The 110,209-nt window shown below is 43.9% G+C and overlaps 3 protein-coding genes across 7 annotated transcripts; all 3 read left to right on the top strand.

Annotated features, from left to right (window-relative positions):
- The first annotated feature begins 2,342 nt into the window (after window positions 1–2,342).
- Window positions 2,343–16,140, top strand: QRFPR (pyroglutamylated RFamide peptide receptor). The gene is made up of 6 exons (XM_071452309.1): window positions 2,343–2,865; window positions 10,758–10,916; window positions 11,497–11,558; window positions 12,320–12,555; window positions 12,892–12,989; window positions 13,907–16,140. The coding sequence occupies exons 1-6, from the start codon at window positions 2,526–2,528 to the stop codon at window positions 14,305–14,307; spliced, it is 1,296 nt and encodes a 431-aa protein (XP_071308410.1). The 5' UTR covers window positions 2,343–2,525; the 3' UTR covers window positions 14,308–16,140.
- A 66-nt stretch (window positions 16,141–16,206) lies between these two features.
- TNIP3 (TNFAIP3 interacting protein 3) lies at window positions 16,207–71,561 on the top strand. Of its 3 annotated transcripts, XM_071452306.1 has the most exons (16): window positions 16,207–16,322; window positions 17,180–17,279; window positions 23,564–23,708; window positions 32,037–32,104; window positions 38,667–38,752; window positions 45,545–45,677; window positions 51,348–51,434; window positions 52,881–52,970; window positions 53,543–53,608; window positions 54,493–54,624; window positions 56,687–56,815; window positions 59,033–59,149; window positions 61,524–61,649; window positions 63,056–63,211; window positions 65,755–65,815; window positions 70,699–71,561. In XM_071452306.1, the coding sequence occupies exons 3-16, from the start codon at window positions 23,564–23,566 to the stop codon at window positions 70,728–70,730; spliced, it is 1,428 nt and encodes a 475-aa protein (XP_071308407.1). In that variant the 5' UTR covers window positions 16,207–16,322; window positions 17,180–17,279; the 3' UTR covers window positions 70,731–71,561. The 3 variants fall into 3 exon arrangements, with proteins under 3 accessions (XP_071308407.1, XP_071308408.1, XP_071308409.1); XM_071452307.1 differs by lacking the exons at window positions 16,207–16,322; window positions 17,180–17,279 and adding an exon at window positions 19,080–22,177; XM_071452308.1 differs by lacking the exons at window positions 16,207–16,322; window positions 17,180–17,279; window positions 32,037–32,104 and having other exon boundaries at window positions 23,591–23,708.
- A 13,727-nt stretch (window positions 71,562–85,288) lies between these two features.
- Window positions 85,289–107,701, top strand: NDNF (neuron derived neurotrophic factor). 3 transcript variants are annotated; one of them, XM_071452417.1, is made up of 4 exons: window positions 85,289–85,510; window positions 103,499–103,696; window positions 104,648–104,772; window positions 105,645–107,701. In XM_071452417.1, exons 1-4 carry the CDS (start codon window positions 85,494–85,496, stop codon window positions 107,033–107,035), a joined length of 1,731 nt encoding a protein of 576 aa, XP_071308518.1. In that variant the 5' UTR covers window positions 85,289–85,493; the 3' UTR covers window positions 107,036–107,701. The 3 variants fall into 3 exon arrangements, with proteins under 3 accessions (XP_071308518.1, XP_071308519.1, XP_071308520.1); XM_071452418.1 differs by lacking the exon at window positions 85,289–85,510 and adding an exon at window positions 86,742–87,133; XM_071452419.1 differs by lacking the exon at window positions 85,289–85,510 and adding an exon at window positions 91,783–92,036.
- The last annotated feature ends 2,508 nt before the right edge of the window (window positions 107,702–110,209 follow it).

Below are 110,209 nucleotides of genomic sequence, written 5' to 3'. Positions count from 1 at the left end.
CATAAACTCAGGCTGTATCTGCAGTATTTATGTGAGAGCTTATTCCCATTTATTTGTTCCTGACACACTTGGGTGCTTTTTACCATGAACAGCACAACACTTGCAGTCCAGGATGACAGACTGGCCTCCAGGTTTGGCCCTGTTCTCTGACAGGAATGAAATCTGGCTTGTGCTAATAGAAAAGCTCCTAAATGAGGGTTCTGTTACCAGCACAAAGTGAAGAGGGAAAGGAAAGAGAGGTACAGGGAAGGATGTGTGAACAGAGGACATGAAAGTGGCTTCAGGCTGTACCTGGTGTAGTTAATGGATAGTTCAAGGGAAGGTGCTGGGAAAATTGATTTCAAGGCAAGACTCTCTGTGTGATACAGAGCATAAGCCCAGCAGGATCATGATGGGAATAAAAGACCAAGTTTTCCAGCCAAGAAGGCAAGCCTAAGGAAATGTGCAAGAGGCTGTCAGTATCTAAGTCAGTCTAATGAGCATTTCTTTCCGGAACAAGGCTTAGAAAGCCTGTCAGAGAGGGACCCTGATGGCACTGGTCTCAAGAGGAAAACGCACAGCAATGCTGCACCCAAGCAAAGTGACATCTCCTCTCACCATGGGATAATAATGACAGTCTCTGCCATGGACCTACACCTTAAGAGAGTAGAGGGTTGTCAGCACGTGGAGGACTGAAGCAGCACAGGTTAGTGCAGGCATTGGAACTTCTCTCCATTGAGTTCCACTTAACAGAATTTCTTTTTTTTTTCAAAGATGACCCAGAATACCTTTGGTATTGTTGAGCATATTTATTTTGCTGAAAATGAATTGGTGGTGAAATCTTCCTTCTCCAATTTTCCTTGGCAACCCAGAAACTGTAAAAAAACAGTTTTTGCTAGGCTTTTCTTCATTCTTTTCTAGAGGCTCACTTGTACAGGTAAAATTATGTACCCAGGCCATGGAGCATCCTTTTTATACAAAAGGTAATTTTGCAGCATTCTCCTTGGTGATGTGGTTTCCCTATGAAACATCTATTTCTGTGAGGGTGGAAAGTGTTGCCAGACAGGCTCTCATATTGTTATTGCCTTCTCCGGGTACTTTGGATAATTTTTTATGTGACTGATTAAAGCAAATTGTTGCTATTCAATGTACTATCTTACAAAGGGGATATTACCTGTGATAGTGAGAAAGCTGTACTAGACAATTTAAATTAAGCTGGAAAAGAAATCAATGCATATTTTCAACTTGGTCCCTCTGTTAGACGTGAACTATTATTATTCATAACAATTATCATTATTCATATTTAAACTGCAGGAGCTTTTCTTTTTTTTTTTTTTTGCAGTCACTTAGCTGAGTGCACCTTACTAGCCTTCATGGCCTTACCTACATATCCTTGCCAGCCAAGTTGTGTGGGATGGAATCTGGTCACATCTCCCCTGCCGAGAGTGGTTGTCGTGCTGGGAAAGGGGTCTTCAGGAGCCTCCTGTCCTCCCAGTGAAGTGCAGAAAACGACTCTTCTTTTTGAGCTTTGGGGGAGCTGTTTTGAGTTTTTTGGGAGTGGCGTTGGCACAAAGGAGGCTGGCACGGCAGGTCAAAATCCCTGTGCTGTTTTGTTTGGGATGGGCATGAATCAGCACCAACCTGACCTGCTGTGGGTGCCATGAGCCTCCCCTCACGCAGGAGGCCATGTTCCCCACAGCATCCTCTCTTTCGTTTCCCCCTCAGTCTGATCCGAAAGCGAGGAGAGGCTGATTTGGGAGTTTCAGCACTCACCTTGAGCATGGTGAGCCTGGGCTGGGGAGGCACCAGTGAGTGGGATGCAATGCTGTGAGGGGGTCCCAGCGCCGTGAGGCGGGCAGCGATGTGAGGGGCAGCTCTGAGGGGGTCCCAGTGCAGTGGGAGTTGGGGGGCCCAGCGCGGTGAGGGGCAGGAGTGTGAGGGGCTGTGAGGGCGGCAGCTCTGAGAGGGGTCCCAGCGCCGTGAGGGGAGGTTGTGAAGGAGTCCCAGCGCTTTGAGGGGCGGCTCCCAGCGCCGTGAGGGGTTGTGGGGGAGCGGCGCTGCTGTGAGGGGGGGTCCCAGCGCCGTGAGGGGTTGTGGGGGAGCGGCGCTGCTGTGAGGGGGTGTCCCAGCGCTGTGAGGGGTTTGTGGGCGAGCGGCGCTGCTGTGAGGGGGGGGTCCCAGCGCTGTGAGGGGTTTGTGGGCGACCGGCGCTGCTGTGAGGGGCGGCGATCTGAGGGCTTCCCCGCGCGCTCCCCCCTCACAGCAGCCGCCTCGCGCCCGTCCGGCTCCATAGCGCTGGGGCCGGGGCGGGCGCGCACCGCGCGCTGATTGGCTGCCGCCCCCGCCCGCCGCGGCCGCGGGCGGAGTCGCCGCTGCCCGCGGTCTGCTCCCGGTTCGCTCCCGCCCGTTCACGCTCTCTTCGCCGCCACCTCACCGCGGGGTTCGGCCCCACTGAGTGCCCGAGGGGCAGTGGTCTGGCCATGGCGGAGCGCGGGCGGCGGCGCTGAGGCGGCGGAGGGTGGGTTGTCGGTCCCAGAGCGGGCGCCATGCGGTCCCTGAACATCACCCCGGAGCAGTTCGCGCAGCTCCTGCGGGACAACAACGTGACGCGGGAGCAGTTCATTGCTCTCTACGGGCTGCAGCCGCTGGTGTACATCCCGGAGCTGCCGGGGCGCACCAAGATAGCCTTCGTCCTCATCTGCGTTCTCATCTTCGCCCTGGCGCTCTTCGGCAACTGCCTGGTGCTCTACGTGGTGACCCGCAGCAAAGCCATGAGGACCGTCACCAACATCTTCATCTGCTCCCTGGCGCTCAGCGACCTTTTCATCGCCTTTTTCTGCGTGCCCTTCACCATGCTGCAGAACATCTCCTCCAACTGGCTCGGCGGTGGGTGCCGGGGCTGGGCCGGGCGGTCCTGGGCCGGGCTGCGGGGCGGGGGCAGCGCCGCCGCCGAGACCGGCGTTCCCCCGTCTCTGAGGGACCCTGGCTGTACCTCCCTGAGGGACCCTTCCTGCCCTCAGTGAGGAGGGAGAGACCCTTCCCCTTCCCGCTCCCTGTGAGGGGTGCCCTCTCCATCCCTCCCTCAGGTTATGCTCAGATACCCCAGTGCGCTTTCCTCCTCGTATTCCTTCAAAGTTACGGTGTGCGTGTGGGAAGCGGTTCGTTGTGTGGAGCCTTGCCGTACTACTTTCTCTCTCTCTTTTTTTTTTTTTCCCCTTTTCTCGCTAAGTAATGAAATCTGTCTGGCAAGTGAGGTATCAATCTTTATACAGCTTAAGTTCCTCTGACAGCTGTCAGCTCGGAGACAGTCCTCCTTAACATTGTACGAGGAAAAGCAATGTCCTTGAAGGAACAGGTGACTGGGAGAACGTGTAGAATTTATGCAGAAATAATGCATCCTTTAAAAATTTTTAAATTCTTTTTCTTCTTGGGGGCTATGTTGTATTCCTGCTGATGTGAAGAACCTTTTGGCAAAGCTTCCCTGTTGCCTGGAAAGAAGGAGGTTTTTTTCCTTTTCTCTGCATCCTAGTTCCAAAGCAGTACAGAGCAAGCAGAGAAAGGTGCAGTAGAATTGTATATTATATTTATTTTCTTGATTTTCTTCTCTTTAAACAGTGTTTGACAATTATAAGTGAAAAAATAAAAGGGGTGCAGCAAGTAGCAGGCAGCATCTTGTTCAACCACAAATTGCAATATTTTCCACAATATTTCAGAATGATCACTCAAAATGTTGATAAAATGACACATTGTTTCAGTTTCTAAGGCTTACTGTGTTTCTCTTGTTTGGAGACAACAGTGAAGGTTGTCAGAACATGGAGATTTAATTCCAGAACTTCCCACAGACTAGAATGCTGGGTGGGAATTGACAGGTCAGAGAAGACTTGGGGCTCATGTGAGAAATGGGCTTTATTACAGAAACTTCAATGAGAAGTGATGAATCCAAAGCTCCTGGGACTACTAGGACAGTGCTATTTTCTTACGAGCTGTTTTGGGGAAGATAAGCTTTGTGATTCTTCTCTCTCTTAAGAAAGGCTCCTCTGATCTGTCAGCTTGACCAAGTATCTGATCAGAATCAACTGAAGCCTCTGTGTGGGGTGAATTGCAGGAGATAGGGAATGGACAGGTGGAACAGTATGGGGAAAATATCTATGTCTTTATTTACACTCTGTTGCTCAGGGTGCCTGACAAAGATCTACAAGTAGTGAATGTAGAAGCTCTAGCATAGTTAGAACAAATCTCTTCAGATATTCAGTATTTGGGCAGCTAAAGTACACTGTTCTCTGGGGATTACTGTATTTTTTGCCTGTCCTCTTTGTTTTGCTAGAGCCAACAAGTGAATCCATAGGTCTTTTGATTTAGTGAAATCATTACTTTGAACTGACACAGTGTTGGTAGGACATAATAGGTGATAGCATGGATGGGTGTTAACCCTTTACTCTGGGGGATGGGGGTGTGAAGTAAAATTGAGGAAAACAAATACATGAACTGATGGTATCCCAAGGGTATCTGGTTCCTGATGCTTACATGGTGAGGCATGAGTGATGATTACAGTTGTACTGCAAATCAGAGCTTGCCAGTCCTGGAGGAGTCTTTTCCTTGCTGGCTTAACTGGTTTAATATGCCATTTACCTTTCATTTTGGAGTCTGAAAACATCTTGTTCTCATCCACTGTAATGCACCATCGCTGAGTAGTGCAAGATCCAGGTCTGTTATAAAAAAGGTAATTTGACTTGTGATGTATCCTTGGTGGACAAAACAGTGCATCCTGAGACCCGGATGCTGGAGATTGATCCAGGATTCTGAACCTTTAGTCACTTTCTATCTTGATTTACTTGCATCCCTAAAACAAGTGTCTGTACTAGGTGATGGGAACCGAGATGTGTGTGTTTTGTACTTGTGTTCAGTTTTAAACTGGTTCTTTATTTCCATGCTTGTGTATGTGTGTTTGTGTTTCTTCCCCTTCTGAAACGCACAGAAGAATGGGAGAGGGGAGGAGAGGACTGCAAACACTGTAATGCAAACAAAAGATCAGCCACAGTTTCAGAGTAGCTGAAGCTGTGACTTTTTCCATAGTGTTTTCACTTACACACTCTTAACTTCACCTGCAGTTAAAAATCTCAGTTAAAGTGTGCCTCACTTTGCCTGATGATCAAGCAGCATTAGCACAGACCCTTTAACTCTTTATGGGGAACAAGTGGAAGCAGCACCATATTGATTAAAAATAGATATGAACTGGTTCTGCTTTTAATTCTCTAATGTCTCTACAAATCTGTGTAGTTGTGTGAATGTAACAGTGACAGTATATGATTTAATTTCCCAATTTAAACTTTGCAGCTGAAGTAGCTGTAATTTCATGGGGAGCTTTGAATGAAAATCCAACGTACTCATCTCTCTGTAATTCAGAAGAAAAGGAAGATTGTGGCTTTGTCATAAACGATCTCTGGGATTGTATTTATTGATAAGAAGGATGAAGTGGGAGCTCAGGTGGGAGTAAATGGATGCATGCAGCAGTAGTGTGTCTTGGTGCAAGCTGAAGCAATTGAGGACTTGCTCTCATATTGTCATAGGTGGGAGGCAGCAGTAATGGTCCTGTCATACTGATGACAGCACTATTAAAGATAAATTTGGCCTTTTATCTCTGGGTCAAATATTACAAGAGTTGCTTCGTTTGCTGACACTGCTTGATTGGCTGAGTGTTGTCTTTACAGAGCTGCCTGGGCCGACGGGAGAATTAATTTAATGTTGTCTAACGTAACATGTCCTGGCTGAAGATAAGGGCCCAACTTGAGCTTATAATAGAGCCAGCACCATCCTACATTCTTGTGAATTTTGCATTTTATCAGTTGGGATGTGTATTCTCAGGACAGGGGTCAGAGGGTGGCTTTGCCTGTCACTTTGAGAGTAGTGAGTCATCTGAGACACTCCTGAGTACTGAGGTGCCCTCGTGTATCTCATCTGTCTCCAGCTGCCCCTCAGGAGAGGGGTGGGTGCCTCTGCATGTGACAGCTTCCTGTTTTCTAAAGGCTTGGTGAAAAACTGACACCTTCTACTCAGCTGAGTCTTCAAGGTGCTTTCTCTTACTTACCAGTTGTCATGTCTCCAGCAGTGTGTTACCTTAGGACTTCCCTTATGTGTGAGAGCACATCAACATTCCTTGCTGAGGGATGAGAACTAAATCTTGCATCTGCGCCAAGAAATGATGTAAAACAATGCATTGCCCAGGTATGCAACCCTTAGGGGTGTCATCTGTGTGATGGTGACTGCCCCAAGTTACAAAATGTGAGGAAAATCAACTTGCTTGCTTCAAGTGAGGTGGAGAGAGCTCATTACAAGCTGTGACAGAAATTCTGGTGCAAGGGCAAGATCAGCAGCATTTTACCAGAGGAAGAAGCAATTTAGCATTTATCAGAGAATGCTTTCAGGCTTTTATTTTTGTAACCCTGATAAAAGAAGTGATGTTTGAAATGACTGAATCACAGTTCCAGGCACAGTGTCCGATAATGAAGGCATAAAATACTTAGGGGAGAGTAATTTGTATTTGCAGTCTCTGAATGTGTTATTGTTGGGAAAACTATTCACTGCTTGAGTAATCAATGCAGTTTTTAGCAAGCAGTGCATAAGGAATACTTTTAGCCTCTTGAAAAAGAGAATCAATTAGTTATTTGCATTCCCAATGTTCTGCTTCAAATGATTTTCTTTCCCAGTTGAAGGTGGTCAGTATTAGATGCTGCAGTGCTGGTCTTGACCAGCAGTCCCTTGGAAGTGTTCTCTGAAAGCCTAACAGTGTGGAAATCTAAAGACTTTGATACATACTTAAGGTATTAATTAAAGTGTTAGCATTATTTAAGTTATTCAGAAGAGTCAACACTTTTCTGTACGGCCACCAGTGCAGAAATTAACGCAGTTCCAGTGATTTTGAGATGATCCCAGCACTTTAGCCTTTAACCCAGCACTGGGAAAACTTATGGAGTGAGATTTCAGTAACCTTGACTGAACCTCACTGAAGTGGACTTTTATTCTTTGTGTTTGTCTGTTAGTCATATAACCTCCAAACCATGTTCCAAACAGCCACATTTTTACCAGCTGGATTTTAACCAAGATTTAAGCTAGTAAAATCTTCTCCTACTCTGTGTTAAGTCTGAACACAAACATGAAAATTTGCTTGAAATGGTTTTAATTTATGTGTTTGACACAGCTGGGTTTTTGCCTATCTCAGTCTTATTTTAATTTCACTGTGTTTACTATGATGTAGTAGCATAATTAATTTTTTTTCTCAAAACTTAACCATGTCTTCCTTATAATAAAATTTGGCACTTTTTTCTCAGTTTTTTTCCGTAGTAGGCTTTGAACTAACAGACACTTGAGAATGGGACTGTGTCAATTTCTTCTTGCTGCAGGTGAAGCCTGTTCTACACAAATGGATTAAATATTAGGTGAAATGTGCATGCATTGTTCTGAAATAATTACACAGTTATTTCACAGTAAATTTCATTTTCCACCTGTAAAGGCCTGTTAAGGTTTGTAATTTGAAAACATAAGTTACACACACTATTGAAAGATCTGGAGAAAGTCTCTAGTAATTATCTAAGCAGTTGGGAATGGCTGCTATTGATTTATAAATAAAACTGTGGCTTTGAACACTAAGAAGAGGCTTGATGTGAAGAATAGTCACTATTTTGCCAAGTCCAAGGACTCAGGATTAAATCCCATTCAAACACAGTAAGGATGGTGGATGGATCTCAGGTGTGTTGATGTCAGAATTCCATTGAATTCTGACAGGTGGCCCTGACATCCTAAACAGTTTATTTCTTTCTCTTTTTCCCCTAAGCAAATCCGTGTTAAATACTTCTGTGGAGGAGGGATGACTTCCTTGCTCAACAGTCTTTTAACCTTGATGGAGGTTTGAATTTCAAGGCACTTGAAGGTCTCATGATTTCAGAAAATGGGAAGCATTTGTGTAGTGAGTTACAATTCAGGGCAAGCACCAGAGCCCTGAAGAGATATTTTATTGTTAATAACAGTGACACCCAGAGACCCTGTGCATGGTGGCATCAGAAGCTTCAGGGAAGCTTAAGTTCTGTTCTATTTTTACTTTTCATATATAGATGGTTTTTGACTAGCTTTTACCTATTATTCATTTGAAAATATCATGGTGTTTCTCATTTATAAAAAAAACTTTGTGGCTCTTTTGTTGTGGCCTCCAAGTCCCCAAAGTGTGTGCTGTGTGCCTCAGAGCAGGTGTTTCTATTCCAGCCAGCTGTGTCTAATGGAAAATATCCTTTTGCTTCCCATTTCTGCAAGTGCTAATGTCATTTGTCCAGCTCAGTAGGCTCAACCTGCAGGCATTATGTAGACTTTGACTTTTAGCTACTTTGGTATAGTTTAAGTGCTTACTTTTTTTGTGTGTTTGTCTTCAAAAAGATGAGTTAGGGGTTTTTTGCAGCCTTTTCTCCTGGGAGTTCAGCTCAAGGCATAGTGAGTGGTAGTCTGTGCTCTTTGACAGTGTGGTTGCTGGGAATAAAATGAGAGGACATCTGCAAAAAAAACAATGGGCATCTGGGAATTTGAGAGGTCTCTCCCAATAGCTGGGCACCAGCTGGAAATTCTGCCAGACTGATGGTGAAAGTTAGTCTCACTTTGTTACTTGAGTAATAGTGATACTGCTTGGGTTCCTAAGAATACCCTGGGATGCTGGGACTTCAGTGGAGGAGTGGTGCATTACAGGGAAATCCCTGTAAGGCAGGTACAGTTCAAGTGGATTTGAGTCTGGCCTTTTTCAAACTGTAACAAGTAGCCTATGGTGCAAGTTGGAGTTGTTTTTTTAGCTTTGTTTTGTGTTTGTTTGCTTTTTTTCAGTTTCCCTCCAGCTTCAGCACTCAGACCTGAACTTATTTCCTTAGTGGAACAGGAACTTAAACATTTCGTTAACAAGTTTGGCTCTTCTGTTTGTTATTTGTAGCAGGAGTCCCTTCTAACTTAGTGATGCAAAAATGTAAAACCAACTCTTTGGTCACATTCACCGTTTGCCATGTGCGGAGTACGTAGCACTTGAGCTTGCTTTTGGTTTTATTTCACAACAGAAGGTGAAGCCCAGTGGGTGAAGGACGTGAATTTCACAGAGTGGGTCTGGTGCTGCATGTGCAGCACGTTCTGTACCGGGTGTAGTGAGAAACTGATGAGATGCTGAGTTAGTGAAATCTTGGCTCTGTTTCATGAGCCATCTCCTTAGGCATTACTGATGCCAAGGAAGGAGAAGGGGGAATTTTATTGAATTTTATAAATCACAGTTGGTACAACATGTGAGGATGTCTTGTCTTGCTCTTCCTGATGCCCTGGAAAAATACATATTGGGTGAAAACCAGATATGCAGCCCAGTGCATCCTCAGCCATGCAGTTCCTACTGGCCATGCTAAGATTTCATTCAAAGAACTTGAAAATGGGCTGCATGTGTTTTTATTCTGATATAAGCCAGATCTTTGGTGCACATCCATCATGTTGCTGGTGTTGAATATGTACTTGAAGGGTGCTTGATTTCCATCCATTACTGTTTGTCCTCTCCTTCCCTTTGTGGAGCCACAGAAAAAGGGATTTTTGGGCAAGTAGAATTGGCAAGACCAGTAGCAAACCAGTTCCTTCATGTAAGCTGGAGTGGCTTTTAGCCTGGCCCATCAAGTAGAAGTTGGCTTGTTCCTTGTTCCCTTCATGGAAGGTAGGATTAAGTTTTCAGAGTTTTCTGTTTGTTTTCTGTTTTTTGTGCTGTTATTGCTTCAGCTGTCTGTAGCATCTTAAAGCTTGACAGAAAATTGGATCAGATAGTTCTTAGGCTGTTTTGGGTTTATGCATTATATCTGAGTAAGGTATAAATAATGGTCTGGTAAGGACAATAACCCTGACTGTTGCTGAAAAGAATAGTTAATACTGAACTGTAAGAGTGTAAGGGAACTCTGGAAATACAGACAGAGAAAATTATCTCAGGAGCAAAAAATGGGTAAAAGAGGAGTAGATTGGGAAGGACATTAAGGTAAGATTTTTTACAGAATTATTTATGTGACTTTCTAAGATGGCTAGGACTTGAGAATAGGTAATGGAGAACGACTAATACGTTAAAAATTGAATATGGACTTTGGAAAGCTGTGTCAGCAATGAAAGTTGAAGTTGCATATACACAACAGGAACCTGTACAACTTAGAAAATGCAGGCAGGAAGTTGCATTTGGTTTGGAAAGTGGCACTAACATAAATTGGTAATCAGCAGAGAGGGAGATTTGGAGAACAGAAGGATGATGAAGAGGTTAAATTTTTCCTCTTATGCCTCCCTCTATATATCTCACTTGACAGGATGATGTATGAAATGCTGAAGTGTACAGATAGAATGATACGTAAACAAGCTTAAGGAATGTTTTTGCAACAGCAGAAAAGGTAAACTTTTAAACAGGTTACAGTCAGACCTTCATAAACTGGAGAGTAATCTGTCAAAATGAAAAAATAATAAATGGCTCTGTAACTTGACGTGTTTGAAAACAGATGATGGAAGACTTGGTCAAAAGTGAAACAGGAGTGTCAGACTGGTAACAGAGCAAGTGAATATGTCCTTAGAGATCTTGGCTTTGCAGATGTACAATAAAGAATGGCTATGGAGAGCTGCATTTGACAAATGACTTAAATAGGTGACTCAGCAGTTCAGATGTTACAATAAATCTAACAATCTTGGTCTGTTGTTTTTAGTACTGGAGTCTAGTGTTAATAGCTGTTACATGCCTTACTTTCTGATTATTGCAGGTGCCTTCGCTTGCAAGATGGTTCCATTTGTTCAGTCCACTGCTATTGTAACTGAGATTCTTACCATGACCTGCATTGCTGTGGAAAGACACCAGGGAATTGTGCATCCACTAAGAATGAAGTGGCAGTACACCAACAAAAGAGCTTTCACCATGCTTGGTAAGATTTTAAGCATATCCAGTAATTGTGTGTGAGAAGTGATCTTCAGTGTGGATCCACAGAAGGCAGTGATGTGACCAGTGATTCAGAGACAGAGTTAATTGACCTTTATAAAATAGCTCAAGGATAGTGCCTACAAGTAAATTATTCACTAGCCAAAACTCTCACAAGGCACTCAGCATCTGAAGTCAAAAATGTACTTAACAAAGATGAACCTTTAGCAGCCATTTCTTTTTTTTTTTTTTTCAGGGAAAGCTCAAAATGTGCAAGCACTGCTTAAGAAGCGTGACAGGGAAATGACCCTTCCATTGTTACACAGAGAGGTTTATTTAATGCTCCTTATGCAGATTAAGTGCTTTTCCCTGTGGAATATCAATAAATGGAGGTAGTTGGAGACACAGAAAGTTGATGTCAAAAGAGCATGCTGTTACTGATCTGAGTCTTGACTGATGAGTGCCTCATAGAAAACTTTATTATTTGCTACAGTTTTCTACCTTGCCTGACTTTTCAAAGCTGTTGAACTGTGCATAGCAAATGCTGCTTGTTGGACCAAGTATGAAAAAAATGTCTTTGTTTGCAGGCATAGTCTGGGTGCTGGCTCTCATTGTTGGGTCGCCCATGTGGTATGTGCAGCGGCTTGAGGTAGGTTAGGTCAAATGGGGGTTTGCTTATTCAACTCAGTTCTTGCTGCATCTTCCTGTACCTTTTGGTGAAATTGAATCAACTCCTGTGAAACCAGAGGGGGATAAGGGAGGGAGGTGGAGCTTTGGTTCTGCATGCCAGCCTGGGAAAAGGATAAGGATTAGAGCTTGCATGCACTGTGGAGGAGGGAATACAAGCAGGGACTAGTCATGCCTACTGTCCCTAATGACGTCCAAGAAGAGTTAATTACATCTGTGACTTCCTTCCACTGTGGATGTCTTTTGCACTGGCACACAGGAATAGAGGGCCTACATTGTTGTTTCAGGATGACACGATGCTCCCCAACATCTGGAAGGTGCTTAGTTTAGGATTAATTAGCTGCTCATTATAGTTGATGAGTTACCACACATGTTTGGAGGTTAGGCAGAAGACTTGGCAGAATCTGCTGCTTGTGAATCTGAATGTTGATAATTTTCTTGTTCTTCAAGTGGCTAACGTGAGGTTTCTATACATCCATCTTTACTTGGAAAATGTGTAGGCAAGGTCTCCTTTGAAGTGCAAATCAGAGAATCTTCCTGCCTTTGTGTCAATTTGGATTGAACCCAATATTTGATTGGAAAAGTGCTTGAAAGACTTTTGTCACTCTGAAAAACCTGTTGAATTTTGGTTGTTCCATTAAGAGTAAGGAATATCTGAATGTGCTTGGGTTGTACACTTGGGATAAACACCTGGGTGACTCATCTTTTTTGCATTTGTTACAGGTTAAATATGACTTTCTGTATGAGAAAGTGCATGTTTGTTGCTTGGAAGAATGGGCCAGTCCCATTTATCAGAAGATCTATACGACCTTTATTCTTGTTATACTCTTCCTTCTTCCACTGATGCTGATGCTCTTTTTGTACACTAAAATTGGCTATGAACTCTGGATTAAGAAACGAGTGGGAGATGCTTCAGTTCTTCAAACCATTCATGGCAGTGAAATGTCTAAAATATCCAGGTTTGTAAGCAAAATGCACTTGGAACTTTGACTTCTAGAAAGCTTTTTTCCTGACTGTTTTATTCCTCTTGAATAGAGTTGAAAATGCCTTGCAAGACGTGCTACTGTCATGCTGCAAAGTGCTCTGCTGCCCCAAAAAAGAGAAATAAAGTGCTAGGTTTATATGATGATACATTTTTTTCTTTCCAAGGGGATTGTGTACTTCTGAGCGTTCCTTGAGGGTTTTATTTGAATCTGCAGCCATCAGAACACAGTCACAGATGTAACTTGAAGAGAGATATGTAACTGCCAGCCAGTTCCCAGTGACTCAGTGTGGAATTCTTGGTGCAATTTCAGGAAGAAGAAGCGAGCAATTGTTATGATGGTGACAGTGGTGTTTCTCTTTGCAGTCTGTTGGGCCCCTTTCCATGTGATTCACATGATGATGGAGTACAGTGAGTACCTGCCATATCTCATAGAATAGTCTGAGGTTTTGGGTTTTTTCAGTTTTTTTTTAGTAACGGGACTTGCAATTGTGAAAAGCTAATGATGCTGAAGCATTCAGCTCTAAAATACCTTCTGATAGCAAAGGCTGATGTTCTGCTTTAAGGAGAACAGGAGTATTAGAGGGGTGAGCATCTCTGTGTAGTTTCTTTTTCTTATCATGTCTGTTATGCTGCCCTCATTTGCTGAAAGGTCAAAAGGCCTTGGCTGGAAGGTATAAGTTATTTCTGAGCATAAAGCATCTTCAAGTTTTTAATTATATTTAATTTAACTTAACTGTTTTGAGTTACACTTGCAATGAAATATTTATCCCTTTTATTGTGGTAGGCATATTGGAAATATAAATACTGGACATCACAGTGGTGATATCCAATGAATACAGCTGGAGTTTTTCACTGCTCTTGGCAGGAAATGCCCTCAATGCTTTTGTGTTGGCTTTTTTGCTATTTGCCTTATTCTCTGGGGTCTTGCACTGTTCACCTCCCACCTCCTCCATGGATGCTGGAGCAGGAACAAGTGGAAATTTTCAGTAGTTGTACTCTACTTGCTAAAGGCAAGTAGAGTTCCTTTGTCTCCTATCACAAAAAAGATTGTAGCAGATAAATCAATAGTTCAGCCAGACAGCTTTTTTGGCTCATAGATTTACTTTCTTTTGATTCTGTTACTACCTACATACAAAGCAGGACTGTGTGATAGGTCTTGATTTTATCTTGTTGAGGAAACTCAATTGCTAATGTTAAGAGCTTCCAGCCTGGGTTTTTGTTAATTTTAAACAAAAACATCTAATGCCAAACTGGATATAAATAGGCTAAGTAGTAAGCATTTATGACATTCTGTACTTACAACATATTTTTCTTCTCCTCTCCAGGTAATTTTGAGAAGGAGTATGATGATGTGACAATCAAAATGATTTTTGCAATTGTCCAGATCATAGGATTCTTCAATTCTATTTGCAACCCAATTGTGTATGCTTTCATGAATGAGAACTTCAAGAAAAATTTTCTGTCTGCCCTCTGCTTCTGCATTATGAAAGACAACACATCCCCAAGCAGGCAGCTTGGGAACTCAGGAATTACCATGAGGAGGAAGAAGCCAAGTGCATCTCAGACAGATCCCATGGATTCGGACGAAGGCAGGAGGGAGGCATTCAGTGAGGGCAACATCGAGGTCAAGTTCTGTGATCAGCCAGCTTCCAAAAGGAATTTGAAAAGGCACCTGGTCCTGTTCAGCTCTGAGCTTACTGTGCACTCTGCAGTAGGAAATGGATAGTAGCATCACAAGGGGTTTGGGAATGCACAAGTCCTTCTCTTTATCATCATTACAATAAGCCATTTAAATGAGTTTGCTGCTTTGCATGCTGAAATGAGGGAGGGAAAATGATGTGTGGACTCTGAGAATGTTGGGATAGTGACTGAGAAAGTGTAATATTTATTTTATAATGATGAAGAGTAAGACTTTGGAGAAGAACATTACTGTGTGATTTCCAGGAGAAAAAAATTTCTTCCTGACCTAATTTAGGGCTTGTCTGCCCTCTGCTTTAGATAAACCAAACAACTGCTGCTTGCTCCATTTATTCTGTGTCTGTGCACAGCTGAATACCAGAAGACAGGAACTATGGAGAGAATGTGCATCTTTTTGGGACAACTGACATGGGGATGACATTGAAGGATCTGCTTTCTGCAGCTTTGAGGACAGAGCAGCTTCAGATCTGAGTTCAGGAAAGATGGAGACTGAGATGCCAATTGCATTTTAGAAAAAAGAAAGGAAATATAAGAGTTATCCAGAACATGACTCTGAAGAGATGCAAGATTTAAACATCACATGCATGTTCAGATTTGTTAACAGGAAGCATATTAGTAATTAACAATGCATGCATAATTACTGTGCTGTTGTTTACAGGTTCATTCTTGGGTACAAATTTAAACGCCATTGTGCTGCCCTGCAAACTGCCTTGTTCTTCTGGAAAATGGAGAAGCTGGAAAAGTGCTGTACAGGAGAGTGCAGATGCAGGAGGTGTGGTCTGTAGAGTAAACACTGAATTGAACTTCCAGTCATGCTTGGGCATGTGACTCTCAGGTTGAAAGGATGGTGTTGCCATTTTCTGGAGGGTTATAGGGGCCTGATCCAGAGCATGTTGGGACTTCACAGAAGACTTTCAATGGAATATCATGGTCTGTTGGCCAGACACTTCTCTGAGGACATGCTTATATTGTTGTCTGTCCATCATCTCCAAAGGGGATTAATTGCTGTCTGACAACTTGGCCAGTGCTTTGTTATTTTAGGCTTCACAGTAAATTCTGGGGTTGATATCCATATAAATTCTAAATGTTTTTGCTCTCAGTGGGCCAAACCACAAAATTGCAAAGGTATGTTTGCAAATGTGGGACTGGGGGGGGAGAAGTGTGAGCTGAACTGGTACACTGGGATCTGGTACACTGAGATTCCATAAATGAGGCCTTGAAATTCAGAATTGGCCACTCCAGCTGAGGTTAGGTTGGATTCTTTACCAGCCTGTAAAATATCAGTGCTCTCTTCTGTCACCCCTTGCTTCACCTATGGGACCTTGATGCTGCCTTGGCAGTCAATTTAAGATTCTTTTACATTGCTACTTTACACTTCATTGTAAATGAAAACTTAGGGTAAAATATCCTTGTATAATTTGGATGTAATCTCATCCTTCTGTGGTGTCTACAGATTGCAATGGGTTTGTGACACACTTTGTTTACATGTGTATTTTTTATATTCTATATGATACAGACTCTTGTGCAATGACAGAAATCTCCTGACTTGTCCTGAGGCCCAGGAATTAAGAGCTTAATGGGTTATTATCATAGTTTTCCCCAACAGATGTAAAGTTTAACTGTCTGATGGTGAGAGCTATGTGTTTGGATAGAATGTGTCATGGAAAACTAATTTATTTTAAGCTATTTATTTATTTGCACTGCTAATTTCAGTGGCAGATTTTAACAAGCATTTAACCAGAACTTCAAGTGTCTTAGGTTTTTGTTTTTTCTTCCCTGCTTCTGTTGTCTCATAAAACTGTTGTGTCAATGAATAGCTGCTGTAGTATTAAGTTTATGTTCATTAAAGTTCCTTTATGGCTTTTTTGGTGCTGTTTTGCGCTAGGGGATATCTGCTGTAAACTTCACTTGGAGTCTGTCTTTGTTTGAAGATGGATTTGAGCTTATCTGTGCCTCTTTAGTGATGAAATTCCAGTCCTATTACAGGTGCCAGCTGCTCCTGTGATCCTGGGAACTGTGATTTAAAGGACTTGACAAAATAAGGTGAGAAAGAAGAAGAATCGTCCAATGTCTTGGTAGAACTGATAAATATTTCAGCATAGATGTATGGAGCTATGGTTAGATTAAATATAAGCTTATAATTTCTTTCTTTGGTAAAATTAAGGAGAAAATTCTTTTATTCTCAGCTGCAAGGGGCTAAGTCTTTAGGTTGCAGTGAGAAGATGCCAGGGACTGACAGGCTGATGAAGACAGGAGCCTGAAAGGACACATTCAACTGAACAGGGACTCTGGAAATTGAATGGATGAGGAAAAAGTGTCAGATGTGTCAGCTTGTTCAACTGGTACCAGATTATTAACAAGGGAAACAGTGAGTAGAAGGGATTGAACCCTCTCAGTAATTGCAGAGTAGCAATTAAAAAAACCTCCAATATCAGCTTGTTCCAAGGAATAACCAACTGCCAATGACTGCCAAAGCAGCAGAGATGTGTGATGTGCCTGCACCCAGGGAGTAAGTACAGAAATTCTCAGCCTGGAGATGTGTTAGCCCTGTCTGTGTGCTGATGACAGGATTGGCTCATGTGCAGTGGTTGCATGTGCTGCTGGCAGAAGCCATTGAAACAAGTGATCCAGCAGAGTGAAAACAACACCTGAGAAATCAGAGAAATACATTGCAGAGGAGACCTAGATTATTATTGCTAAGGAAAAAAAAAAAAGAAGGAATAAGTAGAGGAAAGGATTTAGTAGATCTGTTGACTTGGAGAGATGGGAGAGGAAGATAATCATGGCAAGCTGTATTTTTATATCAATTAGAGTTGATCTGAGTGTTAGAAAAGTTGGGAGAGTTTAGGCACTGTGTTCAAAGAGCAGTTCTGTGAACAGAAGAGCATCTCATTGCACAGGGCAAAAGGCTGGGAAGAGTGGAAGCTGGCCCTCTTGGTGCCTCTCCAGGTGAGAGCAGTGGAAGGGACCAGGAGCTTCGCCAGCCTGAGGAGGAGACAGGTAAATGTGGATTTAATGGACACTGAAGAGGTTAGATTGTGTATATCCCTTCAGAAACACTGACATAACAACCTCTGTGTTTCTGTCTGTACTCCAAGTCCTGCTTTGCCTCTCAAAACTGGCTCCCAGGAGTACTGCTGCATGTTCAAGCCATCATGAGCATCCTCTGTTGAAGCTCCAGTGAAGCTGATGGATTATGAAGTTATTTTAAATGCTCTGGTGTGGTTTGAGATGAAGGCTCACATGCTGGTTTATTATCAGGGTTAAATCTCTGCCCAACTCCTCATCCACATCAGCGCAACAAAACCTGCTCAGTCAAAAGCAGCAGCACCTGGTTCCTTTCATTCCAAAAACACAGACTCACAGCCTTACAAGTTAGGCTCACACAATGTTTGTTTTGCTACAAAACTGCTGGCCTAGAAACCAGGGTTGTTTTTCAGAAGGTTTAAGGGTGTTTGTATGTACTTGATGCATTCATAAAAGCAGAAATCTAGTAGAGATACAAACAAACTTCTACAAATTGCATCTCTGCCCTGTAGGGTGCTTAAAACACCAACCAAGACTTGAAAAGATGTCTTGCTGCCTGAAAAAGGTTGAATTTTGTTTCTCAGCCTCCTGTGGAGTAATACAAAGCTTTCTATGAGAAGTTCTTATTTCCTTGCGTTTTCCTTTTTTTTCCCCACAAAGCAGAGACCTCGGCTTATTTCTTATTCTTTGGTGAAAAAATCATGAAACATTTTCCCCAAATATATTGTGGAATATATTCAGTTTATGGTAGGGACTGTCCTAAAATGACATGTGCTTGCATTGAAAAGCTTTTTTCCATTAGCACTTCTTAGATGAAAATGTCTTTATTTTTTTAACCTTCTGTTGAAATCTCTTGACAGCATTCTAGCTTTTATTTGCTCTTTCCAATGCCATCACTAATTTTTTCTAAGTTAATTTCACCAGGGTTTCTCAGGACTCGCTCTCCTCAGGTGAATTTACTGTTCCCTTCAGCATGTTCCTTTTTTTCTCTATCTCTAATCTTTTCCATGCTTTATTAAATTGTATGGTCTTACACCATCTTTCCCCATGCTCCTGAGCAAAGCCTTAATTAATTGATTTTAAATTTATGGCACAGTCTCCATAAATCTCTTGTTACATCTTGGAAATTCACAATAAAGCTTTCAGGCTTTTTCAGTGCTCTGGGATCTGATTTGTAAATCCATTTCATTTTCCCATCTGAAATAGGCATATTTGCATTTATGCCACCTTTATAAATATTCTAATGTATGGACATGGAACTGCTGTAGGATCAGGGATAGTTCTCCTGTGCACAGAAGCAGGTGCAATCTTTTAATTTCATTTTCTGCCTCAACAGTTTGCTCAAGCAAAAATTAGTCAGGGTTGAACTGTGTTTTCCAGTGTTGACAAATAAATTCTTCACTGACTTAATAAAGCACAAGTGCACTTACTTACAGATCCATCACACTGGAGGGGAAAAAGATTTCAAATCTTCTAGAAAAAAAAAAATCCTAAATAATCTTTCTACTTGTGAAATAAAAAGGTCAGCATGATTGGGATTTTTAAAAATGCTTCCTGATTACTTTTTAAGGTGTCTTTCCCTATTGTCCAGACTCTGCTGTGTAGGATGAAAAAGCTGCTGACTGGAGTGTGTGGGAAGAGGCTGAATTATGGTTCTCAGTTGGTATCTGGGCTGCTCTGCTCTGCTTGTTGACATCCCTGGCAACCCTCTGCTTTCAAGGTGTCACTGGACTCTGCAGCTGTCTCTGCTTAAGGTCCCTCTTTTCCCAACAACTAAACTTGGTGTAGTAGAAAGTTGAGCTTTGATTTCTGCCATTTGCCTTGCTCCTTTTTTACATCTCAGTGATTTGTTTTACTTTTTCACTCTTTCCTTTTTTTTTTCCCCTTTTGCTTTCCCTGAAGCAACTCCTTGTGACATTATCTCTTTTATACAGATTAGAATAACCAGGTAATGAATTTTGAGAGCAAAGTGAAGCAGCCCTGTGGTTCAGAACTTTTATACCATCAAGCCTGATTATCAGATTACAAACTGCATTTCCAGTCCTTATTTCAGGCACCCTTAGAAAGGCCTTGCCCACTCTACTGGTTACATTAGGCTTGCATGTGTATATTTTTTATGTTTTTCTGAATTGACTTTATACGTTGACATGTTATTTCTCAGGCTGTTTATTGGCATATTTCCATTTTAATACTTTTGTCTTTGACTTTACAAGTTTCTGATTCCTAGGAAGTGGAGCTTCTCAGTAATGTTCCAGCTGCACTGGGAGAGTTGGGGTTTTTTTTTGCTTTAAATAACAAGCATAGATGTCAGTCTTTATTGTACAAATGACAGCTAAACTATGGCTTATAAAAAGGTCCAGTAACTTTCTTCTGGTAGTCTGACAACTCTGTGCAGTGTCTTTTGTGTGTGTTTGACAACAGAAATATCATGTTCTTCTGCTTCTTGCCTCTAACATAGGGTTTCCATAGAAACATCAGCTAAACACCCAATAATTTAGCTATTAGTGTGTTCAGTCCATAACTGAAGAATCTTAAAAACCATGCAGCCTGAGAATAAACAGCTAGAAAATATTTAATGTCTCCACGGGTAAGGTATAAAATATATCCTACTAGAGATGATATTTAAGTTTCATCCTCAGGCAGAGCTGAGTTGTGGAGGAGCAGATGTGTGGCAAAAACCTGTCTGCAGCTCGGTGGCCTCGCTCGGGCTGTAGATGGCACTGTCGCTGCGCAGGAAAAGCTGAGCTCTTCCAGCCCCTCCCTAGGAAATCGTTATCCCAGAAGCGTTTGGAAGCATGTATTCTATGGTAGGACTTGGTAAGGGGTTGGTAGAGTTCCTCTTTCCCGAGGATTACAGAGAAACATGGAGAGAGGTGTTGGATTTTTTTTTTTCCTTTGTGAAATAGTGCTTTGAAAAACAGTTGGAGCTCATGAATGAATGAGGACCTATGATACAAAACCAGTCAAAATTGGTGTTATTGTATCTCAGATGTTTAAATTTTCATCCAGAAGCCATCCCTTTGGCAAACTTGTTTGCCAAAACAGACAAATACCACTCTTAGGTCTCTATTGTTTTTGAAGCTGAGCATTTGAAATACAAATTGGTGAGTGATAGAGATCAAGGCTCTCTGAAATCCTTCAGACAAGCCATTTCCAGGTTCCCCTGAGTGTACTCAAAGCCTGTAGCTGTAGGCATCCCCCTTCCCAAATCTGGGGATATAGTGGAGGGAAGCCAAAGAGGAAATGGAAAGGGGAGAGAAAAAAGTGTTATTTATTAGTAATCAGGAGAAATCTCAGTTCCCAAATGGTGAACTTAAAAATATAAAGGGTCTCAAAAAGTGATTTGTTTTTGTTACAGTCTTCACAGATACTTGTTTAAACATTTTAAAATGTTTAAACCTGCACACTGAAAAAAACCTCTAAATTCTCAAAGGGAGTGGAAGAACTTTGCTGTTCAAGTTGAAAAAATGCAAAAAATACCCTTGTGCAGTGAAACAAATTTAGCAGCCTGTCAAGATCAGCTGTAAAATACAAGTCTGCCCATAGTGATTTAAAGCTCCACAAATTCTAGGATAAATGAAGATATTATTATTTGCACATAAGAGTATAAATGGAGAATAGGACTTCTGGCTATCCAAGGTAACACAAGCCATGAAAAAAAGTGGAAAGTCTTTTCATAATTTTCTCACGGAATGATAATATTTTTCAGTGAGGTATTGATGTGTGTTCATGAAGTCTGAAGTAGAATAAACCCACTTTACTGATGGGGGGAGGAGCAGAGAAGGACATAGGCACAAAAGTGATTTGTTTGCAGAGTAACCTGAACAGGCAAAGGGACTTTCTAAATTTACAGTAATCAGCTCTTTGGAATGGAAATATTTGATAACATTCTGAAAAACAAGGCAAACACTGGCTTGCCTTTTTTTTATTTTTGGGAACATATTAATTTTAGTTTGCTTAGCATGTGATATTTTCCTCTCCAATGCAAACTTGTGGAGTAGCCATGTTATTCCTTCCTGTTTTTTAAAAATATATTTTGGAGATCCCAAGTGCTCCTGGAACTTGGTTCCTGGGAGATGTGCTGCAGCTGTGTGTCTGCCAGGCAATAGGCAAGCTAAGTCCTTACACCTGGTGTACTTGGGGCAGCCTCTGTTCACCTGTGAGTAATTATCTCATCTTCTAAGGCCCCAAATCCTACTGATTTTTTAGAGATTATGAAAAATTAGATACTAAATTATGATTTCTGCCTGAGAGCTGCATCAGAAATAGTTTTCAAATGTTAAGCAACCCTTCTCTCAAGTGAGATCTGAGGAGTTTTTTTCAAGAAAGGGGAATACAGGGGGGTGGTAGAAGGGGGACTATGGTGGGTATATTCTTTTGAAATCCAGCACAGTAGTTTGGAATTTGTGCTGTGTTCACACAGTGTTCAGTAGAAAGGGCCTTAATGATAACTGTAAATGAGGAGCAAGCACATAATGATATCTGATAGCAAATTTTTGCAAGGCATCTGTGCAGTTTTCATGGTTAGGTGTGAAAGATGGGCATGGAACTGTGAATGATCAAAACAAAATGAGGCAAACCATCTTTTCTAGCATTAGCATGGAACTGAGGCACAGCTGACAATTGATTTTAGTTTTTTTTTTCTGTATTAGGGTGCGTTTTTTGAGGTAGTTCATTAAAAGCTGATGCCTGAAGTTGTTTGCATTTCCCATTGATCTGTGTGTACTCGGTTCATTTCATGTTCAAACCATGGCCTTGCTGCTTTCAGCTGAAAGGCCCCGCTGCACCAGAACCCTCCTGCTCAGGCATTAACTCCTGATCCCGTTCCAAAGCTGCCTAACGTGTTTCCAAGGCAGGGGGAGCAAGGATGGGTAAGGGCGCTCGAGGAGTATTTTTACTGATGCATCTCTGGTGACACCTTGTGGGATGTTTCACAGAATCGCCTACGGCTTTTTTGGGGGAAGGAAGAACCTGCAAAGTTCGTTGAGCAAAAAGCTGCCCAAATAGTGGGATACACTTAAACCTCTGCACTCACCTATAATTAAAAATAAACTATGCAGATAAACTTTCTCATGTTGAAGTTGTCCTTCCTTAGTCCATTGAGGTGTTAAACCATTATGGATATATATGGAGATAGATCTGTATATATATAATCTATATCTAGATAATATTATCTAGAAATAAATTTGAACTTGTGGAAATAAACATATTCAGATTGTCTTTAGAGTGAGCCAATGAGAATGGGAATGTTGCAGATGAGCTGCAGCTGGCATGATTTAGGTGTACTCAGTACACAGCTTGTTGTCCTGCCTGGTGAAGGTTTGATGTTTTGAGGAAAAACTGGCCAGGAAAAATATCCCAAACAATTAAAATTCTGTTCAAAAATGCAAATTTAGAGAACTTTAATCGATATTTTATTATCCAATAATTCATTTTTAGAACTTCCCGGTGATTTTCATCTACTGGTAAGATCTTTTTCTCCTATTGAGTGACATTGGGTAACTGTTTTGGCTAGATGTGCTGAAAGATTTGTTTCCTGTTGCTTGCTATTGTTTTGTGGAGATGCCCAAGTCTGGAGGTGACCAAAATCTCCTGTAGAGAATGTAAAAAAAACCTGGATCTCTTTTATGTTCTTAAAGTTCTGTGCTGGTCAGAAGATGAATCCCAGCTAACCATGGGGGAACAGAGCCGGGTTTGTTTTTTTTTTTTTTTTTGACACAGACCATTTCTTTAGAAAAATTTGAACCAAATTGAAATAATTGGAACCAAATAAAAATTTGAATTTTTATTGGTAGTGCTGTGGGTGTGGAGATTATAGCAGGGGAGACGGGAGATGGAGCAAGATAAATTGCTACATGAGGAGAATTTGGGAAAGAGGACTGAAAAGAGATTTGAAAAAGATTTACTGTTTCTTACTTGCTCAGAAGAATTTTTTCTGCCTGTTCATAAGTATAATGAATGGAAATGTAGCTTGATCCTTTACTGACTGAGAAGGAGGAATTGGATACTTCTAGAAAATGCTGTGGGTTGTCTTCCAGCACAGCCCAGCCTGGACTGGGGTTTGTTTGTTTGTTTTGTCTAAACACTCAGCCTTTCCTTCCCTTGCATGCCTGGTGCCTCTGGCTTTCTCCCCCTCCCTTAGCCATTGCAGGCTTCTGTGGAGTTCTGTGTGTGATTAGTCCTTTAATTGATGCCCTTGATTCCCTTTAAACTTGATTCCATTGGGAGTGTTCTTTGTTTCCATGTCTTTTCCCTAGATGGAAGCACTGGGCCAGCTGAGCCTGAGAAAGGCAAAAAGGGAGTCTCTAACACCTGAGTCCATGAGTTCAGTCCAGAGGCCCTCTTCTATGCAGAGACCTTCCACAAAACTCTGCTGTGAAAGAATAACAGCTTTACAAATGGGTGAGTTTGATCTCTAGTTTATATAGTAATTAATAATACACAAACAAGGTGGGGGAGGCTTTGGCCAGGTCTTCTTCTGCAGCTCCTGTGGAGAGATGAAGCTGTTTTACACACCTTATATTGCTTTCCTTTTAATTCATGTATATTGATACTTCCTGCTTGCTTCTTGCTTTCCATGCCTGGCATTTGAAAATGAGGTATTTGAGTTGTTGCTCAGTTGTGTGGTGTTTTGTTTTGCATGCAGATAGCAGGTAACAGGTAGAGGGCAGAGGCAGAAGACAGATTGGCCTGTTGGTGTTACCTCCAGTTTCCATCTCTCTGTAGTAAAGAATTAGAACTTTTGTAGCCAAACTTAGTACAAAGCTGATACCTAAAGCAGTTCTTGTTGGGGGCTGAGTGCAGGAGGGCCATGCAGCTGGGCAGGTTTCATTCTCTCCTGGACTGAGGCAGACAGAAGCTGTGACTTGGTGAGGTAGCACTGTGGTCCAGTGGCAGAGCAGCCCTGGGTTCAGGCTTTGCCTGCTCATCTTGCCCCAAAAACCTGATGCCACTGCAAACTTCCTGGTGTGCCAGTGCCCTGAAAGCCTCACCCACTGGGCAAACACTGTTACTAAAAATCCTGATCGCTGGCATCAGTATTCAAGGCAGGAGGCAGCTCCTTCCTATGAACAGCCTACATAGGAAACAGCCCACGTAGTTTGCAGCCACTCTCCTGCCTTCACTGCACAGGGGAGTTTATCTTTACTAGAAACAGTAACTTGCAAGTGACCTTCATACTTACTGAAAGCAGCAGAGCTTGCCTGTGACTCATGGAAGGAGCCCAGGTATTGGGGAATGTCAGCATTTCCCTCTACTGCCTGGTCCAGCAGTCAAAGCAAGCCTAGTTCTGTGTCAGGTTCCATAGTGAAGGTGATGTGTATGATGGCTCTGTACCTGCCAGAATCCAGAATGAATCAAAAGCTCCAAAACCACTGCTGGCTGCTCAAAACTGCTCTCTGCTGGCTTGGCTGGGTTTCAGAGTGAAGCCTCGTACTCTGGTGTGTGTCTCATTTCAGTTTTAGAAGAAAAAATCCAGTTTGGATTGTGAGCCTCCAGCTGAAATAAAAGCCATTTTTTTTCTGTAGCTGTATTGCCTCCCTGAGGAATCCTTGCTCTCCCTCTTTACTGTGATCTTAGATGATTTTTGCCTCCTGTGATGTTCATTGGTGCTTTACTTCAGCAGGAAATCCCCTTTTAAAAAAAATCATGCCTTGTGATGAGTCACTGCTGCTGTTTGCTTCAAACTGAAGGGGGTTCCAACTCTGAAATTGTATTATTGCTAAAATAGAATCCCGTTCCATTGCGTAGGTTGCAGTTGAAAGCAGAGAAAGGCCTGGGGGAGTTGTAGGGTGAGCAAGCAGTGTTGCTGCTAATTTGTTTACTAGGGGTCTAATGGCAATTCCAGTAACAAGTAAGCAGCCTAGGAGTCTAGTAGAGCAAAACCCATCTCTATCTGAAAAGTAGCTCTCTATCTCTCAAGCTGAGCATAAAGAAGCAAAAAAACAGCCCCCAAACCATAATAGTTTGTGAGTTTCTAGCAAAGGTTATTAAGATCCATTCAGTAAGAAGCATAGTTTGGTTTGGGCTTTTTTTATGTGTCTGTGTATGTTCATTAGGGATTCAAAATTGAATTGCTTTAAGAATGGCTGTTTTAGACGTGGAAGATTGCTTTCAATTTTGTTCCTTCATTAGAAATCTGGCTATCCTCATCTCTGTGTTACTGTTGCTGTAGCCCTGCTGCTTGAAGCTGCAGTATTCTGAAACCATAGTCTATCACTTTCTTTCATCTGAAGTAACTGCTGCAGAACTCTGTCATGCTGGAGTTTTGACCAATTTCCAAATCCCTGTGTGGGCGTACAGGAGATGGAAATTGTAATTTGAGGTAGGCTTTGGTCCTGTCAGGGATGCAGGTAATCCAGGTCTATCCTCTGAATGCTGACTTTGCACCCTCTTTCAGCTCTGGATTTCCTTCCTTATTTTCAGAGTTCACCTGAGAGCTTCTGCAAGATACAGCAAAACAACCCCCCAAATTACAAAAGGCACCATTTGAAGGCATTTTGTGTCAATGTGTTCAGTATTAAGATTTTGAAGGCTGTAGCTAGTGAGCATTGAAAAGGACCATGAGGCTGCTGATAGCACCACAGTAACACTTGAGTTTAAAGGGAGTCTCACTACTGGTTTTACAGCATATTGCTGGAAAGGAAATAAGTTAATAAAAGCCACAAAGATGTACAATTTCCCATAGCCTTTGACTAATGCTGTAAGACAGAGAGCAGTTAAAAAAACACTCTGAGCTGAAGGTTGGGGGATTTCCTTGGGAAGAATACTTGGAAAGGGCCTTGCTCTGAACCAGACTGGGAGGGAGACAGTTCCGAACTTCCTGACAGGAGTGCCTGTGCTGAATGGGAGGACAGCTCCATCCCTCAACCCCCAAAATGCTTTTGGGTTAGCATCTCTTCAAAGGTATTTCATGCTGAAGACTCAGAATCCCATAGCAATGCTCTATGATGTCTGATTTGCTTGGCTGCAGTCCTCTCAGGTAACAGGACCAAAGGCTGAATATGCTTTTTTAGGAGTTTAGGTTGAAGTAACCTTGAATGCTTGCCAACATTTAGAAGAGGCACTCTGCTGTGGCTTAAGGCTTCCTTCAAAATAGGATGCATAGAGAACTGCAGAAGCTTAGAGTAAGGTCATGATTAATAGGTGGATAAATATCCCTACATTATAAAACAATCCTCAGTGTTTAATGTTTTTCCTAGGTTATAATTGCTGGGGAAGTACATAAGGGAAGTAGAACTTTGTTTGCTATAACATTTCAGTGCTCCAAGAACTTTTTTCTTTTTTTTTTCTTCTTAAAGGAAAATAGAAAAGAAAAAGAACCCCACCTTATCTCCACTCCAGCAAATGGCTTTTCCTTACATCATTTATAAAAATTAATCATTTTAACAACTTTTTTCTTTGCTGTTCAAAGAAGTTTTACATTTTTCTTGATTGTTCCCCAATGCCTATACACTGCCTCTGTCTATGTTTTATGAGTAAAATCTAAATAACACAAGGGTACAGTTTCCATAAAATTAAGGTCATGTGAGGTGGAAATAGCAGCCTAAGATCAGGAGTTCCTTCATTTTTATAGTCCTTTTGGTTGCTAACAGGAAACAGCTCTAAGGCAGTTTTTGCTTGTAGGATATATAGGAGTGTTTGCCTTTATAGATTTGTGTGTGTGTGTCTACAGGCTTATGTGATGGAGAGCTGCCTTAGGAATATTTGGATCTGGCTTCTAACAGCCAGAAAGCTCTCTCTTGTGTGGTTATTAACTTTGCCACACACTTGGAGAACAATATTGCAGAGTTGTAAGCAGATATTACTCTTGATTTCACAAAAAGGGAAAATTAGATTCATATGCTTCATGGGGAAGGTGGGGCAGACAACTTCTGCTTCAGTGCTCTGGGGACTGCTGGTGCTTGTAGAAAGGTCACCAGGTCCTCCAGAGAGGCTAGGAAAGAGTACAATTCTCATCTGAAATGTAGATGTGTCACATCTCCCCACCTTCCTCTCCTCCAAAGTGCCTTTGCTCCTGTCCACCAACAGCCAGGATACGGCCTCTGAGATGGCCTCACTTCTCTTTGCCCTTGGTCAGCTGCAAACCCAGGTGGAGGCATCTTTCTCTGTTCAGCCACCTGTACTGAGGGCAAACAACACCATCTCTCACTGGGTACATCAGAGTTGTTTCCTTTCTTCCTTTTCTTCCTTTGCTTCTTTTTTTTCCTTTTTGTTTTAGCCCTGACTCATGTTGTTGTCTATCACCTTATTTCATTCTCAGCCCTGTCTGTGGAGGTATCTGGGTGAGCTTAGTAGCTCATTGCACTCCTTGCTGCTGAGATAAAAATCAGAGACCAGAAAAACTTAGTTTTGTGGTAGATCAAGTCGTTGAGAAAATTGAGTCCTCTGGGATCTGTGTCTGATTTGATTTTTGCAGCTCAGCCAAGAAATAGCAAAAGGCAGGAAAGTGTCTGCAACTTGCAGGTTTTTGCAGTCCCTGAATCTGGGTGAAAATGCTTTGCTTCCTGCAAAAATACCATGTCTCCGTGTAGTAAAGGTCACTTTTCTGTCAAACCACTAAAAGTTGCTTGAAGATGTCATTGACGTAGAGAGTAGTAAATTTAGAATAGCTCCAGGGCTGACTTTTCTCTCTTGGTAATTGGCAAGCAGGTGGAAGTGTGTATGGATAGGGAAGAAATCTCTCAGGAGCTGGTGCAGAAAGAGAAAATGCTTTCTTGGAGGATTTAGACAACTGCTTAAAATTAGGTTTAATTCCAGTTTGGACCAGAATTTAAACTCTCCAGTACTTCAGTAAAAAATGCAGTAGTGGAGACCAGTGGGTGGGAAACCAACTCAAGGTGGCCTTATTGCCAAGAAAAAAGTTCTGTAGTCAAACCTTCCTGTGACACTAAGCTGCATGCTTTAAGTTTGTGGGATTGACAAATGTGATGGAGGGGATGTTCCCACAAACATCCCTTGATAGTCCCATGATCCCACAAACTTTGTTCCTGCTGGAGCCTGCTGCTGTCCTGATATAAAGCCTGTTTTTATGCTTGATGTTGTATCAACTTCATGAGCATCTTCAGGAAAATCCAGTGAAATAACTTAATATATTTGAGTAAAACCAAGGAATTCATAGAATCACCATCTAAGACCTCATGAAGGAGCTGTGGCAATTCCAATTTTTCCATAAGGAAGTGAGATTTTGTTGTGGGTGGTCTTCTGTTCACAGCTAAGTAGTAAAACCACACAGTGAGCAGGAACAAAATGGGTGGGAAGCGCCTTGACTTTTAATACATCTCAGGCAAAAGCTCTTTTATTCCAAACTAAAATCAAAGCAGTTCACTAAAATTTAGGGTAGAGCTGGGCAGCAACATCTCCCTCCCTCAGAAAGCAACTCCTGTGAGCACAAAAATATATTTTAATAGTGTTTGAAGAGTGGATAAGAGCTAACCTCACCTTTAAGTGTTTAGTTCACCTCAAAAACCTGACAGCTGGGACTGGCTGTCTCACTGCTACTTCTTGATCCGGGGCATGTGAACCTGTTCGAGACATAAGTAACTAAAAAAGAGCAGCCAACCTACTTGTGAGTGCAGCGGAAGAGAGAATTTTAGCTTGAGAGAGCCCTGAGTGCGTGGGAGCAGTTCTGATTCGTGCACCAGAGAGAGGAGGACAGCTGCAGCCAGCCTGGGAGTAAGGAAGGATTCTGTGGAGGACAGCAGAACAATCAGCAGAACAATCTGCTAATGCCCTGAGCGTGGTATCAAAGTGTCAGCTTCGTGCTCAATCTCGGAACATTTCTGGGCAGCAGAGCTGTCTTAAGTTGCCTCTCCAGAATACTGGAGTCCCAAAGTGTTTTGAGCACTATTGAAATTGCTTTCCCCCCCCTCCCAGTCTTCTTTCTTCTTTGTAGTGCTCTTTTCTCTCCTGAATAATACTTGCATGTCAATTAAGCCTTTTGCAAGTCACCAAGGATCTGGTGTTTTAAGCTGTTGTTTTTGCATTATATTAAATTTTCTCTAACTCATTTCCTTATTTTTCCCCTTTGGGAGGCCCCTAAACAAGCAGTTCTTCAGTGGACAATAAAATAATTTGAATGGCAGCCATCCAACCTGGCCTTTTTCTAGATAAGTGGTTGGGGTATGCCTAAGAATCAATGAAATTTTTCTTGTTCAGTTTTGTGTGGTATAGCCAAAGGGGTTTTCTTCTTCTGAATGGGGGCAGTGGGAAAGTCAGGTAAAAGGGTGATTTCTGCTGTACCCCCACAGTTTTCCACTGGAGGTTAAAAGAAAGGGTTCCCCCTTCAAATTTTCCATTGACTGTTTTTCTCTGCCTCCACCAAACACTTTGTTGTGCCTGCCTTGCTGTGCTGAAAATGTCAATACTTTCATATCACCAATGTTTACTGGAGGTAAAAAAGCAAATCCTCTAATTGTTTGAGTCAGGAGGGCTGTGAAGCTGCTGTTGACAGGAAAGGAAGGGCCCACATGTTCATCTCCTCTTCTCTGGAAGCAGGAAGGATGCTGTGCCCTGTTCCCCTCTGCTGCAGAGATGGAGCATCACATCCCTGCCTGTGCCTGCTTTGGGCGTGGCTGGTTTGCTTCCAGCAGAACAGGAAACGTCGAGGCTCAGAAGGACTCCAGTTCAAATATTGGTGGTTTGCATTTTATTCAGGGCATGTTTCCCAGAATCAGTTCTCATCTTTGGTCACTTCTCTTAGTTCATGGGATGCCATAAGAAGGCACTTGACCTTAAAGCCTTAAGAGTCCTGGCTTTGCCTTGTCATGCATGAGGAGGAGAGTGGCTGTTCCTGGCATCCCTGGCAGAAACCACAGTGGTTCTGTTGAACAGGTGATGGATAATAAACCCAGGAGCTGCACACAGGCCAAGTTTTAGTTTAGCCCCATCACTGTTGAGCTGACAGGTGCTGACAAAATGACAGCCATGCCCTGAACTATTTCCAGTCCCATTGCAATTGAGCATGTTGGTCGGTGCAGAGGTGAAAGCTGTGTTGGAGTGCAGTGAAAGCCAAAACCACAGAAGGCTAAATTCACTGTATTCTGTGTGAATGCATTGCTGAGTAATATTTAATGCTTTTCCCTTCTTATTCAGTCATCCAGTGGGAAAAGCATTTTTCTTCAGAGGATTACTTTTTGGCTTTGATTTCTTTTGCTGCTTGGATTTGAGTATGTGTCACTCGCCTCCCAGCACTTCGCTACTGAGCCTTTGCTGGGTTTCAAACATCCCCTGTTGAGGCTGTTCAGCTTTTTATAATTGTACTTATGTAAAATTAAACAAGAGGTCAGGGTAAGAACAAGTGACTGATGTGGTGCTGAGTGTATAGGATGCTGTTCTGAGACATGGCAGATGTTGATGCTGTTGCATTTTTAAAAAAATTATTTTAAGCAGGCAGCCAGTAAATCTGAGCTCTTGTTGGTAAATATGTGAACCATCAAACTGAAGTCATGAGTATTTTGTCTGAGAAAGTGACAGTAAATGCTTCATATGGAGTGGAACACTATTATTCCAAAAGACTGGAGAAATCACCCTGCATCTCCAGTATTTAAACAGGAGGTATAAACACAGTGAAACTCCCTTCAGGAAAAGGCAGGGGAAAGAATTGGACCTTGGTTTCCCACATCCTGATCCTGACCCTGGCCTGTTGTTTCCTCTGTTATAATTGCAAATGCCTGCAGAATAGTTTTGTTTGAACAAACCTGCAGTGAATTGAACGTGAATTTGCAAATGACTGCTCTCTGTGTGCATGTGAGGAGCAGAGTAAGTGCTTTGACAGAAAAGCTCCACCCTGCTCTCCTGAGCAGCTGAGATATTTCTGCTGGGAGGACAGGAATGCTCTCAAGGCAGTTGGATCACAAGTATTTACAGCAGGAATCTCCTAAAAATCTCAGCAGGGTTTTTAGTCTTCAGTGTAGAACTGCACAGGTTTTGTTGTCATCAAAACCGAAACTGATACACCAATCAGACTTCGAGATGAGTGTTTTTCTGAGCTTACCTATCGTGAATCTCTCACTTCTAAGTGACAGCACGATAATTTTTATCGTCTGTGAAACTTGATTAATCAGCTCCTGTGTGCAGTGGGCTATAGCCTGGAATGAATAGTAGATTCTTGAAAATGCTGCATCACTTCTTTTCAGGTGAAGGGGAGACATTTCTGCAGCCTTGACCTCTACAAGCACTCTTCCTCAGAATGAAAACCAGATACGATAGGGAGGTGTTTCTGGTCGGGGCAGAGCTGAATGTCACTGCTGATGAGGAGACTGTAGCTGGTCACACTGAGCAGTGATTGTGTAAGAAAAACCTTTAGAATAAACTCTAAATAAAAATACATTCCTAGAAATGGCTCCTTGACCTATTTTCCCCTTACAGTAAATTATTCTGCTTCTAGATTGATAGCTGTGTTCTGTTCACTTGGAGTTGATGCAGCTTTTCCACCATGGCAGACCACCCCTGTTCCCACAGAGCAGCTCTCGCTGGTGTGTGGGCGCAGCGTTGTGTCACCGTTCCGTGCTTATCTGGAGAATGAGAGGGAATCCTCTGTGGTCTCTTACTAGCAGTGCTTTCAAGTAGATCTGTGTGGGCTGTGTTTGAGAGAGATGAATGTGCACTCACTGCTAGAATGACTTTAGGAAAGGGGTTTCCCTTAAGCCTGGGGTGTAGGTTAAACCTTGAGCGATATATATACACAGATAGACTTGTGCCTCCAAACCACTTGGTTCTCATTTGATTCAGGGAGCCTTTATTTGCTACTGGGATGTCCTAACCTGGCAGTGCAGAGACAGACACCTTCCCTAAATATGGTGAGTAACATCTGCATTCATTGGAAATCTGTACTTGGTTAGGTCTCTTCCTAGCCTCAGATTGAAGTCATGTGCCTCTTTTCCCTTCTCATCTACCAAAAAGACCTCAAATCCAAAACCTGGTATTTTAAAGGTGTATTTTGTTCCTAAGTGGCTTTGTAATTTCTTCCTACTCTTTATATAGAATGACTATAGAAATGTTCTTTTATTTACTTTTCCTGAATAAAGTTGGACAATGAAGAGTACAGTAATAGTAAAGGATGTATTGCCATATATATTACTGCCTATATTTAACAGTTATTATTTACCCCAATTATTTTGGGGTAAATTTAGTGGTACAAAGATTCAGTGCGCTTATACTGGGTTTGACCAAATCCCTCTTTTCGGATAAGGTTTCTGCTGAGAACTTGGCAAGTTTCATCTGTTTTGTGGAGTTCGGGATGTTTGCTGAGCTCCTGACTGCCTGGAGCAGGCACAGGATTCCCTTAGGCAGTTCTATCATTAGGACATCTATTGCAAATTATTTTCTATAATCCACATAGCATTGGGGAATGGGCTAGGTGATGTTTTGCTTGCCTTGTGGCTGTAAATTGGTGTTGAATCTGCACCTCAGAAGTTTGGATGCATCCTAACCTTGAGTAAGGAGTACTTGGAGATGCAGTATTCAAACCTCCTTTTTCCAGGCCCGTGCTGTTTGCTGCCAGAGGGCACATTGCTGTTTGTGCTGTGGCAACTGTAGGAGATCTAGACTGTTCTACCTCCCTCCCAAAATAAACCAAAAGTTCTCATCTTGCCTTGGCTCGATTCTGGATCCTCAGGACATGGTGATATGCTGCTGGCACAGTCCAAAATTCTGCCAGCAGCAGTACCACATCTCCAGAAGTGTGGGAGTGCTGGAATGTGTGGAAAGCCACATATGATTCCGAGTTGTTTAGGACTGGCCAAGAAATGCCAATGATTTTTTGGTGCTGGTTGCTTGGCTTGTTCCTACCTTTCTGTGAGCTCTTTTCTTTCTCCTTTTTTTTTTTTTTTTTTTGGTTGTTGTTGTTGTTTGTTTGTTTGTTTTGGCAGAGCTGCATTCCTCTTCTAAATCAACTCTTCTTGTCTTCTTGCTGTTAAACTTCCCTTCATTTTGGTGCATTGCTTTTTGTAGCTAGGGCTGCGTCTGCCTTTTTTACGGACACGTGGCTCCTGTACTTGGAGCGATCTCCTTTCTGTTACTTTTTTTATATTCTACCTCCTTATACTGCAGAGATTTGATTCCAAAGTCATGGATTTGATACTTCCTAACTTTTATCTCTTCCTTTGTATTGTACAAGAAAGTTTTGTCCTTTCCTGTCAGGACATCAGTTTCACTGCAGTGACGTCTCCATTAAAAATTCTTCAGCAAAAGCTCCACATTTTGGGTGCTATCAATGAGTATCATAGTTATTAATCTTACCTTTATCCTGCAGCATTTTTCCTTTTCACTTCTGTATTTTATCTTTCTGAAAGCTTCCTATCCATGCTTTGGTCGTGAATAATAATAAACCCATTTTTTACTGCATTATTTACAGTTGACATTTAACAAATAAGTAAATACTTCCTTCCCATCTTGCCCACCTCCAAGTAATTTGTTGAGCAAATTAAAGTTGGACACAGAGAATGAGAGAACAGCATTGAAAAGATATTAATTGTTGAGGGTTTTATTTTTTCAATGTGTTATATAGTTTTTAAAAATTAATTTTTATTCCATTAACAATTTGCTTCCACAGAAATTGTGTACAGGAAGTGTGCTCAGAGTATCATGGACTTTGTACCCAGACCTCTGTACACTACTTGGCTTTAGCTGAACTGAACATGTGCCATGAAGTCAAAATTTCTTATAAATGTATTAAAAATGAGGAGTCTCATTTTTAACAGGAGAAGGACTGAGGGTGTTTTGGGGTAGGTTGTGTGTGACTTTGATGGCTTGGTGAGATGATATTTGCAACTTCCTCTGGTCACTTCTTATGTGACTCTTTTGCATGTTGGGAGTGTGGTCATGATATTTTTGGCACTGAGCTCATGTTTTGTGGCCTTTCAAATGAGTCTGTGCTTTAAACTCACTTGAGCAGGTACCTGTGTGGAGTGGCTGACATGGTAAGCCGAATGCAAATGTGTAAAATGTAAAATGGGTGTCACCCGAGGCTGAGCACAACTGTGGTGGCTTTTTGGTGGCGTTTGTGCAACTGATTTAACTTGAAGAAGGGGTTTATACTCATTGGGGAATAATCTTCTGACTTTTAGATCTTCTCAAGATCTTCAGTCCAAAGATGTTTAGAAATTTCCTGATTGGCAAAGGAGAAAACATGCCTGCAAATTGGTTTTGTCTCAGTTCCAGTTCAAGAAACAAGTGTTGTATTGATTTTGAATTCGGTCCTGTTGTTTAAAGCAGCGTTTTGCACTCACCACTGACGTGAATTTGTGTGTCAAGATGAGCATTTTCACAAAGCCAGTATGGGGGAGCAAAGCCTACACTGTTTATGGAAGGTGTGGATATCACAGGTCCATGGGAGGGCATCTGGGAGTTAAGTTCTTTGCAGGGATTGCTGCTCAAAATCTGCTATTAACTTAATAAAGGAGAATTGTACTTAATAGGGAGATCAGCTTCAGGTATTCAGCCTTAAATCTTCCTGCATCACACCACGGGGGCAGTTACCACTTTCATTCTGTCCAATTAAATTAGGCAAGACAAAACTATCTACTATCTATCTACTCTAGGAAATTATCTACTCTTTATTTTTGGCTAAAATCAAGCTTTGGATTTAAATTTTTCATTAGAAACTGTCTTACATTGAAGTTTCAGCGCTTTATCAGGAAATAACAGGGGGAGGAGACGATTGGCAGATCTTGCTGTGTTTGTGGCTTTTTCAAGGCAGCATTTGTGTGTGTGAAGCTGCATTTTCAGCAAAGGGCAGACAGACATGCAGGGTAATGGCTGGATCAGGTGCTGCTCTGCGAACAAAACCTGAGAATATCTAGGTAGGGGGAGATGGCAGACATGTTCTGTGTTTGATTTCTTCATCAAAAAAGTCTTGAAGGCTTTATTCCTGTTTTAGATTAGTTTCAGTGAGTGTTGCTTAGGCTCTCTTTCATCAAATGCTCTTTTATTTCTCTGGTTGTTCTTCCATTTTGATCATATTTACTGTAATAATGCATTTCTGCCTCCCACTCCCCTCCTACATGACAGCCACACACAAATAATGTGGAACCTGCTGGCTTGTTTATCAATAGCACTGGTGATGGTGTTTGTTCCACTTTGTTTTGGAGCTATTTTGCAATCTGGGTAATGCTTAAATGAGGTACATTTACTGAGCCTGGCTGTGACAGACCCTGCAACTTTCCTAACAGAAAAATGTGTATTACTGGAAAGGTAACTTATGAGTAGGTTTATTCCTTGTGTGAATTTTGTCAGCATGTACTTTAATTTATTTGGCCTATTGTTTCTTTTCTGCTCTCTCTACTAGGACAATGTCTGACGATACTGATCTGTAAAATTGAACCGTGGAGTTGATCTAGGCAGGAAAACCAAACCAAACATCTCCTTTCCCCTTTTCTGTGCTTTTAGTCTGGCTCATCTCTGGCATTCATTTTACATTGCATTCCTACAAAATATTGCTTTGATACAAATTAAATAAAAATGAATTACTGAGCAAGTTTGATTAAATGAGCAAGGGTTTGGAAACATCAGATGCTCTTAAGCTAGAACTAGACTTGGGGAAAGAAAAAGAGAATGGAGCAAGAGCAGTGCAGGATTTGACATTTACAATACGGATGTTTGTGAAAAGCACTTTGGAAAATATTTTGAAACACCAGTGTGATGAGTGCCTCTCTGGTTGTAATCAATCACTTAAGATTTCATTAGAATTAGTGAGTCTCATTGTCTTTCCTGAACAATGTAATTTTTTTCAGCCCCAAATGTGTTTTTTCTATGTGGGAAACTTGTTTTTAATGCAAATTAATACTCCAGCCAAACAAGTGCCTTTTTGACCTATTCTGGGTGTGTCTACAAAATACTTAGGGCTTGGAGCCGTGATAAATTTGGTGGATGAGCACCAAGGAAATTCTGCACACTTTTTAACCAACATTTCCAATTATTGCAAAACCCCATAAATCTGTGAGCAGGACTGATTCTGTTTTACTTCAGGGTGTTCCTGTTCTTAAAAGCCTTGACAGAAAGCAGAAAATTTATGTAATTCTGGGCAATCCTTTACATGACCATTACAAACCTCTCTTTTACAGGGCCTTAATTCTTTGAAGTAGCTGAATTTTATCCATCTAGGCTTCAGTCTGCCAGATCTAATAAAAACCTACAGCATTACACTGCATATTATGGTTGTAAAAACTTCTGGTTGTCCTAATAACAAACACTTGCACGGGGCACAGGGACTGGGTCGCATCTCTTCGGTTCAGGTTCTCAAGTGGAGATTCGGATTTTAGCTGCAAAATCTGCATATGACTAAGAGTCAGGAGACCTGCACAACCTCCCCCACCCCAGCAGTGTGAGCAGCAGGGCTTCTGCAGAAATGCATGTTGATGTTGCCTGGGTGTGCAGCTGGGCCACGCAGGGATGTGGGACTTGTCAGCTCTCAGCGGCTTTTTCTGTGTTTCCCTGGCTCAGTGGAGCAGGGACACAGGAAACCCAGGGTGCCCTCACTGCAGCCCCAGAGAGCTCCCCACCAGGGCCCCCAAATCTGGCTCACACTGCACAACCAGGAAAGAACAAGATAACTGAATCAATATATTTTTGTTCATTCACCACTGCTTTTCTCCTTTCCAGTTTTTCAGTGTGTTGCTTGCTTCTTACATGACTTACCAGCATGGATGTCATATTTTCAGTAACATTTCACCTGCATCCTTTTAATGTGGGCTGCAATACTGTGCCCAGCTTGGCAAATACATCTGAAACTGCTGAAATGTCGAAGCTCAGTGGGACAAATTAGGGCTGGAGTAGCAGTCTGAATTCTGTGGTGTTCTGGGTCAGTTTGGGGGCTTTTTTTCATTCTGCTTCCTTTTCCTCATTTTGCTGCCTTTTTTTTTTTTTCCTTGTTGTTGTTGTTTCAGTGGAGTGTTCATTCCAGGTCAATGTTTTTAAAATTTCGTATTTTTTTAGTCAGACACATGCAGGCCAAGTTCAGGCACTCCAAAATAAGACTTAATCCTCACTAGTCCCCCGTGCCTGCTGCTCCCATTGAAATCAATCAAATGCAGCTTTCCATACTTCAATGTGATGGTGTTATGATTAAACAGACACTCATAAAATTCAGACAAGCTGGAATCAAGTTTCACATGAAACTGAATTGACATTTTTTTCCTTAATAGGATCCTTGTAATTAGTGATTACCAGATGCATTTAGAACGTGTGAAATGCCTGCAGGAATTGGAATTTAGAAAGGGGGGGGATGCCAAACACCTCAGATCTTCTGCTGGCAACCTTTCATTTTAAATTTCTGCCCTGCACATAGATGAAGCAACATGGTTTCTATAAAGTGTTCAGCTGTGGTTTCACATTAAGCTGATGTTACCAATAAGGAGAGTGACTTGTAATTGAAAACTGATTTTCTTATAAATAGCAGGTTTAGCTCTGGATGGCTCCCCTCTTCATTTCAGTGGTCACCTTGCTGTCCTTAAGATAGGTCTTATGAAACCTGTCAATTTTCAGCTCTAGCAATTACCATAGTGATGTTGTTTGATCTAAAGAATAAGGCTTCTGGGCTCCTTTTCTGATCAGCAAGAGGTGTCTGAGGAAACATCGCCCGGGCTGTCACCAGCCTGCAGCACAGGATCAGAACAATTGCTCTGGATGAGGGGATGTTGGCTCACTCTTTGTACAATGTCTTCTTCCACTTGAGATGGAGAGGTGGTGCTTGCTTTCTTCATGTTTGGAGTTCTAATTCAAAATCTCCAGTTTCAAGAGACTATCTTAATGTTGACTGCTTACTGTAACAGCCCTTTTCTCTGGGAGCTTGGTCTGGGATTTTTTGTCTCCCTTCTCTTTGGAAATGCAGTGCTGGAGAGTAACTTGCCTGACCAGAGGGAAGCTTGTTAGGAGCTTGTAGAGTGCTTGGACAACACACTCATGCTCAATAACTTACATGTGGCTCCTTTTCTCTCCAAGTGATTTAGATCAGAGTCATTACTCAAATTCTCTTAATTCAAGAGTATGAAAAATAATTGATTCTTTTAGGATGATTAATAAAAGCCTTTCTTGCAACCCTTCCAATTTTCCTGCAACTGCTGGCTGCTTTGTTCCTTGGGTAGATTTTTTGTCACAGCAGCCAGAGATTGTTGCTGCTCCTGCCCTTGTAGAACTGTCCCTGACACAGTGTCAGACTTAAGAGAGGATGGTGCTGGGAAGGAGGAAGTAGATTCGTGGCTTGCTTGTCAACCATTTGTAGTTTATGAAGAACAAAATAGAAATACATGACACTGTTATCTGTTCTCACTATAATTGGTTACTTAACTTTTTCTTCTTAGATTGTTGATTTTTTTTCTACTTCCCCTTAAAAACTCTTGTTTTTTTCTTCCCTGCTCATAATAGATTCATTGTGAGGAGCTCAAAATGAAGAAGAAAAACGCAGAGGATTGCATGGAGCTGTGCCCTCATCAGTGTGTTGACATGGAAAGGTACTGTGTTCATGTTACATGGAAAAACTTCTTTGTTAAAAATTTTTGGGGCACTTGCCATGTTTCACAAGGTGCTATTAGTCCTACTGATGACACTGAGAGTATTAAGTGTGATGCAGTGAGTCCTCTGCCTTTCAGCTGGGGCTGCCTGGCAGCCACCACAGGCAAGGAGCTGACCTGACTTCAAGAGCTGGTTGTCCCCTGTCTGCTACTGTATGTTACATTTCCTGGCTGCATTTCCAAATGGTTTTCATCTGTCTGTCCTGCTCATGCTGTTAGTAGATCACTGCAAATCCCTCAGCTCTGTGTGGTAGACGCAGATGCCAATGAATCATGGGCTTGTTTTCCTCCAAAGGCTCAGCCCAGCTGTGAGTCCAGCTCAGCAGGGCGTTGGTGAAGCATCCCCATCCTGGCCCAGGCTGAAGTAGGAGGCACAATGGGCTGCTTGTGGTGGTGCCTGATTTGAAAAGAGAGCAGTGGTGTCAAGTACCAGTTAAAAATGTCAGCTCTGTGCTGTTGCACTGCATCAGAGTCACAGCTTTCCAGAGGAACGAGCACGTGGAAGACGTGAACAGACTCGTGGGGCTCCAGCTGAATGTGCAGGGCAAACAGCCGGTGCACAAGGGGCCATGGGAGGGGACACCACTCCAAAAAGGCATGTTCTGAGGCCAGCAAAGTGCCCTGACAGGGCACAAACCGTTCTAGGGATTGATCTCCACAGAAAAAGAGTAAATAGAAATAGAAAAACATCTCTATTTGCCTTCCTTTGTGTCCATTTAGCTTTCAGTTCTTTCAACACGTTCCTGCCACCTCCCCACAGCTTTCTGCATGTGTGCCTTTCAGTGGGGGAGTTCATCTGCTCAGGCAGCACGTGCTGCTTGGTGGCTCTGCTTGGCCAAGCTTGCCAGTTGATTGATTTTCATGGCAAAAATCAATTCCCTTTCCACTGGTGAGCCACACGCTGCTACGTGAGGCCTTGGGGATGAGTCTGGCTGACAGTGCCCCACTTGCTGCCTCTCCAGGGAGACAGTTGTCTGCAACTCACTCAGAGCTCATTTGAAGCCTGAGAAAGTTGGTGGAAATAATTGAATTGGCTTTCCTGAGGTTTTAATACAGCCCAAATGCTGTCCATTAGGAAGACAGGCCATGTCTTGGTAGTATAATGAAGTGGAAGATCCAAGTGGAAGGGCAATGATGCTCTTTTCCTGATGTACAAGCTGTATAGAGTACAGGAGTGAGGCAGCAGCATGGGAACTTCCCAAGGGACAGGAATATCCAGATACAGAGGGAACAGCACCATGTGATAAGTAACATCATTTAATGCAAACCAACAGCCGTGGTCTTCTTGCATGTTGCAAATTTCCTGAGGGGAGTAGTCAAACACTGAGAGCCTGTATGTCAGTAGCTTTCCTTCTCCTCACTGAGCTATGATGGATTATAGGTGCTGCTTCACTTAATCTCTGGACCCCCCCTTTTGGTTTTTTTTTCTTTTTTTTTTTTGACTTGTTTTCAGAGGAAACCAGATGTGTTTCCATTAAGAACATGCCCCCCTTTTGTTGTCATTTGTGTAATTCTTAAAATTAAGCAAAAGTATTAAGGAATAATTGTTTCTGCTCACATTAACAGCACACAGCTTCTCCAGATGTGGCATTTGACAGCCCAACAGCTGCTGGCTATTAAATGTGCCTTAAAAGGCCCATTCCTTTGTCATAAAGGGAACAGAAGTGTAGGGACGTTTATGGGGTGAGAGGCAGATGTTTTGGCTGCATGAGATTTGAGGGAAAGTTTTAAGTGGTTTCTCTGCTATGGTCACAGTGCTTGTTTTAACCCCTATCATACACCTTATGGAGCTCTCTTCTTGGCACTGGGGTGAGATCCCACACTGACCTGTGGGACATCTCACTCTGAAGACAAAGCAGTTCTGCCAGGTAGATCTCAGTTGATGCTTGGCTGGCTTTCCAGCTATGCTCTTGAAACACTGGATAAATTTTTGGGAGTGAAACTCAGGTTAAAATATTAAGCTAAAAACAATTTCAAAAAATGTGTTGCTTCATTTTTTTCCCCCCTAAACTCTCTTTTTAAGTATCTACTCATAATCATCAAAGGCAGGTGTTCTATTTGTGTTTGTCCCAGCACAGTATGTTTTATGCCCAATAAACTATTTTTTATGGTGGTACATGTGAGGTGGAACATGGAATGAGTGGAGCTCGATTTCAAAGTTCTGGCTCAAATTCCCAAGCCTAGACTTTGAGTGGAGTCTTGAGTACTGGAATAGCACCACTGGTCCTTAGGGAGCTGCACCACTTTTTAACTATTCCCTATCAGCTCAGAGGGAGCTGAACTCCCTCTGAGTTCAGCTAAACTTCTAAGAGCTTACAGGGCTGCAACATTTTTTTCAGTAACAAAAGTATTTTTGTCTTCTTGGCAAAATTTTCTTCTTCCTATTGCTTATTGGACTGGAAATTCCTTGCTATTTTTCAGTCTTAACTGGAGAAGATTTCAATATATAAATCCCAATGTATTTGCATAAAAAAAATCCAAGAGTTCTACAAAACTGAATTAAAAAAGAGTAAAAGTTCTGCAAAATTACATGGAACATAAGAGAATAGCCTTGTTCTAGAGATAAACTGTCATTTTAAAAAATTATATCCCTATTTTTATTCCTATTTAAGTCTATTTCTAGAGCAAGTTAGATGAAATATTCTGTAGTTCCATGTGATTCTCCCCCTTATTCTACAGGCCTTTTTCTGACATGAAGTCTATTATCATAAATAAGGGAAATATTAGCTGAAACAATTTGGCACATTTTAAATTTATCTGACTAGTTCTTTCTCCATAATTCAAATGCAGAAATTTTTTTTTTCCATGAATTTACTTCCTAGGCTTAGCCAAACAAGAATCCTATATCCCAAATGCCCACCCAAGGGGATGAAGCACATGTTTTACCATTATGCTCTGGAATTCATTTCCCATCAAAATATGGCTCCATGGTGTTGGCATCTGGCTGTAAATCCTGGCTTAAAGCCTTTTTTCACAATTGTTTATGGTGTGTATTTGTGCTTTCACCACCACAAGAGAATGACCCCAGCACACCAGCCTTGAAATGAATATTTAAAATAGAATTATATGGCTTTGGTAATAGTACTGTGCAATAAATGCCTTGGGACATCTTGTAGGTATGTCCATTGTTGCCATGTAGCTGCTATGAGTAAGGAATAATGCCAGTTTCCAGTAAAAAACAGGGAAAGTCAAGAGATGCAAAACTGGGACTCTTATGGAACTCCTACCTTCTTATTTGAGCAACTTGTGTTTTTCAGCCTTCAGTCTGTGCTGCTCAGGCCCAAAGCATGGGCTGATGATGTTCTGGCTCTCCACTTAAAACCGGAATTGCTGTAAAAAGTACACAACCATTTATAAACAAACAATCATTATTTCTTAGAGCATTACACTATTATAAATAATATCAATAATGTGAAATAGATAGGCCAGTGGAGCCTAAAAACTGAAGTGGTGCAAAGATGTACCATGGGGCAAGAAGTGGAAACCATTTGAAAGGCAGCAAGCTGAACACGTGGGAGAAATGAAAATAGCTTTAGTGGAGTGCACAGTGAAGTTCTGCATGGATATGACAACCTGAAAACCAAAGGGAACATGCCTCATTTTTTGTTCTTGGAGGACTTGTCAGATCTGACATGGAAATTGTGAGGAAGGTTGGGCTCTCTTCTGGGAAGAAGAGAGCTGGGAGGCCAGCTTCCTTCATTACATCTGTACTTCCTGCTTCCATGTAAAAAATCTTAATTTTTCAAAAAAGGAAATGTTGCAACTAACTCAAAGTCTACTAAGAAGAGTTAACATTCTAATCTTTTATTGCCTCCTGCAGTAATCACAGCTTGCTACGTGTAGTTTTTATATCTTTGTGTACTTTAGAAAGCTTAAGCACATGGAAGGGTTATACTTTGTCTTGTATGACCACAGAAAAATGCTTTTAATATTTTCTGAAAAGTTTTAATGGTGCAGAGGTGTACCTGTGAACTCCAGGAAACCAAAAGCAGTTTTGAAAACTGTTCTGTGCAGAATCTGATTGCTGTGTGCCCTCTAGAGCTCTCTGGGGGAAGCTCTGGTAGTCAGGTCTGGGGTAACTCCTAATCATGAGTCCCTTGATGTATTCAAGCACTCAGAGCATCTCTGTGCTCTGAAAGATGTACACAGCAGATCTGAATAATGTTCTAGCTCACCATCAAGGTATCCTGATTATCAAAGTGGCTGATAATAGAATGTAGATAAATGCAGTTATAGTTTCTCAGTCTAAAAATCAAGTAATTTTCTGACTTTTGTGATAGTCTTCAAACAGAGAGCAGAAATTGGTTTGTAGACATCTGAGGCTTTTGTAGTTGTTTCTTTTACCCAGGCACAGCTGGGTCCTGCTTTTGCCCAGCGAAGTCCAGAAAGAGGAGTGTAGGGACAGACAAGGCTAGGAGCAGCCAGAGGTGATTATCATTTACAGCTACAACATCAAACTGTGGTGAGCAGAGGAATGAACACTTCCTGACTGAAAAAAAAATATATCAAAAGCCAACCCCCCATGTTTATGGGTTATTCTCAGCTTGGTTCATGCTCTGACTTCAGGAGGTTGTGGTCACACATCTCCCCTTGCAGTGGCTGAACCAGCAGCAGAGCTGACTGCAGCCTGCTTAAGCATTTGCTGCTGCACTCCTGCCAGATTGCTGCTCATCTTTTCCTGTCCCCAGGCCTGCACCCAGGCATTGCTCCTTTATTTTGAGTATCTTTTTTCCTTATGCTTTGCTGATTCATTTGGCTTAAAAGAGTTTGGAAGCCCTGGCTACTCTGCCCGAGCTGGGGGAATAGGCTGTGCTGGCAGCTGGGGGTGGTGAATTGCAGCAGCGAGCGGCTGCTTCCGTGCTGTGGCTTTTCAGCTCTTGTGAGCAGCCTCGGAAGCAGCGAGGGCTCTGCCCAGGGCATGTGCACCTCTGCTGCACAAAGCTGCCTCAGACAGCATCAGGAGCTGGAATCGCACTGGGCTGACGGTGCTGTTCTCCAGGGAAGTGCACTTGAGAGAGCAGAGTGCCTGCTCTGCCTGCTGCCTGCAGTGTGGGAACCTCAGCGCAGAATGGCTTAAAAAAAGTGCCCCTTGCTCTGGCTTATCCAGGATTTTGCAACATTTAGCCAGTCAGAGGAGGGTTGGATGTCTGCCTTGAGGTTCGTTGTTTCCTCCCGCAGTTTTCTCCATGCTGCTGCTGGGGCTCACCTGCCACCCACGCACGGCTGAGCCTTTGGAACCCTCCAGCAGCCCTCAGAGCAGCTGCAGCCTCCTGCGCCACCGTGGAGCTCATGAAAATGTGCCTTGGGAAGGTCTTGCTTTTAGTTCTCATGGCTATGAAAGTACAGCTTAGCTAAGTACCAGCAGCAAGTCAAAAAAACCAAAACCCAAACAACCCAGCTCTAGACTTTTACTAGCCCTTATTTGCTACTCTCGGTATTTTATTTCCTCTTGGAAATGATTTTGTATCCATGTTTAGTGAAGTAACATTAGTGCTTAGTGAAGTGACTGTAACATTTCTGCTACAGTGCCTGTGTTTTAAATATGGAGCATTAAATGAATCATTCTATGCTATCAATCAGCATGAAATTCATCACACTTATTTACTCGTTGATTAAGATAAATGGGTTTGTTTATTGGGCAATTTGGCAATTTTATCAATTTCGCTTGAAGAGTTTCCTCAGAACTTGCGGTTCACTCCCTGAGGATTGCCTGTCTAAACTTCAGGAAGTATAATTGACAAACTCCTACAGCTTTCAGTTTTTCTGGTGATTCAAATAAAAAATGGTGTATTTTCTGTTGAAATCAAGAAGTAATCTTGCTATAAGAGGTTGGTGATTTTTTTTTTTTTTTGAGCCTTGCAGTTTGCTTTCTGGTCATGCATTAATTATATTTAAAATTGGTTTAAGTTGATTAGGCAATGAAGTCTAAGCTTGCAAAAGAGATGAATCTTGCTTGATAACTTGGGTTGATCTAGGAGATTTAGGGGCTTGTGCTAATTGTATCTCAGTTAATTATCTGGAAGTCACATTCCACCATGACAGTGTATCAAGCGAATCAGCCCTGGTTGCAAGTTTGGTCTGTGAATTTGGAACAAGCCCTTTTGTGCACCTAAGTCCTGTATGTCCTTAGCAGTGAGACTGAAAGAAAAGAATTTTCCCACAAAAAAAAAAAAAAAAAAAAAGTGTTCTCAACAGACCAAATTTTTTTACAAGGTGTGAATGTTTTTAAAAGGAATTTTTAAGGGGAAAAAAAAATTGAAAATGCATGTCAGGTGTCTGCTACAAAGTGTTAGAGAAAACAAAGTGTGCCATTAAAAGACTTTGTGAACTTTGAGATTTTTGAACTCAAAAGACTTTGAGCACCTAGTTTTGCAGTTGTAAACCTATGCAGCTATTCTGATAGCATTTTTGCTGAAGCTGAATTTAAAACTCTTGAAACTCTGACTGAGGTTTAGGGCACGTGGCAGTCTTAATATAATCCCCAAAAGGGTCCATTTGGATTTTGCAGGTGAAAAGTGGTAAAATTCATAAAGGCTTCTTGTGTACGTACTTTCAATCAATTTCTGCCACGAGGCACACGAAGATTGTGTGTCACTACCCTGGTGCTCCCTTCTTGTGTTACCAGGAAGGAAGGAAGCTGGAGCCTGGTGCAGGACCAGCTCCGTTCTCGCATTCAGAAGAAAGGCTCAAATTCTTGTGTAAATTTTAACGTTGCTTTTTCTTCCTAAGCAGGTGTGAGAGTAAAGAGCTGGATGTTGAAATAAGGAACCTGATAGGGAAGAGCAACACTTTGGAGTCATCTGAGGACCCCAAACCTCTTGCCCAAGAGAGGCTGAGCCCTCAGAGAACTTCATGTTCCCTTAAGGTAATCACAGTGTGCTTTTGCAATGTTTATCTGCCAGGAAAGAACGTTCAGGGGGTGTTCTCTGTGGGACTTGACTATGCATGAAACTTTAGGATTTCTGAAATGATGCAATGAACTTGTCTACACATTTTTTTTCCCTGATATAGCTACTTTCTAGCATGAGGAAGAGTGACTGAGAAGGTGCTTTAAAAGGTCAGCTAAACCCACTGGTTATTATCCTAAGTGTCAAACCCTATAACCAGATGTGCCTTTTGAATAACACAGATCCTTGGAACTGTGTAACCCCCAAAACACTGTCATTTTTGATGCATTTGGAAGTTCTGATTTAGCTGGGAACGAGCAGAGGTGCGGGACACAAAAACCTGTGCAAGTGTCAGAAAGGCTTTCAGATGAATAGGAAGAGAGGAGAAGGAAAATGATGATGATTCAAACCCACACTTCTGTGGTATTGCAAACAGAAAATTGTAAGCCACCTGCTAAGGCAATTGTCTTCGCCTGCATTGAAGCCGTGCTTAACAAGCCTGACAGAAACTTGTTCTGGGTTTCCCTCTCAGTTTCACTGCTCTCCCCTGAAATAGCGAGAATAGAAGGAATTTCCCCGTTTTCCACAAGCTAGGAACAGGAGGAGGGAGGGGTGCAGAGGAGAGGAGTGATTAAAGCGTGAATGATCCACCTGCAAGGGGTGGCGCTCTTACCTGTGCCACTCCAGCACGGGATGCGGAAAGGAAAACTCTGAAGGCTGCACGCCGGGGCACGGTGCAGGAAACTGGTGAGGAGGTAAAAGGGAGATGACTCTCTTCTACGAAATCCGAAATTACACACAGCTCCTTTCACATGCAAACCGCCATCTCCAGAATGACTCATGACCTCGGGGCACGGAGCTGAGCCCAGCCTAAGGAGACACCGCAGGGTCAGAACGGTGGGATTAGAAACCAGTGGGGGAGAGGGAAGCCACAGGGAGGGATGGGGATTCCCGGAGGCGGGGGAGAAACGAGAGTCGTGAAGCACAAGTCAGTGCAGAACTAAACTGTGAAATTACAAGCCACAAATGATCCATGGAAATCCGCAGGTTAGCCTCTCTCCAGCAGAAGGATTTGGGGGATATGGGCAGTGTGAGGAGCAAAGAGAAAGGATGTGCTCCCCTGGACCCTTTCTGAGGGGTGCTGCAGTGCTTCACACAGAAGACCGAGGCAGTATTTAATCTGTGGTGCTTTTATACTCTTTGCATTTATGGCACTTCTTAACTTTAAAATGTGTGTGCGTGTGGTTTTCAGAGCTTAAAGAGGGATGCTTCATGATATTTCTGCACTAGATACATGCTGGCTGGTTTTTATTTATATTTCTAAGTCAAGCAGCTTTTCGCTTGGCTGGTTATTGAGCTGGGCTTCAAGTGAGTGACAGCTTGACAGTCCTGTTGAGCTTCAACAACCTCAGTGTAAGGTTCTAGGAGTACCTGTCTTGGGTTGTGGTTTGGGAAAGGAGGGCAAATTTTTAGCACCTAGTAGAATTTGTGAAGATTATGAAATAATACTAAAAAAAGCCCGCACTAGAAAATAGCAGTTTGGGAAATTTGGCTGATTAGGACTTAAAATGAGGGGCAATTGAAATGTTCAAGAGTTGAGAAAAAGTTAATAATGAAATAAAAGGGTACCCTTCCATAAGTGTCAGTCATTCATCAGGAAGTTTTGTCAGAGACAGCAGGTCATTTTCATTCTGTAACTTTTTTCTGGAGTGAAGAGTACAAATTGCACTCTGCAGAATGGCATTTGCATCCAACCTTAAATCACTTTCAAGACAAATCCATGAGTGTCTGTAAACAAATTCCCCTTTTTGCCAGGATTTTTTTTTCCATAAGACTTTATGAACTTCTCAGCACATTCTTCAGTCTGATTCCTTCAGTTGCAGCTTGTCCTGATGCTCCATTCTCCATTCCAGGAAAGGGAATAGATTTTCATTTTTTAGATTTGCAAATTGTCATCCAATTCTTTTCACATGGAACTTGGATTTTCATCAGCAGGCCTGAGTTGGTAAATGCCTAGGTACTTGGGAGGCCTTGCCCTTATGGTTAGTAGATAAAGGAAATCCTGAAGCAGGAGCGGGTGCTCAAATATTTTGATTTACTCTGAAACAGTGTCTTGCACTAATTTTATCTGGTTCCCACATATTAAGACACAAATTTGCATCTGCACCTATTTTTCTGTCAGAGGGAACATGTAACTGAGCAGCACAAAAGGCTGAGGCTGACAGACTTACTGAAGGGAAAATCCCTTTTTAGCACACCTCTCTGGTGAGCCACAGGGGCCAGGTTGGGGCAGGAAGAGGCAGATTCTTCTTCTGGTTCAAGAGCCAATTTTATTCTTGAGCTGAAATCTCTCATTTTTTACAGTTTGGCCACATGCCTCAGAATGGGAAAATGGATATTGTGGTAAACACTGCTGGCATAACACCTTCAGCAATAAAGCCATAAATAAAGCTCGGCTGAAACATGAGCAAAGTGAAGGCTCCCCAGAAGCCCCAAAAAAAAAAAAAAAAAAACTTTGTCATTTTGTATGATTTTATCATCATCAAGGAAAGCCTCACATTTGATTGCATCAGGCCTTTTAGTGAGTCTTGGTTTCACTGCAGTTACTGAACAGACAGAATTTTCAGAAGTGAGAAATGGCTTTCATTATGTCAATTTGAGTGATATTTTGTAATACTGTGACACAAGCTGTTCCCAGAATTAAGATCCAGCACTCTGAAAATGCGAACTTTTATCATCTTGTGGTGCTGAGGCTTGTGAGAGGGTTCGGTGCCGGCCACAGCTCCAAGGCTCTGATCTTTCTCCCACTGCAAACTTCCCAAAGAAGCCTAAAAGGCCTTGATGCTCAGGAAGCTCAGGTCATCTTATTATGATAGGATCATCCCCATCCTATACAAAGTAAAATATTTTTAATTTTTCAACAGGATGTGAAAAGAAAACAAAACAACAATCTCAAAGCTGCTACTAATAGAAATTACAGATTATCATGGAAATAAAATAGAAATTAATAAGAGGCTTCTAAGTTGTTTTAAGATGTTTTAACTTGGCAGTTAACTTAGGAAGTGTGAGGGGCAGCAAATTCTCTCATTTACTTCCTGAGCAGCTTTTTCCATACCTGACAGATTTTTAGATTTGTGACTGCATTTACAGTCTGATTGTCAACTGGAATTTTCCAAGCAATTTAAAACTGACTATTTTGTTCAGTAGCTTTAAACCAAGTATAAGTGACTTAAAAGATTTGTGGGGCTTTTTGAATTCTGAAACCTGATAGGTCTCAACATGTCCTTCTTTCAAGGATTTCTGCATATCTCAGGTTTCTGCAGAGCTGTTGTACAACTAAGTTTTTCTTGATAGTAGTAAGCATAAAGAAATTTTGTGTCTTTATCCCTGCAATATCAATGAAAATGAATTTTGTCATCTCTTCTTTCTTTTTGGTGTTAACTGTTTTCACAGAGACAGGCAATGATTTTGCTTCAGCCTCCCAGTTTTTGCTGGAATAATACCACCACCTCTGAAGAGCTTGAGTTTTTGTTCCCTACTCGTTGGCCTTTCTTCTATTCATATCTCATGTCTCTTCTGTTCATATCTTTTCTTCATTCAGATCTCAGACATACTCTTCTCTCTCCAATCTGTTTTTACATGGCGACCAGTTATCCCTATGAATGCTAAGCTGGATGAGACAGGCACTGAAAAGTACTTCAGTCTTAGTTCTATTCTGTCCAATTTCATGTAAAATCATTCACTTTAAGTGATCATTATTGCAGTCATGAAGAAATCACTAACAGAGAACTTGGTGTTCTAATGTCCAGGTAGCTTTCCAGGAAACTACTCAGCTCTCCAGGAAACTGTTGTGACCTAAATTACAGAATCAACCAAGGTCTCAGCCTCATCCTCTCTTCAAAGTAATTTGAGCATTAATATCTTTCAAGTGGGAACTGTGATTCATGAGTGGGGCTGAGCCTGGGGTTTGCTCCTCTGTCCCCACTGTGGGGATGCTCAGCGCCTCACTCACCACATCCCAGCGTGCTCTCGTGAGGAAACCAGAAACTGGGGCTGCTTCACCTTGCAGGCCAGACCATAAAATGCAGCTGTTCAACCTGAGCTTTCTCCAAAAGTGAACTTGCTGCTGTGGAGCAGGGGATGAGAGTGGTGAGAGTGGGAGCTTGGGGAAGGGACAGCATCATCGCCCTCAAGAGCAGATGTGCAGTGTGGAAAGTTTGTGATTGTATTTTTATTAAGCAGGTGCCCAGTGTTGGTGCTGTTCTGCACCAGTTAATAGTCTTCAGTGCTGTACCTGATATGCTCCATGTCTAGTTTGGATATAGGTACAGATGAAATTCTTCCAATTTTTTCATTAAAATAACCTTTGTTTTTGAATTTCTCTCTTGATACACCACAAGTTTTCCATCTGCTCCATAAACCAGGGGGAAAATGGAAGGAACCTCAGGGTAGCAGGACATATTTCATATGCAAATATTAGGAAATAGTAGCTTTCTTCCAAATTGGGGTTTGTATCTTGCAAAAGAGGAGTTGCTTAGTCTGGTTCACATTGTGAACCAGAGATCTGGAATGTGGCTGCAAAATTTTAGCATTTCACAGGATTGCTTTACTTTCTCTAAATTTGTTTTTGGAAATGGAAAGAGGGGTTTCTATTATTTTATGTCAAATTTCACAGGCTAACTTTCATTTCACTCCTTCAAAAGGAAATAAGCAACCTCTGCTGCCACTGCAGAGGCCATAGACCCAGACGTGTTTACACAATAGGGAGCAGAATTTTTCGTTTATGCTTCCCTCTGAAATCCATTATTATTCAGAATTCCAAGACTGAAGATGAGAGCATTGTGCTCTTTTCTGTTTCATTCTGTCTTTGTATAGGAAGTCTGTGGAAGCCTTTTCTTTGTTAATCTTTTCTGTGAGTTTAACTTGTTAAGGCTAACATCTTGCTCCAAATGGGAACCTGAGGCATAGGTTTGGGGTATTGGCTACCTTTGAGTACCCAAGTCCTGAGTGCCTTGGAGCTGGATCTGTGCTCAGGTAAGGCAAGTGGCAGAAGTGCAAATAAAACATCTGTCATTCTTCATCTGTGTGCAGCTTTTCTTTGGGGAAACAAATCAATTTTCCAGTGTTGGTTTTCCCCTGAACATCTTGGGGTTTTTGTATGGGGATGCTTTTCCCTGTAGCTGTTAAAAGACTTTGCTGTTGCTCCTTTAGAAGCGTGACTCACTCCTTTTTCTGTTCTGATAGTTCACTCTTAGTGTCAATAATTGTTGTAATTACTCAAGTCCTTTTATATAACTGGAAGCAGGGATAGAAAAGCCTGTCCTCTTATTTACTGAAAAAGCAAATACCCTTCCTTCCCTTAGATGCAACTTCCTCTCTGGGGGGAACTGGCCAGGCAGTTGTGATTTCCATGCACACAAAGCTGAGAGCTGCCTTGCCTGGCACATTAGTCATAGGCATTGTGCTTCATCCATTCTGGGAAGCCCCAGCCAGGAAGGAGGAAAAGGTTAAAATCAGAATTCCACCATTACTTTCTGGACCGTGGCTGCTCCCACGGGCAGCACTCCTGGATCTTCTGGGTCTGAAAGAAATTCTCTTGCTCTGTTAGCCAACATAAAATCTGTTTTATTGCTCTTCCTCCTCCAAAGAGCCACAGTGAAGGAAGCACTCCAGGCCAGCTTGGATGCACCTGGGCAGGTGGGAGTGACATGGAAGTTCCAGCAGAACCATTGCAGGTAAGTGACTGTGTTGGCTGTTCTCTGAAGTGTTTTCTGATGAACAGGAGCTGGTGCAGGTCACTTTGTACATTGCCAATTATGGGCTGATATTCGTGCTCTACTAGGTTTTTCTGAGTTATTTAAACTGTGTAAGAGTGGATGGAAATGTTAGAATTGTTTTTGCAGATAGCATTCTTCGAAAGAAGCCCTTTCCTAATGGGGTTTTTTGCCCTCCAGAAGTTGCACAAAGGGTGCAAAGTGGTTCATTTGAGTGACCCCATAACTTCTGTGAGCAGTATTTGGGCTAGTTAGTGCCTAGTGCATGTGTAATTGTTAGATTTGTGAGTTGTCCTATTCACTTTATTACTATTCTTAAGCATGCTTGTCAATATATGCCTAAGGCCCAGATGCTGAAAGCAATTCAGCATGGGAATAAGTCCATTAGCTGCCAGGTATTTCTTCAGATACTCTAAATTAAACATGTCAGTGAGCTACAAGAAGAGGGATTAAGTGTTTTCTGGCTTGGAAGTCAGGGCTCCACATCAGAGTTCAGCAGGACTGGCCATGGGGCAAATATGTGGTTGGGATTTTTGCCTTTGAAAAGACACAGCAAAACTGTCCTTTGATCTTCATTGGTATTCAGCATTAAATTCTGTATCTACAGAAAATTTATTCCAGACCTCAGAAGTGCTCACACCATTATTCTTGTTTTTCATACAGTGGTTGAGAATTTAGGGAGGGAAACAAAAATCCCTGAGCATGTATCTGACCAAAGCATGTTCTGTTTTTATGAGGTTGTCTCTTTTTTTCCAGTACAGCTCTCTGTCTCTTGCTAATAGATCACATGTTTGTTTTCATGATAATCCACAGAAACTTCTTGGAAATTATGATATAGAACACTGCTATTATAAAAATGAGGGTCTAGCTGCTGCTGTCCTGCATGGGTGAAACTCCACACTTTAAAAAATGGAACAATTGCAGACTGATGTTCTAAGTTTCTCCAAATGGCCCATTTGTTTTCTGTGTTGCTTGCAAGCACTTACCAGGGCATTCCTACTAATTGCTCTAAGTTCTTGTAAATGAGGGGAATTACTTACACCCTCTCCAAGTCATGCTCAACTTCTGTGGCTTGTACTACTTGTTTGTATTGCCATCTGCAAGATAATTAAAATCCTCTTCTGTGTTCTGTGTCTCAGATGGTACAAATAGATACCATTTCAGTTATTTCGGTGGCTATTTGCATAATGCTTCAATTAAAACACAGCCTGAGTGGGTTTAAAGCAGATGTATGCTCCAGAATCAGCTGCCAGCAGGTGTGAAGGTATTTAGATACAAATTTGGTGTAAGAAAATGTTTCTATCAGTTTCTTTATGTGCACCTGTCAGGGGTGGATGGGAACTTTACTTGAGAATCTTGAAGAGAACAGGTCAGAAGCATTAATTTTTGAACATTGCTTTTCTCCAGTCAAGGCACACATTACTGAGCAAAAAGAAGCCTTTATCATCCAATTCTCTGGAGCAACAGATCCTCACACTGGAAAGACAGAGACGAGAGGTAATCCTAAATATTCCCCTAGGCACACGGTGACTGATTGTACCATGCCTATGGATCTGGAAGAGCAGAGGTTTATTTAGTAGAAAGGGCAAATTTTATGAATGAGCACTATTGCTAAAGGCCAAGGAACAACAAGCAGGGTTTGCACTCAGTAGTATCCCAATCAGTGGGAGTCTTCCATTCATTTGTTTGAAGTCAAAGACCTTTTAATTGGAAATATGTTCATGGAACTTGGAGAAAACTAGCAGGAAAGCCCTTGGCCATGTAGGATTTGGAGCCTGGGATTTGTGCAGTGTTGCAAATGATCCACCTGTAGCTTGTTGTGTATTTGCATGTTTCCTGAGTGCTGCTTCCTGAATGTTCATGTGCTTTAACCGAAATACCAAAGCACTGGCAGATGGGCTGCAAGGCTTGCCAAACCTTCAACTTGCTTCTTCTGAAATTAATGAACTGGCCAGATGATGAGGAGGTTGGGAACACTCACTGACAGAGGATTAGAATGCCAGTCTGTTTTTGATTTACTGAAAATGTTGAAATAAGTGTTATTTACTGTGCCTTCCTGGTAATTACAGCTTTTGGAGGTGAACAAGCAATGGGATCATCAGTTTAGAAGTATGAAACAACTTTATGAAAAGCAGGTAACAAACCTGACAACTTCTGTTGCAATATCTGTGACACCTGCTGACAGTTAAGTCCGTGTTTAAATACCAGCCAGCCATAGCCATGGTAAATATCTTACTTGAGCTCATAAATTGAAAAAGCTTCCTCATATAAAAGTGAAGCCAATGTGTCTCAGTCTTCAGTAGAACAAACTAACCAGAGAAGCAAAATGTCCCTAAAATTGTAGGGTCAGTGTGCACATGACAGCAGAGATCTTCATGCCCTCCACTCTGTAGTGAAAATTGCACATAACTGAGAGCACAATGAACTGAAAATCAGCCTGGTGTGCCCAGCCCCTGATCCACATCATCCCACTTAAGCTGGTTCTCGTCCCATCTCTTGTGAAATCTGGATAAATTCTCCATGAAAGTTGCCCTCTGTAAGCAGAGACTCTCAAAAGGAATAGTAAAGAAATATTTTCATTTCTGTTTTTTTCCATCCAAGATCCAATTGACATAGCTGTTATTCCTTACTTTTGGCCCTGTGGTGTCATCGCTGCAGACATTATCATCAGCTGCCCTGTGAAGTTCAGTGCTTACAATTTTATCTGGTATTCCAGAACCCAAGTTGGTTCATTGACTGACACCTCTCATCTACTGTTTCCTGCTATGAACAGGAAGTTTATAGAATGAATTCACGCGCTTATCAGGAAAAAATTCTCTCTAATATTTTCCAGAAAGCTTTGCTGACATCTGAATCATTCCTTTCCCTTTTCCCCCAAAGAGTAAGAGCAATCCAAATGGCTGTTCATCATTTATTTTGGAATAAATAACTGTTTTATGCCTCTGGCTCAACACCCTGAAGGTGCTGTGCCTTTCAGAGTGCCCAGTGAGCCCAGCATGGTGTGTCACTTGCTTTCCAGCTGGCAGAGATGAAGGCAAGGCTGGACGTGTCGGAGAGGAGAGTGAGTGAGCTGGAGCAGGAGAGGCACTGGCAGAATCCAGAGGAGGAGAGGTGGCAAGTGCTGGGCAGAGAGAGGCTGCTGCAGGAAAAGGTAGGAGGGTGCCCTGTGGCACCCCTTGTGTGCTCTGTGCTGAGCTCTCTCTTGCCTTTCATCTTTCTCCCCTTGCGTGGGTTGCGCACAGCCCAGAGGTGAGACTGTGGCTCCTCATTATCCTTCCCCAGGCTGCTGAGCTGCCTCATCACAGAACTGTGTGTAGAGAAAGAGTAATTTCCATATGAGTGGCAGACAGCACAACATTAGTGTGTGTGTGTGGGGGGAGTAAAGAGTAGGTTGATTTCTAGTGCACAGATTTCCCTCCTCACAGTTCAGTTCAGGGTGAATTTCTGTGTGAACGAAAATGCTGCAGTTATTTCAAATGGAAGAGGAACAGCAGTGCAGATGCTACACAAAGCACTTGGAAGAAATACTCAAGGTGTGAATACAGCTCCAGCCCCCCAGGTTTTGGTATTGACAGTACAGCCTCTCGTACACATGCAGCTATTTGAGCTCCCTGCAAATATCTCTGATACTGTCAGTTATCAGGGCTGGAAATGTCTGGGCTGATCAGCTGCTCCAGAGTGGTGTTCACCTCACCCTCAGCGTGCTTGGGCTGCTCTCTCAGGACTCCTTGTGGGCTTTTGCATCTCAGTTTAGATCCCTGAGCTGGATTCCCACCTCAGTAAAACCACCAGCCTGAATGATGAGCACCTACATAAAACTTGGTGCTCCATTTTAGAAACCCCACAGAGTGGTGCTTCCTGTTCTCATTCTGCTTCATGGTGTCATGTACTTCATGACCTCTGGTGAGAGGTGCTGGATGGTGATGATGGCTGAAGTTGGCCTTCTCTATTCACATGGTAACCTGAAACAAGCAGCAGTTGCATCACTTCCAGGCTCAGATGAGATGTGAGTTAGCTGCTGCAGGAAAAGAAATGCAGCCTCCTTAGCTTCTGTCTGCAAAAGCAGAACATCCATCTTACTTGCTTATCAAGTAGTCCCAGCTAAGCACATAATTGATTCCAAATCCACAGAGCAATTTACATGTTTTAAGACAAACTATGTTATGTACTTGCTGAATCACTGCCTGTATTTGCTCTGAGTGTTGATTCAGAGTGAGATAGTCCATATTTTTTTCATGTTACTGCCTGACTTTTAATGAAAAAGAACTACCATTTCATAAAAATAAGGATCAGTAGTACACTCTGAGATTTTTTTACTGCATACATGAATAATGAACTAAATGACAATATAGTCCAATTTTTTTGGGGGGGCACAGGTTAACCAGTATTGAACTTTGGTCTTAAATCCACAATTTCTTGAAAGTTTCACATTCAGCCAGTAAGTGCTTGTCAGCTTGAGCTAGCTGCTGGATGAGTTCCTGTACTTATTGCAGAGATACCTTGCTAATCTTGCCTGGTTTTTGGAGAAAATGAAATGTCCCAGCTAACTTAGAACACAGTAGAGTCAAGCTTCCTCATGTGTAAGCAAGTTACTCAGGGGTGTTTTTCACTGGCTCAATTAGCACACAGTGATGAACTTCTGATGAGCCCAAACTGTGACTGGCTGCACAGAGAGGAGCCTTTTGCACAGAAAAAAACCCCATTCCTGTGGTGTGCTGTGCCTGTGATTGTTGGATCTCACTTTTTTATTCACATAAAGCAGCTGTGGAAAATATTTGAAATACTTTTTTTTTTCTGTTTTCATCTTCAAATTCGTATGGCACTGGGAATGGCTGGGCCCCCACTAGCATTTAGCCCTGGTCTTATTCTTTGAACACGTAAGAGAAATGCAGGTCTGGGGTAACTGTGGATGTGGTTTTGATCTGCTTGGCCTGCCAGCCTTCCCATGCCTTCGTGCAACTGCAGGGAGCAGGGATTTAGTCTGGTATGTTGTCTCTGTCTCATCATATGGTAAGTGGTCAAAACAATTTCTACAGATTTTATCATATCAGGGTGTACTAATGATCTGCCTTCCAGCTGCCTCCCTTCCCAACTGTGTTTGGGACAACAAAAATGCAGCACATCTGTCAGACAGAAGATTATTTGGAAAATTGTTCTTGAAAAATGCTTCCATCTGCATTTCTGCATCATCTCTCTCTATTTTTGCATCCCAGAAAGATACAGAGGTCCTTAGTGAAGCTCTGCATGAAGTGAAGGAAGAGAACAGGCTCCTGAAGCAGAAGAATGCCTCAATGACCAGGAGGAAGGAATACTATGAGAGTGAAATAAGTCGTCTGAACAAGGTAGGAGCAGGAGTGAGCCACTGATTCCTCTAATTCTGGGATCTCTGTTGTCCCTCACCTACCAGATAGCAGCTTTTCAGTTCTGAACAACCTGGTGGCAAACACATGATCACCATTTGGGAGCTGGGCAAATGAGCAAGAACTCACTTCAGCTCAGACGTGTACATGCAGGGTCTCATTCTTTGGCTACTAGCAGGGTTGCATTGCAGGGAGAAAAATTCAGAGAGTATTTGGCTTCTCCTATGAAACCTCTCTACATGTCATGTCTAAGCCCTTCCTTACACCCTCCCTCCTCAGAGCATAGAGGAAATGGCACAAAGATGCTTCTGTATGCACCTAGTGAAAGACTGTGGTTGAAAAGAAAGGTCACACAGCTTAAAAACTCAGTTTACATCTATTCTGTGTTGGAGAATGATGGCTTCTCTTCAGAAGACATAGTCCTGTCCTAGTGCTTAAATCCATATATACACATATTCATACCTATAATATTATGTGTATATATATCTCACTGAGGAAATTGTCTTTAAATAGCTACATGGAATTTTTTTTTAACTGAGGTAAAGTAATAAATGTAATTTTGTTTAATCAAAAGATCACATAAAGCAGTGGGTGTTTTCTAACAATTTTGTATTTAATGGTGAACCACAAACACTTCCTGAGGAAATGCATTGCAGTAACCATTGCTGTGTAACTTGAATAAGTGTTTTAATAAGCTAAAGGGCCATGATGTGCAAGAGTCAAGCCAAAAACATAATGCTGCCATAAGAAAAAATCTGACAGAACCCATGATCTCTAGCTCTTTTTGAAATGCATTGACAGGACTTGCTCAAAGCTCCAGTCTAACTTGAATTCAATGCCTTGTTTGTTAAACAGCTTATATAAATGTTTTATTTTGCTGTCTTATGATGTGGCTATAATAAGACAGATGGGGTATATACACCATTGTTTTAAATGAAGCATCAATTTCATATACACTTTCCCAACAGTAATTTACTGATTTTCAGTGCATTTGCATCCTTAAAATCTCATGTCATGAATGCACATGAGACAGGAAGGGACCCTCTGTGCCCTTTTAACTTTATTTACCTGCTATCTCAGGTTCAGCCACTTGAAATTCTTACAAATTCTCTGAAATCAATTTTTTCTTCTTGTTGTGTGAATGGATAAAGCAGGGTCTCACAGTATTGTGTTCCAAATGCAGTTTGGGAATAATCTTCACCTTACCATTAACTTTTTGAAGAATGATTTTCTTTTTTCCCCCTCCATAATTCTGAGTTGTAGAACCTCCTCAAAAAGATATTAAAGGGGGATTCAAAGGGGCAGAAGAAGGGTGTCTGTATTTTCACCCTCCCAGTTTTGGGTTCAACCTTCTGAATGTATTGGCATGGAACACCAACTTTGTCACTACTATAACCAGCTTCACTTCTGCACAATTCTTAGGGACAGCACCTCATCAGATAAAAAGCTTTCCTTTTCTGTGCTTCCATGGAAAGTGCTTGGTTTTTGTTGAGCCTTGGATAATTGATACCAATCTTGGATTACTTTGGATAGTGGTTCTCCTGCTTGGCCAATTCTTCCCTGTTTGCCTCTTCCCCCTCCAAATATCTTCCATCCTTCCTGCTTGAGGCTGGGCAGCAAGGGAGGGCTGAGGATCATCAGCATGAATTCCACTTCTAAAAGGGTAAACTTGTAAAAGGGATAAAGTCAGGGATTTGTATTTTATGTGAGAGAATGAAAAGAACTGAATAATATTTGTGCTAGAGTAGAGAAAAGAATATATAATTATAATGTGTGGTTATAGACAGAGAGATGTAGGAGTGATTTAGTTATTCCAGTTCAAGGGAGAGCTGTGTAGTACTGTAAAAATAAAGTCTGAGAAGAACCGTGGCAGAATTTCAGTGTAGAACAGGTAAGAGTGGTACCAGTGTTGTGTGTATTCGTAACTCCCTCTAGTGACAAACTATGGAGACGACACAACTTCCTCTCAAACTGGAGGTTTTACTTTGTTCCACGTGAAGGAATCCCTACTTTTAGTGGAAAAAAAAAAAAAACCGTTTCAGTCAGACTTTACTGTAGTAAAGTGGGTTTATATCCAGTGTGTATAATCGAAGCAACTACAAGTGAAAGGGAGACTTCTTCCTAATAATTTTAAAGGATATTTTTTTCTTTTTCATGTAGTGAATCTCTGTTTAGTAATTTTACTGTTTGATGTTGCAGGCCCTTCTGGACACGTTTAAAAAGCAGCACCCACCCGTTGTTGGGACTCCCCTAGGGAAGGGTGACAGGAACAGCATTGAGGAGATGAGAACCCAACTTGAAGTTCTTAAACATCAGGTAAGAACAGCTCAAGTGAGCCTGGATGGATTTCACACAGCATAATTTTGCCTTCTCTCCCAGGGACTGTGCTTGGTAGACGTGCTGTGTGGAGCTCCTGAAAGGAAGAGCCAGTTTAGCCACAGCCCTTTGGGATGATGTTTCCCCAGGTGCTGTCATCACAGCAGAGTCCACAAAGTGGAACTGAATCCTGGCAGAGGACCAGAGCAAGGGCTTGTGGAGGACCCCAAGCAGCAGAATGGCTCTCCTGACTCCTGGAGGTGTCCTGCCAGCTCTCTGTTAGGGGCTGAATGTCATCTAGGGGGAATGCTGAATTGCATTAATTACTGCTTGTGTTTTCTGATCCTTTTATCTTACAAGTTGCCACTGTAGAGAATTATCCAAAGATCCTAGTCTTGGAAAACTAGAGCATTGGCACTGCAGTTTTTCTAAGTGTGAGGCAAAGCATTTGCGTTCATAACCTGCATCCTAAGGACGATAGAGTTGTATCTATTTATTTTTTAATCTTTGTTCTGAGCAACTCAAATACTTTGTGCACTGTTTTTCTTTCCATATGAAAGAATCAACAGTGTAGTTTTCAGAGAATTTTAACACTTCAGGTCTGTTGTCCTGGATAGTGTCAGGGTTAAGATTATTGACACACAAATGGATGTGATCAGAATGGGAATTTTATTCAATGGGAATAAAATACTTGTTTCTGTCACGTTTGACAGCAGAGCCAGATTTTGCTCTCTAATGTAATGCTTGCCACATGCTGGAGAGCAAAATCCTGCACTTGATTGTACAGTAATGAGTTATTTCATTCTACACAATAAAATAGAGTAAACCAGTTTTTTTTTCCAAATTTCTCATGAGGTATCTATTTTATGAATGTGTTTTTCTAGTTGTATAAATCAGTACAGAGAGTCCAGACTTCCTCCTACATGAAGTGGAGCAGAAAGCTCCAACTGGATGGAGGAGGGACTCCTGGGACAAAGAGTGACATGACAGGGTCCCACAGGAGCTTGGCTGTCATCAGCCCATCCCTGGTCCCAGCAGTGGAGATGAAGGCATTCGTTCCTTGGGAGGTGTCCCCTCTTTCTCAGGGACAGGACATTTATCTCAGCATAAATGACAAAACTGTGCCAAACAGGTTCCCTTGCAGCTCTAGCAGATTGTGCAGCTGGGGAGTGGGAGGGAGGTGGGACATCAGGGAAGGAATTGAGGGAGAAAAAATGAGGAAACACTGAGAAGTGTGTAGATGGACAAGGGATGCAAGGATTTCTGCAAGTGACAGTTTTGTCTCTGCTTCAGAGGGTCAGGAAAAGATTTTTTTCTTCACTTAAAGCCCTGTGCTGGCCTTTTTCTTCCCCTGAGGTATGAACATTTTTCTAGTCCTTCTGTGAAGTCATAGCACTGCTTCCAGCAAAAAGAAAACTGGATCTGTCCAATGGGCAGGGCATGAGGCACAGCAAGCATGTTTTTTGGGAAGAGACTGTCAGCAGGCTTTAGTGAGTAACCAAGAGGACATGAAAGGGCTTCTGAAAGTTCTGGTGGTGGTTCCCACCCAAACATGCCTTTGCTGTTGTTTGTCAGTAGAAGTGCCACCAGCCTCCAGCTTCTCACCAGGTGGATGCCTGCCTGTTAGCTGAAGAATTAAGTCAGTCATCTTAACACCAAATAATTTATGGATTTGTGTTTTGTTTCCAAATCTGTGTGCTCACTGCCTGTGCCTGGGGTGGTCAGATATTTTTTTAATGGGATGAAGCTCTGTGATTCCTGACCACATAAAAAAGAGCTAAGCCACTGCATCCCTCAGCATTTGCAAGGCAGCTTATTTTCTAGGAACAGGGTCAAACATCTGTATTTCCACTGGGAAATGTGTACATTCCATTCCATTTGGAATTGTGTACATTATGCTCCCCTCTGCCTCTACACTGAGCTGGGGAGGTTCTTCTCTAACTCCTTGCACCTGTGGTATACAGGAGGGAGTTAAAAGTGCCCATAACTGAAGAGAAAACTGGAAAAATGTTGGGTAAAATGTTTGTCCTCCTACTGCTAATCCCTTAAAAAGATGGATACTAGTATTTGCTATCTCATTTATAATATTTGAAACTGATATTTGCCAGTCAGCTTTTTGATGTGCAAGGTTGTACAACCCTGGCACTGGGGACTGTTTCAGTTTTGATTTCTATTGATGAGTGCCACTAGAGCATGTCCATTGCTTGTCACTTTGCATCAGTCACAAAAAAAGACCAGGGAAACTTTTGTTTGGAGGATTGTAGGGAGCAGGGATCCCCTTGGAATTCACCCTTCTGCTTGGGCAGTGTTTAGAAAGCGACCAAACCACAAAGTGCCCCTGCTGAAGCTCACACACTGTTCATGATGATTGCAGGTCCAAATATACGAGGAGGACTTCAGGAAGGAGAGATCTGACCGAGAGAGGCTTAATGAGGAGAAAGAAGCATTGCAGAAAATTAATGAGAGATTGCAATCTCAACTGAGTAAACTCAGCTCTCAGGTATGAGTCAAAAGAAAGCTCCCATTGCCAGCACATGTGTATTTTATTTTTTTTTCTCACTTTCCACACAACTCAAGGCTTTCTGGCTTCCATTAATTGACATTGGATTTTATATGAGGTCAGCACCTGGGATGAAATCATTCTGAAGTAATGCAGTAAGAAGATGAGAAACGATTAGAGAAGACTTCCAAAATAAGTAGATGAAGGGAGTACTTATTGCAAAAACTTTTCAAACATATCTGAAAACAGAGGAGGGGGAGGGTAGACACAACCAAAAACAAGTCCAGAGGACTTGGATTGTTTCACTGGCACTTGATATAAGAGCTGTAAGATCAAACCAACTTTTGAAATAAAGAGCTTCTGTAGTTAATCCTGACCTCTGCAATTGAATTACAGAGTGATGTTAATATCACTGAGGAAAAAAATGCTCTCCATACAAATTAGCTGAGCAGCCTCTGCAATAATTTTTTTCTTGCAACATCCTTTTTATCTCTTCAAAGTAGTGTCAGTAGGAAGCCATAGTAAAATCATGGCATGCAAAACTCTGAGCTTTCTCAATCCCCGTTTAAGAATGACGAAATTCCGAGGTTTCCTGTCTTGACAAAATTGTGCAATGCTTTAAAAGAAGGGCTGATTACCAAAATGCTCCGTGGTGATTTATTGTCCTCCCCAACATTGTTGTGACACAGAAACTTCAGGATTGCCTTATTCTCAACCAAGCCATGCATCAGAGGTGGTAGGGTCTTGCTGAAGTGTCAGAGGCCAGGTGCTGCCCACTGCACCAAGAGTTCATACTGGAGATCTTCCTGTTTGTCTCTTCCTGCCTCGGGGTTTGATTAAAGAGAGCTTGTGGAGGGTTTTAAGGATGAGAGCAAGCATATAAAATATTTCTTAGTTTGTTTTCTTCAGTCAAATTATTTAGTTGTGACTCACAGAGTCGCAGAATATAATAATCTTTTACACCTCCTTACTGCGTCCTTAGGCAAATTGCTGTTGACTCTACTGGAATGCAGAGGGCCTAAGAAAAGGCAGACCCAAATCTGAGGCACACAGCTTTGGACCTAAACCAAAATTATTTACTTATCTTATCATGCAAGTGACTGTCCATGTAGTTCTGCTTCAAACTATTGAAAGCAACTGTGTGTAATGAAAATACAGAATTGTTTTTGAATATAAAAGACACAGTAATGTGCTTCTCATATCTTGGGGTCACTATTTTCCTCACATAAAAGGTGTCAAGACTCTGATGTGGCACAAGTCAGCTGTCTTAAATAATTTCTTGAATGATAAGTAGTATGAAGGGTCTAAACAAGCAGTGTTGCAACTCACTTGTACATGAATGATCTGATTGTGTTGGTTGGATTCCACTGCTAATGCCTTTATTCTTGTTCTTCTTTTCTTGACAGACAAAAGACCTCCCAGCACAGCCTGAGAGGCCCCGTTGCCCAGCTCCACTCTTCCTCTCCCCGTGTGTGAGATATGGGGGCTGTGGAATGGTTCTCCACTGTCCGGATCCTCGGGCACATCCAGTTCCTCGCAGGGCACAGCAGCAGCAGTGCTTGGTAAGGCTCCCACCATCCCCTCCCTGTGTGACAGGGACACTGATTTCCTCACAGCATGGGGACCACAGGTGCCATCACCCTGCCATCCTCAGCAGCAAGTCGATCTGTGCTTTCCTAGGGTGTTGTTTAGTGCAGATCAAGATTGAATTCCCTTTGAAAATACTCTTTATCTGTAACAGCACTAAGAAGAAAAACAGGGTTCCTTTACATTTGTTTGTTAATATAAAAAATAAGGTTGTTTGATTGGAGTCTTGCTGATTTCTTAGATTAATTTATTCCCACGACAGACATTCGGAGCTCTTTCTAGCTGTATAATTACCCCACTTCAGAAGTGGGGATCTGCTCTGAGCCTTCAACATAAGACAATAAAAACCAAATCAGCAGAAGTGCAAGTTCTGTCTGAGCGTGGCTAACATAATGGGAAATGAACTTTTTTTCCTGGAACACAACAGGGTCCTGTCTTCCTCAGCATGCAAAAGAATAGAAGAATAGAACCACTGGAGCAGGTTCTGTGGGTGGGAGTTATTTATTCCAAGGAAAATACTGCTTCAAAGAATATTTTTGACCTGCTTTGGGTTATCTAAGTGGGCTGGCTTGTTCCAATCTACTGAGAATACATTTAAACATGGTGAATGTCATTTTAAGTACACAATGTCTGATTCTGGCTGTAAAGCTGTCACATATGGAAAGATGCTCATTATTTGAGAAATTATAGCTGAATTTTTGCAAAATGCATGTAAGGCTTTCAGGCTGTAGAAATCCAATGGAAAAGCTGTGGTCAGACAAGTAATTTCTGTGCTTCAGGAGTGTGCTTATCTGCCTATTTATCAAAGTTGGAAGTATTGCAGAATGTTCTTCCCTGCAATTTGGATACTGGCCCAGATTATTTTGGCTCTTCTCTCTGAACTTTCATCATCTGGGTTTCTAATTCTGTGAGGGATCACTGGGTTTACAACTTTGTCATTCCTGCTGGAGCGCCGGTGTCAGTCTGACTGGTTGCTTTGTAACTCCCAGTTTCATTCTGACCCTTTTTTTTTCAATTCTTTGCCTGTGTGAGTTGCTGCTCTGAGCTTTGGGTACCTCCCTGAGCAATTTGTTAGCAATGAAGAAAGGTGTTAGAATTTAATGGGTGTCCTGATACATAATCCTGCATGTTTAGGCTGTGCTTTTGCTTTTTCCTTCTTTTCTGTTCTTTCACTTTTTCTTTCACTTTTTACACTCTAGTGAAAACATTTTGGTTAGTCTGATGTCAAATACACATCTTGTTCTTGAAATTAATTCAAGTTTGCAGGGTACAGGTACATAAAAAGAGAATTGATCAGAGAACATAAAATTCACCAGAAACTCAAAAAAGCAGTGCAAATGAGTGTAATTTGAGCCATTGTTGAAAAACTACCTGTGCTTAAAGCTTTATATCAAGGTCTACTTTGTTTGCACACAAGCACAGAATTAGTTAATAATTCCTGTGACTGGTACAATTTAGGTTGAAATATAATAGCTCCTTTTTTTTCCTGACAGTGTATGAGAGTGATTACTGCTGTATAAGCATGAGTGACAGCAAAACATAAAAGTTAAATCTGTTTTCTCTATCTACAGCTTCATCCTGCCATCTTAATTCAGGCAAAAGTTCTGTAGGAGTATATGAAATTTGTTCCCTGCAAATTGAAATCTGCAAGATTCCCCTTGGGGCTACTCAGTGATTTTGTCAGAGTAATTTCTGCAAAACAAGAATCATTTTTCCAGTGTAACTAATTTGAAGCAGCAATTACCTAGACTTTGACAAGCTTCCATGGACTACTTATTCCAGACAGACAGCCTAACACAGCTTCAGCTGAAATGGCTGGTCCCAAAGTTGTTTTCTCTAGTGGTAATTTGCTACTCATTTGCCACAGTGGGTGGTATAAACTATAATGCACTATTTCTTCCAAGATTTCCCTGGACAAAGCTGTGTCTGCATGGACAATAACCTTCCCAGTACTTCCGCTTAGGAGAAAGATGGGAATGTTCCCTGTCCCATGGTGTTTGCAGGAAGTTATTTGATAATAGCTAATGCTATAGAAACAGCAGTGCTCACCTGTGAGCAAAGGGAGGAGGGGAGAGAACTTGATTCCATGGTTCATTCCTGTCACACTGGAGCATTTTACAGCTGTTTTAGTTGCATTCAAACTGGAGCAGCTTTACCTGTTAAGTGGGCCAAGTTCCTCTGGAGTTCTTTGGTAGAGGGAGATGCCTGCTGGTATCTTCTGCTGCACTTTATTCCTTAGCCCTTGTAAAGGCTTGTTTGGTTCTCTTCATGTGTCCTTGTGATTTATGGGATCTAGAAAGGTTTACACCAATTTTTCTGATGCCACAGGGAAGGAAGCAAGCTGGAAGACTGGGATCGGTGGAAACAAACCTAAATATAAGATTTTGTTTTAAACTGCTTTTGTATGGCTGATGAGAGGCTTCACAGCACAATTATGTTTTTATCATGTCACTGCTCTTGTGTTTGAAGTGCATGGGAAGTCCATATTGCTGCAATAATGTTTTATTGTTCTGTGCAGCCAGACTATCAGTGGTATGTTCCAGACCAGCTTCCGCCAGATGTGCAGCACAAGGCAAATGGTAAGACAACAGCTGTACAGAGCATGTATTAAATGGCCTTTTTTTTTTCAAATGGAGGCCTTTGAGGGATGTAGAGTAAACTTTCCTGTCTATCTGTTGAGTGCTTGTGTGACAGCTTTGCCTTGGAGAGTCAAGGTTGGTGTGTGTGCGCCACAGGTGAGGTTTCTGATGTAACACCCTCTACGTTATAGCTTTGTTGCAATTCATAAAATGTCTCTATTACACATTATAGGATCACACATTTGCCTCATTAAACACCTAGTAATAGTCCTAAAGAAAAGATACCCTCAGAATTCTCCTTAGAGCTTCTGTTGCTCCAGCAAAGACCAAATTTAATGAAGTGCCAAAACAGGGGGCCAGCAGGGGCACGTTTAGCAGTCCTTGGTAACAAAGTGCAGGCTTTAGGATGTTGTTTCACCTTAAAGAAAAAATGCCCATTGCTGTTCCTGGTCTGTTCTGGTGGTTCAGGTGCCAGGTGTGAAACTTGAGCCTTGGAAGTGGGCAGAGTTAAATACTTGCCAAAGGGTCAGTAACAAAGTATTTTTTGGAAACAGGGAGGAGTAATTAATATTTGTAGCTGGATTTGAAATCATTCCTGGGTGTTTTGAAGTACTTGTTTCAGACCACTCAAAAGATGGACACCACAAGGAATCTCTTCTGGGTGGGAATCTGGTGCCAGTGGGTACCACATGGGGTGGCAGGGACTGCTGAGTCCAGAAGCTGTTGTGTTACATCTGGAAGAGGAAGATGGCTACGGAGGAACTGTTCCATTATTTGCTGTCATCCATGTTTGCCCAGAAGAGAGGGTAGAGTGGGGACGTGGCTCACCAAAATGGCTGATGGGCATCCCATAATTACACAGCAGCTCTTTGGAGAGTTCAGATGTGGTCACAGGGAAAGTAGCGCTGTGCCTGCACAACAGAACAGGAGATGAGTTTTGCCATTCCTCCCACTCAAACTCCAAGTGATTTATTGCACCAGAGGATACAGGGAGGATGTTTTTAACAGGGAATGAAACCAGTCCTGCCACCAACTGCAGCTGTGGTCCAGGGCACTGCACTTGGGGGATCTGGAGAAGGAGAGCTCTTCTTCCACCCTGCGGGACTACATGACTTGACTCCCTGAGAAAAACTTCTTGAAAAGCTGTGCTCTGTCTTTCTATTTCTGTTCCTTGCCCAGAACATCCAAACAACTCCTTCTCAACAGGACAGGGATTAGGATACTTGGAGACTTTTCCCTTCCCTTTTTGCTCCAACCCCTTTAAAGAGGATTTCTTAATAGTGCAGTGTAGGATGTCTGCTTTAACACCTTCTGGGCTCTTATTCTCTTTATCCTGGCTGCTGAAACAGATGATTTTGATCATTTATCCATTGATCACACAGAGGTCAAACTTACACTCTTGAGTCACTAGCCTGGCTTTATGTATTATATATAGTCGTCTATATTAAATCTGCCTGTAAGTATTTTGGGAAAGGTTTCCAGGATAGAAGCTCCAAGAATATGTGATGAGCAAGAGCTCTTGATGTGCCCATTTCTTTGCTCCATTTTGTACAAGTGCTAATTACACTGGTGGGTCTAATGAGCCAGCATGTGCAGCAGCATTCCTGGTTCTCAGTTCTCATCCTTCATTTTCTCAGTAGATTATAAATGGACAGATGAATCTCCTCTCTGCTGAGCTAGGTCTTCATTATAGGAAACAAATCAGCAGTGAAGGAAGCAACTTTTAGGCATGAAACAGTTTCCTTTAGGAATGCTATTTCAGTAGATTGATGTTTCTAGGGAAAACCTTTAAATTTCCCTTAACAAATTTTCCTTTGATGCTGGGCATTTTTTCTTAAGTAACAATTATGAAGCACAGCTCACAGGTTGTAACTTCAGAGCTGAACACAGTGAAATGAGTTGGGGAACCAATACTTCTGATAATATTTCATTTAAAAAGCCTGGTTTAGAGAGATCTGACATCTGTGAGAGTCTCATAATGCAATTGGGACTTTAAAGGTGTATGTCACTAAGCAGGACATAGTCATTTTTTCTGTAGTTTTGTATAGAGGCACCTTCATTGTGTTTTCCTCCCTCTCCTGTGAGGGAGGAAGGTGTTTGCACTCAGGTACTTTGGCATTTGGCTTGGGTTCTGCAGGGGTCCTTCTGTGACCAGCTGCAATCCCATGTTTTCTGCTTCTCCTGTAACCATATCTGTATTTTTGACTCGCTCCGCTCTCTTTAGCTGCTCCCATGGTAAGAGGAGGCTGTCTCAAATGACTGCTGCCCTTGTTAAGCCCAGTTTGTCTTTCTCTTTTGTCTAAAAACCATTTTTTGCCATCATCTATAGATATAGGATTATCTCTGGAGAATTTTTTAAATTAAAGAAAAACCCCAACCCTTTGCTACAGAAATTTGATGAAACTATTTGATGCTGTTTTCTAAAGTTTGCTCTCCAGACTGTTTTTTTCCCCAGAGATGTGTTCTGGTAGTTGGCAGAGGATCACTTATGCAATGGTGTGTCCAGCACTGAGCTCTTGTGGTTGTGTGATGGTTTGGACCTGGCACTTTTAGATTTGAGCCATTTCTAATAAACTGGGAATAAATTCATCAGAAATCAGGAAAGGATGAGGGAAACAGGGTGGGCAAAATGAGAGGAAATAAAAACCCCCAACCCTCAAAAAGCTCCTTAGAACCCCATAGCCAAGTTCAGCTTGTCCTCCAAAAAACCAAAGGTGTTTTCTTTAAGATCCCTATGTATTTCCAAGAATAACTCTTCTTTTCCACCTCTGGACTGATCCCTCCCCAGGTACCTTGCTGTGCAGGAAATCTTAGTCCTAAAATGATTAAGTTCTCCCAGCCTTGTCTTGTTGGACCAGCAGTGCTGCCTTAGGAGGAAATTTAGCTCCCAGGTCTCTCTGTGCTCTGTGACACTCCTGATGTCAGATTCTGACCTTTTTGTTCTTGGTTATATTGTTCTGTTTGGTTTTTGTTGTTGATTTGAAGGTTTGTTTTTTTTTCTTTAATTTTTAAGGAGCAAGGCAAAATGATTTCCAGCAAATGTACTTAATGTCATTTTACTTGGCAAGCAGTATTGACTTCCTTCCTTATTCAACTGTGCAAAATTGAAAAGACAGTTGTAAAAAAGAGCTTGATCTTGGAGATTTTCCCTGGACCCAGACATTTAATGCAAAACTCTCTGGAAAAAAGGTTTATTGCTCAAAAGCCTACTCGGGGCAAGAACCCTTTTGCATGCTGCAACTGCTGGCATGTCTTGGCTTTTTCATTTGCACAATTAATCCTACTGCATTTTTTCCCTTGGAAAAAACATTCCCAGTAGATGCATTTAAGGACCCCAGTTAGCCCTTCAGAGCATCGGATACTACCAATGGGTTTCTCCAGCCTGAGCTGGATGTTTTTATCTTGGATCCAGTGATGCCAGGCATGGGGAGAAGCCCAAATGGAGCCTTTTGCCTCCCTCTCCAGGGGTAGCTCTGGAGGCTTGTGGCAGCAGCTGGTCACCTCCTCATCTTGGCAGGCTCAGGGAAAGCAGAGCTCAACCTGCACAGCCCTCAGGGTGCCCAGATGAGCACATGGATGTGCCTGCTTACTTCCATTAGAATCTCATCTCCTCTTCCTTTCCACAGTCTGCTGCTTCCCAGATTTTTGCCCTGGAGGCACCTAATTTGCTGCTAATGTTGTTATAATTACAGCTAATTGGAAGAAGAGGAGGGAGAAGTGTGGGGTTTGCCACTGAAAATAATGACATCTGTAGGGAGAGGGGGGGGGGGGAATATGAAAAACTGAAAAAAAAGGATTTGTGGAGGTCTTCAGTAAAAACCAGACAGAAAAAAAAAGTCAATTAATTGACATCTTAATTTTCCTGGAAAAAATCCCAGACCCCTAACATTTTTGGTATTAGCATCTCCTCAGTGCATGCATTACATGAGAAATTATCAGTGCTTCCAAGTAGTCAAGACAGATTTAATTAGCAGCTTGCCATCCCCATTGGGAATGAAAATGTAATTATTTCCAGTATTTTTACTGATCCAGCTTGATTTCTGCTACTGCAAAAAGGCCATTAGCACAGTTCTGATTCCTAACTCCAGAGCATGTGAAGTTAAAGTGCTTTTAAAAGTCAGCTTGAGCTGAAGATCACAGAATGTGTTGTAGTCCTTCAGAGTACCAGGCAGAAAAGTCTCTTGGGAAGAGGAACAGGATATGTGATTTAAACAGCTGCAGGATTTGATCATTTTATTTCTATGAGCCAACAGATCAGGATTCATCATTCCTGATGTTTTTAAGTGAAATAGTGACTGCATTTGTGCTTGTCCTACTAGAGATGTATCAGAGCATTTTTCCAAAACCTTTTGAAGCTTCAGGAAGCATGTGTTGCACCAGCAATAGCATCTTTCCTTTCTTCAATTTTGTTTTATTTTCCTAGCTTGAGTGACTTACTATCAAACACATTTTTGGACCACAGACACCTGCTTTGCCACGGATACTAATTATTCCCTCTGTCAGATTTAGCTGCTCTCTTGGGTGCACCTAATTCCAATGTATACCTCTGGGCACTGCTGAATGTCAGCTGATCTTTTAAAAAGTCTGCAGAGATTTTTACATGGGGGCTTTAAGCCATGAGACCCTACTGTTTGCTCTGTGTCAACCACCAGGATTAGAGGAAGGTTGAGAAGGAGACTCCTGGAGCACTCTGCTATCCCCACTCTCTTTTGCTTCTTCACTCCTACTGCCACTTGTACTGGTTTGATTACAGCCTTGTAATGAAGTACAGTGTTGGCTTTGGGGGTGTGTGTGTGAAAGGGTTACAAAATGGAGGAAAATTACTCCTGAGTGAGTTGTATTTCTCAATGTCACAGTAATTCCCATTGATTTTGCTTTTGCAGATTCCCCCCTGGAGAAGGGAGCCCATCGCTGACAGCCCCCGGCCTGGAGAAGTCTAAACCAAAGGCTGCAAGGGACTCTTGCTACTTCATTATTCTGTTTTCTTCTGGTTTTTTTTTTTGTTTTTGCTCCTAGCTCCTTATCTCTTCAGTGCATGTGATTTATGTCTGGTAAAATCCCTGTGAGGACAATAGCAAAGCAGCTCATACAGGCTGGTGATCCTCAGGATCCAGTTAAACTCTGCTGGGAAGCGTTACTGCCCTTTGTTCTGAAGATGCTGTTTGTGCTGCCTTGTGAGAATCTCTTTAGGAGCCTGATGAGAAGAGATGCAGTTCTTGCTGGGGATTCAGACTGTCACATCTGGTTTGAATTCAAGAGCTTACAAGCCCAATAGTGGTGTGATTTTTTGGTGGTTGTTGTTGTTTGGGAATGATGAGGGTTTTTACTTGATTCCAGGGAATGGTTTGTTGATTGATCACCTTGAATTCCATCCTCTCCTTCTTGGTTGGTAAAAGGGAATTTTTACTTCTGGGAAAATCTGGGGAAATCTGCTTCACTGTTGAAACCCCTTTGTGTAATTATGATCAGGGTACCACCCATGCCAGGCCAGCTAGAAGGTGCCCATTTCCCCTTTTGAGTCCAGGTAGATCTCCTTTTGTTTTGGCTCTCAAATTACATGTAAAACATAATCACATGGGTTTTTTCTGTGTGTACTTATTGGTATTGCAAGAATTTGAGTGGAAATCTTGAATGGCTTCAACTTCTCAGTGAATATGACTTTGTATTTCCAAATTATTCTTGTAACAAATCTGAACATTGTCATGTAACCTCTAACCAAGAATAAAACCTGTTTTTTTAAGTGAAATTGTATTTAGACAATAATTTTTTTCAGAAAATTTTGATGGATGAGTGTCCAGCAAACATTACTTGATAATCTGCATGCAAGATTGTCTCTTCCCTTCAGGGTTTTACAAAGATGACTGTTGAGAAACAGGTATCCAAACCTGCCAGGACCCCACCTGAAAGAAGAAACAGATTTTTGCAGGACAGGAGATGTCATGGTAGCTCAGGAGTGTTTCATGTGGATTTCAATTCTGACACAAACAGTTTTTTGAGCTGTGCAAAGACAGAGGCATCAGCTACAGGACAGCCTGCATGTGTAATTTCTGCTTCTGGAACAGGTATTTCCATTCCTTTCAATATTCAAAGGCCTGTGCATAGAAATAATAACTTTACAGCATTAAACATGTCCAGCATTTGATTCTGGGCTCAATGGGCAACAGCCCATGGGAAAGGATTCTTCTGCCTTTACATTGTAGAGCAATGCTGCTTCTGCCAACAGGGATGAAAGAGATGACATTCCTGACTTACAGGACAGACTCAGGAAGAGCCAGAAGGAAAGAACTGAGCAAGGCAGCCTCTGGAGAGAGGTTGTTTTTGGTGAACTATTGAAAATCAGAGTTTGACTGCACCCTTAGCTCCACAATGGACTCCCGAGTCTCTGCTAGAGAGAGGGGAGTTTTTATCTCTGCATGAATTTGGGGCTGGCTCGCAGACACTGCAGCAGCAGATAATGTAACAGAGCACAATGTAACCCGCTCCTCCTGATCAGCGATTTGGCTAATAAGGGTGAGATCATGGAAAATGCTAATGGACTGCCTTCGGAAAATCCAATTAGAATGTAACCTCCTTGAATGGGAGCTCCCAGCAGGTGCCCAGCGCTGCGGGCAGAGCACCCCGCGCTCCGAGGCGCCGGGAATGCGGGAACAGACGCGCTCTGTGTGCTCGGTGCGGGGGCGGCCACCCCGCTCCATTCACCGCCGCTCTGCTCCCCAGCTTTGCGCCGGCCATTTGTGCGCTTCGCTCATTATCTGACAGCGTTAGCTGGCCCGAAAGGACCATTGAACGCGAGCTATTCACAGGGAAAAAACGCTGCTTGCAGGGCTACCTTTATAGTCATGGGCCTTTAATGTTTGTCAGGCTTGGGCACAGGACTGTCAACTTTGGTTCATGCAAATCCTAACATTCCTGGTGTTGTATCTTTTAAATATTCCTGTTTGTATCTTTTAAAATGCACATGAAATGCCTGGAAGTTGCTTTTCCGCTGGATTTTCTTGGAATGATGTATGTTCCCCGATGCAGGTGCTGTCATCTGTCTGAATTAGCATTGCCAGGCTCAAACACCCCCAGAGGAAATGCTTTCTGCAGTGACCCAGACAACTCTGAGGGGGTGAGTTATTTTAGTTAAAATCAACTAGAGTGTTCTTAACAGGGATTTTTCCTTTCTTCAGCTGTGCCAAAACTGGATATCAACACTCCCAGTTCTCCCTTAAAAACCTGGGGTCTTTGGGGAATTTTTGTCCCTTTTCTTTTTCCTGTGGAGAAAAATGTTTTGTTTTTATACATAGTCTCATGAATTATAGCAAGAACACACCATCCATGAAAATATTTTCTTCTCAGTTGAAATGAGTTGTTTCAAGAGCAGAACTAGAAATGCATGGTGAACACTTTGGGTGAAATAATGATCTTTTACTCTTTGGCTCTGAGTCCCCACACATGCAAAGACTTCCACTTCATTATCTTCACATCATCCTCCTGCCAGTCATTGCTTGGTCATGACAGCAGTTCCTGGGTAATGAGGATTATGGGGTGCCCAACATTTCTGGTCTTCATCCCCTCTCTCTGTTTCAGTAGTCTAGAATGGAATGAGAAAAAGCAGGTGGTGTATGACCATGCAATTTGGTCAAGCAGTCTCAGCTTCCCACTATCATGGATGGGGAATATACCCTGGAAATTCTACCTAGCCCATAGCACCCTGTGCTGAGCTGAGGGGGTAATTCTAATGAGAATCAAGTTCTCTCTTTTTTTAAAAAAAGTAATCCTGAAGTCTAAAAATGGTTTCTGTATTTTAACTGTTGTGAGAATGACAGAAGAATTTCTCTGATTTGTGCAGATGCAAGTTTAAAGGTCTGCAAGACACCACAGGGTGGAAAGCATTTTTCTGATTAATAAAACACTTTCTTTCCCCCCAGGAGCCAGGATGCTGGGTAATGCTGTGTTTTCACTTAGAGCAGCAACAGCCCTGCTTCCACCTGCCCTATAAAAGGGCAGCACCCAGGTGCTTCCTGTCCAAGGGCTGCTTTGCTGAGAGCCCAAGGCCCAGGCTGGCCATGGGCTGGCAGCGCTGAGAGCAGGGCTGGGGCAGCCAGGGAAGGGACCTGGTGGCTTCCTCGTGGTCTTTGATTGGTGCAGGAGTTAAGAGCTCACAACAGTGAGACTGGAGATTGCAGTTTTGGTCTAATGGGAGATATCAGCCCAAGGAAGGGTCTGAGGCTCTTCCCAGGGCCAAGGGAAAGAATTTGGAGAAGGGAAGTCCTGTGGAGCAAAGCAGGATGTGTAGTGCTAGTGTTTGTAGCACATGACCTGACTGAGTGAGAAGTGACAGCTCTGGCAAATGGCAAACCTCCTTCGTTGGCCTTTTTGTCACCTGGGTAGTTCCTTTGATTTTTTTGTTTGGTTTAGCTGGGAGAAGAGAGGGAGATGTTTTAATTTTCTTGGAGGAAGCTTTCCTGTTGTGCCTTGCTGTGTTCAGGCATCCCGTGTGTCAGCTGTTGGTCATGTTAATCCCATGTTAATCCATTTAAACAAGGACATTACCCTGCAGGGCTGGCACATGCAGAGACTCTTTGCAAATCATTCACCAAACCAGCTCTAGCTATGATTATTTATAGCAGTCACTTAAAACTCTCACTTAAGGTTAGGCACAAAACACCAGCCACAATATTTCCCTTTGCTAAAAGTTAGGGAAAACTGCGCTTTTCTGGAGGTTAAAATGAGAACTGGTCTTTTTGCAATTCCTATTCTTTTTTCCTCTTTCTCCTCAGTGCCAGATTTGCAGCCTGTCCTTTATAGTCATGCCCCAGCATGGAATCTGTAGAAATAATGTCAGGAGAAACAATCCTAATTATGGAATGGAGGGGATTAGCAACGATAGCAGAAAAACACAGTCATCTACACCAGGATGTTTCAAAGAAAATTCTTTCTTTCTGTGTAAGTGACCTGTTCAGACACTAACACAGCTTTGGAGGGGCAGTCAATCTCCCTGTATTTCCAGCTTTCTTTTAGGAAAGAATAGCTTAACAGGAGAAAAGCTGATCTCTCCTGAACTGGAATAACAGTTCTCTCTTATGCTGGCAGTAGCAAGAGAGGGATTAGTTAATTCCCTGTTAAAATTCCCCTGTGGTCAAGAATTAAGTGAGGGTGGGGATGCCAAAGAGGGGACTTGGAGCCTCCAGTGATGTACTTGCTCCAGAAGAGAAGGGAACTCGCTAAAATCAGGTTTGAGGCATGAATATTGCATTACAGTTAACTAAAAGCAGGCTTGACTCTGGCTTAGTAATGCCAGCTAAATTGGTTGCTCACAGGGTTCCTAATCCTTAATAGTGATAATTAAAATTCAAAGAGTGTGTGTGATGTTGTTATCTCACTGCCCATGGCTTCTGAAGAGACATCTGACTTCCCTGAGGATTTGGGTGTGGTTGGGTCAGAGCACTGGAGCTGCTTTTCTATTCCTGGGTGATAAATTAATAACAGGACTTGGAAACACAGCTCAGAAAGAGCTGCAAAACCAGAAAACCTCCCTACCAAATCAAACCCACTGCATTACAAGATACCTGTTGGGCAACTGAAAAAAAAAATATTAAAATCCTCAGAAAAGAAAAAAGGCAATTAATCTCAATGTGCTGTTAATTTAATAGTATTCCCATGTGGAGTCTTAGTGCTACTGTCACAAGCTGGCCATAACTTCCTGCTGTTCCACAGATGCTTGTGACAGGTTCTGCTTTTCATGCTCATTTCTTTGCAGCCCTTCACTCTGGAGTCACAGCAGACCATCTATTTCTAATTTGTTTTGGGGTTTTTTTTGAGTCAAATGCGATTTGCAGAAAGTAAAGTTCCCATTGGAAAAGAACTTAGAAAGGTGCTGCTGTGCTGCCAGGAACTTTTTTCTAAATAATTGAATTCTTATTAATAGGCATTTTCACTTTGATGAATGCAAACAGTCAAGCTATGGCATGCTGTGTGGCTTTCTGTATCTGAAAGCACAGATAAGAGATGTGGGAAATGCAAACAAAAAAACCTGAGTAGTACCAGGAAGGGGGAGGATATTAATAAGGAATATCCCCTATGAGTTCCTAGTTTGGTTTGTTTCTATTCACTCAGCCTGTTCTGCCCAAATTTGTTTAGTTTCTGTATGTAAACACCACTACTGTTTATGAGCAGTGTTTCATTTTGGTTTGGAGCAGCTTCAGCTTATGACAAGTGTCAGCCTTCCTCCTTCTGAGAAGAAAAGGATGCAGGCATTGCCCCTTGGTTTGTGTGTGCTGGCAGGGTGTGACACTGGCAGGGTGTTTCATGGCTCCTGAGCAGATGCCATTCATCTCCCTCAACTGCTCTCAAAAATACTACATTGCAGTTGCAGGCATCTAAATCCCCATTAAATTCTTCAGGCTACTTCAAGCTTTGACATATTAGCCCCTGAAATTGTGCAGACATTCTGCCTCTGAAGTCCCCAGAGGGAGGGCTCTGCAGAACCCAGAGCAAGTCTGGCTTTGCTGAACTGCATGGATTTTCCTTGCTCTGTAGGAAAAACCTGTGTGGAAAACTCAGGCTCTTCCAGGTGGTCCAGGGCCTGATGTTTGTGCACAGCCTGTGCTCCTGTGTGCACTTGCATATTTCTAGTTCTATTATAGAAAACTAAGTGTTCACTTCTGAAGGTTTGAGTGTAAGAGTTAAATATATCCCTACGTGTGCTCTTCCCTCCAGGAGAGGAATGTCCTAGAGGTTTTGCAAGGTTGCTAAGACTTTTAACCTGGCCACATAACAAGAGCCAGTGTCCCCAGGTTAGAGTGTTGTAGTGAGAGAAAATGAGGGTTTCTCTTCGGCCTGGAGTTGAGACTTCACCAGGGTCTGATTTTTTCAAGTCTTCCCAGGCTGAGCAGCTTTGCCTGTGGAAGTTGTGGGATGTGCTGCACTCAGGGCTGGCAGAGCCCACTCCATGCCACCCTGCTTGCTTTCTCCTCCTTTTTTATGTTTATCCTCTGCTAAGGGAGAAATTGTGTTTCCACCGGGGTTTATTTACTCTTTTATAAGACTACACCCAGTTTACTGCTAGCATTTCACTGGGCTCCAAAGCAGTCTCTCCTGCTCACAAAACTGTGCTGTTGCTCTGCTCTTGGTTTTCCTTTGGTGATGAGAGGCTTCTGGAGCTAAACCACTGTCTCCTCCCTGCCTGCAGGCTGTGGAAAGGCTCCTGGTGCATCTCTGGAATGGGCATGGACACCTTTGCTCTCCTCAGCCTTCTCCACCCAGCACTGTGTGGGGTTTCACCAGGATGGGGAAGGTCAGTGCTCACAGCTGAGAGTAAGGATTTGTCCAAAATGACATGATTTTAGACCAGTCTGAACACGGATTCCTGGCAATTTAAACAGAAAGTAGAGAGAAAGTACAGCACAAAAACTGCCTTCCCCAAAGGTTCCCCAGGCCATTTCCTCACCTCACTGAGCTGGTTTCCTTCTGCAGGGCACAAATTCTTCATGATAGGGAACAGAAAGCTTGCAGGAGCTTTGGGGAAGGGACCCAGGCAGGGCAGGTCTGTGCTTTTTGCCTGGTTTCCTACAGAGCAGTATTTCTGGAGCTGGGCTGGCTCTCTGCTGGCCACAGGGCTGCCCAGTGACTTTGCATCATCTCTGAAATGTCAAATGTGATCCAAAGTCAGCAGGTTCCAAGGGTGTTGGCTTCCTAGAGGTGGGCAGGTGGAAGACAGGGGAACCTTTTAGCTCAAGGCCATCTCAGCGTGTTCTCTGGGCTTGGTGGACATCAGAGAATGCAGACAGGACTTGAGCCAGGTGGGACCTGTACCCAAGAGTCCCAGCTTCAGTGAGCCAGGGCCACCTGTTTGATCTCCATCCCTGGGATGTGGGATATGTGTTACACGCTGACAGTGTCAGTGATACCACGTGCACCTTTGTGTGTGCATCAGTAAAAATCTGGGTGTGTTCAGAAGATGGAGTCCAACCTGGCCATTTTCATCAGTGGGAACTTTGTCTGAATAAGGGTGTCAGAACAGAGTCACTGGTGTACAGACTTACCTCTGCCTTAGGGACCTTCAAGTTCTTCAAACAACTGCATGTGTGACTTGGCACTGGGCAGGATCTTCTCTGGCTCTAGAGGGAGCAAGCACCTAAATTGTGGGACATTTGTAATCCAGATCCAGACCAATCCAGAGGAAACCTGCCAAGCTGTCAATAAAGCAGGAGAACATTAGGAATTAGTGCATGATAAATGAGCTGTTGGGCTGGCAGCTGATCCCATCAATACATTTAAATGTCATTACTGGTGCCAGGCTGAAGTGCTTTGATGCTGGTCTTCCCTTGATTTGGCAACAGGGTTTTGGTGGACATGGCCATCATCATATTGATGGACAGAGGAACCACTCTAGCTTCTCTGGAGAAGTGGGATGTATTAAGGAAGCACCTGGTGCTAAAACCATCTCTCTCTTTAGTGCTGCATCTTTCTTCTTTAAGAGGAGTGAACTGCCATTTCAAAACAAATGTGCTGCATCTAACCCTGCTTTCAAACATTGTGATGGGGAAAATTAGTGGCTTCTAAGAGGTGTGTTTCCTGTTTGGCTTTTGCCTGGTTTTAAAATGCTATTTCCTTTCCTTTTCTCCTCACTGAGCCAGCCCTGGCAAATCTTAGAAAGGAGCCCTGGAAGACAAGTTTTCTCTCAGTAACACTGGGGATGTTGCCAGGTAGGGGATGGCCTTATTTTCTGGGACTTGTCCTTGGGGTAGGTGTAACAGATTGTTGGGGTGTTTACAGGCAATAAATGCCAGCTCTGTGTGGAGAAGTGGGAGAAGAAACTGGGGCTGGAAAATATTTCATTGGCTTGTACAAAAAAACCTTAAGGCTGGTACTGAGAAAAATAATTATCTTCAAGCAAACAATTCCATTTGGAATAGTAACACCCCAAAAGCATTTCCAGCCTTAGTTCGGGCGTGCTTTTTCCATGCTCTCTGATTCAGTTGATTCCCTGTGTTCCTCCAGCTGGAGTTGTAAAAATGACAGGAAAGATTAATGAAATGTATCCCATCAATTCCTCCTTGGCCCTTTGGTAGTCTGCTCTTCTGTACAGATTTCTTGATGTCTTGAGGCAAGCTGTCCCATGGGCTTTCTTGGGGACCACACACAGACACTCAGCTTCTTCTGGCATTTTTTCCTGCTAATTGCCCACCTTCTAACAAGCAGCTTCTCCAGAGTGGCAAACAACTTCCTTTGAATAGCTTGGATGTGCTTGGCTATGGCAAATCAATGGAAGTGTCTCTGTTGTGCCTTTTGCTCCTCACAATATGTGAATGCTGTGGAAAAACAGACACACCAGTGGGGCTGGTGGCCTCCCCATGCACGTCTGAGGTTGTATCCATATGGATCCTGCTCCCCTGCCCAGTCTGGGGAAGCTCAGACAGGAGCGAGCGCTTGCGAAGGCAAACCGGTTACGTGCGTTCCCACACGCCGTGTTCTTGAGGCAGACACAAATCCCTGCAGTTACATAAGATGTTGGGCTTGAAGCTTTGCATAATTGTGTTCTCTATCATTTCAATCTCGTGTGTTTTTAAATTTTGCTTTCCTGGCCAATGCAATTTATTACAATAAACTTGTAATCTGCTGCGTTGGGCTTTATCATCTCCTCACTTGAGACGGGAAGCAATTATAGATCTCTGGAGGAGATGTCCTACTTAGGCACAGCAAAATGTCTTTCACAGGACACCATGTTTTATAAGAGAGGATTTAAAACTATGATAACATCTTGGAGTGCAGACTTGGGAACTTTGTCCTTCCTGAGTTGTGCTGTCTCCCATTGATGAAGCTCTGTGCAGTAGCTGGGGCAAGTGCTGAGGGGCTGGGGCTGCTGTCCCTGCTTGCCTTGTGTCACACCTGGCTCACTTTGCCATCTAAAAACAGTCACTCAGTGCCATCTGAGATGCTACTGGGTAGCCAAAACATCTGCAGACATGTGTTTGGCAAAGGGAGGCTTTGCCCTTCAGTACAGGGAGCTGTGGCTGAACAGGACCCCCAGAGAAGTCGCAAAGAGTGTTGGGTGCTTTTCTCAGGAGATTGAAGCAGTTTTAATTTAATTTCCAAAGCAAGACCAGCTCTGTGGCAAAGGGCTGATGCTGGATGGTCGGTCCTCTGAGTTCCTTGGAACTGTTTGCACCTCTGGGTTTGACCCCCAGGACAAAATCAATTCGCTGAAACACGTAATGGCTGGAGTTCCCATCATGGGGCACGTGTATTTGGCCCGGGGAGGGCTGGATGGATGCTCCGACTTTTTGGGAAAGTCCACCAGATGGAGCTCGTGTTTGAGGGATCAAGCTCCAGAGAGGAGCTCGGAAAATAGGACATAGACCTGTTTTTTATTGGATTGTTTCAGTAACAGGGGTGAGTTGAGCAAGCCTGGCTTCCTAAGCTCTTGCTTGTAACAGGAAATGTTCAGTGCTAACGATGTGGAAAAAGGAAATGTTTTTGCAGCTAGAAGTGCTTGGAGCTTTCACTGATGTTTTAATTTTCTTGTCACTGTCTTATTTTGCAGAACTGTTTTAGCACTCCTTCCCTCAAATATATCTGTCCCTTAGTGTGCTTCTCATATTTAATTATAATAACTACACCCCTTAGCTACTAAATCCATGTGAAATCAAAGCAGTGGAAAACTTCCTTAGTGGTCTAAAAGGAAAAAGACCCAAACATTGAGGAGTGGAAAGGAAAAGTATTCAGCCTTAAACTTAGTTACCTAAAAGACAGCTAATAAAACTTCAGAGTGTGGCAAAGAAAGCAGAATGAAGCATGTCTTAGTCTGCAAAGGTGTAACCCACAAATCCAGAGGTCCAGCTACACATCATTGCTCTGCTAATTTTGGTGTGCATGTCACATCTCAGCCTTGTGCTTCAAAAGCTTTTTAAACCACCTTTTTAGAAGCCTCTTTGTTATTTGTGTGACCCAAGTGCTCCAGCAATAGATCAGGGTGGCCATGAGGACGTGGTGCTCATCTTCAGCATGGGCAGTGCAGGCACTGGGGCTTCGGCCCCTGCCCCGCGCACAGCCCGACCTCGAGTCACGTTCTGCATGGAAACCACAGGGAATGGCTGCCACTGATCTCACCTCCTGATGAGACACACAAGCCCTTGCAGCACACTTCTGCTCCCTGCCACCCATCCTGCTGGGACATCCTGGGGGTTAAGGTGAAGCTGGGTTAGATTTGCTTGCTATCAGATTTATTTTAAGCTCTGCCACCAATCAAAAAATGTGTTCATACTGAACAGGCTTTAATTTCAGCCAGCACCAAGTAGGGCCTCCTGCCTCATGCCATGGCATTTCTCGCTTTGTGAGACAAAAACCAGTCAGATGAGCTTTTATTCTAAATCATATAGGATGAGCTTGCCTTCAGTAATGCCTTTAGAAGAACCATTCTGTAGCTGGCCATCCCACTCTGTCACTGCCTGGAGCTCTCCTCTGCCGTGTGCCTGTGAGTGCCAGCACACAAAAAAACATCCCTGCTAATTGCTGAGTGCTGCTGCATGCACTTGGGTAGGAAAAAAGCAGCATGTGTCCTTTAACAGAGCTGGATGTGTGCTCTGAGTGCTGGCTGGAGTTCTGCAGTGGCCAGATGTGGCACCATGCTTAATTTAACCTCTCTTTGTGTTGTTACAGCCTGTAGTGCAGACCTTGAAAATGGACAAAGTTGGAACCTGGGGCTTCCCAGAGGAGAAAGGTTTGTTCTCTCATTGCTCCCTGTCAGAAATGACAGAGAATCAAATCTTAGCTCTGCTGTGTTTCAGCTTCTCCCAGTAATGGTATCACTGGTCAATGAGTGATAATTTCCCCTTTCTCTTTCTGCATTTCTTGGTGTTTTCTGTCTATTCAGTAAATTGCATATTCCGATTTCCTGGGAATCCTGGGTGCCACTGGTTAACCAGAAGGGGAGAAGCTGAGGATGTCCAAGGCTGGTCTTCACTTGGAGGGAGGAAGGAGAAGTAGAGGAGGTTGATGCTGTGGATTTCTCAGTGGCCTGGAAGGAATTAGGACATCACAGACTTCCCTGTCTGTCCTGAGTAAAGGTAAATCCTTCTCGATCAGTTGCCACCACACAAACCCAAAATCAGCTCTTCAAACCCATTCCAGTCTTCTAGGTTTTGCTGTCTTTTGCATTTCACAGGCAACCACTTATGGAGTCTTCAAATTGGCCCTAAAAACTGCAATTACTGCTCTTGCACCAAGGATTTATGAGCAGCAGAATATCCTATTTGCCTACACATGTGCAGAGCTGAAGGTAAGAGTGTGAAGCATTAAATACAAAGAAAAATATAAAAATATAGCATTTAGTTTCAAGTGCCATATTTTGGGCAGTTGATTCTTTTTGCTCCATTCTGTGAGTGTGTAAATTGGGGTGGGAAAATAGTGATTTAAACCAACACTTTGCAGTGACATGTCTGAAACAATTCTTCTTTGAAGACAGGAATATAACAAGAGCTCGGGTCTGGGCTGTGTCTGTGGGAACACCTCCACGCAAGAATTAAAGGCTGCATGTTCTAGATCAAAGTAGCCTGTACTTCATAATAGCTCTAATTACCATACCAGTCATCTTTATTAAATTCATTTGTTTTAATTAAAAGAATAGATATTTGGCATCAGAGTTTACGGGGTCTGTTGGGCACTTGAGATTAAATCAATGGTTTGTTAATAATTTTATCTGGAAAGGAGATGAGATTATTTAAATTATGCAAAGTAGCATCGTTTTTCTTTCTCAGTAGAATGAAGTTATGATTAAGAAATAATGCTTGGAGCATGAAAGCTCTGCTTGTCATTATTTTTCACATTCATATTTGGGATTTTAGAGTGAAGTTGTTCATCTTCAAACTGATTTATAATAATATATTGGATTTGGCAAAATAAAACAAGTACTGCAGTAGTGTTTAACAGCAGGTGTTTTCCAATGATGATATGGAAAATCCAATGCTGTATTCTTGATTCAATTGGACCATATTTTGGATTTGTATTGTATTTTTGTGCTGTTGGAGCAGTAAGTCTTGTTAATCAGTTCATAAAACAGTAGGATTTTCAAAAATGCACTGAAGGTGTAAAACAGTCAACGCCAGGAGAGTTTGCAGAGTAGCTTAATAAATAAAACATAATTGGATAAAATGGGCAAGTAATGAGTTGAAGGCAGCCCAAATGTGTAATTTCTTTGGGTCAGTGGCAATGCTTTAGCTTGCCCTGCAGCTGGGTGATGCCTGGAGGTGTTGTGGTGCTGTATGACAGGGCTGTGCTGTTGGGTGCCTCGTTCCACCCCGCAGCACAAACGCTGGGTTCAGTCGCGAGTGGCACGCCAACCACTGCACGTGCTTTTGATTTCCCTCAGGAGAGAGGGAGCAAAATGCCTCTTATTAGGAAGAGAAACCAGGGCTGGGGCTAGCAGGGAGCCAGCCATGAGTGCTGGGTTCTGTGCCTGGCTGTGCTCATGGAGCAGCAACGCACAGGGGAAGGTGTTGGCTCTGGTTCGTGCTCTGCCCAGCATCACAAGGCTGTCACCTCTGTCACAGGTCATGGCTTCAGGCAGCACCCACCTGCTCCCTTAAGGGCAGAAAAAACCCCTCTTCCTCAGATGAAACCTGTAGGCAACACCAGTATTCCTACTGGAAGTAGGAGCACGATCTCCATGCTCACAGCATTCGGTTTTAGCCCTTCCTGGGCGCTGTCGCTGCTCAGGTTCCACCCGGCCGCTCGTGTGTGGCTCCTCTGGGGAAGGCAGTGGCAGCTCCCAAGCCAGAGGCTTCCAGGATGCCTCTGGAGGCCCCTGCTGTCCCGCCCATCCCTCTTCTGGGAGAGTGAGCTCTGTGTGATGCTGCATAACTAAAACGCATCACAGTCTGGGTTATCAGGCAGCATCGATCGGGAAGGCTGGGTTAGCACCTCAGTTTATGATGTTAAAAAATAACAGTACCCTCTTCCAAGTAATAAATGCTAATCAATGAGCTACTGATAACAGATCTTCAGATCTGCGCCTCAATGAGAACCATATAATTCAGCAAAAAAATTGTGTATACACAAAATTAAGCACACACGCAAGCAATCCCAGTGTCATCTGTCTTCCATACCAAATGCATGGCAGCGCCGGCTGCTAAAACTTGCAATGAATTATTTATATGATGAATTATCCTTCTTTCTCTCCTCCTAGAATATCCAATTGCCCGTTTCCATTTTTGTTTGGGAGAGATTTATTATTCAGGATTTTTTTCACTGGATAGCTTATTAAACATTTCCTGCTCTTTTTCTCATCGTACATAACACGCATCTTGTTTCCTGGTAGTACCTATCCATCCACTCTAACGGGGCCTCCCAGCATGGGGAAACTGTGAGGAGTGCAATTCTTACCCAGACAGTTTACAGCTCTCCTTGGGATCCAATTAGAGATGTTCAAAATTTGGGATATTTATTTGCTCCCTGGAATCAAAGCTGTTTCAGGTCTGTTTCAGCTGAATCAAGCTTCCCCCGAGGAGGCAATGCACGGCTGCAGACAGAGGTTGGGACTGCGTGTGGATGAATAATTTGGTTACTCAGTTCCCTGGAAGCCTCTGAGAGGGTGGGAGGAGAAGGTGTGTGCCCAGAGAGAAATCATTTAGATATTTGCTGCTCTTTCTGCCTCTTTAGTTTGTCAGTTTTGCCCTAAAGACATAAGGAGGAGCATTTCACACTTGAGGACTTCTTGGGTGTTGTAGGCGACCATGCCTATTCCTGTAAGTGATTGTGAATCATCTCTGGTTCCAGGGGGGAGTATTTCAATGCCAGTTTTCTGGGAGCTGGGATAGCAGCTGGGACTATCCCAGCTACTATTTAATGGATTTCAAAGCAATCACCTACACGAGAGAATTTTCTGTGTTTGGCTTTCATGGCTTGGTTTCCGTTTAGGAGGCTGCTCCAGCACCTTCCAGACTTCCCGTAGTTTCCAGCATCTAAATTCCAAATCTGCTTCCTGTATCTGCATTGAATGTTTTTGTACCTTATAAATTTTGGGAGAGCTGAATCTTGTTGTGGAAGTGCTTTGCCTGTGCCTCTGGCTGGGAGCCTCGCTCTGTGCTGGGCTTTAAATCACCACAGAGATTTACAGCAGCGATAGAGGTGGAACTGCAGGCATCCAAACCAAGAGTTATCTGTGCAGAGGAGCTGGTGTGCACATACCCCTGCAAATAACACCCCAGGGATGTCACATTGCTTCCCCTGGAATCACAGACAGTGATACCCCCTAAGAACAATAGCACTAAAACTGTCCTTGGCTTCAAAATAATCGGTTTGCCTGTGTGTGAGGCGCACGGTCTCCAGAGCTCTTTGGCTGGGTAGCAATATTTTACCTCTAATGACCTCAAACCCGAGCCAGCCATCTTTGCAGGCTCTACAAAACCCTGTTGTGCCATGAATTGCACCCGGCGGTAGCTGCTGCCTTCACCTGAGCACATCGCTCTCTGCTGGCTCCCGCGTGCTCTGAAGGCTTGGGGGGAGGCTCCGCACAATGTACCAGGTTTTCCTCACTAATTTCAGCTTTCTCATTTAGTCAGCTTCTCCCATTTTTGGATGCTCGAATCTCTGCACCTTCTGCATCAGAAGAGGAGCACATGTAGTTTGCTGAGATTTTCTTATCGAGGTGCTGCAGTTGGAAGCAGACGATCCTCTAGGAAGGGAAGAAGTCGGGATGCTGTGTACTACCAGGTATTTTTTAGTTCTCCTTAAACATGCATAAATTTAGCCTAAACTTTGTCTTTCTCCCTTCCCTAAACTCCTACCCTTAAAGCCTATTGGAAAACAATGAATAAAGTTATTAAATATGTAAAAATAGGGAAGGGAAAACAGAAGGATAACTGGATAGGGGCTCCCACAGGGCTCTTTTTCCTAATCCTGGGTTTTGTTCAGTGAACTTATATTTCTGAGCAGACCCTTGGGCAGAATGCTGGCTGGCTGGACCCTGCTGTTCTGTGAGTTGACAGAGTGGGAGGTAAGTGGCACTAACTAATGGCAATTAGCAGAGGTTTGGACAGCTGTGTGTCCCTGAAGGCATGAGCTCTTCTGGGGGTTGTGTCTTCACCGAGTGGAGCTGTTTGTCACCCTACACGTCACCCTACAGAATATGACAATTTGCATCCTTCCACTGAGGCTTTGCTGTCAGATTTGCTCAGCTGTCTTGCAAGGGAAAAAAAAAATAAAGAGGGTTTACTTAATTTTTGCTCCCCAAATCTGCTGAAATAATAGGGCAGGAATGATTAGCTGCTGGCAATTACCCATCAGCTGCTATCAGTAATAACTTGGTTAATGCTTATGTAGCACTTGACGTTTCTATGTCTGATGTGCCAGAAAGGAAACAAAAAGAGATGGGTTTGTTTTTAAATGGCAAAGGATCGTTTTTGTCTTTTCATTGCAGCTCTCAGGTAATAGTAAGAAAATTGTCCCTCGGCCCCCAAACCTGAAAGCTGCCTCTGACCAAAACGTGATGAGGGACAAGGTGAGAGGTTGAACGTGTAGCTTCGAGACCCGTTTGCTCAGTTGCAGGAAGGTTTAGTAAATCCCATATCTCACGCATCCTTGACGGTCTCTCCCGCCTCCATCGCTGCTGGGATGTTCCGCAGCGTTCCCGCAGCCCCCGACCGATTCAAGCAGCGGCCGCGTGAAAGAGGAGCCGGGAGCGCCGCGTCCTCCGGGCCCCCGCATTCCCCCGTCCCGGCTTTGCTTTCGGGCAGGATCCAACCCTCCAAGATGGATGTTGAGTAGGCTCTGCCAGCGCAGCCGAGCGCGGCACAAAGCCGGGCGGCGCTGCCCCTGCGCGGCTCTGCCGGGGCCGGCGGGCCGGGCCGGGCTCCCCGCGGTGCCGCGGGCTCCCCCCGGGCCCGCCCCTGCGGTGGCGGAGCGGTGGCGGGGCGGGGCGGCCGCGCCCGCGGGGCACCCCCTGCCCGCCCCGGCGGCAGCAGCAGCGAGACGCGCCGGGCGCCGCCGCTCCGCGCCCCCTCCGCCAAACTTTTGCCGGCGCTCGGCCGCCCCGCGGCTCCTCCCGGGAGGCGAAGCCGGAGCCGTGCCCTCGCCCCGGGCAGCGGCGGGTGCCCGGGGGGCTCCCGGCTTCTTTCCCCAGCTTTTTATTGTTTTTCCTCTTTTTTTTTTTTTCTTCCCCGCGGGGAGGGGTGGGGAAGGGAAGGGGCTATAAAGCGCGAAGGGACGTGCGTGACACAGTCCCCGCTGCAGCCCGTCTGCACCGGAGCGGGGGGCTAGGTCAACAGCCGCCCCCCTAAAAATCAACCCAAGGCTCCCCCGCCGCGGGAGGGACGGGACGGGACCGGACGCCGCAAGGTAAGGCACCGGCAGCGGGGCGGGGAGCGGGGCCGCCCGCTCCGCTTGCCCCGGGGCGGGCGGGGGGCGCGGTGCCCCGAGGCGGCTGCGGGACCCTCGGCCGGAGCGGGGCCGGGGCCGCGGCCACCCCGGCGCCGTCCCTGCAGCCGCGGCTGCGGCGCTGAGCCCGCGTCCCGGCACCTCTCCTCCGCCGCGGCTCTTGCGGGATGCTGCCGGGAGAAACCCCGGCGTTCTCTCGGATCCCTCCCTCGCCTTCGAGGTTTGTTTTTTCCTCCCCGGTGTTGCCCTCTCGCAGCCCGCGGCGGCCGTGTGCCCCACAGCCCGTGCGGCTGCCGGGAAGCCCGGCTCGTCCTCCGGCGCTGCCGCGGAGCCGGTGTGTGCCAGGCAGGCAGCGGCTCCGGCTCCGCCAGCATCATTCGTGCTTTTCGGGGAAAAAAAAAGTGGCTACCAAAAAAGAAGCAGACAGAAAACTCTACGGTGGGATGTAAGTGCCGAGGTTTGCTACGTGCAGCCTTGGTTCTGTTTTTATTTCGACAGCGCAGAGACAATGGCTACAAAGCGCTGTTTAATCACTTGCAGATAGAACTTTTATGTATTTAAACCTTCGCAGTTAAAGGCTAGCGCTGGTTTTTGAAAAGCTGTGATTGTCTGAGCGTGTTTGTTCTGGATGAATTTAACACTTGAGCGGTAGCAATGCCCTGGTTCCCCGGACGGGTTAGCGTGGTGCCAGGGATGACCGTGATCCTGTCTGTGCCATGCCGCCCGGGGCTGCTCTGGAAATCATCCCGGTCGACACCGACGTGGACTAGGCAGCCTCTGGAAGGCTGGTTTCAGACAGCGGGGTCCTGAAGCTTGTAACTTCCCTTGGATTTCCCCTCCCCACCAAAGGAGCTGGTTAGCATCTAGTTACAATGTTAATTAGCACAATTAAACAGTATCGCTGTTCTTGTGGCTAGACTGAGCTGCAGGAGGCGAGCTCAGATGGGAGGCAAGATCCCTGCCGTAAATTCCCGGCGCTCCGTGTCCTAGCTGGCTGTTTGTGAGCAGCCGTAGATGGCAGGAGATGTTCAGTGGCACAAGTGTGGCACTGTCTCCACTGGAGCATCCCCTAGTCAGGCTGCTCTGGCAGCCCACCCAGCACTGAGGCTGGGCTCCCACCCTTTTCACGCTTGGTTGAGACAGTGGAGTTGTGCCTGTAAAAGTGGAAGGGGCGAGAGCGATGTGAGGCTGAATTCCTCCCTGGGCGGTTGGCAGCGAGTGATTTATGGCATCGGTGACCCTGGCCAGGCGCTGCAGGCTTGGCCATAGCCTGGTTTCCATAAAAACAGCCTTTGGATGCTGGACACCGTCAGCACCCTTGGCTGTGCCGTGAGGGAGAAGGGGGAAGAACTTTGTGTTTCTGCTCAGCCTACTTTGAAAATTGCTGATTCTGAACTATTTTAGGAATGGTACTTGGGATTGCTTCTTGTCAGGAATGCCTCATCCTCCCAGCCACGCTCTCCTGCCTCATAGCGAAACACGTACCTGCAGGAGAGCTGCCCAGGTCAGCTTTCTAGTGCCACTGCAACTCTCTCAAGTGCTCAGAGCAATGTCTAGAATTTAAAACTTGCTGATATTTGAAGTAGAAGAGGACTTTTTAAAACACTGGGAGATTTTTACCTTCTAGTTTGACCATAAAGAACGTGGTGAGATAGGCAGTGGTGCATCACATGTGGGTGTATCCAGGGTCCTGTGGCTGTGTTTGACCCTGTTGTGAGCACAGTGATGTGTGTTCCTCGTGAGCTTTCTGTGTCAGCAGATAACGAGCCCTTCTTAATTTTCTGAGAGCTTTATAATATGTCTGCAAATTCCTTGTCATGTTTCCATGATGAGGACTGTGGGTGCATCCCACTCTCCTTGTCTCTGTGCGGCCCTGGACAGAAATCCTGTTGATTTCTGTGCTGTGGAAGGTGGGCACGGCAGCATATCATTGCAGCCCTGCCAGTGAAGTGACGAAATGTGCATGTCCCACTCCTGAGTGGGGACACGCTGGGCTCTGCCAGCAGCTCCCTGGTACCAGCACACCTGGCAGGCGGTGGCACACGGGCGTGATGTGCTGCTGGCATCACGGGCCAGCAGGTCACCTCATGTTCCAGCCACCCTGGAGAAGGTCAGGATTTGGTGGTGAGACGAGAGGGAATTTGAGCACTGTGTGGGACGCAAATCCCACCCAGATGACTCTGGGCCCCTTTACTTAGTTGTGAGAAGTTTGTCAGCGAGGCGAGGCAGAGCTGCGTAGGATCGCCCCGCGCGCCTGTGTTGTGGGTGAGCACTTCGGAAACGTGGAGGAAAAGCTCTGAGGTTTCCCCAATGTTTATAAATACAATCTGGTGCAAACTGTCAAGCAAGCTGTTCAAAATCACGTCACGCCTGCGCTGCCTTCCCCGCTCGGCTTAAATGCCTTCGCCGCAGAGCCGGTGCTCGTGTGTCGCTCGGCGCTCCTGGCACGCAGCTCCGGCCCATCTGCAGGGCTTTCCCAGCGTCCCTGTCCTCCTCCTGTGAACCAGGCTGGGATGTGGCGCTGGGGGCAGGCTCGGTGCTGTGGCTCCGTGTGCAGCTCATTGGAACCCCTGAGCATCCTTCAGTGCTCCGAGAGCCCAGGCTGCCCCAAAGCAACCCGGCTCACAGACCAGAACTGCGTGCGGGGCAGTAAGGGCGTCTTCAAGTCCCCTTTGTCCTTCTTAGAAGGTTTGACTGCCTTTGATGTGCCCTAAAAATGAAGGGATAAACCCTTTCCTGAAAGCTCCATCCGTGCAGTGGCCTTGTGCTCCATGCCATGCCCTCAGCAGGGTTGGATGGAGGCTGTTTGCTGGATGTTTCAGTCTGAAGTGTGCCAAGGTCTTCTGCCTTAATATATATAAAAAGATGAGATGTTTATTAAACTCAGACCCTGCTTTTTCTTCTACGATTTATGTCTCGAGAGGGTGGCGATAAACAGTTTATTAAAAAGAAATCCTGATTTATTTCTGCAAATGGTTACATTTCAAGCTGGTACCAAATGGTTTTGTAGGAGACCACCTTTTATGCTTCCCATGGCAGTTGAAAGGATTGCTAGAAAAACAATCCAGAATCTGAGTAGGTTTGGATAAAGGCAAGCCAGGGCTGTACGTCAGGGTATGTGGTGCTTTTAAGCAGCGAGGCGGTGGATTTTACCACGGAACATCTGGGCACTGGCTTCAGTTACAGCACAGATTTTAGTGGGATAACAAGTCCTGCTTGGCTTCGCATTCATTTTGAAGTCACTAAACTTTATACGAATAATAAAACTGTAAGCCCATTACTTCACTGTTTGCAAGGGGCTGTTTCAGTCCCCCTTCGGGGTCTCGCATCTTTCTGGGGCTGGTTTTGTTTTGCTGTGCTAAGTGGGTATTTATCTTCTCAGTGCCTGGCTGGCTTTGGCTGGAGGCAGCTTTGCTAATTTGTAGCGATGGCCACTCCGGGGAGGGCGGGCGAGTTTCCATTCGCCCCCGCCGAACGCGCACGTTTTCTGCATTAGGGGCAGCCTTAGAGAGCTCCGCGTTTCTCCTTCGCGTTTCTCCTTCCCGGCACTCGAACGGGTGAGGTTGGTAACCCGGAGGGCGATAGGGCTGCTCGGGGCTATCAGCTCGGCCACCCGTGAGAGGTAAAGTAGAGGGCGAGGGCTTGCTTTCTTTTGGTTTGTTTTCTTTTCTGTTTGCTTATAACATGCAGAGAAGAGCGGACTGGACTGAAGGAGGGAAGGGCCGCCTCTTTTATACAAGAAAACAAGTTTGCAAACCCTTACAGATCGGTACACATGCTGCTGGGAATGCCCCAGCATCAGGGAGGATAACCCCAGCTAGTTTATAGGATCAAGGAATGCATGTTTGGAATATAAGCTCCATGTGAGAGAGTATAGACGGGCTATGAGACCGATGGTTACTTGATCATGGGGCACCTGGTGTGACACTGAGCGCTGGTGAGCTCTGCGTTTTGGTGTCACTGACTGTGTGGGCATTAAACCAGGTGAAATCAGTATTACACCCAAGGAAGGAGAATATCCCAGGTAAGACCAGTGAGAAGGGACTTAAGAACTGCTTGAGCTCTGCTAACTCATGAGTAGAGCAGTGAGTGAGCGAGCGTTGCTTTGGGGAAAAGGCAGAGTGCAGAAACTGTTCTGTTTCACATCACAAGATGTACTTCTGTGGCAAAAATCCTCATTAGATCAAACAGGGATAGTTTCTGCCTGAGAAGACAACTCAAATAAGGTTGTGGATGGATGGAAGGAGCTTTGAAGGCTGAGGAGATGTTGTTTGAAAACTTTAACAAGATGTCATTAGAGAGGAAGTATTTGCCCTTAGATTGGGAAACAGGTCAGGATAATAAATCATAGGCTTTATCATCTCACACTCCAGGAGAGTGTGCTTCAAGCTGGAAATACATTCAGATGGGAGAGAAAGAGAGCAAATATTAGAAAGAAGTTTGTTCTCTCAGAATTCATTTTCTCATTTGCTGCATGCAAGGACACCCACTGAACAGGAGAAGGATAAATGTTAACACAGAGCTGTAACAGGAACCAGCTGAAAATCTCATGACTGCGTGGATGGCTTTGATTGCTCCACAGGGAGCACGTCAGTCATGTGGGACACGTCAGGAACAGGCAGTGTGTCATGTCACCTCATGTGTGAGCTAGCTGATAGTCCAGCTTCACCAAGAACCTGATGGGGGGCATTTTACAGGATGGGTTTGGAATGTCGCTGGAGTAAACAGCGGCAGGAGTGGCCTGAGAAGCCAGCCCCACTGCAGGACAGCTTCACTGAGCACAAACGTGCCCAAGTTACCAGAGGGGAGCAGCAGATCCTGCACAGAGCATCTCGCCCTGGGCTCTGCCCTCGCACCCAGGCAGGTACTGTCAGCATTTCTCACCAATTTCTCTCAGGACTGTTCAGCTTTGGCCTGAAGTGGGACTGCTCTGGCTTCAGGGTAATTAAACTCAGGGCTTAGAGAGATGTTTGTTGCTTGTGTGACAGCTGAGATAGGAAGCAGTGGGTACTTGCTGCTAGCACCTGGAAAACTGAAAAGCAAGAGGCAATAATTTATCTCTCCTACCTCATTCCCTGCTCCACGGGTCCGGATATGAGTGCCCCTCCAGTGTGACCCTCGCACACTCCCAAGGTGACACAGCACCGAGGCCAACACCTCCCGTGTGATTTACAGGGGAAAAGCATTGTTTGCCTAATTGAGTCTATTTTTTTTTCCCCTGTATTATTGGAGGAAACACAACTTTGTTGAAATTTTATTAGGGGGTGAGAAAAATGATGCTTTTCATCTTTCTCACCTTTAACTCACTCAGTACCAAGACAGAGCAGCCCCAGACCAACGGAGGCACGGTGGGATCGGGGATTCCTCACACACATTTGCAGGGATGGTTGGGCAGGGAAGATGTTGGTACAAAGCAGCCAGAATATTGTGAAGAAGCGAGTCTCCCTCTCTTTATCTCTTTCTGCTTTGTTTAGGTGCAGCAGATTTACTGCTAATTTGTTTTTAGTCAAACAGTCTAAATGTGCCTCAGCATTCTGAAATCCAGAAACCTGATGGAAATTTAGCAGTTCACAGATTGGGATTGTGATGGTGTGGGAAAGCCAAGTGTCTTGGAGCTGCCAGCTGGTCTCTGGATGTGAAGGAAAACATCAATGTGCAGCATTAACAGTTTCTAGTCCCTGTTCCTTCCCTTCGTTTGGCTACTAAATCTGTGTTTAATTCCCTGGGGGTTTTCTCTCCTGGGTAAGAATTACTTCCTTGAGTATGATTTGTATGACTAATAGGATCTTATCCTTATTTGGGGAAGACCCTAGGGGCTCTTTCAAACTGATTTTTCAGTAATGAGAAATAATGAATAAAAGTCTAATAGTCCTAGGGGGTATTAAAGTTACAATTTTGCAGGGAAGATTTAATATCAGTCGATTAAAACTTTTATAATCCTGTTAGAGTACAATAGTCAGAAAAAAAAAAGAGAGAAAATAAGTAGGTTTTAAGACCCTCTCACATCATGTGAACAAGTCTAAATTTAATGTTTGAATTAAGCAGGTATTTTAAAGCAAGAGTCTAAGACATCTCTTGCAAGTGTGTGATAGCAGGGTGGCAGGCTCAGGGAAAGAAATGTGCTGTTAATTTATGGAGCACATTCTAATTCCCTCTCATGTAAGAAAAAGCAGTTGCAAGGTGTTTATGAGAAAATCCAGGCAATTAGGACTTGAACTAGAAAATGCAAAATTCATAGACCTCAGCACAGTGTGTTTCCAGTAGCCCAAAGCATGCTCTGGCTCAGCCTGTTGCTCACAGGGTGCATGAGCATCCCCTCTGGGCACTGTGGGCTCACTGAGGGTCTGTTCACCCTGGGGCTGGGCAGACCCCAGCTCGGGGCCCTTGGTGAAAGGTGTGGGAGCAAAGTGGGACCCGGGGGCATTGTCCCCATGGGCAGAGCTCCCACATGGCCAAGCCTCTGCTGAGATGCTTTGAGGGGCCAAAGCACAAGGGGCAGATACTGTTTTACGAATTTACAGCTTTTGGGGGTTAGCAATGATCAGGAGTGATGCTGGAATGACGTTTTATCCTTTAGCAGTAGCTTTCATCCAAGAATGTTGTAGCCATTTCCAGTCGCTGGTGGAGGGACACCCCCAGAAAGCAGCGCTGGATCCCACACTAGAGCTCTCACCACTTCTTCCCCCTTTCTGAATGCAGGAACTCCTCCCTTCTTGTCCCTGCTTTGCTGCTCTGTCAGCCTGGGATGTATGGTTGCCATAAGAGGGCCGGAGGTTTTGGGGCTGTTTGGATGTTCGCTCACCCATGACAGCCCGGCCTCCCCGCCCGCATGGGCTCCCTCCGCTTTTGTTGGCAGCCAGCACATAAAGGGATAACCTTTCCCCTGCCAGCCTGCACAAATAAACACTGGCCCAGCAGCAAAGTGGAGCTGAAACCAACCCTTGCAATCATCTGATTTTTCAGACCCCCTACCACAGCTCTGCAGGTGACCCTGGCAGGTTTGAACCTCTGGTGCCACATCCCTTTGGAGCACCCATCCCTTCTGCACTTGGGAAGGACTTCCCAGCTTGGAAATGCACAAGTTGGCTGATTAAAAAACAGAAAAGTGCTGGAAGGAAGCCTGAAGACTGGCAGCTCCCAAATGTGCTCCTGTCCTGCTTTGGTGTGCTGGGCTGGAGGCTGGTGAGCTGTGGCTGGACTCGTGGGCTCTTCCAGCCTCTCCAGAGAGGTGAGCGTGTGTCAGCTCTGACCAAGGCCACCTCCAGGGCTCTGCCTCACTGTCTCCCCATCATTTTGCCCTTTGGAGTCAAATCCTTGCTCTGTCACATGGCTCCTTAGCACTGGAGGGGCTTGAGTGATGCTGGGTGAGCAGCTGGGGGAAGTTGGGATTTTCTCTGGAAGCAGTGGGAAATGTCAGGCACCATGGTGGGGACAGCAGGTAGCTACGTCGAGAAATTAGGAGCAGCTCATGCCCTCCAGTAACAACTTTGACTAATTTATTGAGCTAATTTCACTAATTTATCTGTGGGAATCTGTGTCTTTTTTTAAGCAGGATGCTGGGGGAGTAAATACAAGATTTAGGAAGTGTGAGCATTCCTGCTCATTCTCATAGTCCTGTCTAAAAGGGAGCATGCAAAGGAGGGAATTTGCTGAGTGACACCCAGGAGCAGTGCTGGGGCTGGATGTGCTTCATCCAGGATGAGCCATCCTGTCTCTCAGCCACTGCAGCCCCTCAGGAACCAGTGCTAAGAAATGGTGTGTGCTGCTTCCTGGGGATGGTGGGGATCCATGTGGGAGACAAGATCCATGCTGGATCTTGGAGTCTTTGTTGCTGTGGCTGAGATCTGCCAGGTCTAACACTAAGAGTTGCTAATAGAAATAGGTAAATATCAACAGTTTCAGCACTACATTTGATACTTTGCATTTTCAAACATTTGACAAATGTTTACATATTTTCAGCAGCCCTTTTTCAGCCAGGGAAAATGAGATGCAGCATCTGTGAAGTTACTCTGATATGCAACAAATCATTATGAGAGAGCACCTTGAGGGTTCATTAAGGACTTGCAGGACCTAAGGTTTCCTTTGCATACTTTTAAAGCTGAAGGTGAAAATAACAAAACTGAATCCAGTTTTGGATAGTAAGTGCAATCAGAAAGATTTGTGTTCAGATGATAATTCAGAGATTTGAAATTTTGAGGGATCAGCTATAAATATAACATATATTACTGTGGTTACCAGTAATATGTAGTGGTCTCTACTCCCAAATAGGAGAAGTGGAAATGGCCTCAAGCTGTGCCAGAGGAGGTTTGGATTGGATATTACAAAAACCTTCTTCATGGAAAGGCTTGTCAAACATTGGAACAGGCTTTCCAGTGCAGTCGTGGAGTCACCATCCCTGGAAGTATCTAAAATATGTGTACTTGTGGCACTTGGGGACATGGGTTACCCTGGCCTAGGCAGTGCTGGGTTAGTGACTGCACTCAATGGTCTCAGAGGGCTTTTCCAGCCTAAACAATTCTCAAATGGGCCAAACTCTGAATTGAGCAGGAAAACTCATCTTTCCTGTGGGGTCAGCACCACTGCAGGATACCATTCTGGTGGCAGCACAGGGATGCAGTCTCTTCCCCAGGTATTACATTGCTATTGCTGCTGTTTTGCTCTGCTCTTCCAGCTTTCTGGAGAGCGGCTGCTCTTCCTCTGTGCCATGGCAGGTGAGAAACCCTTGGTGGCAATAAGGGTGGTGAGGTGACATGGCAAAGGAGAATTCCTGAGTCACTGTTGTGGGAGTACTGTGTGTGTAGAGGTAGGGAAGTGAGTGGGAATAGCAATGCCCGTGGGCTGGCTGTGGTTTGTAACCCTGTGTACGTGTGCGGTGGTATTCCTGACACCCAGGGAAACTGCATGTCTGATGGAAGCTGTGGGAATCAGCCCCTCTGCACTTGACAGGTTTTCCAAGAAATATTCCCTTATAAATCACCAACCAAAAACTAAAAGGGGAGAAGTGCATAAGGAATTCCAGTGTGCTCGTGGCACAGCTTTCCACTCCAGGATGTGAGTGCTCAGGTTGTTGCTGGAGGTGCTGGAGCTCAGCTTCCTCTGCTCTTGCTCTGGGAGTCACTCTGGTGACCTGCCTGTCCCTGCCTCTCCCACAGCTCCCTGCCCTGTGCCAGCCCCTTGTGTTCTTCCCTTTAGCAAACACCTTGTTGGCCAGGAGCAGCTGCCATGCCAGTGGTATTCCCTAGGAATGGCTCAAGCAACCTTCATTCCTTTGGTAGTTAATGAAGTTAATGACTCTGGGTTTGTGTTGTAGCACCTTCCCAAGCCTTCCTGCCCCGGCAGTTTGAGGATGCAGATCCTGGTTCTGTTCCTGCTCTGTATCATGCCCTGACATTTCATCCCCGTCCCTGGAGGATTTTGGTGAGGGCGCTCACTCATAATGTCAGACTGAAGTATTCCAGAGGAACAGTGGGAAACTCTGTAGCAAATACCAACAGGCTGGTGTTGGTTGTAATTTGTAATTGTTCGTGTGTTCCTCCCCGCTAATCCCCTTGCTGAAATTCATTACAGAGAGAGAGCAACCTACACCCGGAGAGCTGTGCTGAAGGCGGAATGACTTGGCCAAGGAAAGTAGCTATTGTTTTATGATTAAAGGAAAGGATTATATTGGGATTTCCTTGAACAAGGAAAGTCTCTGCCCTACTTTTATTGCTCGTAACAAGGGGATAATAATTACTTTCCATTATAAAACACCCCCAGCGCTTGCGCTGAAAGATTTGTGGTAGAGCTGCGTGGCATTCGGGGCTGGTTATCTGAAATGGCCTGGAGTTGTGCAAACTGAGATTTCTCTGCCTTATTTCTCCTACTGGGGCTCAACCCCTGCTGAGACATGGAAAAAATTCCTCTACTCCGAGTTGGGTCAGACTCTCCGAGTGTGACATATTTTCCTCTGCAGGAGCTGGTACCAGTCACCTATCCCATGACGCCTGCCCTTTCCAGGAGCGACATCCAGCCACCTGGAGCTTTTGTACGGGCTTGGGAGGATGAGCAGGGCCAGCAGCAGGGATGCAGCCGGTGCTGGAGCGGCCAGGGGAGGTAACATCTGTCCTGGGGGGAGGGCTGCCAGCTGGCTGCCTCCCCGTGCTCCAGCACATCCCTGCTTCCCGTGCCGCTGCCACCCCCTCGCAAGGAGAGGCGCGGAACAAACTGAGCATTGTAGCAGGGGCCGCCGGGGACGCGCTGTTTGTTTGGGTTTGACACTCGGCGCTGAGTCCCGTGGGCAGAGGTGGCTGTGAAAGAGAGAAGCGCTGGTATCTGGTCTCTGATTGAAACAAGGAGAACTATGAGGCATTTCCTTGAGCGTCCCCAATGGCATCTCCTGGCTCAGCTGGTTTTTGAGGCGGCCAGCTGCCACCAGCTCCAGGGTGACGATTTTGATGTGATCAGGGTTGAATCTGTTTCCACTAAAAGTGGAAAAATAAATAAGTCTCAGCGTAGAAACAAAATAGTCCATGTAAAATTTGATTTTTTTGATACCCTATCTCCCCGAGTATGTTTGCTTTTCGACATGTCTAATTTGAGACAGCTCTGCATTTTCTAATGATGCCCCTTTGGAGTTAACCTCTCCCCCAGGCTGTAGCTCACTGCCACTGTTGTCCATGAAGATTTGGTAGAAATGTACCCTTATTTCTTCCAACCTTCCTATTTTTAAATGGTTGTATTTTTTCCCTGTAATGCCACAGCGATTTGCTTGGCTAAAACAATAATTTTCCCAGCAAAGGAAAATTGTGGGTTGAATTGGAATTGCAAGAGGCGCTTGGTTAATCCACAGGTTATTGACACGGTGGAGCCTCCATGCTTCAAAGGCACCATTATAGTCCATCGTGTCCCTGTGTACTTAGGGAGCTTTAATCCATGGATTACAGGTCCCTGACAGCTCCTGCCCTCCCAGTTACAGCTGGTCCTGCCAATGGGAGCTGCCATGTCAAGCTGGCTGTGGCACTACACAAAGAATTGGTCTTTAAAATCCACAGAGACAGTGATGCACCTTTGCATCCCTATTGGGGCTGCAATTCTTGTCCCAAGCCCCTGGAGAGGTCCCACAGCCCTGCCTGGCCCATGCTTTTCCCCTGGCACCAGGCAGGACCAGACAACAAGTTTTCAAAAGCAATGCTTTAAAAAAACAAAAAAAGGAACCACAAAAAAGCCCAAATGAAAAACATACCAAGCGTTTTCCACATCCTTTAGGGAATAGTCAGCATTAAACAGCAGGCCTTCACTTTTCCCCTCTGGTCTCCCCTTAAACAAACAAACTGAGCAGCTCCCAGTAAATGCTTAAATTGCAAAGGCATTATTTTTCTTTGTTTGCACATTAAAAGTAACTAACTGCATTACAATCCAAATTTATAAGCGCTTTTCAACTCCTCTGGTGCTCAGGTGATAACTGTGTGTGCTGAGGTGCATGTATTTGTGGCATATATCTCTGGAAATGGAATGTATAATGGAAAAGCTCACGGGCTCTTTGCTTGCAGCATTCCTATAATAAGTCAAAGAAGTCACACAGTGCCCTTTTATTTCCAAATCTGGACTTAAATCACGTCAATAAATCTGCAGACTTATTATGAGATGCAGCACGGGTAATGTAAACAGAAAAAAACCCCACCCCCAGCACACCAGAGTTTAAAAATAGGATGTAAGGAAGAAAAAAAGTTAACCATCCATACAATAAAAAGAGAAGAAATGCAACACAAGAGCACCGTGTCAGGCAGTGCCTTGAAATTATCCTCACTAAATTATAGTTGTGCTCTTCCCACTCTCTGTAATTTACGTGAGGGTTTGGTCATTTCAGATGCATTTGCTCCAGGTAAACCCAGATGGTTTTGTTTTGATATTCTAAGTCCTTCACAGGTCTGGGTGACAGTTAAGGAGTAAAGCAAATGATTTCCATAGATCAAGGAAGATGACTGTGAACAGGTACCAGTGTTGCGTGTGGTGAATCCAGTACTTTGCTCCCTTTTTCTACAGCATAGGTGTGTTCGGTGAGTACCTCTGTTAAATGCACAGTGAAGCCCAAACAGGAGGAGACAACTGCTTGGATCCCCAAGAGCCAAACAAAATGGATTCTTGGCTTGCTGGGTGGGGTTTCTGTGGTGGGATGTAGGCAGGGATCCTCTGATCCCTTACAGAGTATTCCCCACACAGCTGCGTTTCAGTGCTGGAAAAAAAGGTCAGCCAGAAAATACCATAGCCTTAACCAGGGAGATCAAAAATGGGATCATTTCATTTGTCCCCAGGGCCACCTGCTTCTGGCTTGGGCTGAGGATGTGCCCTGCTGAGCCTGTGGGAAAACCCCATGAGGGGCTGCCACAGCTCCAGTTCATTTGTCCCTCAACTCAGGACCTGAGCCAGCTGTAAATCCCATTATCCTCTCCACTTCTGATCCTGATTGCAGTTTACCTGGAGATTTGCAGATGGAGTTTGTTACCCAGGGGTCTCAAAGGCAGGAGAGAGGGCTGTAGGTGGGGTTTTGGAAAAGTTGGGTAAGGAGATTATTTAAAAGAGAGGAATTAATTGTAATTGTCATAAAACCCATGACCTGACTTAATTATTATTTTCGTGTATGTGCTTTTAACTCAAGTTGAGAAAATGCCATTTTTAAAATGATTATTTCTTCTTTGTGAAAGAAGGAAAAAGCCCCAAGCCTCTGGCAAGGTGGTGAATTTTGAAGTGTTTAAAATCGTGTATCTCCCTCTCCAATGTACAGCATGTATTTTTCATCTGTTGATCTTTTTAGGTAAATACAGCTGGGCTCTTTGAGCAAACATCTCCTGAGGTGTGGCTCTTGCTCCTGCAGTGTTTGTGTAGCCTGGGAGCTGCTCACCTGGGGACGGCACTGCCACATTCCAAGGAACCCCTGGCCAGCTGCCCTGGCATCCCCCAGCCTGCTCAGGTTCAGGTCCTGGTGCCTGGCAGGCAAAACCCAGTGGCCTTGTCCCCTGGGAGCAGCCCTGCCTGGGAGGAGATGGCACCCTCTGGATGCTCCATGCTCACTCTGGCTCCCCAGCTCAGTCAGCCAGCAGGACTTTTCCCTCTGGGTCTGAGGCTCAGTTGAGACAGAGTTTGGGGAAGAAGTGAAAGGTAAAGACGGGCCATTAGAGGGCACTTTTGCAATCCTGGAGAAGGAAAACGGTGCTTATTATTTCACTTAGGACTGTTTGTTTTGGCACTCTCTTAAATTCAGTGATAAACAGCAGGAAAATCCCTCCAGTCAGCAGGAATATATCAATAAAATATTGACTCATGAGTTGAAAAGAAAACAAGACAAACTTGTAGAAAACTGAATAAAAGATGTTTAAGGAGGCGGCACAGCCCAGAGAACAAAAAATCACACAACGTATTTAATGTCATTTGTGTGGCTTAGCAGTGCAGTGCTTAGGCCTCAGCTTGTACCTGGATTCTAAAAACGAATCCAAGGCAAGAAAATTGTTTTGGGATTTTCTGAGGACTGGGTGGCAGAGCATGAATTCACAGGCTCACATCTAGCAAGTGCATTTTCTGAGGGGCTCTGTCAAAGTCACTGGTGAGCTTGCCCAGAAACAAACATAGGATGAATAAATGGGCTTTTTGCTTTGCTCTTGAAGTTTTGCATGAGTAAACTACAGAGGGTTTAGTTTGAAACCCTGCCAAATTATAATGAGTGCTCTGCAAAAACTAAAATCTGTTTATTAACTGGTGTGAAAGGGTGGTGTAACACTGACAGCACAGCTTCCAAAAACTGTGAGCCAGGTTTGGATGCCTCTTTGCTGTTGTCCCGCTTTTGGAAGTGTCGTGCATGAAAATTGGGCCCATTTTAAACCTCTGAGGTTAGCTACCTAAAAATGAAAGCACTCAAAATTCTATTAATTTGTCAAAGAACAGAGATTATAAAAGTTTCCTTTTTCAGTAACAGTTGACAACTTTGCAAGCTATTTCATGTGTGGGACGGGCAGGGATATAGAACTAAATTTCATGTGTCTTTTTGGAGTTATTTTTAAGCCGAAATGCTTTTATAATTAGATAAAGAATTTGCAGACAAATCTGTACCTTGTCACTGCTCTGTAGCTGTTAGGGGGGGCAGAAACACTGTTTATGGGAGTTTTTAAAGTGCATTAGCTAGTGAAATTTTTTAAGAAGTGAAGCTTAGCCTATAATCAAAATGGTTTATTTTAGTAGAGGTTCCATTGCCCTGGAACTGACTATGGGAATACACAGGATTGCAGTTTCAGGGGGTTCATGTGGAGGACGCTGTCTGCAGAAAGAGTCAGAGTTTCTTACCTAACCACATAATCTGCTGTAACTGTTGTGATTAAGTTGGAAGGAATTTCATCCCTGTTGGCCAACAATAATACTCGAAAAATCAATAAACAGCATGTTAGAGCACACGAAACTCATCGTGCTTTGTGTGAGAGGAGCTTTCTGCTGGCTTTGGTGACTCAAGCCAGCAAGTATTTTGACTTATGATCTTTGCTCCAAAAGGTCAAATGTCTTTAACTTTGCTGGTAAGTATCAACACTCCAGTCTGGATTTGAGGAACTCTATCCACTGTGATCAAAACCTAACTCAGGACCTGTTTGGGATAAATTTTGACAAAGGCTGGGAAAGCTAAATCAGGATTTACCTGTAGGTAGCAATTGCATGTGTTGGGTAAAGCCCTGGACTCTTTTCCCTTCTGTAGGGCAGAGCACTGCAGTAACCTGTCATTAAACCATCCCGAATGATAACAGAGCACACCATTTGAGACCTAAAACTGCAACCTGTGAGGGTGCAGGTCATTCCTGGCTCATGGATCCTGCTGAGTTTGCCATGTGTTTTCCCTGTCCCATCACTGATTTCAATGGGAAAATAGAAAGATGAAGGAACTGAGCTGGACAGCAGGAGTTGGAGAAAACAGTGCAAAGGGGGGAGGGAACGAGCTGATATCAGGGGAGGGCAGAGAGGAGGGGTGAGTGGGGGGGAACCTGCATGTTGGTGGGAGGAATGAGTAAATAACAATGTCAGAGGCAGCAAAATGAGTGTGAAAATAGCCCTCCACGGCCTTGCTGGTGTCAGAAGCCCTGCTGTGCAGCTTGTGGGTGGCTGTGTTCAGCTGTGCTGAGAGCAGGACAGGCAGGAGGGGAGCTGGAGGCAGCAGGGAGAGGGATTTAGGAAGAGCAGTTTTAGTATGGCTTGGACTACAGTGTGCCACTTCTCAAGGAGCTTTATGTTTGCTACTTTTACATAAAATATTAGGGGTGGTGGGAAATAGCTCAGTGACAAATTTGATCTCTGAGGTAAAAGGAAGAGTTTGCTATAAAATAGTAGTTGTTTCACAGTGCAGTACCCAGAGCAGTGCATGACTGCACATTCTGCCAGCAGACAAGAGAAGCTGTTCCTGGCAGCTCTGCTTTTAGCATGTTTCTCTCCAAAATCAGTGCTAACACAGCTAAGGTAATGGCCTAAACATTTTTTTTTCTTTCTTCTCCTAATTAAAATTGGTTATCATTTAATAATTTAAACTTGATACATTTGTACCAGAAATGGGCTGTTTCCCCTTCCTCCCCCCCATCCCAGAGCCATTATAGATGAGATCATCTACTGTACTGAAAGAAGATTTTCAGCCTGTCCCACTGTATATGTTAGGGTAGTAATTTCTGACCTAGTTATAGACATAATAATGAAAGGCTAAGATTATGAGTTATTATGCCTAATTTGTAAAGGATTCTCTGCTTTTGTGTTTTGCAATTCCCATCAGGCTTGAGGATTAAGCCCTGCTGAATTGCATGCTAATACCAATGTGCTTTGAATATGTGTGGGTTTGTATCACATGTTTTCCTAATTCGCTATTTCTGTCAAGAACAGTTTCACTGGAAATATTTACTTTCCAGAGGATTGTTGGAAGCCCAACCAAAGTCTCCTAGGGGAAGCAAAGCCGATGTACCCTCCATCTGCTCTGTGCTTGCTCTAGCTCCCAAGGCCAGCCAGCTCCGTTTCTGCTGTGGCAAAACATCCAAGTTTAACTCACCAAAGCACGTGGAAGGCTTTTGCTCTTTGGTAGCAATTCCAGTTTGAAACCAGTGCCTGGGCTTGCTTCGGTCTCTGCTCAGGATGGGCAAATCTTGGTGACACCCTTTATCCAAGTGCTGTGACAGTCTGAGCTCAGTCCTTCCAACGAGTTTTCCTGGTGTTTGTGTGGCAGTGAAGGTGCCTGCAAAACACAAAGTGCAGTGAGGTTGTGGTAGCTGTGCCCAGGTCCCAGCGCAGACGAGCTGCACGTGCCGCCCCTCCTGAGGTGCCTCCCTGTCGTTGCTGCAGGATGCTCCTGCTGCGCTGCCCGCTGCTGCCGCTCCTGCTGCTGCTGCTGCCACTGGACTCCAGGCCCCAGAAGCTGCCCACCAGGGATGAGGAGCTCTTCCAGATGCAGATCCGGGACAAGGCGTTCTTCCACGACTCCTCAGTCATCCCTGACGGGGCTGAAATCAGCAGCTACCTCTTCCGAGACACCCCCAAAAGGTATTTCTGCCTGGCCCAAGTGAGGAAGCTGAACTTGGAAGGCAGTAGCTCTGGTTGCTGGGTGCTTTGAGATCAAAATTGGGTCTCAACCAGAAAAATATAAATGCCAGTGTTCAGTTTGGTGAAGTAAACACGTGAGCCTCCAGCCCGATGTGGCCTCCCCAGCTGAGGGTCTGTCCAATTTATTTGATTCCTTGGATAAGCCCAGAGCTCCCCCAGACTGCAGAATTTCCCTGAAGTGGGACCACTAACCATGTCTGGAGGCAATGGGAGTGGGAAAGAAATAAGAAACTACAGGCTTGACCCACCCCACTTGTCCCTCTTCGTTGTTCCCTACTGTGCTTTAAAGAAGCAGCATTAGGCAGCCTGGTCTGAAATCTCCACTTCCCAAACTTCACCCTGTGGGTCAGAAAATACTGAGGGTTAGACTGGGGAAGAACCTGAGGCTCCAGAGAGTTTAGGGAAGAGCTGCATTGCCTCATGCCACATACCTTCTCCAGCCTTCATTGGTGAGGAACATTGTACAATAGGTGATGTGTGGTGCCTGGAGGGATGTGGGAGGGCAGCTGGGTGTGTGTGCACCTCTGTGTACTCACCTGGATACAATGTGTGTCCTGCTTGGAAGAGCATCTCCCTAAGTTCCAGGAGAGATCCTGTTCCCCTCATTTATATCTCTGTCATTGTTTGTGTCTAGGTAGTATAGGGGTAGAAAGTAAAGCTGCTGGAGGGGAGGGCTGGAGGCCAGAAAGTCCTTTGCTCTGCCTTGACACAGAAGCCTGAGCCCTGCTCCTTAGCTCTGGCCCACCAGCCTTTCCAAGCTCCCTCTGCCTGCTGGTAACACTTTTGGCTCTGTGGCCCCACCTACACCATCCTTGATGGTGTCCAGTCAATCCCTGCCAGCTGGCTGCCATCAGGAGTTCCTTACATGTGGGTCTGTCAACCTCCCTCTAGGTATTTCTTCGTGGTTGAAGAGGACAACACTCCCTTAGCAGTGACAGTGACACCATGTGATGCCCCTCTGGAGTGGAAACTGAGTGTGCAGGAGCTCCCAGAGGAAGCCAGTGGGGAAGGATCAGGTAACAAACCATCAGCAACTTCCCCTGTCCCCTTCCCTGCTTTTCTCCTGGATTTAAGGTTCCTCAAACAGTGAGTCTCACAGCTGGCCTGTCTTTATGCTCTCCTGCTGTTTTGGTCTTCCAGTGCAGGAGATGGACAACAGGCAGCAACAAAGAAAGGAAAAGGACTACAAAGAAGTAAAAGCTGAGGTTACAGTCACAGGGGTCTGGTTGCTGCCAGAGCAAACTGTGTTTGCCCAGAGTGACTCATTTTGATGGGGGCTTTGCTGTGAGGTGTTTACACAAGCTAAGATTGGAGAGACAGGGCTGGCATTGCAGCAGGACTGAGCCCACCCTTTGGAAGGACTCATCTCCAGACATGGAGCTGTGTAGCTGCTGCTCAGGAGAGAGAAGGGCTGCCAGAGCCTGTGACACATGTGCTGACCTGTCCCACACACCACATGGTGTGGCAGACACACCTCTGGTCCCCACTGTGTTTAGCAACAAAGTCTCAGTGTGACTCAGATGGCCAAAGCCAAGGGTCCACATCCAGGAACAGACAGGTGAGTGAGTTTCCCCTGGGGAAATACGCATGGCAACTCCAGGTGGGATGCCTGATACTCCAGTGGAAGGTGTTAGCTGCTGTTCATGAGATTCCATTAATACTGGTCAGGTGGAGTTTCTTTTGTGTTTGGGTTTAACCTGAGTGCCAAGCCAATTTTCCTCTCTGTTTTGACAGAAGTGTTGATCAATTACATCTTCCTCGGAAGACAAAACCTTCCTTTTCCATCTCACTTTTGTACTTTATGTAGTAAAATGTGCCTTTTAGAGTTCTGTTTTTTCACATTTGCAGAGAGTGTCTGTACAAATGTTGTCTTTTGCTTGTGTTCCAGGTGACCCAGAGCCCCTTGAGCAACAGAAACAGCAGATTACCAGCGAGGAAGGCACGGAGCTCTTCTCCTACAAAGGCAATGACGTGGAGTACTTTGTGTCCTCCAGTTCCCCCTCTGGGCTCTACCAGCTGGATCTGCTGTCCACAGAGAAAGACACCCATTTTAAGGTGTATGCAACCACGACTCCAGAGTCAGACCAGCCTTATCCCGAGTTACCTTACGATCCCAGAATCGATGTCACCTCCCTGGGACGTACAACAGTGACACTGGCATGGAAACCGAGCCCCACGGCCTCCTTACTGAGACAGCCCATCCAGTACTGCATCGTCATCAACAAAGAGCACAACTTCAAAAGCCTCTGTGCTGTCGAAGCCAAGCTCAGCTCTGACGACGCCTTCATGATGGCTCCAAAGCCAGGTCTGGATTTCAGTCCCTTTGACTTTGCCCATTTTGGCTTCCCTGCAGACAACAACTCTGGCAAAGAACGTGGTTTCCTAAAATCCTCCAAGTTTGGGCGGCAAACGCCCCCAAAGCCGAGAGTTGACCTGCACAGAGTTTGTATTGGGAACAAGAACATTTTCACCGTGTCTGACCTGAAGCCAGACACGCAGTACTACTTTGACATGTTTGCAGTGAACACCAACACCAACATGAGCACTGCCTATGTCGGCACCTTTGCCAGGACCAAGGAGGAGGCGAAGCAGAAAACAGTCGAGCTGAAGGACGGCAAAGTTACAGATGTGTTCATCAAAAGAAAGGGAGCCAAATTTCTACGTTTTGCCCCTGTTTCATCTCACCAAAAAGTCACCTTTTCCCTTCATTCCTGCCTGGATGCTGTTCAGATCCAAGTTAGGAGGGATGGAAAACTCCTCTTGTCTCAAAGCGTGGAGGGCGTGCGGCAGTTCCAGCTCCGGGGGAAAGCAAAAGCCAAGTACCTGATTAGGCTGAAGGGCAGCAAGAAAGGCGCTTCCATGCTGAAAATCCTGGCTACAAGCAGGCCTAACAAGCAGTCCTTCCCTTCCCTGCCCGAAGACACGCGGATCAAAGCCTTCGACAAGCTCCGCACGTGCTCCTCGGTCACCGTGGCCTGGCTGGGCACGCAGGAGAGGAACAAATTCTGCATCTACAAGAGGGAAGTGGATGACAATTACAACGAAGAGCAGAAGAAGAGAGAGCAGAACCAGTGCTTGGGCCCAGACACGAGGAAGAAGTCGGAAAAGGTTCTGTGTAAATACTTCCACAGCCAGAACATCCAGAAGGCAGTGACCACAGAGACAATCAGAGGCCTGCAGCCTGGCAAGTCCTACCTGCTGGATGTTTATGTCATAGGGCACGGCGGGCACTCGGTGAAATACCAGAGCAAACTGGTGAAAACCAGGAAGTTCTGTTAGTGCCCCTGGCCAGAGGAACACGGGGAACTCCGGGCTGAGCGTTATCCTGCTTCCGAGTGTACGGATTGACTACTTGCACAGCTGAGAAGTTGTGACCTGTATTTGTACTGTGTAGAAAAGATATCAGCTTGTATATTTATGTTTACATAAGTCATTGTCTGGAGGAACTGAGGCTGGTGCTGTCTGGTAGCGCCTGGCAGCAGTGTTATTATGTGTCCAGTGACCCACATGTGATGCTCAGTAGATGTCCAAGGTAGGAGAAAACCTCGGAGGAACTGGCACGCCTTTGCTTCCATATTGCATGAACTGCTTCTAAATTATTTTATACTTTAAGAGGCTGAGATACATCATTTGTTCACCTTGTTACTCACACACACAACTCTCAGACATAGGCCCTTTCTCTCAGTGTAGATGGTAGGGTTTCTGTAAATTATTTTATAGAGTCTTGTTTTAAATGTTTCTATGATTGTAAACTATTAAAATCTCCCCCAATAAAATACAGATTTAAACTAAGTATTAAACTGGGCTGCGTATGAAGCAGTTTCATTGCTAATGTAAATTCTTACCTAGCTGATTTTCATGTTTAAATACTGTATGTATTTCATGTACAAAGTTGCCATAACGTTATATTCCTGTACATAAAATTAAAAAATATTAGATTATATATTATTGGCTTTTTGTTGACTGCTCCAAATGAAGTGGCTTTTTTTTTTTTTTGACATTCTATGTGCACAGAGAGGTGTGCGGGGACAGACGAGACATGCTGAAACTTGGACTGAATTCAGTTTTCCTGTTTCATCATGGCTTGCAGTCTGAGTTAGAGGCCATGCAGATTTTTTCTATGGTCATTTGTTATTTTTTTGCTAGATTGTCATTGGAAGCACTTGCTCTCTGGATGCTGCTGGGTTTGACCACAGTAAACTGAAAAGATGGTATTTTTTCCATTGACAAGAATGGTAGTGCTACCAAAACCCCAGATACTTTCATTTAATTTGCAGTTATTTCCATGGTGTAGATTTCTTTAAGGTATTATATTTCTAGATATCATATTTTCTAAATTGTCTTCTTTGTTTTTCCATGTCATCTCCATTGACTCAAAAGCCTGCAGAGAGCTGGTTAATAGAAAGCACTCCTCAGAGAAGCAGCTGGGCCAGCCCTATTTCAAGCAGTAAAGGTAGGAGGGAAAGAGACCAAAATCCATATGAAGGCTGAAACAGGTTCCTCTTAGGCTGTTGACAGGGAAAACCGGACCTGTCCATCCCTGCAGAGGTGAGCTCCAGTTTTCCTTGGCCCCGCAGTGTTGGGCTCCTGACGTTTTCCTTTCTGCTGGCCCCAGCACTGGTGGGTGACAGGAGGGGTTTGTGGCTGCACAAGCTCCTGTGCCATTCCACATGCCGAGTTTGTTGTGATTCTCCCCCCCCAAAAAAAGCAGGTACCATATGAAGACTGATCAGAAGACACCTGCTGTGTTTAACATGGTTATATAATAAATGGAATAATGGCAATTCAGATTTCTCTGGAGATCTCTGATTCCTGAAAGGAACTCAAAAATACACACTTGCTGGATTACCATGCCGGGGTATACAGGAGCAGTAGGTCACTCCAGCTGAGAATCCTCAAGGGCAGGACAGTGGTAGCAAGGTTAGATCACCAGTTGCCAGGGGGATACTTTCCCTCTATTTCACAGTCTGGAAAGCTACTGAATCCTTAAGCTAAAGACAATTTTTAAAAGCATTTCTCTCCATACTGCTGCCACTTGTATGGGGATCAGTACCCCTTCCACTGGCCTAGTATGGTGTTCACTTCAAAACACATGTTTTACCACAATTCCAGCTCTGCCTGTTCTCTTTGGCCAGATTTCTCTGCTTGGATATTCACCCAGCTCACTTGGCTTTTCTGCCTGCTAACTCCTTATGTTTGCAGCATGTCACAAAATTTAAAAACTCCCCAAGATGCATGCAGCTTCTATTTCTGAACATGCCGTTTTCGAAGAAAAAATATCACAACAGTTGTCTTTATTTCCCACTGGAATTCTTCTTTTCCTGAACAGCTAGCTCTATTTATTCTTCTGGATGAAACTGAGACCATACTAGTACTGCATCTATTAATCATCTTGTTATTATACAGATCTTAATAGTCTGAGAGAAGCTGTTCTTTGAAGGATAGAGTTAAAATAAGGGCACTGTTTTATACAGGGCAAATATAAGTCAGCCTTTAACTGAGAGGTGACTGAAGCAGGTGTTAAAGTAGAATAGGTCTCATCTGCTGGGAAAGCTCCAGAGTGAGTTTTTGTGAAAGCAGAGAGCCCATGTGAAAAGTCATAGTATGGGCAACATCAAAACATATATGAAAAGAATTTATAAAGAATGTAATAGATGGATACCTGGGTAAAATGTCAAAAAAGCCAGTATATCAAATATATATAGAAATATACATACAAATATACATAGGGGCTTTTTTAAGCACAAAGCTGGCAAGTTAATTAAAATAGAAACCCAAGCTGGGAAATAGAAGGTTAAATGGAGTTCAGTATTCATAGTGATGGTATGTGTCCCTTTGGGACAGAATGCCATGCTGGAATTTGCAGCTGAGGAACACACAGGGCTATAGGAAAGCAGCAGAGGCGGCTCACAGGGATGGCAGCACCTCCTTAAGGCTCATCCATTGCAGGACTGTAACAGAGAAATTCTCTACAGGTGATGTTTGTTTCAAAGCTGCTAAAGAGTCACTGAGCCACTGCAAAGCACAGCAAGATAATCTTCAACACCCTCATCAGTCAAAAGGGGCTTACTTAGTTTTACTGCTTTACTCACTGGCAAATGTGGCAGCTGCCTTACCATGGGAGCTTCAGGGAGCCCCAGAATGGTCCATGAGTTACAGAACAAAAGGTTATGAGGGTGGCAAAGCTGCAGAATAAATCCATCAGTGATACACACAAACATTTCAAGAACTCCACTTGTAGCAACAGCAGTTGGGTCTCAGAGCCATAGTTCTTTGGGTTTTAAGTAGCTATTTTAAGACTGGTAACATAACAGGGGGAAAGCAAATCCTTGTTTTGAACAGTAAACATTTACCTTGGCACTTGGCAAAAAATGCAATAGTTGTGGTTTCTCCAAGTCCTTTGACTAGTTAAGGTTAGGGTTATCATGTTTGGATACACTCAGGTAAATGGGA

Source organism: Agelaius tricolor, unplaced genomic scaffold (genome assembly GCF_023055355.1).
Source record: "Agelaius tricolor isolate 1412-34295 unplaced genomic scaffold, bAgeTri1.0.p SCAF_34, whole genome shotgun sequence".
Taxonomy (NCBI): domain Eukaryota; kingdom Metazoa; phylum Chordata; class Aves; order Passeriformes; family Icteridae; genus Agelaius; species Agelaius tricolor.
Note: the sequence above shows the minus strand (reverse complement) of the source record. Positions and strands in the feature narration are given on the sequence as shown.

Bases quoted from the DNA above. Each gene is read 5' to 3' on its own strand.
- QRFPR (XM_071452309.1), top strand. From the start codon at position 2,526: ATGCGGTCCCTGAACATCACCCCGGAGCAGTTCGCGCAGCTCCTGCGG. The intron at 2,866-10,757 runs GTGGGTGCCGGG...TGATTATTGCAG, and splicing joins CTCCTCCAACTGGCTCGGCG to GTGCCTTCGCTTGCAAGATG. The intron at 11,559-12,319 runs GTAGGTTAGGTC...CATTTGTTACAG, and splicing joins GGTATGTGCAGCGGCTTGAG to GTTAAATATGACTTTCTGTA.
- TNIP3 (XM_071452306.1), top strand. From the start codon at position 23,564: ATGGAAGCACTGGGCCAGCTGAGCCTGAGAAAGGCAAAAAGGGAGTCT. The intron at 23,709-32,036 runs GTGAGTTTGATC...CATTTGATTCAG, and splicing joins AATAACAGCTTTACAAATGG to GGAGCCTTTATTTGCTACTG. The intron at 45,678-51,347 runs GTAATCACAGTG...CCTCCTCCAAAG, and splicing joins GAACTTCATGTTCCCTTAAG to AGCCACAGTGAAGGAAGCAC.
- NDNF (XM_071452417.1), top strand. The intron at 103,697-104,647 runs GTATTTCTGCCT...ACCTCCCTCTAG, and splicing joins TTCCGAGACACCCCCAAAAG to GTATTTCTTCGTGGTTGAAG. The intron at 104,773-105,644 runs GTAACAAACCAT...CTTGTGTTCCAG, and splicing joins AGCCAGTGGGGAAGGATCAG to GTGACCCAGAGCCCCTTGAG.